At 37.1% G+C, this 144,179-nt stretch overlaps 7 protein-coding genes and 4 pseudogenes across 8 annotated transcripts; 8 read left to right on the top strand and 3 right to left on the bottom strand.

Moving 5' to 3' along the window:
* The first annotated feature begins 12,366 nt into the window (after nt 1–12,366).
* On the top strand, nt 12,367–14,332 carry LOC149001590 (pentatricopeptide repeat-containing protein At1g08070, chloroplastic pseudogene; annotated as a pseudogene).
* Nucleotides 14,333–19,579: 5,247 nt separating this feature from the next.
* On the top strand, nt 19,580–22,199 carry LOC149001589 (uncharacterized). Its single transcript, XM_089136935.1, has 2 exons — nt 19,580–21,602; nt 21,755–22,199. Exons 1-2 carry the CDS (start codon nt 19,628–19,630, stop codon nt 22,072–22,074), a joined length of 2,295 nt encoding a protein of 764 aa, XP_088993061.1. The 5' UTR covers nt 19,580–19,627; the 3' UTR covers nt 22,075–22,199.
* A 1,474-nt stretch (nt 22,200–23,673) lies between these two features.
* Nucleotides 23,674–25,189, top strand: LOC149001588 (pentatricopeptide repeat-containing protein At4g38010-like; annotated as a pseudogene).
* A 24,596-nt stretch (nt 25,190–49,785) lies between these two features.
* On the top strand, nt 49,786–51,144 carry LOC149001587 (dehydration-responsive element-binding protein 2F pseudogene; annotated as a pseudogene).
* A 12,584-nt stretch (nt 51,145–63,728) lies between these two features.
* LOC149001586 (uncharacterized) lies at nt 63,729–64,840 on the top strand. Its single transcript, XM_089137840.1, has 2 exons — nt 63,729–63,977; nt 64,091–64,840. Exons 1-2 carry the CDS (start codon nt 63,810–63,812, stop codon nt 64,625–64,627), a joined length of 705 nt encoding a protein of 234 aa, XP_088993966.1. The 5' UTR covers nt 63,729–63,809; the 3' UTR covers nt 64,628–64,840.
* A 1,305-nt stretch (nt 64,841–66,145) lies between these two features.
* Nucleotides 66,146–67,918, top strand: LOC149001585 (pentatricopeptide repeat-containing protein At3g12770 pseudogene; annotated as a pseudogene).
* An 829-nt stretch (nt 67,919–68,747) lies between these two features.
* On the bottom strand, nt 68,748–85,307 carry LOC149001584 (polyadenylate-binding protein RBP47B'-like). Its single transcript, XM_089136513.1, has 8 exons — nt 85,030–85,307; nt 82,645–83,128; nt 74,327–74,400; nt 74,108–74,238; nt 73,683–73,779; nt 73,322–73,483; nt 69,108–69,208; nt 68,748–69,009 (listed from the first exon to the last, which is right to left on the bottom strand). The coding sequence occupies exons 1-8, from the start codon at nt 85,219–85,221 to the stop codon at nt 68,919–68,921; spliced, it is 1,332 nt and encodes a 443-aa protein (XP_088992639.1). The 5' UTR covers nt 85,222–85,307; the 3' UTR covers nt 68,748–68,918.
* Nucleotides 85,308–89,364: 4,057 nt separating this feature from the next.
* On the top strand, nt 89,365–110,001 carry LOC149001583 (1-acyl-sn-glycerol-3-phosphate acyltransferase 2-like). Its single transcript, XM_089136834.1, has 11 exons — nt 89,365–89,739; nt 90,193–90,315; nt 95,134–95,173; nt 95,281–95,354; nt 95,878–95,937; nt 96,563–96,640; nt 96,737–96,895; nt 97,014–97,139; nt 104,672–104,764; nt 108,373–108,459; nt 108,554–110,001. The coding sequence occupies exons 1-11, from the start codon at nt 89,659–89,661 to the stop codon at nt 108,794–108,796; spliced, it is 1,164 nt and encodes a 387-aa protein (XP_088992960.1). The 5' UTR covers nt 89,365–89,658; the 3' UTR covers nt 108,797–110,001.
* Nucleotides 110,002–111,273: 1,272 nt separating this feature from the next.
* Nucleotides 111,274–114,404, bottom strand: LOC149001582 (uncharacterized). The gene is made up of 2 exons (XM_089137087.1): nt 112,963–114,404; nt 111,274–112,590 (listed from the first exon to the last, which is right to left on the bottom strand). Exons 1-2 carry the CDS (start codon nt 113,245–113,247, stop codon nt 111,274–111,276), a joined length of 1,602 nt encoding a protein of 533 aa, XP_088993213.1. The 5' UTR covers nt 113,248–114,404.
* Nucleotides 114,405–117,799: 3,395 nt separating this feature from the next.
* Nucleotides 117,800–126,352, bottom strand: LOC149001581 (copper-transporting ATPase HMA4-like). Its single transcript, XM_089138266.1, has 9 exons — nt 126,013–126,352; nt 125,352–125,638; nt 123,179–123,924; nt 122,599–123,070; nt 122,324–122,491; nt 120,958–121,212; nt 120,297–120,419; nt 119,691–120,176; nt 117,800–118,703 (listed from the first exon to the last, which is right to left on the bottom strand). The coding sequence occupies exons 2-9, from the start codon at nt 125,607–125,609 to the stop codon at nt 118,281–118,283; spliced, it is 2,931 nt and encodes a 976-aa protein (XP_088994392.1). The 5' UTR covers nt 125,610–125,638; nt 126,013–126,352; the 3' UTR covers nt 117,800–118,280.
* Nucleotides 126,353–132,954: 6,602 nt separating this feature from the next.
* Nucleotides 132,955–135,581, top strand: LOC149001580 (xyloglucan endotransglucosylase/hydrolase protein 24-like). Of its 2 annotated transcripts, XM_089136883.1 has the most exons (4): nt 132,955–133,125; nt 133,269–133,471; nt 133,558–133,751; nt 135,062–135,581. In XM_089136883.1, the coding sequence occupies exons 1-4, from the start codon at nt 133,014–133,016 to the stop codon at nt 135,465–135,467; spliced, it is 915 nt and encodes a 304-aa protein (XP_088993009.1). In that variant the 5' UTR covers nt 132,955–133,013; the 3' UTR covers nt 135,468–135,581. The 2 variants fall into 2 exon arrangements, with proteins under 2 accessions (XP_088993009.1, XP_088993010.1); XM_089136884.1 differs by having other exon boundaries at nt 133,038–133,471.
* The last annotated feature ends 8,598 nt before the right edge of the window (nt 135,582–144,179 follow it).

Raw genomic sequence — 144,179 nt, 5'->3', positions numbered from 1 at the left:
ACCAATCTCCTTGGTGTCAATAATTCTTAGCGGGTCGAATCAGTGCAAGTAAACATGTCTGTAACAACAGAAGCCTCTTTTTTAATTATAACTTAGAAGAAGATGGGAGCATTCTCCACATGAGAAATGCTTCTACTACTAATTATAACTTAGAAGAAGATGGGAGCATTCTCCACATGAGAAATGCTTCAACTACTAAAGTGAAAGGAAAAGGGAAAGTGCAACTTGAGTTTACCTCTAGAAAAACCCTCACTCTAACAAATGTCTACCATGTCTCAGAAGTCAAGAAGAACCTTGTGTTTGTGAGTCTATTAATTAAATTTATTTTAATTAAGGATGGCTTTTTTGTGGGGAAAGGATATTTGTACGAGGGTATGTTTAAGTTAAATGTCATTCATGTTTCAATGAATAAAGTGAATAATTCTACTTACATGCTTGGTTCTTTCTCTTTATGGCATGAACGATTAGGACATGAGAATTTTCGGAAAATGAATGATAAGGTTAAACTAGACTTGATTCCTAAGGTAAGCCATGATATAGATAATTGTAAAACATATGTGTTGACTAAGATTACTAGGAAGCCCTTTCCTAACGTGAATCGAGATTCTAATATTCTGGATTTGGAGCATAGTGATGTTTGTGATCTTCATGGTAATTCTACTCGAGGAGGAAAGAAGTACTGTGTAACCTTTATTAATGATTGTTCCAGATTCTATTATGTCTTTCTTTTGAATGCAAAAGACGAAGTTTTGAAATATTTTAAAGTTTTCAAAAGTGAGTCAGAGAATTTTTATAAGACAACCATCAAGTGCCTTAGAAATGATAGGGGTGGGGGATACTATGACTCTGAATATTTTGAAATTGTGGCATTGTACATGAGGTTGGTGCACCTTATTCTCCACAGCAAAATGGTGTGGCAGAAAGGAAAAATAGGACTTTAATAGAAATGGTGAATGCTATGATGTCCTATTCTACTTTGAGTAGTGGTTTATGGGGTGAAGCATTATTTACAGCTTGTCCATATTAAATAGAGTTCCTTTCAAAATAAACTTCCATATGAACTTTAAAAGAAACAGAAACCATACCTTAAGATTTGAGGTTGTAGAGCTATTGTGAAAGTCGCAGAACCAAAAAGGAAGAAACTAGGTGAAACAAAAGTTGAGGCATCTTCCTAGGATCAAGGAACAAATTTCGGTCGAAACTGGAATTTTGACCTTGCAAAAGGCTGAAATTCCTATGTTTCCGTCAAAATTTTAACCGAAATTGGACAATTTTTTCCCCAAGATTTTGGAACTTCAATTCCAGGCCTCATATGAATTCAAAATGATTTGGATTCTTGCATACTACCTATTTTAAGCATAATAAACACTATAGAATTACTAGTTTACCAAGAAAACCATTGAAAATGTAACATCCAACTTTCCAAGTATATACTACATATGAGAAGAAGCAAGAATTTCACCAATTACAAGTCTCAATTTAATGTCTCCCTCTTTCGTCTACACCCCATACAAATGACAATACAAGTCCCATGATGTTTTCCCCATATAGTTGTCGATGTAGTCAACAACTACAGCTCTATATGTGGCCTCATCCACATGCCTAAGATTTTCTGACAGTGGGAAGTTACATACATGCATCTAATAATAACATCCTATTTTTAAACATAAATATATATATATATATATAGTATTTTTTTAATATATATATATAAATAATTTAAAAATATATAAAATAAACATTAACTATCTTAAAAAGCTCAACAACATGCTCCAAAAATTGCATACATGATTCCACTAATACTCTCCTATTTTTAAATTTAAAACAACAATTTATTAGTTTTTTTAATATTTAAGATTTTTTAATTATTTAAATATATATTAAATACAATAAAATTACATAATTAACAAAAAATAATTGATTCAACACCATCATAGCAATATGGTGTCTCAACTCTCACATACATTAATTTGAAGCTCATACATCTACTATACATATACATTTTTAGCAATATACCTAATTTACTAAATAATTTTTAATAATAGAAAAATAAAAAAATAGTAGGAAGAATCAAAAATTAATTTTGACAACTACAAATTCATAGATCAACACTCTAAAGTAAACATACTTAAATTTGGAAGCAGTCCAAGAAGATTTAAGGCACAAACAAAACAAAAACAAAAAAATGAGGAGGTTACTCACCTTGCAAGATTTGAGAAAATGCACAAATGGAGGAGCAAATCTAGTGTTTGAATGAAATGGCGTTGTAGAAATTAGGTATAAAGAGGGATGAAATCAAGAGAAATTAAAAAAATATATATTGAAAAGAGGGTCGAAATGTCTGAGGCGATATGGCTCAACACAACAACAACAACAACAACAACAACAATAAGCCTTGTCCTAACTAAATGGGGTCGGCTACATGGATTCTTGCCCTCCAATCAGTTATGTTCGAGGCCATGCTAGATACAAGGCCTAAGCTATACATATCCTTTCTCACCACTTCTCATAAGGTTATCTTAGGTCTACCCCTAGTTCTTCTAGTTCCTTCAATATGGATTATATCACTTCTCCGTACAGGAGCATTTATAGGTCTCCATTGAACGTGGTCGTGCCACCTCAAACGACTTTCTCTAAGCTTGTCACTTATGGGAGCAACTCCAAGCCCAACTCTAATATGATCGTTTCTTATCTTATCCATCCTAGTTTTGCCACTCATCCATCTTAGCATCCTCATTTCTGCTACACTGAGTTTATCTATATGATTCTTTTTAATAGCCCAACACTCTGCACCGTACATCATAGCTGGTCAAACAACGGTCCTATAAAATTTTCCTTTAAGCTTTAATGGAATACGCCAATCACATAAGACCCCGGACGCACCTCTCCACTTCATCCACCCTATTTTAATTCTTTGGGAAACCTCATCTTCCAAATCACCTCTTTTACTTATGATTGAACCTAGGTACCTAAAACAATCACTCTGAGGAATCTCTTTATCATCAAGTATCACCACCTCATCATCTGGCCGATCATGACTAAAGTTACAAACTAAATATTCTGTCTTCGATCTACTAAGTTTAAAGCCTTTTGATTCCAAAGCTAATCTCCATGATTCTAATTTGGTATTAATCCCCACTTGGGTCTCATCAATCAACACAATATCATCCGCAAAAAGCATACACCAGGGGACCTCATCTTGAATGTCTTTGGTTAATTCATCCATTACCAGTGCAAATAGATATGGGCTTAAAGTTGACCCTTGATGTAGCCCAACTGTTATCGGGAATTCATTACTTTGTCCCCCCACTGTTCTAACACTAGTCACCGAACCGTCATACATATCCTTAACTATATCTATATATTTACTTGCAACACTTCTTTTCTCTAGTACTTGCCAAATTAACGCTCTAAGGACTCTATCATAAGCTTTTTCTAGGTCAATAAATACCATATGAAGATCTTTCCTACATTCTCTATACCTTTCCATAAGTCTCCTAATTAAGTAAATAGCCTCCGTTGTAGATCTTCCCGGCATAAACCCAAATTGGTTCTCCGTAAATCGTAGTTAAGTGTCTCAAACGGGTTTCAATTATTCTCTCCCATAATTTCATCGTATGGCTCATCAATTTAATGCCCCTATAGTTATTACAACTTTGAATATCTCCTTTATTTTTGTAAATTGGAACCACAACACTTCTCCTCCAATCATCTGGCATTTTCCCTGTGCTCATAATCTTATTAAACAACTTAGTCAACCAAACTAGTCCATGGGTTCCTAAGCTCTTCCATACTTCAATTGGGATTTCATCAGGACCTTGTGTCTTGCCGAGTTTCATCCTCCTTAAAGCTTCTTTTACTTCGGACATCGAAATTCTACGTATATAAGTTCGGACCTTGGTGCCTTGGTGAAAAGTGTAATCGTCCGAAACATAAGTGCTTGAAGAATGCTCGTTTAGTAAACTAGAGAAATAGGTTTCCCATCTTTTCTTAATATCCTCCTCACAAACTAATACTTTACCATCTCCATTTTTAATACATCTAACATGGTCAAGATCTCTACTCTTCCTATCCCTCATCTTAGCTATCTTATAAATAGATTTTTCCCCTTCCTTTGTGCCCAATTTATTATACAACTCTTCATACTTCCTTTTCCTTGCTTTTCCTGCAATTTTCTTAGCTTCATTTCTATCCAACCTATACCTATAAAGATCCTCAACATCTTTAGTTCTTTGCCATGCCTTAAAACTAGCTTTTTTATTCCTAATGGCAGCTTGAACCTCACTATCCCACCACCACGTCTCTCTATAAGAATGGGTCTTTCCTTTTGATTCACCTAGAACATCTTTAGCCACCTTCTTAATACACATAGCCATCTCATTCCACATTGCATTGGTATCCCCTTTAAAATCCCATTTTCCTTGTTTGACTACTTCATTAATGAAGGATTTAGAGTACTCTCCTTTCAAATTCCACCATCTTATTCTGGGATAGTTTACCTTGGGCCTTTTATGTGTTCTTGGGACTAAGCACATATCCAAGACCAAGTCTATGTTGTGCAGTTAAGCTTTCCCCCGGTATCACCTTGCAATCCTTGCACAACAATCTATCAGTCCTTCTAGTTAGGAAGAAATCTATTTGGCTTCTATACTGTCCACTTTTGAAAGTAATTAAATGTTCATCTCTCTTTTTGAAGTAAGTATTTAATATAGATAGATCAAAAGCAGTAGCAAAATCCAAAATTGAAATCCCCTCCTCATTCCTTTCTCCAAAACCATATCCTCCATGAACACTCTCATATCCTCTTTGATCTTTTCCAATATGTCCATTTAAATCACCTCCTATAATAATCTTTTCTCCTTGACGAATTCCTTGCATTAATCCATCCATATTTTCCCAAAATTCTAGCTTCAGACTTTCATCTAATCCTACTTGAGGTGCATATGCATAAATTATATTTATGCATTCTTTCTCCATTACAAGCTTGATAGCAATAATCCTATCACCCACTCTTTTAACATCCACCACATCATTTTTTAAATCTTTATCCACTATTATACCCACTCCATTTTTATTTGTTTTATCCCCAGTATACCAAAGTTTAAAGTCATCCAACTCTTTGGCTTTTTTACCCCTCCATCTAGTCTCTTGGATGCAAGCTACATTAATCCTTCTTCTCCTCATAACATCAATCAATTCTAAGCTCTTACCAGTTAAAGATCCTATGTTCCAAGATGCCAATCTAATCCTATGCTTATGGACTAGCTTCTTTACCCGCACTCGTCCATGGCGCGGGAACCCTTGCCTACTTATCACCACATCCGAGCGCCGATGCGATGCGTCGCTTACAGGGGACGCCCTAGCTAACCCTTGCCCACTTATCACTACACCCGGGCCATAGTGTAGCGCGTCGCTTCTTTTGTCGGGGAACGCCCTAGCATAGCTTTTATCATATAAGGTCGAATCCATGAAAAAATGTTTGGCTAGATTTTTTCCGGTGCCGGCTGCCGACCTGACGCACCAACCCTCCTCCTTTACTCGGGCTTGGGACCGGCAGCAAAACATTAGCTGCCGTTTTAGCTCAATACCATATCGGTCGATATTTCGTATCGTATCGACCAAAATTTCGTTCGGTCAATACGAAACGATATGGGACACTTTCCGTATCTATACTTGTATTTCGTTTCGATTTGGAAAAGTGCAAGCATTTCAACCGAACTTTCATTAATTTCAATCGAATTTTGTTCCATGCCTAGGATATGCTCAGCATAGGAAAGCATATAGGTTCATGGTTATTGAACCTAATGACTCAATAGAATTAAACACAATTATTGAGTCAAGAGATGCCATTTTTTATTGAACTAGATTCACCTCCATCCCTAGGAACACAGATTCTATAACTTTGAAAGATATGAATGAAGATCTCAAACACTTAGTGCAGAACCAAAGAGCAGCAAAAGGAAAAGGCCTGAGAAGTCTTTTGGCCCATATTTCTTTAGTATCTAGTTGAAGGTACTAGAGAAATTCAAAGTAACGAAAACTTGTTGGCCTTAAATGTAGAGACAGATTTTAAAACATACGACGAAGCTATGAAGTCTCAGGATGCTACTTTCTGGAAAGAGGCAATAAATGATGAAATGAACTCCATCATGGGAAATCATACTTGGAAATTGGTTGATTTACCCCCCCCCCGGCTCTAAAACAATAGGGTGTAAGTGGATTTTTAAAAGAAAATTAAAGGTTGATGGAACCATTGATAAATTTAAGGCAAGGTTAATGACAAAAAATTTCACACAAAAGGAGGGCATAGACTATTTTGACACTTATGCTCCAGTGGCTAGGATTGCTACTGTTCGAGTTTTAATTGCATTGGCATCTATATATAAATTTGTCATTCACCAGATGGATGTCAAAACAACATTTTCTAAATGGTGAATTAGATGAAGAAATTTATATGCAACAACTTGAAGGTTTTATTGTGAAGGGACAAGAGCATAAGGTCTGTAAGCTAGTAAAGTCACTCTATGAACTCAAATAAGCACCAAAACAGTGGCATGAGAAGTTTGACAAAGTAATTTTTGTCAACACGAATCAGACAAATGTGTGTATAGCAAGTTTTATGGAGGAAAAGGTGTGATAATTTGTTTATATGTTGATGGCATGCTTATATTTGGTACTTATTTAGAACAAGCAGAAATTACTAAGAAGTATTTGTCTGCTAGTTCAATATAAAGATATGGGTGAAGTTGATGTCATTTAGGGCATTAGAATAATTAAACATAGGGATAGATTAATGTTGACACAATCTCATTACATTAAGAAAGTGTAAAACAAATTCAACCATTTAGGTTGTCCACCTGCTAGTACACCTTTTGACTCTAATATTAAGTTAGTACCAAATGATGGGAAAGCGTGTCTCAAACAAACTATGCTCTAATGTATGCAATGACTAGTACAAGAACAAATATAGCATATGTTGTTGGAAAACTTAGTAGGTACACTAGTGACCCTAGTAACCTAACTAGAAAGTTGTATTTAGGGTGTTTAGATAACTTAATGGAACAACTAGTTATGGCATAAGATATGGTGGTTATCCAACTATTCTGGAAGGGTTCACAAATGCTAGTTGGATAACAGACAACGAAGATATGTTCACAAGTGGTTGGATATTCACTCTTAGTGGGGTGCAATATCTTGGGGTTGACAGAAACAGACCTATATCGCTGATTCCACTATGGTGGCAGAGTTTGTGGCGTTAGCTTCTGGTGGTAAAGAGGCAGATGCTTAGGAATTTATTGATAGAAATTCCAATATCGCCAAAACCTATGCCACCAATATCACTTCATTGTGATAGTGAAGCAACCTTGGTTGGAGCATATAATCAGATTTATAATGGAAAGTCCAGACATATTGGACTTAGACACAATTTATTGAGATAGCTGATTGTTGATGAAGTAATTACTATCAATTTTGTAAGATCAAGTCATAATTTGGCCATTCCATTAACGAAAGGTCTTATAAGGAATTTGGTTAAGAATATTTCAAGAGGAATGGGTCTTAAGCCCATTTCCTAAGATCACCAACAAAAGAAACTCATCTCAATACTTGAAATATCAAATTTGAGTTCAATAAGTAAAGTACTTTGTATAGAGTGGTCTACAAGCACCAATTCTCTACCATCCCATAGAGGAGTGCTTGGTTCCAGTAATGTAGGTGGAGGGTGAATTGAACACTCTTAATAGATCCACAACAGTTTTTGTTGAGGTGTTTGTTACAGGACATCTTTAATAGGTCTACCTAAGTGAGTGCATGAAGTGAGGCTAGTAGGCCACTTCTATTGAGTTTTGGCTTTCACTCTTAATGCACTCATGAAACTTGGATAGAGACACATGGCCTTTATCTATGTCGGGTTATTGGAGTGTTTTCAAAGATGAAATCAAGTGTGTGAGATGCATCCAGCTCGTCATCATAGGATTATCAGTTCAAAGACTGGTTTATTGTATCCTTTTTATTAGCTTTGATGGTCTCACTAAGTGGAGGTTCAAGTCAAAGGACACCTACCATTTAAGCATTTGATTTCTAGAAGCTGTTGTATATTTATTTTCATTTTATTGAAAATGGTAAGGGAATGTTGTATTATTTTTTAATATAATAAAAGTAATGTTTTATTTTTTCTTGGATTCAATTAAGTGCCTAATCTATCATTTTCCTATTTAGGAAAGAGGTTTTTTATTTAGTCCCACATCAGAAACCGAGAAGGCGGAATCCAAGTTAGTTAATAGGCGTTGCTTGTGAACCTTGATTTATAATTATAAGACACGACAATGTGTGTTGTGTACAAGCAAGGACGGGGTACCATCTGAGAGCGCATGTGCGGTGCGAGTAGTGGATTGTGAGTGGTTTAAGTGCTTTTGGCACACATTTGGCACTTTGCATGTTTGTATTGTTTCAAGTGAGATCAAATCTGGACCATATATCTTAATCAACAATAGATCAAGGGCGATGGAGGTAGATCCATCGAATTCCAAAAAAATCCAACGGCTAGATTTGTTGTTGTAATCTACCAATTGTAAGATTATACTCATATCCATTTATGGTTCAATCTAGACCATCAGATCGTGTGGCCGAACGATCCAACGGCTCAGATTTGAACGGGATATTGGTACCCCTATAGAGTCATGAAATATTCCATACAGGTACCTCAATGCTTACAAATACCCTCAAGTATCCCAACAGTTGGTGACATAAATAATATCCGAAAATATCTCTGGAGCTTAGGTTTTGTCAATGCTTTGCAAAATCTGAGAAGCAATCTTAAATGGGCTTCTCTGCATCTTGGGAGACAGTTCGCTTGTACCATATAACACCTTCTATGGAGGCAAATTACGTCTTAAGGATAGCAACATTGGCAATGTGCCTAGAAGTTTTAGCTTTCTCAGTATCATAGAACAAAATTCCCCTGAAACATGGGAAATTTTGTTTAAAACTTTCCATTTCCAAAAACTCGAAAGGAAACTTGTATATACCAAAACGAAATCCCAAGTTTCGATCAAAACTTGCGAAATTTCATCGAAACTGCTTGAAACATGCAAAATTTCCCAGCTGAGTCAAAACCACCAGGCATTTTTGACTTAAAATCATCTCTTTCGGACGAAACTCTACATTTCGCAGAGTTTCATTTGAAACAGAGGCAGAACCCAGAGTCCTTGCATCCCGCTCCACCCCCCCCCCCCATTTTAAGCCTTTTAAGTTGATTTTATCTCATTTTAAGCATTTTGCTTAACTCCTTTGGTGATTTTGACACTTCTTGGTGGCTATTTCAATGTTTTTCAAGCTTTTTTGCAAGGTAACTGAAATTTTTCCAAAATTTTTATTTTTTTCTTTGTTTAATAGTTAAATGATGTTGGATTCTTTTGAATTTAATATGTTGTCTCTTGTAGCTGATCTACAAAAGTATGTTGTTGGATTTGAAGTGTGCTAGTATTTTTTTTATTTTTATGATTTTAAAAATACAAACAAAATTATATTTTATTCTTTGTTTCATGATCAAATGATGTTGGATTCTTTTGACTTTAATATACGTTGTCTCTAGTAGCTAGATTTATGTTGTTGGATTTGATTTTTGCAAGTGTGGAATTATTTTCTTATTTTCTGATTTTAAAAAATACCTAGAAAATTATATTGTTTTGTTTGTTTTATGCTCAACTGATGTTGGACTCTTTTGAATTTAATATATGTTGTCTCAAGTAGCAAGATTTACAATTGTATGTTGGTGGATTTTACTTTTGAAGTGTGCTACTACTTTTTTTTTTTTTTTTTTTTATTAAATAATTAATATTTTAATTATAAAAAAAAAATATTTTTACACACATGAAAAAATCAATGTATGCCAATGTGTTTTTTATGCTCTAATTAGCTTATATGCAGAGTCTCACCCCAAACTACTCCCTAAAACTTGTTGAAACTTGCAAGAAAAAGTCCCTAATTTCCACAAAGTTTCTCAGTTTTCAACTTAAGTTTCCCATTTTCACATGGTCGAAACTTGAGTTTCCCTTGAGTTTTGTACCATGTCCACTGCACTTTCTCTTGTTCCTAATACCTGATTTTTACAATCAAGGTCATTTTAGGTTTGCCCCTAGATCTTTTTTAGATCCTTCAATCTACATAAAGTCACTCTTTCGAACTGGTAAACCCAAGAACCCCATTGGACATGCCAATGCCACATCAAGCGACTTTCATGGAACTTATCCTGAATAAGGACGAATAAGCCACTCCAAATTATGTATTTCATATCATAAAAAACTGAATCAGCAAATTATGTATTTAATATCATAAAAATAGAAAGTATGATATTTTTGTAAATTCAGAAAATAAAAGCTATCTAAACACAGAAACAGAGAATTATTCATAATAAGATATTGGCTACAATTAAAGAGATCTATCAATAAATTTTCCATGTATCTGTGATCCCAGCACAATTGCAATCCATTCTATAATTTTACTCATTACGTCTCAGGGTAAAACGATTCCAGAAGCAAAGGAATTAGTATGAAATAACATAAAACCAGAGTCATTCTTTAAAGAAAACAAATGTAGACCTTCCATCAAAATCAATTATTTTAACAGGGATCAGTCGGCAATGTTGGAACCCCATTAAAACAAAATCCTTCTTCCCATATTTTTTTTGATATCTAGAATGGATTGGATTCACCTATAACTATAGTAATAGGAATGGCTCACTATCCACTCAGTTTCTGGGTCATAATTATTAGAGGAGGGATTGCAAGATTAATATATGGATAGTATACAGAGTGTGTTAAGCCTATATCAAACAATCATCATACCAGCCAACTGTAATAGTCAATTTGACAGAGAAATATCAGCAATGACAAACAAGGGGGGGGGGGGGGGGGGGGGGGGGGGGCCAAACCCCCTTCCCCCATTTTTTTTGATATCTAGAATTGATTGGATTCACCTATAACTATAGTAATAGGAATGGCTCACTATCCACTCAGTTTCTGGGTCATAATTATTAGAGGAGGGATTGCAAGATTAATATATGGATAGTATACAGAGTGTTGTTTAAGTCCTTATAGTCAAACAATCTTATCATACCAGCCAACTGTAATTGTTGAAGTCAATTTGACAGAGAAATATCAGTCAATGACAAACAATGTAGAAGAAAAGATTTCTGAATTTCAGTAACTGCAGTCGAGCACATCAATAAATAGAAGGAGAATTATTTGTGTGCTGATAAGATGTGCACCAATATCCTCAGGGATTTCCATCTTTTCAGGGAATCACAGGTGGTCACTTCACACAGCACTGTGTCTAGGCACAGGAATCATGCACCTAATACTAATATCATTAGCTGGACAATTCTGCTTAAGGATAGTAAGATTCATGAATCCTAATATTTCAATTTTACTGTAGAATTAAAGCCTAGGCTTTCCAAACTTTATAAATATGAGTCTTAGGTCAACATTTCAAATTGCAAATATTGAAGTTGGCTTACATGCTTGCTAAATCCATTGTCCAAAATGCAAGACAAGATGTCAAGTTCAGTCTCTCTATGGAAGTTAAGCAGCAAGAATCAGAGTTATCAATGTTTTCAGATTAACACGGCAGGGGGGGTGTTAAGAACCCCAATCTGTTGGCGGTTCCCAGGAACTTCTTCTAAACTGTTACAGATTTTATACTCTTCTGTAAAATTCTAACTACAACATAATGAAATATCAGCACAATAAAATTAGAGAAATTTTGCTCAAGTTCAAACTAGAATCTAGATTTTAGACTTTTTGAAACAAAGTTCAAATCCTCCTTCAGTTGCCACTGTGAAATTGCCACATTGCTACTGATTTAGCTCCGTTCAACTTCTTTGTTTTTCTCTCATGATGTGAATCAAATGTGAAGGCAAAGCAGTAAATTCTTCTTTCTATCATTACACTATTACAGTCAAGGAGCTCTACAAAACCTGCTTGATTACCTGGTTTGGACTATTTGGAACCGTAACAAATTGCACACTTGCTACCAGTTAATTTGCTTCTTTAGGTCCCTCTCAAGTGGAAACAAACAATTAGACAACCAAAACAGTAGTAGGCTTCGTCCAGCTCCATCTTAAACCCACATACTGGAGCTACGTTCCAGTGCAAGGGAGTTGTCATTTATCCCCAACATTAAAATGTGTGTTCATGTGTCTGTGTTGTGTATGTGATAGAGCTAAGAGAAAAAACTGGAGGGCACCTCACAGATAAAAACATGGACTATAACATCCCATTACAATGGGGAACGAATAAGAAGGGGGGAAAGAAGGAAGAAACATATTAATTGATAAAGAGACAGAACAAGAAGGATTAAAAAGGAAGAAACATGATCATTTATAAAATAACTAGTCGAAGAGAAACAAAGATGACTTGGAAGAACATAAAGCTAACACACACCAAAACTAAGTTACGGTTACCTCTTATGACTTCAAAAATGAGAAGTTGACGGTTTCAGAAAGTCCCCCACCAATAAAAACGAAAACCAGGACTAGGGATTGAATTTCTCCTTTTCAGAAGGCGAGCAAGAAACCCTTACAGTGGGAATCTGCAACCCACCAGTATTAGCATGCTTGAAAAGCCTTTTATTTTTCTGACACTTAAACAGGTAAACCAAATTCGTGCCCAGATCATCAAATCATCTAAGCCCAACCTCTTGAATTCCTTGCTGAGATCACTGTCACAGACCAACGCCCCACACGATGCCCTTCTCCTGTACAATCAAATGATCTATGAACCAACCTCACACGACCATTTCACATTCACCTACGCCCTCAAGGCTTGTGCACAACTTCACGCGGTTTCCAAGGGCCATGAGATCCACGGCCGCATCATTAGCTCCGGCCATCACTCGGACATATTCATCCAAAACACCTTACTCAATCTGTACCTTGATTTCGGCGACCTTATTGGTGCTCGCCAGATATTCGACACTATTTCTAAACCAGACGTCGTGTCATGGACTTCGATGATATCAGGGCTAACAAAGAACGGGTTCGAAAAGGAAGCTCTAATTGTGCTCCCTTTGATGGATATAAAGCCTAATTGCATGACCCTTGTTTGTCTTCTATCAGCTTGCGCTAGGTTGAGAGCCCTTGACAAAGGAAAATCAATACATGCTTACTGTTTGAAGAACTTGGGTGGCGATAACATTATCGTGGACAACGCAAAATTGGAGCTCTATGTTAAATGTGGGTCTCTAACATCTGCACAGAACGTGTTCGAAACAATGCGTAACAGAGATGTGGTATCCTGGACTACACTGGTGTGTGGTTATGCGCAAAACGGGTTTTGCCAGAAGGCTGTTACTCTTTTCAGACAGATCGTACACGAAGGAGAAGTCGAGCCCAACGAAGCCACTATAGTTGCCGTCTTGTCTGCTTGTGCTTCACTTGGCTCTTTGAGTTTGGGTCAAGAATTGCACACTTACATCGATGAAATCCAAGCCAACGATGGTGCCACTTTTGATGGCCATGTGGGAAACGCTCTGGTAAACATGTACGCCAAGTGTGGCGACATGGGCAAGGCCCTGAGGGTATTCAATTGCTTGGCAAGAAAAGACTTGGTGGCATGGAGCACTATCATTGGTGGAATGGCCATGAATGGGTATGGCATGCAAGCACTGCAGATTTTCTCGCTTATGCTGTCTAATGGCATCGCCCCAGACGGGATAACTTTCCTGGGTTTATTGTCTGCGTGTAGCCACGCAAGGCTGGTGAATCAAGGACGGGCTTTTTTCACTGCAATGAGAGATATATATGGAATAAGACCCGAGATCGAACATTATGCGTGCATGGTGGATCTGTATGGCCGTGCTGGACTGCTAGACGAAGCTGAGAGTTTCATCAAAGACATGCCAATGGAGGCTGATGGTGTGGTATGGGCGACGTTGCTTAATGCGTGCAAGATTCATGGAGACTATGGCAAGGTGGATGAAAGAATGGCTCGGTATCTGGTTGAAGCGAGGAGAGCAAGTGCAGGGACTTTGGCTCTTCTGTCGAACGCTTATGCTGGTGCAAACAGATGGGAGGACTTCCACTGGGTTCGACAGGGAATGAGATGCATGGGAATGAAGAAGACGCCTGGATGTAGTTGGGTCGCAGTTGACGCCCCGGTTCATTCATAACCGTCACCTATTATGAGCGAGATTAAATAGGGGTAGTTATGTCATTAGACTCTAATCAAGGTAATATGAACATTTCATTCAAGAGTTGCCGGAATCAATCTTTAGTGAAATGTTAAGAGTGTGCAACTTATAATTTTGAGGGGTGGCTCAGTTGGCAAGCCCAACGCTTTCACATAGGAGGGTTAGAGTTCGAATCCCCTCGGGGACGAGGCCCTGCTATATTAATTATATAAAAAATGCCTTGAAGATGTAGTCGTGGTGCACGCAAGAGCTGGCCCGGATGAACCTCTTCCAAAAAAATTTATAATTTTGAGAGTATGCAATCTGCAATTTGGGACACTAAAACATGCAACCTAGAATTTAAGTTCCACTAAAACATGCAATGTATAATTTGTTCTAATATCATTATGAAAGTTAGGAAGTTATAATAATATTAACTCCATGTATTTGAAGGAATTGACTTTTATATTTCTTTCATTTTTTATTCGAGATGTATGCAAAACATGTAAGGATTGCATAGTAAAAACAAATTTGGGGATTACATGGAATCTTCTCCATAAGTGGAGCAGTGACCCCTCCGAGAATCCATAACACGATCAAGGATAAAGCGGGGAGACCACAATAATCAAGTTGAGCAGAGCGGAGCATCGGCTTATCCCAGACCCGACTCATCGACATGCCTCGCAAGTGCATGCATGCACCCCTACACCAAAAACAAAAGCAATAGAAGAGAAAGAGTTTTAAATCTAGTCGTGTACTATTAGCAAGATATATTAATCCCAAATTCTATTGAAATATGGTACTTTAGGACCAAGAAGTTCTTCATTATTTTCATTAGGTTCAAATAAATTTTTCTTTATGTTGAGCGATCTCACAACCATCAGGGTACTCAATAAATGTGTTTTATTCATATAAAATCATTTCAAAATCTTTTCTATAGAAGTTGATTGATGAACGAATATTCTATTCGTCAAATGATTAATTTGCAAGCTTAGACAAAACTTTTTCTTTCCAACATTTTTCATTTCAACTTTGTTCAAATAGTTTACTGCTTTTGGAAGTTCTTCAAGAGTTCCGATGATATTTAAATCATCAACATATATACTTAGTATAACAAAGTTAGACCCATATCTTTTAGTAAAGACACAATAATAAATTTGATCATTTTTATACATTTCACTTAGTAAATATTCACTAAAGCGGTTATACTATATATGCCCTAATTGCTTTAATCCATATAATGATCATTGAAGTTTTATTAAACAATTTTTTCAAGAATTTGTATGCTTCAAACATTTTGAATCCTTTTAGGAATTTTTATATAAATTTCGCACTCAAGTGAGCCGTATAATTAGGCTGTAATAACATCTATCAGACGCAGATCAAGTTTTTTATATACTGTCAAACTAATAAAATATCTGAAGGTGATTAGATCCACCACAATAGAACATATTTTTATATAAATCAATGCCAGGTCTTTGCGAAATTTGTGTCATAATTCATGATTTATATATTACAATTTCATTATTTTTCTCATATCATTTTTGTACGAAACTCATTTGTACCCCCCAAATAGGCTTTATACATTTAGATGTTTGCACTAAAAGTCCAAAAATATTATTTTTCTAAGTGAATTCAATCATGTTTGAATTGCAATTTTTTTCATTTTAGTCAATCAATTCTTCATTTATATTCATAAATAAATTTATGTTCAAGATCTTTGTCTTGATGCATTATTTCAACAATAACATAATATACAAACATGTTGTCGAGAATTATACATTTTCGGTTTCATCTCTTTCTTGTAGTGACATAACTAATTGAGATCTCTTCATTATTTTCAGGTATTTAAACCTCTTTTGGGGTTTTATGAAAAGTTATGTGTTCAAGATTTTTATGATCAACTATCTCCATATTATGATCATTTGATCCCTTTCTCTTTTCAAGAATTTTATCCTTGAAACCGATTTAACTTTCACGTTTTAAACATGGTTTAGTTTCATTTGTACTAATAGATTATCCTACTGAGATATGAATCCTAATTAGAGCATTTTCAGTTAGAATATGAAATTTAGTAACTCTTAACAAATCAGTAAAAAATCTGACAATTGATTCTAAATATATGCAAATGCATTATCTTTTGAACTTCTGGTTCACTTTTCTCAATTCGATGATCTAAATGAGATAATGCTAATGCATTTCAATCAATATGTTTTTCCAACTATTTATTATCTCTTCCACATGTTGGAAAAACTAATTTATCAAAATGATAATCATCAAGCTTTGCTTTAAATAAATCTACAATCATTGGCAAGATATTAAATTATATTAGGATATTCATATCCAACATATATTCTCATTTTTTTTAAGGACTCATCTTTATACATTGTGTTTGAGTAATTAAAACATAAACTACACATCCAAAAACTCTAAGTTGATAAATATTTTAACTTTTGACCATAAGTCAATTGTAATAGAAAGAAGTTATGACAAATTGATGGTCTGATACGTACAAATGATATTATATATAAAATAGCATATCTCCATGCCAACTATAAATAAAAATGAAGATCTAATAGTTGGGCTAGGTCACACATTTTATTGGGGTTAAAACATGAGCGAGGTGCATAACGTCTTACCTTTATCTCTCTATAAAGAGAAGGAAGAAGAGAAACAAGCAGTCTGATGTCATGAATGATGTTTATGGAGTGGAATTAGGTTAAACAATCTCATGTGTATACGATAACGCTATCCTAGTCAAGAAACCAACCACATTGTTAATCTCATAACAAAAAACAAAAAACAAAAAACAAAACAAAAAAAAAAAACCTCTAACAAATAGTTTGATGTCATGAAATAACGCTTCAAAGATCTACATGGGACTTGCCGTGTAGATCATTAATATTAATTCATTTCATACTTATTAAATATAAAATTACAATTGTAGATATCATTAATACATATCCATTAAGTTAATAAGTAAGGGCTTTTAAGGAATGAAAAAAATGCAGTATGACCCTTGAGTCCATGCTTTTATAATAACTAGTAAAAATAACACATGCAAATGCACGTGACCATACATGTAGGGAAAGAAGAGAAATGTCTTGAAAATCAACTTTTAATTATATTGTATCATCTTTACAATGTTACATGGGTTTGCATACAGAGAGTCACATTTTTACTTCGTTCAATAATAACTTTAGTTGAGATGCATCCATCTTAATACTAAATTTTGAGCATTAACCTAGTTGTTCCATTGAAACAAAATGATCCAAGTAATGAAAAACTTAAGTAAGCATTCAAAATCTAGAAGATGACAATACATAATAAACAATGAATCAGTGAAGATTTAAAGAGAAGAAGTGAACCTATAGAGTGAAATCTACAAGAACTTCCTTGCTAATGCTTTGCTATAGGCAAAGCCACTTCTGTGACTACATTCATCTTTGGTCCTTCACCTCATTATTCATGAATTTGAGAGTGTTGCAAAGACGAGAGTGAGGCTTATGTAGTGGTGAATGGATGGGGAATGAAAGATGTGTTACTGAGCACCTACTTGAATAAACCAATGATCATAAGCTTTTCACAATATTTCAAATAATTAATAAAATACTCTAAATTTTCAGTCAAACATTAACTTACTAGAAAATTAAGCAAAGATGAAAGATCATGCTAAACTAATAAAAATAAAACTATTCAAATTACACAGATGGATCAAACAAAAAAAAATAAATTGGCAAACCTCAAAAAATGAGTCCTAAAATGCGATATGATCAACTCCAATGATATAGAATGGTAAAACAATGCATTTACAATCAAAATATGTGACTAAAGGTTTCAAATACTAATTAAGTAAATAAATATATGCAAATCTTACAAATTATCACACGAACAAATAAAGCCTAAAAGACAACATTCACTTATTGTTTGACATTAATAAAGATATCCTCTATTGACATCGATCTAAAATTAAAAATTAAGACAGTGAATAAATCAGCGATGATACGATTACTTTCAGTGAAGAACTACAAGGATTTGAACTTTGAAAAGGAAATGTGACTTGCTGACTAATAAGTAATCGAACCATTCTTTAAGACATCCAATAAGTTAACTGGGAAACCCAAAATTAAATTGTTGGATGGAAAGAAATGTTTGTTTTTCTTACCTCATGTCTATAGTTTTCATCATCTTTTGTGCTCTTGTTATTCACGTAGCATACATTTTTCCTTGAATGCACATGTGAACAATGAATACCGGTAAATTTCTATGTAATGGATAAATGGCAAGTAAAATACCAACAACAATACATAAGAAACAATGAATAAGTGAACATGTGCACAAAAATGTTCAAGAATTCCATCATTGTTGTGCTCTAGGTAGAGTTGCTTCTCTGGCTATCCATTGAAGAAACCATCATCTCTTGTGGTGTATGGGTAGGGAATGAAAGAGGTTTTTTTTTTTTTTTTTTTTTTTGTAAAAGCAAATGAAAGAGATGACATCTTAATTAAAAAAAAAAGTTATATTGCATTTTCAAAAAGTGTCAGATATTATAACATATATATATATATATATTCAGTAAGAATAAAAAATTTCTATACTTTATTACATTATTGAAAAAAAATACCATATTCAAAAATAACACCAAAATTCCTATTCAAACGATATTCCATTCCATTTTAACAATTACTAATTCTACCTAAAAAATTAAATTACTAAAATTACTAAAAGGGAACGATATGAATGATATCTTAATTAAAATCACAAAAACATAGATATTAGTTGAATTTTCACCCAAAATGTTAAAAAAAATACATAAAGAACCAACAAACAATAAAAAAACTAAAAGTATTTCAAATAAAAAGAAGGAGAAGAAAAAATTTGACACAAAGAAGAGTACATGCTTTCATATATCAGTATGATATGATACTATGATTTTAAAATGGATAAAAATCAAGAAGAAAAATCATACCAAAAAAAATCTTAGTCATTATTAAAATAAAATAAAAATCAAAACAAATAATAAATAAAACAAAGTAAGCGTCAACTGAGAACAGGGCTATTAGGGTAATCAAACCCAAGCTATCTCCATTAAGGCACCATTCGTTTGTGTTCATCGAGATTCCTAGTAAAAAAGAAGAAAAAAAATTAAACTTAATGGCATCTTAACCAAAACAAATAAATAAAACAAACTAAGCGTCAACTGAGAAGGGCAATAGACATTGACGACTTAGGTCATGATTGGTACAGCTTAACACTCAAACTGATGGGGACCATCCATATTTGAGTAATCAATATGAGTTGAAACTTTGAACCCATAATGGTTGACTTGACCATAGTAGTTGGTCCAAGTCCACTGCAACTTCCATTTCCTTTGCAAAGTTCAGACGAGCTACATAACATGGATATCAATCCATGCATTCATAGCAGTGAGAGCACAGCATAGAGCTAAACAGAATCAAAGATGGCTTCGTCCTTTGTTGTATCTATATTGGGAATAATTGTCCTATGGGCTTCTTTGATCATCATCATCATAAGCCCCATTACAAAAACAGTAGTGGCAGCAGCATCTGAATCCTCATCACCAGAAGCTAAGGCTTTACTCAACTGGAAAGCCAGTGGTGGGCACTTCCCAAATTCTTGGAATGCAAATGATACAAGCCCATGTAAGTGGAGTGGAATAGCTTGCAACGCAGCAGGAAGAGTGACAAGCATAAGCTTTTCTTCCTTCTATTCCTTCTATGCATCTGCAGAGCTCAACAAATTGAACTTCTCTTCGTTCCAATATCTAGTCCATCTTAATCTCAGTAATAATGGACTGTCAGGAACCATCCCTGACAGTATCGGTATGCTTCCCAAACTCACTCATCTTTACCTGTCTTGGAACTCTCTGTCAGGAACCATCCCTGACAGTATCGGTATGCTTCCCAAACTCACTCATCTTTACCTGTCTCTGAACTTTCTGTCCGGCAATTTGCCTTCTTCACTAGCTAATCTTACTAGATTACTTGAGCTTGATGTTTCCAATAACGAAATAACTGATGGAGATCCATTCACTAAATTAACTACTAGTCTCTCTCTCATTCGTCTTGATAACAATATGCTTCAAGGAGAAATCCCTCCTAGCATAGGTAAATTGAAGAACCTCAGCCGTCTCTCCCTCTCCAACAATCGGATCAATGGCTCAATACCTGAAGAGATAGGAAATCTCAGTAAACTCAATTGGTTGAACCTGGGAAGTAACATTCTTTCAGGTTCAATACCAGTACAGGTGGGGTTTTTGAAAAATCTCTATGAGTTGAACCTAGCAAATAACATCCTTTCAAGTTCAATACCAACAGAGATAGGGAATTTGAAAGATCTAGATGACCTTGACCTCAGCAACAACTTTCTTTCTGGTTCAATACCAGCTGAAATGGGGGATATCAAAGATCTAGAACAAGTAAACCTATGTAACAACATGCTAACTGGTTCAATACCTCCGTCAATGGGGAATCACAAGTATCTCCGCCTATTGGATCTCAGCCAGAACCTTCTTTCTGGTACAATCCCAAAGGAAATTGGAGATCTAGAACTTTTGGTGCAACTCAATCTCAGCCACAACAAGTTACATGGTCCAATACCTAAACAGATGAGGATGAGGTGTGATTCTTACATCGATTTGGATCTATCCTACAATCATCTGGAAAATCCATGTAAAAGAAGAAAGAAAAGGTTTACAGTTGGGATTTTGATCATCATCCCTCTTTTCAGTGTCATACTTGTTGCACTTGCAGTTCTTGCTGCCTATTTCCTCTTCAGGCAAAAGTTTATGAATTCCCCCATTGCCACGAGTACACAACTGATTGGAGATATATTTTCCATATGGGATTACAATGGCAAATTTTCATATAGCGACATCATGGCAGCGACAGAAGAATTTGACATCAAATATTGCATTGGCACTGGAGCTTATGGGAGGGTTTACATAGCAAATCTGCCTAATGGGGAAGTATTGGCTGTGAAAAAGCTTCATCTCCTAGAAGCTCAACAGAAAGCCTTTGATGAAAGCTTCACTAATGAGATAAATGTCTTAACAAGGATAAGACATCGGAACATTGTGAAGCTTCATGGATTTTGCTACCATTCAAGGTGCAAAATTTTAGTTTACGAATACATAAAGCGAGGAAGCTTAGTTAATGTTCTCAGAAATGATGCAGAAGCTGGGGAACTGGACTGGAGGAAACGTTTAAACATCATCAAAGGAGTTGCTCATGCTTTGTCTTACTTGCATCATGATTGTAGTCCTCCATTGATTCATCGGGACATATCAAGCAAAAATGTTTTATTGGACGCAGATCTTGAGCCTCATGTTGCCGACTTCGGGATAGCTAAATTTCTAAATCCTGATTCATCCAATCGCACTATACTTGTTGGTACATATGGATATATTGCTCCAGGTAAGTTATAATATATCATTTTCCTTTATGTATAACTTTAAAGTGCATTAACATTGATTTTGATTTTGAACTAGTATTCACTATATGTAAGTGTGGTCCCTAAATTCTATATGTAGAATCAAAATTTGTTGTTTTTCTTTCTTCTTTTGCAGAGCTTGCTTATACAATGGTTGTCACAGAAAAATGCGATGTTTATAGTTTTGGAGTCTTAGCACTGGAGACAATCATGGGAATACATCCTGGTGAACTCATCACTTCACTATCATCATCAAATGCAAAAGACATGGCACTGAAGGATATATTAGATCTGCGTCTCCAACCACCAACACAATTAATAGTACAAGATTTAACTTTTTTTATGAGGCTCGCAATTGCATGTTTGCATATCAATCCAAAATCTCGTCCGACTATGCAATGTATATGTCAAGAACTAGGAAATCTCACAAATCCTCATTGTGTCCTCCTTGCATAATTTCATTATGGCAGTCAGAAACTTAAAATAGTACTAAATCCATATATTTGATGAAAGTGAGTCTTATATTTCTTGTTATAGTATTTTCTTGTTTTATTTGAAGTTTTTGTAGTTTCAATCCTATATTATATTCTTCTTTCTGTATTCCTATGTTGAACTTTAGTTTAGTTATCCATTTTTGAAGAAAAAAGAGTGGACCTTGCTCCTAAATGAATTGTTTTGATAGGGATCAACAGGCAATGTTTGAACCCAACTGATCAAAAGTCTTCTTTCCCTTTCTTTTTGATATCTAGAATTGATTGGATTCACCTATAACTATAGAAATGGGAGCTGCTCGCTACTCACTCAGTTTCTGGGTCATAAATATTAGAAAGGAGAGACTGCAATTTGCAAGATTTAAAAAATATGGATAGTATACAGAGTAGTGTTTTAGTAACACATAGTCGAACAATTTTATCTTCAAATGGTAACCAGGTTTGTTATACCAGTCAACTGTAATAGTTGAAGTGACTTTGACAGAGAAATATCAGTCAATGACAAACAATGTAGAAGAAAAGATTTCTGAAATAATTTCAGTAACTGCAGTCGAGCACATCAACAAATAGGAGGAGAATTATTCATGGGCTGATAACATGTGTATAAATATCCTCAGGGATTTCCATCTTTTCAGGGAATCACAGGTGGTCATTTCACACAACACCGTGTCTGGGCACAAGAATCATGCACCACACAAATGGGTAGAGTTATTTTCCCCTTGATAACAATAGCTGGACAATTTTTAAGGATAATAAGATTCATGAATCCTAATATTCCAATTCTGGGGTAGAATTAAAGCCTAGAGTTTCCAAACTTACACATGAGTCTTAGGTCCACAATTCAAATTGCAAATATTGAAATTGGCTTACTTACATCCTTGCTGAACCCATTGTCAAAGATACAAGACAAGATGTCAAGTTCAATCTATTTATGGAAGGTAAGAAGCAAGAATCAGAGCTATCATTTAAAATTTGTTGGTTGTAATTTTTGTTTTCAGATTAATTTTTAACACCAAAACAGGGGGGGGAACCTAATCTATTGGCAATTCTTAGAAATTTCATCTAAACTGCTATTGGTTTTATACTCTTCTGTAGTAATTTTTACTATGACAGGATGAAATATCAGCATAATAAAATTAGAGATATTTAACCTAAATTTACTTAGATTCTAGATCTTAGACCTTTTGAAAGATATTAAGTTTGAATCCTCTTTCATTTGCTACTGTGAAATTGCCACATTGAGCTATTGATTCAGCTCTATTCAATTCTTCGTTGTTCCCTCATAATATGAATGAAATGTGAATGCATATCAGTAAATTCTTCTTTCTATCCTGTACAGTCAAGGAGCTCTGGTAAACCTGCTTGATTTTCCACAAACCATATTGAGTCAAATCATGTTACTAAATGAAGCAACCAGCAAGTTCAAGAACTTCCATGACAATATCTTTGGCTTGACTTGGTTTAGACAGTTGTGAAAGCAAACAATTAGACAACAAAACAGTAGGCTTCGTCCAGCTCCATCTTAAACCCACATACTGGAGCTGCGATTCCAGTCCAAGGGAGTTTACACTAATCCCCAACATTAAAATGTGTGTGCATGTGTCTGTGTTGTGTGTGTGATAGAGCCAAGGGAAACCACTGGAGGGGACATCACAGTATCACAACAGAGAACGAATAAGAAGGGGAAGAAAAAGGAAGAGACATCATAATTGATAAAGAGCAGGAAGAGACATAATAATTGATAAAAAGCATCAAGAACAGAGAAAGAACAAGAAAGATTAACGGTTTCAGAAACGTACTTGATTACTTCTGCGTTCTACACCGATAAAAACGAAGAACCAGAACTTAGAATTGCGTTTCCCCTTTTCAAAAGACGAACAAGATACCCTCATAGTGGCAATCTGCGACCCACCAGCATTAGCATGCTTGAAAAGCCTTTTATTTTTCTTACACTTAAACAGGTAAACCAAATTCGTGCTCAGATCATCAAATCATCTAAGCCCAACCTCTTGAATTCTTTGCTGAGATCACTGTCACAGACCAACGTCCCACACGATGCCCTTATCTTGTACAATCAAATGCTCTATGAACCAACCTCACACGACCATTTCACATACACCTACGCCCTCAAGGCTTGTTCACTACTGCACGCGGTTTCCAAGGGCCATGAGATCCACGGCCACATCATTAGCTCCGGCCATCACTCGGACATATTCATCCAAAACACCTTACTCAATCTGTACCTTGATTTCGACGACCTTATTGGTGCTTGCCGGGTATTCGACACTATCTCCAGACCAGACGTCGTGTCATGGACTTCGATGATATCAGGGCTAACAAAGAATGGGTTCGAAAAGGAAGCTCTAATTGTGCTCCCTTTGATGGATATAAAGCCTAACTAATTGCATGACCCTTGTTCGTCTTCTATCAGCTTGCGCTAGGTTGAGTTGAGAGCCCTTGACAAAGGAAAATCAATACATGCTTACTGTTTGAAGAACTTGGGTGGCGATAACATTATCGTGGACAACGCAATATTGGAGCTCTATGTTAAATGTGGGTCTCTAACATCTGCACAGAATGTGTTCGAAACAATGCATAATAGAGATGTGGTATCCTGGACTACACCGGTGTGTGGTTATGCGCAAAACTGGTTTTGCCAGAAGGCTGTTACTGTTTTCAGACAGATCGTACACGAAGGAGAAGTCGAGCCCAATGAAGCCACTATAGTGGCCGTCTTGTCTGCTTGTGCTTCACTTGGCTCTTTGAGTTTGGGTCAAGCCAACCATGGTGCCACTTTTGATGGTCAGGTGGGAAACGCTCTGGCAAACTTGTACGCCAAGTGTGGCGACATGGGAAGGCCCTGAGGGTATTCAATTGCTTGACAAGAAAAGACTAGGTGGCATGGAGCACTATCATTGGTGGAATGGCCATGCATGAATGGGAATGGCATGCAAGCACTGCATATTTTCTCGCTTATGCATCCTTTGTTGTATTAGTATTGGTTCTTTTCAGGGCTTCTTGATCATCACCATAAACCCTAGCTATTACAACAACAATGGTAGCAGCAACGTCATCTGATCATCATCACCAGAAAGCCAAGGCTTTACTCAACTGGAAAGCCAGTGGTAGTAACTTCCCAAATTCTTGGAATGCAAATGATACAAGCCCATGCAACTGGGATGGAATAGCTTGCAATGCAGCAGGAAGAGTGAATGAGACAAGCTTCTCTCTCTACTGTGTATCTGAAGATCGAGCTCAACAAATTGAATTTCTCTTCCTTCCAATATCTAGTGTATCTTGATCTCAAAAATAATGGACTGTCAGGAACCACCCCTGATGGTATCGGTATGCTTTCCAAACTCACTCATCTTAACCTGCGTTGGAACTATATATCTATCTGGGAATTTGCCTTCATATCCCTGACTAATATTACTAGCATACTTGAGTTCGATGTTTCTAATAACGAAATTACTGTAAAATTTATGGAGTTCTATTCACCTACTGGGCTAGTAATCTCTTTCCTTCGTCACAACTACAATTTGCTTCAAGGTGAAATCCCTCCTAGCATAGGTAAATTGAAGAACCTCAACCTACTCTTTCTGTCCAACAATCGGATCAATGGCTCAATACCTCAAGAGACAGGAAATCTCTTTTGAACTACATTGGTTGAGCCTGGAAAGCAACATGTTTTCAGGTTCAATACGATTACGGCTAAGCGATTTGAAAAATCTGTGTGTTTGACCTTAGCTGGAACTTTCTTTCTGGTTCAATACCTCTGTCAATGGGGAATCACAAGTATCACTATTGTATCTGAATGACAATGAGTTGAAAGGTTCAATCCTGACGAAGATTGGAGATCTGGAATATTTGGAGCAGCTCAATCTCAGCCACAAAAAACTCATGGTCCAATACCAACTCAGGGAATTTGAAGTCACTGAAAGAGTTGGATCTCAGCCAGAACTCTTTTTTTGGTTCATTCCCAATGGAAATTGGAGATCTAGAAAATTTGGTGCAGCTCAATCTCAGGCACAACAAGCTACATGGTCCAACACCTAAACAGATGAGGAGGAGATGTGTTTACATAGCAAATCTGCCTAATGGGGAAGTATTGGTTGTGAAAAAGCTTCATCTCCTAGAAGCTCTACAGAAAGCCTATAACAAAAGCTTTGTTAATGAGATAAATGTCTTAAAAAGGATACAACATCGAAACATTGTGAAATTTCATGGGTTTTGCTACCATTCAAGGTGCAAATTTTAGTGTATAAATACATAGAGAGAGGAAGCTTAGCTTATGTTCTTAGAGATCATGCAAAAGCTGTGGAATTCGATTAGAGGAAACATTTAAATATCACTAAAGGAGTTTGCTCATGCTTGGTCTTACTTGCATCAGGATTCCTCTATTGATTCAAAAATATTTTGTAGGAAAAAGATGATGATTGAATGACTTAAATGGGGATAAGGGTATTCATGTCATTTGTTAAGTCAAATTGAGAATAATAATATCATTTTACTGTTCATAGGGCATTTGAATAATTTGAAATGACTTAAATTTCATTATCAATTATAAGAAAATGACATTTTCAGTTTCGAGGTGAGAATGGGATCCAAGAAAATCTTGTTGGGGTCTACATCCTACGTACGGAAACACTTGGCTGTGTCAAGAAGAATTATGTGAACATTAGATGGTACTGCAGGTACTGGAATTTGCTGGTAGCGTTACTGGTCAGCATTGATGGCTTTACATGCAAGTTTGAAGATAAAATGATAAACATGCAAGTGGAGGGCTAGAACCAGACAAAACTTAACTCATAAGATTGTTTGTCTTATTTTTTTCATGGATCTATACTAAGCGTGTCAAGTCTGCAATTGACTTAAAAATTTTTTGGGTAATCAGCTCATGTGATGTCAATCTGCTTTTGGAGTCCGGATCAGCTCCTGTCGGGTAGCACAAAGTGCTCCTCGACGGCTTTACCACCATAAAAACAGAGGGCCCAGGGAAGGGTTTTTTTTTTTTTTTTATTTTTTAACAGGTGGGTCCCACCAAATTTGTGGTGGAAAAGCTGTCAGGGAGCTGTGCTCTCCGTCAGGGATGATGATCCGAATTCGAATCTTTTGGGTAATCAGCGGATTCACATCCTCTGTAATTCCTTTACCTACAATTCCCTGTAATTCCTCCTAAGATTGTGCCATGTGGCATTTAAGTAATCCAACGGTCACCCAACAAACTAGAGTTTAAATAAAATTTAAATTTATGGGTAGGTTTAAATAAAATTTAAATTTAGTTTGAATTGGTAATCGTTGGATTACTTAAATGCCACATGGCACAATTTTATGAGGGAATTACAAGATATTGTAGGTAAAGGAATTACAGAGGATGTGAATCCGTAATCAGCTCATGTGATATCTATCTGCTTTAGCATATTTGATGTCTTTTGAGAAAAGATAACTAAACTTATACGATCTATACCTGAAATTTGAAGTATCGGTATCAAATATTGTACCAGTCAGGTGATTTTAAAAGACATATGATATCGTATCAAGTATTATATTGTATTAATCAATATATTTTACTGTAATTTAATAAAGAAACACATCGATATATATTGTACAGTATCGTGGGATATTTTAAACCCTGCATGTACTATTAGTAGGCTAATGAAAAGAAAATATCAAAACGTAAGCTAATCCAAATTCATGGAAGCGATATCAATTCAAAATCTCATCCAAGCAATGTATATCTCAACAACTAGGAGATCTCACAAATTCTCATCGCATCCCCATTGAATAATTTCATTATGGAAGTTAGAAAATTGTAGTATTATTAAATCCGTATATTTGATGGAAGTGAGTCTTATATTTCTTATTATAGTGTTTTTGTGTTATAAGTTTTGATAATTTTAATTTTATATTATATATTTTTTTAGTTTCCTCATCTTTTTTGTTCACACTTCAATTACATTCATAGAGGGAGCTTCGTAGTCCGCAATGGTCGAATATGTTACCTCTCCATTGAGAAGTATAGATTTTACCACTCTACCAACCCTACATTGACAGAAATTAACAAATAATTATTTTTCAGGTAGGACCCAAAAGCATGCTATTGGGGTCCACATACTAGGTACGGAAAGATTTGGAATTGTGGGTTCTTATTAAAAAGTTAAATTTAACCGTCGTTATAGGTTGATTAATTAACGTTTGCTTAAGGGTATCTAGACACGAAGCTGACAAAATTAATTAGAAGATGGCTAAAGCCCGAATTATTGGCTGCGTTTGTTTGTAAAGGTGGGGTGGGAAAAAAAAAACATGTGGGTCCCATGTGTAGTGGGGGTGAGGGAGAAGAAAAGGAAAGGAAAGGGTTTTGTGGAAAAGTGATAGGGGTGGGTCCCACTTTTTATTTTTTCCAATTTTTCCACAAAGTCCCACCAAATATGTGGGGTTTTAAAATGGCATGGAGTGGGAAAGTTGGACTGCCACATCAGCAGACAAGTTTCCTTGATTCAAAGAAACTTGTCTCCCACTTTCCCAACCCAAGCAACCAAACAATATACCATTTTGGAATTTAAAGGAAAAGTAAAAAATTTACACGTTTTTCAAGAATTTTCCCACCCTATCTTTATTCCAGCAAACAAACACAGCCTTAGTGATTGACGGATTAAAAACAATAAAAAAAAAAGTAGTGCAGAATAAAAGAAGACTTGAGAAAAAGAAAAGTCGGTGGTGGGTTGTAGAAGATGCCGATGGTGAGAAGTTGATGGAAAGATAAGACTTGGGTAAAATAGGGTTTTAAAAGTTAAATGGTATTTAGATTAGGATAAGATAGGATTACTATAAGTGGGGGTAAAACTTTGGTCTTAAGTGGTAAAAATTATTATTAATCCACTTCCAAGAAAGTGCAATATTATTATTTTCTCAAATTTACTTATTTTGTTAATTTGAAATTGAAATGATCATTTCGCCCATAATAGGGTGTTATGGGTTACTGATTTACTTATTTGTTCTTTATCGAAAAAATTTAACCTAAAGAAATCTTGATGATTTGATTAAAGTTAGTAGCAAAAGGGTTTTTTTTTTTTTTTTTCTTCCTTTTCTTTTTATCACATCATTGCCAATCACAAAAATCGTTATGGGCCTAGGGGATGGGAAGAGAGGGAAGGATGGATGAGGATCTCTTTTTTTTTTTTTTTTTTGGTAGATGGATGAGGATCTCTTTAGTCTTGTTACCTATATAAAGGAAATTGTTACTATTATGCTAAAAGTATATTTACAAAAGAAATTAACATATGGGACTAGGGCAATATTTAAATTATATAAAAGAAAGAAAAAAAAATGGATAAAGAGAATCAATTTTTATCAAGGAGATGCATGAGAATAAACTCCTAAATGATACAAGTGAGACATCAGAAACAAAGTGTGGTGGATCCTCCTCCGAAGTCTTGGAAGCTTTATTTTAGAAGAATCATAAGTAAAAAAATCAGCAAGAGATTGAAAGATCTCTTTATGTACCTAAACCGAAACATGGAGAAAGACGAGGAGAGTTTGAAGATCTCCTAGATCACAGCTAACGTAGCCCAATTCATGGACCTAGGAGCGAAATTGAGTGTTTAGATGATGTCTATTGTGAATCATGGAGAAGATGAAGGGAAAGATGAGGAATGAGGGTAAAGTCTTTTAGAGGTAAATGGCATTCAAGTTAGGGCAAAATAAATTTCAGAGGAAATAGAGTGAAGTCATTTTAGGTATTTGAAAAATTAAATCATGACAGCATCCAAGATTAAAAGGGTATTTACCAAAAAGGAGGAGGATTAAAACCATAAGTACATAATTATTATTTCAAAATTTTAGAAAGTAACAAATGTAATTGCAAGCAACTTCAGGGGCACAATTGCATTCTTTTGTCTTTTCATATTTCTAGATGTTTTTTCTTTACTGTGATTGGCGCGATAATAGAAATCTCCTCTTACATGCATGGTTCAGGGCATTAGTATTGACAAATACTAAGATCACGTTGATATTGTAAAGATTGTACATTTTTGTACATTGACGTAGTATGAGAAATCTCCTCTTACATGCATGGTTCAAGCATTGACATTTACACATTGAGATCATGTTGATATTGTAAAGATTGTACATCTTAGTACGGACAAAGACGATAACGTCCAAATTTTTCTATTTTTTTATTTTTTTATTTTTAAATTACAATACATGTAATCATCGGAGCTGTAACCCCTTCACTAAAACATGTTGGTGATTATAAAGTCGTCGGAAGAACACTGTGATCTCCGTTAGGGGAGATGATTCACGCTCTATTTTTTCAAGGTTATCTTGAAATGAAACTGACAAAATTAATTTGGTGGCAATAGTTAAAGTGTGAATGCTTGAGTGATAATTAACTGTTAAAAAGAAAAAAATAAGTTGCTCAATAGGAGAACACGAAAGAAAAAGAAAACAAAAATAATCGGTTGTTGAAGATAATGTAAAGATGAGGTGCGAAAGTAGATGAGAATAGAAGTTTTTCTACCTTGGACTTTTAAATTTAAATAATTCATTTGCTAATATTTTTTCCTTATTTCTTTGAGTATTGTAAAGGGTGTTAGGTGAAGAAAATTAAGTCATCACATCATCACTACATAGAGAGTGGCTACATATACGGCTAGCAAGAAAATCTGCCCAAACATTATGGACCCTAGGAATATAATGAAAATAAACATGATTAAAGTTTGTAGTTTGTGAATCTCATGAACTAGATTAAAACCCATCCAATCCAAAGAGGATAGAAAACCCTGCAAAGCTAGCACTGCCACTAAACAATCAGAATTGACTTGCATACTTGAGATCCCTAAAGCCCAATTGCTTACTAGAAAGATTAGAATATCAAGGATATAACTATTGTTTAACTTAGTTGGACAAATAGCACTTACACCCCCCTCTTAGTTGGATAATATCACTTACCTCCCCTTTTACCTAGTAAATATATCAAACACCTCCCCTCTTAACTTTTTTGATTAAATTTAATTTTTACCGTTAAATATTTTTCTAAAACCCCAAATTATCTTTTGGCTAAATTTTTTTTTTTTAACTTTAAATTATGGTAATCACCTTAGTAATTAAAATATTACATTACCCTTAGTTAAAATATTGTTAAAAACCAATACACCATACTTAAAATCCAAATTATCGTTAATTATTAAAAGTCCAACATACCCTTTTTTTTTTTAAAATTACCAAACAATTAAAAAAACCCTAAATAGTAGAACGGGTTTAATTTTATCAACATATTTTTTTTTAATTGCATTTTTAATTTTATTTGATTGTAATATATATATATACATGTACGGAAGCGTTTGGTTATGTCAAGAATCATGTGGACATGAAATGGTAATGAGCGTATAGGAATCTGGCGGTAGTGGCTCTACTGGTCAGCATTGATGGCTTCATATGCGCCACCGGTTACCAACGCCCAAGTTCTCGTACTTCTGTGGGTTCCTTGTTGCTTACAAAGTTAAGGGAAAATGATACACACGAGGTAGACTAGAAACGAGACAAAAGAAACTCTAAACCCTCGAACTATTTCTGTGTGAATGCTTGAATGATGATTAACCATTAAAAAGAAAAAAGAAGTAATTTGCTTGTTCTTTTTTTGCTTTTTCTTTTTTTCACATAACACCTCCATTGGTTGTAGCATTTTTTTGGCACACATGCAGAACAACTCCAACTCTGGGTACAAGTTCTTCTGCGTCGAGCTTGACAGGTACGCCTATACGGCAGAGCCGGATGGCAGGTTCGAACCTTCTCCACACTTTCGTTGCTACCATTGCCACAACTGTAGGAGTTTTTTGTCCGCCCTTGAGGCCTTTGTCTGTTCCCCTATGTTGGTGCATGTCTGTCCCCCTTTATGGGTGTATGTAAGGAATTTGGATCATCATCCCTGACAGGGAGCACAGAGTGCTCCCCGGCAGCTTTTCCACCACAAATTTGGTGGGGCCCACCTGTAAAAAATAAAAAAATAAAAAACCCCTCCCATCACCCCACCCCTAGGCCCCCCTGTTCTTATGGTGGTAAAGCCGTCGGAGAGCACTTTGTGCTACCCCGACGGGGAGCTGATCCGGACTCGTATGTAAATCCCTCTATGTGGGTGTTGATGGTTTTCTGGTGTGTTTGTTCTACAGGTTTTGTGGACGTTATCCATTTTGGGCTTGACCCAACCCTTACCCTGGCTGACCCTGTCTATTGCATGTACGACAGTTTGGTCATTTGCCGCTCATTGGTTCGGTCCGAACCTTGTGTACTCATGCAGTTGTGTTTGTACTTTTTTTAGTTCTCTGAATGAAGTATTGTTTACCAAAAAAAAAAAAAAAAGTCATTGGCTGTTGAAAAACTTGTTGAAGAATCTGTAAATATACTTGAACGCTTGTTCTCACAATATTTCTTCAGAGCTGAAACGTATCAAATATACTTTCTTTAAGGTATTTAGACACCCCAATGTGTGCAATACAGGTTCTACGGTATCTTCACCACAATATAAGTCAGCCCAACCCTTTAAAGTTGCACTCCAAAAAAATTACTTAGTTGTAATCAAGTTATCTTCACTGCTTAACAGAATAACAACAGGGAGAGAAAGAGGAGTAAAATCCATACTTAGAATGAACTCGAAAATGGGTTTATATAGAGCCCCAAAGGTTGTGGGGTGAAAGGGTAAAGTCACATCTCTTTGTGAGGATACCTTTCAGCTCAACTTCCTTCAAGAAGGTACCTATCTAGCTGAACCCCTACAAAAGAGTGCATTTCTAATGGCATCTCCACGTTTTCACCTAGCATTGTCATGGGCCCTATTCCAAATCAAGGCCTATGACCCAAGTCTCAAGTCTTAAGTTATATAGATTTATTAATATTAATATATATCTATATAATCATAACAGGGTCACAAAAGGGTTCAAGGTCATGTCACACAAATTAATATTACATATGCCTTCACTATATATAAACGATATAACAAGCTCCTCTCAATCCGATGTGAGACTAAATAAAAACCATAGGATAAAAGACACGATTAAAACATATAAAACTATTAAATAATATTAAATAAGTTTTAAACATTTTACAACATTGGATCAATTCCACCTGTCAAAACACCATTTGTAGGAAACTCTTGACCTTTATTAATTTTACCTTTTCTTTTTTTCTAATTTTTTTTTTAATTTTTTGTTAATTTTACTTGTGGGCTCCCATGTGTTTGTGACTATAAAGCCATCGAGAGAGCATTGTGCTCTTTGTCAAGGGAAATGATCCACACTCTATTTTTTTAAAGGGATCTTCAAATAAAACTGACAAAATTGATTTGAAGGCAATAGTTAAAGTGTGAATGCTTTTAGGGATAATTAATTGTTAAAAAGAAAAAAGAAATTATTGGACAAAATAACACGAAAGAAAGAGAAAACAAGAATAGTCGGTTGTAACCCCGAGGGGTGGCTCAGTTGGCAAAGCCCAACGCTTCCACATAGGAGGTTAGAGTTCGAATCCCCTCGGGGCCAAGGGCGAAGCCCCGCCTATATTAATTATATAAAAAAGCGCCTTGAGGATGTAGTCGTGGTGCGCGAAAGCTGGCCCGGATGAACCTCATTCCAAAAAAAAAAGAATAGTCGGTTGTAGAAGATGGCATGGTGAGAAGATAATGTAAAAATGAGGTGTGAAAGTAGAATAGACTCTTAAAAGTTAAAAATGACATTTAGATGAAGGAAGAAGTTTTTCTACCTTGGACTTTTAATTTTAAATTATTCCTTTGTCAAAAAAATCTTCCTTATTTCTTTGAGTATTATAAAGGAAGTTTGGTGAAGAAAATTAAGTCATCACATCATCACTATTTTGTGGTCAGACTCTGAAAACTTTCACTAAGAAAAACAATTGATGCAATGAAACTTCGACGATAACAAAGACCTGTAAATAATAAAAAGAGGTGGGGAAGGGGGTAGAGTTTGGTATGACTTCTTATGCGAACTGCTATTAAAACAACTTTATCATTGGTGTGAAAACCATGGGTACCACAAGTTCCAAATCCTTTTGCCACCCATAGTGTCCTCGCCTTGGTAGTTTAATCTTGCTAATTTTAGAAGAATCCTCTTTCATTTTCCTAATAAGTTTCTATTACTTTTCTAATTGGGTATGATCCAATTGTGGATCTAATAATATAGTAATAACATAAGTTTTTAGGGGACAAATGAATTGACAATTCAACTCATACGAAAGTAGGTTCAAACCCAAGTTCTCTTTGGTCTTGCTATCTCTTAAAATGGTCTTGCTATGAAGGAAGACCGAAGTAGATTCATGGCTTTAGGTAGACTGGAGATTCAAAATAAAGTTGGACTACAGACATACAATTCTTGATTTATTATAATTTAATTGTTGTCAACAACCTCGTATTCCTTCAAGCATATCAAGGAGATTAATGCTCTCGTTTGAAATAAACATCTTTAAAACTATACAATCATCTGTAAACATGAGGTGATAACTAAGGAATACACTTAACATCAATTGACACATTAGTTTTCAAATGGGGTTAGAAAACAAGTCATTAGGGTCCACAACCTACGTACCTCAAAGCTTCATTGGGTCAAGAATCATGTGAGGCATTAGATGCAATTGCGGTGAGGTCCTAGTCCACGAGTTACAAACCCACGAGTCCGGATCATCTCCCCGTCGGGGGAGTCCCGGCATCTTTGTAACCACAAAACACAGTGGGGCCACAGGTAAAAAAGTAATAAAACATTTTGAAAAGAAAAATCTCATAACCTAATCTTGTGGATCCCCTGTATTTTATGGTTATAAAGCCGTTGGGGCCCGATGGAGAGATGATCCCATGTTGTCGAATTTATGTGGTTCTCACACTAACAACAAAATACCCAACACGCAAAAGGTGAATGAGAAGAAGACAAAGGAAACTTCCCTTGCTTCTTGACAGCGGAGCTAGCGAAGGTTCCTAACACAAGCCCTAACCGACTTACCTAACACTTAATAAGGACTAAATCTACAGGTCAAAACGCCATTTCAGACCAACTATAATTACATATTCTTTTCTTTTTCCCCCTACTATTTTATCTATATATCAACATACAAGCATACAACACAATTTCTTGGTAATTGCATTCATATCCCCCAACATTTCTAGCTAATTAGCTTGGCCTAGGAATAATTTCAATCCTTTCCAGCTCAGCCAAGATTGGATCAAACCACAAGATTCATATCCATAGATATAAAGATCTATGTCTTTAGGGCTTGATTGGTTACATGAGTCTAGATATTCAAATTTATGGAGTAATAATTCATAAAATTAATTGTTTGGTTAACCTGAATCTATGGAATGAAATATGTGAATTCATCCTAAAAAATTTGGTCAACTTTATTTTTGTGAATACGCAAATGTTTAGCATTTTAATAGTGGGGGTGAAATCTCTGAATTTCAATCCATACACATAAAGATTCACGTTTTCCGTGTTAAAAGATGAAACTCTAGATTTCATGAATCCAGGGATTTGCACAACCAAATGCTTATAAATCTCGCATTCTGTAACCAAATAGGCCCTTAAAGAAAGTATCAATCTATGTGATGTAATCCCCTAATTAGATTAGAGAAAGGTATGAGAATGAGTGGCAAATACAAATAATTGAGTCATATTTTAATTCACATCTAACATTGGTGAGTCATGTACTAGCTCACCTAGATACTTTGATAATTATAGGAGATCGATTAATATTTCTTTTTCTTTTTTTTTTTTTGCAAATCCCGGTTCCAAGGCTTTGCCCTGACTAATGCTGTGGTGGGTGAGTCTCCGAGCGAGGATTTTTTGCATCCATAAGGTTTCGACACCGGAACCTTGCTTAAGTGTACCAAGTTGCTTACCACTTGGACCAACCCCGTTGGTCTTAATATATCTTAATTATTAATTAATCAATGAAGAACTTTTATAGTTAAATTAGAATGAATCTTCCCTTATACGTGGAGTGTTGATACTCCTCATGTACGGTAAGATGCAATATAATCCAAACTTTTGAAAAGTAAAATAATAAAAAAAACAATAAAATCATCACACCAACCACTCTTGATTATTCTCATCATTCCAAAAGACCATTTCGCACTAATCTAGTTCCTTTCTAAGTATTAATCATTTCTTTACTTTTATTATTATTATTATTTTCGTTGTCTTCTATTAAGTTTTTGTAAAACAAGAAATCCATAAATTTGCCAGTGTAAAGCTCTCATTTGGTGACAGGTCATTTGAAATATTCACTCTGTTTTTTTTTTTTTTTTTTTTTTTTTTACTTTAGTAAAAAGAATACTTATTGAGGAGAAACCGAAGCTACATGAATAATTTTACCGAAACCAAGAAATGAAAAGTGGTCAAACAATTGAAACTTCAACCAACTAGGCCTTATTGGCTAAGACATCCAAAAGCTTAAGCTAATAGGTTGAAAAATTCAATTCATATGCGAGAGTATTCAATGGTCTAGAGTTTTGGGGGACTAACAAAGATTTCTTTGGGTTAAATTTAACGGTTGTTATTGGTTGACTAGTTAACATTTTCTTTTTTCTTTTGGTCAAAAAAGTTCAACACTTTATTCATAAACTTGAAAGAAAATACAGACACAAACACTAAACAAAAGCTAAGGAATGGGTCGAGCCAAATAAACCCTTAGAATACTAGTTGTGTCAATCACAGAACTAGAAAAGCATAATGGGTATGATATACATATTCACCACCACCGCCTGCGGAGACACACCACAAAGGCGGACAACGACACAGACATAAACACGCCACAAGGGTTTACATACCACACGGCTCAAGGGCGAAAACAAAACACGCCACAAGAACAGATACAGAACACGTCTCATGGGCGAAGACAGAACACACCACAAGAGCGCCAACTCAGTTGTTGAAGTAAAAAACTCCGTATATTGTTTCTGAACTCCCATCTTGAAACCGCAAACATGGATACCACAAGCAGCAGTAGACGAACAAGATCTGGCATAAAAAACACCAGATCCATAGAATACACGACCAAATTAAGCTTGCATCAACCATCGTCTCCTTCTTTTTTTAATAACCGGAAGCTTCAAGCTTCAAAAAAAAAAAAAAAAGAAGGAAAAAAGAGATGTCAAAGAGAAGAGCGATGAGGAAGATGCAAAGGAACGCGGAGAGTGAAAAGGAGAAAGAAAAATAGAGGTGGACGAGGCGGAAATGGACAGAGAGAGGATGATAGCCTCAGGTGAAGAGAGGCAGAAAGAGAAGGAGAGAGAGGCGTAGAGCCTCAGTTAGAGATGAAAATGAGACGGAAAGAGGCGGGGAGAGAAGAAGAGAGGCGGAGACCGAAAACAAGATGGAGAGAGGCTCGCCGCCTCCTAAAACGGCGCCTAGGGTTTTTTCTCCTCAGTTAGAGAGAGGCAGAGAGAGGTAGTCCCGGTTAATATTTCCTGTAGGGCATCTTAAAACAAAGCTGATAAAATTATTTAGAAGATAGCTAAAGTCCAAAATGAGTTAGTGATTAACTGTTAAAAAAAATAGAAGATGAAGAAGTTGTGTTGAAAATTGAAATTGAATAAAGGAAGACTTGAAAAAAGAAAACGTGGGTGGTGTAGAGGATCCGGACAGTGAGAAGATGATGGAAAGATGAGAGAGGGGTGCAACTGCATTCTTTTGTCTTTTTCATATTTCTAGATGTTCTTTTTTTTACTGTGATTGACACAGTAGCAGAAATCTCCTTTTACATGCATGGTTCATGGCATTAGTATCGACAAATACTAAGATCACGTTGATATTGTAAAGATTATATGTTTTTGTACATTGATGCGGTAAGAAAAATCTCCTCTTACATGCATGGTTCAAGGTATTGTCATTGAAAGATATTGAGATCATTGATATTGTAAAGATTGTACATTTTAGTACGGACAAAGACGATAAAGTTCAAATTTTATTTTTTTAAGTGACCGAATTCTTTTTTTTTTTTTTGGGTTAAATTATAGAGATTCAAAACTGTAACTCCTTCACTAAAACGCGTTTTTAATTAATTTTTTGATTTTTTTTTTTTTTGGGAGTTTGAAAACATGTTGATCGCTACCAACCGTGTTACCCTATGATGGATAATTGACTGATTATTCAATTTTTAACATATTTATTTTTGAAGTGGGACCCAATAGCATGTTATTGGGGTCCACATCCTACGTACGGAAACGTTTGGTTAGGTCAAGAATCATGTGGAAATCAGCTTTGATGGCTCTATATGCGCCATCAGTTTCCAAAGCCCAAGTTTTCGTATTTCTGTGGGTTCCTTGTTGCTTACAAAGTTGAACAAAAAAATGATAAACACGAGGTGGACTAGAAACGAGACAAAACAAACTCTAAGCCCTTAAAAAATTTCCTTCAAAGTCAATTCTACCTGTCAAAACGCCCTTCTGTTTTTTTTTTTAACTTGTGGACCCCATGTATTTGTGATTATACAGTTATCGGGAGAACACTCTGCTCTTTGTTAGGGGAGATGATCTACACTCTACTTTTTTAAAGGTATCTTGAAATAAAAATGACAAAATTGATTTGAAGACAACTGTTAAAGTATGAACACTTTAGTGATAATTAGTCATTAAAAAGAAAAGAAAAAAAAATGGTTGAATAGAAGAACACGAAAGAAAAAGAAAACGAGAATAGTTGGTCGTAGAAGATGTGGATGGTGAGAAGATAATGTAAAGATGATGTGTAAAAGTAGAATAGACTTTTAAAAGTTATAAATGACATTTAGATGAGGAAAAGAAGTTTTTCTATGTTGGACTTTGGAATTTAAATTATTCCTTTGTCAAAAAAAATCTTCCTTATTTCTTTGAGTATTATAAAGGAAGTTTGGTGAAGAAAATTAAGTCATAACATCAACAGTGTTTTTTTGTCAAAATATGAAAATTTTTATTAAGAAAAACAGTTGATGCTATGAAACTTCGTGGATGACAAAGACCTATCAATAATAAAGAGAGGTAGGATAGACCACTAAAATCTCGAAAGAGAGTTCCTACATGTACGGCTAGCAAGAAAATCCGCCCAAACATTAAGGACCCTAGGAATATAATGAAAAAAATATATATATGATTAAAGCCTGAAGTTAGTCTAAGAGTCTCATGAACTAGACTAAGGCTCATCCAGTCCAAAGAGGATAGAAAACCCTGCAAAGCTAGCACCGCTGTTAAACAGCCAGAATTGACTTGCATACTCGAGATTCTTGAAGCCCCATCACTTACTAGCAAGATTAGAATGGCAAGGATAACTATTCTTCAAAATTTTAAAAATTAACTAATCTAGTTGTAAGTGACTTTAGGGGATTGGCTCTTTTTTTCTTCGTTTTTTCAGTGATTGATGCAATACAAAATATTTTAATCATGTACATGGTTGAATGCATTTTAATTTTGCTCATTGACGTATCCAAAATTTTATTTTTTAAAAATATTGTAAACAACCTCGTGGCTTATTATTTGATAGAAATTCTAGAACAATTCTCATCTCCACTTGTTTTTAATATAGTGTTTGTTATTTGATGCTTTAGATTCTAAACAAACTCGTGTTTTAATCTGCAATAACCATATTCTACAAAAGGAGGAAAAAATAATCTAATATCATTAATACTCATTGTTTTCAAATTTAATATCATATAATTTTTTGTATCTATTACTACAAAAAGGAAAGTCTATATCAATGATGCCTATACTTGACCTCAACCATGGCCACACCTAAGTTTTTTTTTTTTTTTGGGAAGTTGGGGGTGAGAAAGAGTTTGGTATGACTTCTTATGTGAGGCGCTATTAAGACCTTTACCTAAGTCGTTAATGTGAAAACTATGGGTACCAGTGTACCACAAGCTCCTTTTGCCACCCATGGTTTTTTCACCTTAGTAGTTGGAATGTAACTTAAGGCTAAAGAAAATGCTTGATTTATTACAATTCAACTACAATCCAGATACATCTCGTATGTACTCCTTAAGAATACGAAAGAGACACTGCTCTTGTCTGCAAAAAGCGTTGCAATCATCCAAAAGACCACAAACAAATTGAAACAATAAGTAATGAATAAGTGGTGTGCCACATATGTCCTTACATCAGTTGCCACATTAGCTTTAAAGAACATGTCATTGGGTCTACAACCTAGTACCAAGAAGCTTCATTTTTTGTTTTCTTGGTAAAAACCCTAGAAGCTCCATTTTTTCTTTTTTAGGTGAAAACCTAGAAGTTTATTTATTATTTTTTTTTTTTGGTAAATACCGAGAAGCTTCATTGGGTGAAGAGTCATGTGGGCATTGGAGGCTATTGGCGGTAAGGGCCTGGTCAGCATTGGTGTCTTTAATGCACCACGAGTTACGAGTTACGATTTACGAACCCCCGTGTCGTTGAATGTCTGTGGTGATTGTTCTCATACTCGATTTCTTATTGGCTGACAATAAATGATAAATAATAAATAATAAATAAAAGATGGTAAAATGATAATAAACACGCAAAACGCGAACTAGATTAGAAGGAGAAACGAAACTCTCTTGTTTCTTGACAGCTGAGCAGAGCTGAGCTAACGAAGGTTCCTAACACAACCCCTAACCGACTTACCTAACACTGAACACCAGGACTAAATCCACCAGTCAAAACGCCATTTCAGACCAACTCTAATTACATTTTCCTTTTTTTTTTTCCCTCCTACTTTTTTTTCTATATTATCAACAAACAACACGATTTCTTGCTAATTACATTCAGACCCCCTCCCCCTCTCCAAAAAAAAAAATAATTCTAGTTATCTCGGCCTAGTGATAATTTGACACAAAGGTTCGAAAATTCTGTCCTATGTCGCCGTGTCAGTGGTTGGCAACACCACCAACACGATGATATAAGGCAATATTTCAAACAACTTTTTGAGAAAATGGGATGGTGAATTCGCCACCGAATCACCTTAGGAATTGTTGGATCGCTCATGGGCTTGCATACCTCCCCCATGCCGAGTTCAGATTCCTAAGAGGAGAACAAACCGGTTGAACGGAGGTCGGTGTGCATAGCTTTCAGGGCGATGTTGATAGAGTTGATGATGGGGAAGGCACGCATGAGAGAGACGGTGGATTGGGTTTGAGGGCTAGTGAATGAGAGGCAAAGAGTGGAAGTGGTTTTGGACTTGAGGTTGGGACTCAGAGATGACCTGGTGAGTGAGATGGCGGAAACAATGCGAATTGGGTACTTGTGCATAGCCGAGTTGCCAAAGAAGAGACCGACAATGCAACAAATTTTTGGTTTTTTCAATGACGTATATGTTTGCTAGTAGTCATTCAGAGAATAGTCGACCCTTGACGATATATCGCCGATTTCTCGACAATATATTGTCAACTTATTGCTCGTATCGTGTCGTTGGGGAAATTGTGTCCCCCTCCTCCCAAATGACAGGGCGATATATTGGTGACACTTTGTACAGAGTTTGAGACCTTCCAAATTGAATCAAATCACAAGATTCACACCCACGGATGTAAAGATCTATGTATTTAAAGAAGAGAAAGGTAAGGGAATTAGTGGCAAATACAAATAATTATATTTTAATTCACGTCAAGGTTGGTGAACCATGTACTAGCTCAATTAGATTCTTCTACACTTATAGGATATAATTAATATATCTTATTAATTAATCAATTGAGAACTTTTATATTTAAATTGGAATGAATCTTCCATTATACACGGAGTGTTGATACTTGTCATACATGTAAATATGCATAATCCAAACTCATGGAAAGTGAAGTAAAAACAAAAGGTAAATTCGTCAAACCATAATTTCATCGAGTCAGGGAGTGAAAAGCGGCAAAACAATTGGGACCTCAACCAACAAGGCCTTCTTGGCTAGGATATCCAAAAGCTTAAGTTAATAGGTTAAGAAATTCAATTCAAATGTGAAAATATTCCAAATAGATCGAATGCTACTATAATCTAGGTTGTCAAACCAAACCAATCTGATAACATCAAACCATTTGAAACTGAACCATGAACCCTTATTGGATTACATTGATTACTCATTCAATTTCTCCCTAAAAGTCTATGAAATCGAAGCAAAACTGGTTCAAATCGATGAATTGACATCCATACCATAAACCATTATGACCTAACTATCCAAAGTTCGAATCACCTACCCATCAGGGGAGAACAATGTATTATTTACGGGTTTTTTTATCATATAAACCCTATTTATGTGGTCGGGAAAATGTCTCCCCCTAATGAGAAGGTGATCCAGACTCAACTATCGATGACTGTTTCGATGTTGAAACTAAACCGTGGGCCAACCACCAGCTGGTTTGTCATGGTACAGGAGAGATTAAACCAGAAAGGCAAAAGCACAAAGAATGAAGGCAGGTTGTATAGAATTTGTTCAAACGTAGGGGCCCAAATGCAAATATGAACAATATAATATTAATTATTAATGAAATAAGGTGGATACGCTACTAATTAGTAATTAAAAAACCATAATCTTAATTAACATATATATAAATAGAACAAGAATGGTAGATATCTGAGAAAGTCGCAGCTCTCTGCTCCACTTATTCAAGAGTTTTCTCTTCTGTTCTCTTCTTTCGCTCTGTAAAAGCTGTCTCTTTCGTGTTCTCTCCTTCTCTCGTTCTTGATTTTGATTTCGCTCGTCGGTTCAGATGCTTCAGTTATTTTTCGCGGTGGCCTTCTCGGCGGTGCCTTTGACGCTGTACGTTCCGCCGGTAAGAAGCTTGAATCTTTTCGTGGAGACAATCGAGAGTTTTCTCCGAGAAAGTACTGATTATACAGTTAGGGTTCTTCCGCGTTTCCAGCTAGCGTTTAACAGAATCGCCGCTGTTCTTCGTTTAAGGAGGTAGATTGTTGGATTCCGATCTTCACTGCCGATGTTCTTGCATCTTCTTCGTTTTTTTATTTATTTAAATTTTTGTAATTTGTAGAGCAGATTTGGGGGAAAGTTTTTAGCCCTAATATGATGTTATTGTTTCTTCTTATTCTTCGTGTTCATGTTCTTGTCGAATTTGAGTTGTAGCTTTTTGTAAATGAAGGCTGATCATTCCAATTAAAATAATACAGTGATTGCAGTTTCATTTTGGACGAATTTACTAAGTGAAAACCTAGCCATGGATGGGATTATTTTTTCAAAAAAAGAAAATATTTTAGTTTTCATCTCTTTTCTGTCTCAGATTAGGGCTTTTTTTTGTTCTTCCTCTTTTGTTTCCTCTGTTTGATGAATCTGAGTTTATGTTTTGAAGATCTGGGTTCACTCATTCTCTTTGATTTCATCGCTTTTGGTTTGTGGTTCTTGTCTGTACATACATGAATTCCGTATTGTTTCCAACTGGGGATTCAATTTTCCACCTTTCTCTGCTACACGGTTTCAGAGTTTCAGACGTGTTGGGAGGTGTGAATGGTTGGAGTATGAAGTGGGAAATGATTTACTTTTCTAATCTTACTTTTCTCATTTTTTATTGGTTTGAAATTATAGGGTAGACTTTGTTGTCTTGTGATTGGGGAAGAATTAATATTGTCTAAATAGGGATTAAGGACCTATTAAGCAATAATAGTTTTGTTAAATAAAGTCAAGCTTAATATTCAAATGGGAATTAAATAAGGCGAAGCTTGTCTTTTTAGAAAGGGCAATCTATAATCTAGATGTCATTATGAAGGTAGGTTGATTGATGAAATCTTTACCAAAAAATGTTCTTGAAATCTCTAATCATGTTGGGAAAAGAACGGATTAGAGATATCTGAGTACGTAATGGTGACAATCATGGATAATACAGCTCTTTAACATGTGATCCGCTTATGCTGTCTTTTTTTACTTTTGTGAAAATAAAGTTGTAAATTTTTATTTTGTTTATAAAATACATTGATTTGGGCCTCTAAAAGTGGATTAGTGAGAATTATATTTTACCTAAACAAACATAGCCAAATTGCTCCAGCATCCCAAAATAACGACACGTCACTTTATCTTTGAAAAATTAAAGGTACCTGAAAGTTAAACTTTCATAACGAACTAATCGTCATTCTCTTAAATTCTAGTTACCAAGAAAAAGTTTATTTTTTAAATTTCAATTTTTTTTTAATTATATGGGATTATTGGAAAAATATTTGGTTGTACACAACTATGCTAAATAACTAGCAGGGGTGTCAACGTTGCAGTTTGGGACTGAGCCCATGAGCAAAATGATGGTTTCGGAATGGTTTCAATTTGGTGCGGTTTGGGTTCGAGCTAACTAATGGTTTGGGTTAACGGTTTAGATTTGTGTTGCCTAACAGTTTATGGTGTATAAGAAAAAGAACAAAAAAAAAAAAAACAATTGAGCATCATACAACAAAAGCAAAAATTATATGGAAAGTAAAGTTGCTATTGGTCAATTTCCATTAAAAAAAAACCCACCCATTTTATAGAAATCAAGAACCTTGATGATAAATAGTAAAATGACTATTTGATCTTTGAATTCATGCTTAATTTTCTTAATTGTCTATTCCAACTGCCTAATGATAATTTAATGATTCAAATATTATTTAATGTAAAATTATAAAATGGGTTATAACAGGTTGTGGTTAGGTTTCGGGTTGGTGCGGGCTTCACAACCCTCAGCTTAATTGCGGCCCATTAAGGTTCGGTTTGGTTCGACTATAACAGACGGTGTGGTTCGGTTTAACGGTTCCGACTATAAATTGACACCTCTAAAACTAGCTAAGAAAATAAAAAATTATAAGGTAATTTTGGATTTTTAAATTTGAAATCAAGTTTTAAATCTCAACTTATTATTTAGTACATAAATTGCATTGATGTAAGACAGAAGATTTTTTTTCAGAATTATTTAAGCACACTTACAAAAGAAAGAGATTAGAGTGAGAAAAATTGTGAAGAATTGTTGAAGAATAAATGTATCTGAGAAGGATTTTGAAAAGGATGAATAAGATCTTTTTACCCCGTCTCCCCTCATTGTTATATATAAGGGTATAAATGATCTTTGTAATTATACTACTAACCATTATAGTGGAAGTGGAGCATTGCACTGCTAATCATTATAGTGGAACTAGAGCAGTGCATTTTTCAGAGATAAAGTGAGGGTTTAATACCTCTGTTTTGGGTGGCAAACAATTTGCTTTAAAGGCTTTTAGTAGCTTATGGTTTTTCTTTTTCCCTTTTATTTTTTCTTTTTGTAGGTAATAGAGTGTGAACTACAAGATAAGACTTATAATGGTTTACCCCTTCCATTTAACCCTTGGAGTTTCCCTTAGCTACAGTACAGATGTCAATTGTGTACTGATACAGTTTTATGGTACCAAACTGCACCATTTTCACAGTATATCATTGTTTTGAAATTTAGTACGATATGTACTGTAACCGTTTTTTGGAATTTAAGTACGATTTGGTTTTGGTTTTAGATAGCATACCGTTGGTATGTACCGAATACCATATCGAAACCGTACCGTATACCGATTTACCATATTGATGGTATGCTGCCTATAACCAAAATCCAACTGTACTGTATACCGAATTACCGTACCGATGGTATGCTAGCTAAAACCATAACCGCACCGTACTGTACACCGAATTACCGTACCGAATTTGACACCCTTATATCTATGTTGGGTTGGGCCCAATTTAAGGCCCAGTCCATATTGATATTACTCTTGGGTCGGGCCCAATTTAAGGTTCAATCCATCTTGACATTATTCTTTGGTTGGGCCTAATTGTTAAGAAAAAAAAAACAAAGGACTTCAAATGAAGAAAGCTTAAATTGAAAATATATTGTATGAAGAATATAAGTATATTGTTCTTCTTCTTCATATATTGTAGATCTGAACAGTTACAAGATTAACTAAAAAGTCATATTACAAAACCAATACCATAAGCACTATTAGGTTGTAAGTGAAGAAGATTAGAAGAATGAGTTTTTTTTATATCAAAATCATACCATACTATATACTGAACCATTTTTCTCGTACCGATTTTATACTGAAATGTTTTTAAAAATACAATTTTCATATAGTACCGGATACAATACGGTTTTTGTATGAGAGTTTGAAATTTGGTACGACACCGTACAAATTGACACCCTCGCCAATTTTCAAAGATGGAAAATCTTTGAGGTTATGGAAGAGGGATTTTTATTTGTAGTGGCTGTTACTGGCTGCTGCCAACGGTGTTGATCGTGCCACGTTATCAAAATGTAATCGAACGGTTGAGAACCAAATGGCTGGTTTTAATTGTAAATGTAATGTTTTTACTTTTACATTTTAAGTGTTTAAAGGTTACTAATTTACAAAATCATGTGTATCTAAACAAGAATCTAACTGCACTAAAAGAAAATACAGTGCTTTAAATATAAATAAAGATTTTTTTTTTAAATTTTACCAGAGCCCACTTACACTTTTCAAATTTACATAGAAAACCCATATGTTCCATGAGGTTTTCTTCCTTCGAATTCCGAGGCCTCCCTCTCTCTCTCTCTCTTTCTCCCAACTCAATATTTTCATAGGTTTTCTCCCTTTGCCTTCTCTTGTCTTATTCTCAGTGATCGGCACCACCTCATCAGACCGTCATGAATAACAGCAAAGGTACTCCCTTCGCTGCATTACCATAGACAAACTACAAAGGAACCGATACCTCTTTTATCGGTCAAATAGAAGAATCGGAACATCAAAGTATCCTAAAAATAGAAATAAAACAATTCTAGGGTTTCAAATTTCGTCGATTTCTTCTTCTCCCCCTCGCTTATTTTTCTTTTCCTTTCTTAGAGAACCACCCACTCTTTGTAAACACCATTTCCTGTGAGTTTCCGCTGTTGTGTGAACTATTTAGGAGAAGGATCAGGATATACCGTTAGCAGACCCGCAGATAATGAAGCAGGGTAGGTTTGGTTTTTTTTTTTTTTTTTTTTTTTAAATTTGAAAAGTTTAGGTGATATTTGGAAAATAAAAAAATTGTATTTATACTTATACCCCACGTTTTCTTTCAAAACCGTTTGATTTGTTTTTACCCACAGCACTTGCACATAATGGCTCGTGGTGTTGGCAGCCTAGTTATCACAATAAAAATTCGGGATAATGAAAGGACTCACAAATGTCGTTTCTCACTCTTGTTTCTTGCATTTTAATCATATTTTTTGCTTTGATTTTCAACGTTTACGAGTACATCTTGCTTCGTTATTGCCGACTAATACATTGTTTGTGTTGATCAAGCAGGATTTTATACAAATCCGTGAGTTTTCAAACTTTCAGTTGTGTTCGCATACAGCGGACATGTATCGATTAGGATCATTAGTTTAGATGATGTTTTAGGTCAAAATAAAACCCTCAGTGTGTTTATTGGCCTCAAGTCAGACTACACAAGAAAATTCAGACTAAAATGACCCCAAATACCATTTGAAACTGAGAGTCGATTTTTCATCGACAGCCCACCAAATGCCACTCTATATCGCGATATGTCAATGGTGTTGCCAGCCACCGACACCGCGACACACACGGTAGTTTTTTGAACCTTGATGGTACCTAGGTGCAGAATCTCGCACTAAGATTTCATTGCTTTTGGAAACCAATGAATCAGCAAAATCTAGAGATTTTCAGGTATGCCTGGTCAAAATCGCTACTGTTCAAACTTCAAAGTTCAAACAAAAGAAAGAGATACCTGGCCACAATATCGAGATTTCTGTGAAGTTTTTGTGATTTTCCAGCGACGTTTGGTAAAGTTCGTTTTGAGCCTAGATTCGTATTGCCATATAATGAAATGGCCCTTTTTTTTCTTCCTTTTGTATTATTACCTTCATACCCCTTAAATTACAAAGTCAAGAGAAACCCTTTTCACTGAACGGTGACAAGGTAGACCCTTTGAATATAACCATTTTGACTTAACCAAAAGAAATCAATAATACATTCATGAATTCATTAACAATATATTATATATTATGTCTATATATTTGGTATATTAACTGCGAAAAAAAATCAATAGTAGATTCATGAACATGAACTCACTGAGAGTATTAATGATGCCAATATAAACCATTTTGACTTACTGCAAAATATTAATTTATTTGAAAATAAAATAAAATAAAATAAAAGTCAAAACATAAATTACAAAATAAAATAAAATAAAATAAGGGTTAATACAGAATTGCTCTAGTGTAAGACCAACACTTCTTAGTGAAGAGGTTGTGAAGTTAACTCTCGCCGATGGCACATATTATGTAATACCTCTATTCTTAATATATAAAATCGTCTATTACAAAACAATAAATTAAAATACATGGAAAGAGTTGCAGACTCTCGCGTCAACATTCTCTAGAAATCTAAGACTACTCGTTGGAGGGGGCAGACTTGAACGTTGCACATTAAATGTGCAGCATTTGCTGCCAATGGTCGAGACTAAAATCTCAACTGAAATTTCGATTTACATCGTCTGTCTTGCAGATGGTTAAAGGTGAGATGAACGGTCGAGATCAAGACCTCCGTAAAGATTTTAACCTCGATAATTGGCAGCACAGTGCTGTGCATTAAATGTGCAACACTAAAGTTGAACCCCCCGTTGGGAGAACTTACCAAAATCAATGTTCTCACATTGCATACAAAAATTTTTTTTTTTTTTTTTTTTTTTTTGAAGAATTTGAAAAAAGAAAAGCCACACAACCGCTAAGGAGCGCTAGAGTTGCTGTTTCAGAGCAAGAGGATTCATATGAGTGTTACACGAAAGTCAATATCTTATAAAATACACTGGACTCTAGTGAACTAATACTGGTAACGATTTGTTTGAGCAGGGAAAACAAAAAATAATAACTAAATAACTTTGAAAATTTTAAAATGATAAACTTCCATAAATTAAGGGACATGATTTAAAGGGCTAGATGACCTTTTAGGAGTTCAAATAGTCTGCTTCTGGCCGCTGGATGCCCTGTGGTACCCACTTTGATTGCTCGATACCACAGACAGGACATCCAACGGCCGAACGCATGAACACCTTGACCAAGGATCTGCATTACCCTTTCTAATCTCTCTTATTTTAAGGAAGTAGAGATCAATTTTCATTTCAACAATCATAAAAAAATTGTTCTTAGAGACATGAGTTCAAAACTCACCTCCTCCTCCCTTTTCACTGATTAAGAAAATCGCGTAAGACATGTTTGCATATATGTCTCTACCAACCCATCAACAACGTGCTACTGTGTCAACTTGGTAGACGTGTGTGAGAGAGCGCAGGAGCTTAGAGCATGGGATAAAGGTGAGCTCTCTCAAGATTCAGGCTGTGATTGGCAGCAAACATGTGAGTTTAAACTCGTGAAAATGAAAATTATTTTGAGGTGGTCTCCTTAGATTCCCTAACACCACCTTTGTCTATATTCAAATCACATTCCCTCTCACAAAATTTCACGGATTCAAATTCTCTCTCTCTCCATTTGAGGAATCCTAAGAGTAGCCACAGAGATAATGGTAGACATGCTGAGAACTATCTTAGAGAGAATTTTTTGGTTCTTAGATTGAATCTTAAAATATAAGTTTACAAAGTAGTAAGAGATCACCAACGGTCTCATGGGCTTGAAAATTTTCTACTAACGTGACAACATTTAAGCCAAATCACACCATTCACAGTCTCACTCACTACAAATCCCACAACCTCACTCCCATCCATTGCACTCTCAAGTCTCAATTCACTCTTCCTGCTAACAGTCTTCCATCTTTGCTTTCTGGACTAACACCAAGCATGGATCCTTACAGGAAAGTTTCATCAAAACCATGGAAGAAAGGGCCTACACGAGGGAAGGGTGGTCCTCAGAATGCAACATGCGAGTATCGTGGAGTTAGACAAAGAACTTGGGGCAAATGGGTGGCAGAAATCAGAGAACCCAAGAAGAGAACAAGGCTCTGGTTGGGTTCTTTTGCCACTGCTGAAGAAGCTGCCATGGCCTATGATGAAGCTGCAAGGAAATTGTATGGACCTGATGCTTACCTCAATCTACCACACCTCCAACCATATTCCACTCCTCCGACCAAATCCCAGAAGTTCAAATGGTTTCCATCCAAGAACTTCATTTCCATGTTTCCTTCATACAGGATGCTGAATTTGAGTGCCCAACCCAGTGTTCGTGACATTCATCAAAGAATCCAAGACTTCAAGAAAAATTCGGCTCAGAATCAATCTTCACCATCATACTCATCTTCATCATGCTCGTCTCCCTTTGATTTGAAATCTGCATTTCAGATCACTGATGATAACATCCACATGGAAGATTCAATAATCAACAAAGAAGACACGATTTCGGTTGAGAAGTCGCAGGAGGAACATGAACAAAAGCCTCAGATAGACCTCAACGAATTTCTTCAGCAGTTAGGTGTCCTCAAAGTAGATAATGCATCCGATAACAGCAAAACCACAACCACCAGAAGCTTTCCAGTGGTGGAACCTTCGACTCCAAATGATTACGGGCTACCAGCTCTAGATGAGCACACTTTCAACTGGGACAGCTTGGTTGATATTCATGGACTAGAGTATCATCAGGGACTAGAATCCAGTGGTTTTCATGATGATGCTGCGCATGAAGACTGCCTCCAGATGAATAATGAGTTAGCAGACTTTCAACTGGGACATTCTGGTTCATTGCATGGACTACAGTATCACCAGGAAATAGCATCCAATGGCCTTCAGGAGGGTGATGAGCATGAAGGGATGACACTCCATACTATTTGGGACTACTGAAAAGGGAGGACCTTCTAATTTTGGCAGTGTAGGGGTTTTCTTCTTGATACTAGGATCTAGATTTAGTGAAGTGAACTCCAATAGAATGAAAGTAAAATAGTTAAATTCAGTAGATCTCAGATTATTAGTTGGTCAAAAGTTACACAGCTAGATCTATGTCATTGGCCTTATTTAGTCTTGAGAATGTGTAGGGATCTATAGAAGAAACTCTGTTTGAGGAAACCAAGAGTTTATCTGCACAAGCTTGACATAATATGATGGTTAACTTTGGGGTCCATGCTCCTATATGTCATCTCTATGTCTCAACTATCTTATACAGGTCTACTCATGTTAATAGGTAAGGTTCCTTTTGCCAACAAGGTCCAACTAAAGTTCCATCTTTTTCCTTTATCAGTTTCCTGCTTCCATTGGAGTAATGAAGCTAAAACTGAAGCATCTTGAAATGCCCAACCATTGAACCTCCTCTGAGGTTGGAGTAAGTTTTTGGTTGAGCAATGCTAACCATTTGATCAAAATTATAGGAAGGAAAGTGAGACAAACACCAAAAGAAGTCGGTGTATATGTAAAATGCTAAAACTGAGCAGCAAGGGATGAAAATAAAAAAATCACATAGCCACATTACCACATGTCCACCTTACAAAGGTTCTGCAAGGAAATAGTGAAGGTTGACACAGGACACAGAACTAGGACTTGAGGAAGAGAACGCCCTAAAATTTAACATCTCCACCAAGCTAGTATAGATTCAACTAATCAAGTGTTCTACTATGGACAAACTCACCAAGTTCACCCTGGTTAAAGTAATCAACCACTTCCATTATGAAGGTACTAGAGTAGAACAACACCATGCACCAAACCAATCAATCAGTTAAGAAGAACATGGTCATACTTGATCCACCAGTCTAATTTCATTCACCAAAATATTCATCATGCTCATTTAAGCATTCAGCTGTTTCAGCTCTAGCATCATAGACCAGTCATATTACTTTTTTGTGTATCAGATGTAAAGAGCCACATTTATTTGCATAGATGCATTCAGATATCCACCTAAATTTTCATTTCAAAATGAAAGACGCAACATCATAATATACTATTTTCTTTTTGAACTATATAGATTCAAATAAGAGATGTCTAAATGCTGACCCATAAAAATTTATAAGCAGAGGATATTAAAGAAAAAAAGGGGAGGAGAAATTAAGGAGAGATAATTGAGAATAGTGACAAGGGTGACCGTAAAGGAAAAAAAATAGTTAAAAGTTTAAAAAGGGAATGCATTTAACCTAAACCTCTCTATGAAGACAGGGCTAGGCTGCATACATTAGGACCCTTCCTCAAAACTCACAATGGAGTGAATGGCAGGATATGAAGTAATAGTTGTAATATGAGAGATATTATAGAATATCATATAGGCATTTAGTACTTCGTGGATTAAAATACCTCTTTATAATTTAAAGGTTTTGCCCTCGAAAGATTTTCCGAAGTATGAAAACAACTCTGGACTTTGTTTCTCTTTAAATCATAATAAACAGGTATACAACTAATGAACCACACAAGGCCATTACCGAACCTGAGCAACAAACAAGGTAGTTCCAAAATCAAGTGAAACCTGTGTGGAAGATCTACTTCAATGGGCCATAGCAACTAGCAACCTCACCCTTGTCACAGTCATAGAGTCAGCTGGTTCATTTTTTATTTTTAAACCATGCCACCTGAAAAAGATCAAATGATGTAATAATATTATGCATGCAGAACTTAGGTATAAAAGATCAGAGCTGCCAAAATACAGAATCAAGGAACCCAAAGAAATATCTATGACCATACGTTTTAATTACACCAAACTATAACCTATGCTTATAAAAAGAAAAGTCGACTTGCTTTTTGATGACCTCTTTAGCATTGAAACAATTTTGAATTTTCAGATACTGGAGTACAGAATCATCGCAGTAACATGTCACAAGGGTTGAATTGTTGATTCCGTGTAGTCTCTTGAAAAGAATTACAAGGATGGCTTTCAATAGAGCTGAATGATGGAACAAAACCCATGTGCTGACCTCACATAGTGGGGACAAGGCTCAGTTGAATTGACTATCTATTTTCTTAGAAAGAGAAAAGAAAAGACATAGAATGACACTCTGTATGAAGCACAGATTTAAGTGAGATAGTACTCCCCAAGTGATTTATGAAGAAATGAAAGAAATAAGAATAAATTTGAAAAAGAATGTATAGAAGAAAGGTCAATATGGTTGAAGATCTGAAACTAGTAAAACAAACTCAATGCAATGTTCCTGTACAAGTGGCAATTTCTTCCACTTCCAAATCTCTAGATTCAAGATCAGATGGAGGTATGAAGTCCTTAAATAGTAGTGTAAACCATATAGGAAATTAAAATAACTATAGGGTAAAACAGTCCATGAGATGCAAAAATATCAAAGGGAGAATCTGCTCCACACTGAACATAATGCCAGATTTTGCACTATGACCAATCCAACCATTGATCCAATAACTGACAACCACCAACCCCAATTATCATAGTATGACATATCCTTCTGATGTTCCATTAATCCACTCTCACTCAAATACTGTACTGTGCATGCATAATAAAAATTTCAATTATAGCATAACTAAGGAATTGACCCAAAAAAAAAAAAAAAAACACAAATTTTTTGAAGCTTTCTCAAATTTAGAGCAATATTTAAGTAGACTCCCTGGGATACCATGAACATTGAAATTGAAGAATCTTGTTCCCCATGACATCAAATTATACATTGTCCAAGGGAGAAGCAAGTAGGTAGGTTCCCTCTCAAGTAAAAGGAGAGAATAGAATTATAGTGACTGTCAATCAATTTATATCTAAGTAAACTTAGATTAAACAACACGTCCAAGGGAGCAAGTTCTTAAATCAGCTTGTTCAGTTTTATAATGAACAACATCATGTGCTCGAAATTTATTTTTTTCCTTTAAGTAAATAAGTATGACTAACTTTTCTTCTTTTTGATTGAAACTTTTAATCACACTCATGATTAGGAACTAAACCAAAGTGACAGGATTTATTGTAAGCCTAAAGCATTTTGATACCAAACACAAAATATCTTCTCAGCCATACAAACATGCCAAAGTACTCAATTTTTGAAATTCAATTACTAAATACAAAATTCTTAGAAGCTGATCCTGAGTTCATGAACCCATCATATGATTCGTGAAACAACACAGAAAAATGTTAAAATCCAATCATGAATTAGAGAAATTAATGAAACTATCTCAAAGGTAGTATACTGGTACAACAATAAAACGAAACGGATAAAAACATCTGCTGGACGGGAAGAGCATTCCTTCATAAGATTAGAACTCCGTGAGCATTCCCTTCTGATTTCAATGTGCAAGAAACCCCAAATCAATTAAGTTTTAGACAGAGAAACGATCTCCCAACATGACGCTGAAGAATTTGTACAGAATAATCAGAGAAAAGAAAAGCAAATCTCCGAATTCGAAATGAACACAGGAGATTGCTTAAAGAGAAAAACTTGAACACGGAGGGAACAGAGAGATATATACCTTTTATGCCTAGCACTCTGAGCCCATTATATCGATTCCCCTCGACGTGAGAGTCCCAGAATCCTCCCGACTCATGTGGGAGAAAGCGCTTCCATGACCAACTTGAAGTTGAAGTCCTCCACTGAAATGGTAGAGGGCATACTCTGTTCTAATTTCTTAGAGGAGTTGATGGCTAGCTTCCCTATCGCCAGGGGTACACTTCAGTCTGTGACGAACTCTGCTTCTCAACAGCAGCAAAGGGTTTTGGGTGGACGTTTGTTTGTTTGTTTGTTTTTTTTGGGTCAAAAGTTCAACATTTCAACGATAAACTTGAAAAAACCAGACAAGCATACTAGATATGATATACATATCCACCACCACCACCGCCTGCAGGGATACACCACAAAGGCGGACACTGATGCAGACAAGAACACGCCACAAGGGCTTATATACCACTCGTTTGTTTTTGATGTTGTTGTGTGTGTGTGTTTTTTTTTTATTTATTTGTTTATTTATTTAAAGAGCAAATTGCAGACATCCCAAAATGAAGCCTTAAAGTATTGACACCCCCATTTTATATTTAAGAAGTATAGAGACCTCAAAATTAAATTTTTATTGGATATATTTGTCAAATTTGAATACAGTTAAATTACTATTTATTTTTAAAAATATCCATATAATAAACTGTGTCTGAAAGATTTTCAGTGATAAATTGGATAAATATATCTAATGAAAATCTAATTATTGGGTCTCTGTTTTTTAAACATAAAGTAAGGGTGTCATTGCTTTAAGACCTCCATTTTGAGGGGTGCAAGTGCAATTTGCTCTTCTTTAAACCCTAGTTGTTAGCCATTAGATTTTGCAACGCCATGTGTCAACCATTCAAAGCTTGCGCGGAGGATATTCATGTAGACACGAACAAAAATCCACTACCCTCATCCTTTTCTTGTTAGGGTAGAGGTCTATGATCCCCCTACACTTCCAAGTCCGGATCATCTGAATGGACCCTCGACGGCTTTACAACCACATACTCAGTGGGGCCCACAAGTGAAAAACAACAAAACATTTGAAAAAAAAAATCTCACCACCTTCACCTATGGACCCCACCACAATGTGTGGTTGTAAAGCCGTTAGAGTGCACCCTGACGAGGAGATTATCCGGACTCTACATATTAAGAGGGGATTCACCTCTAAATTTAGACAAGAAAAACGAAAGGTGGATCTTCCAATGGCCTCCTTCCTAATGAGTGGTAAGAAAGTGTGAGAGGAACATGCATATCTATGCATCCGCATAGAAGATCTAGACTCATATTTGGCTCTTTTCCTTGAAGGAAATTTCACAATAAATATCTAATAAGTTAGAGGATTACTAGCAATGCCGTAATACGTTTTGTTTTTATTTAAATTCATGTAATCAATCTCATTTATTTACAAGGCGTCAAGTCTTTACCAATTGAATCACCTCTTGAGTTTTTGGAAAAAATATTTTTATAACTACAAGAAAAAATTATAATCGATGAGTGATTGACTTGTTAAATCTTTAAAAACATGAAAATTTTAGTTCTAATTCTAGCTAACCTTATCTCTATGAAATCTACCTCATGATCAATTCTAGATCCAAAGCTTTAATTAACTTACAGGTTTATTATTTCAAAATTTATTTGCATAAAACAAACACTGATAATAAAAGACTTCAATTCAAAAAGAATCTCTTGCCTAAACTTTTCCTTTTCTGGTAAATTTCTTGCCTAAACTTAATTAAGTATTATTGATAGGAGGATTTTGAGGTTGACAGCTCGGGATTCCTTCTCAAGAAGAATCCAGGAGGGTTGACAAGGATTCGTCCAATGGAGGGAGGAGTTTTATCTTATTGATGCTAAGAAATCTAGAGATTTGGAGAATACATATTTCAAGAGAATATAATATAATCTTGAAGGTGATTGCGAAGATACGTGAAGCTATATGGATTTATTTTATTACAAATTTTTAACATCCATTTGGCCATCACCAACCCATTACGTACTTTCATGTCTTCTCTACTCTAAAGAAACTTGTCTTTCATTAATTAGTCAACACTTCCTCAGAATAACCCAAAAGAAGAAGATAATTAGCTGAATGTGTTCTTCCCAAGACGGATATATATGAACAACTGAACCATCATCAATCTCATCTCTCCAGAGCTTTTAATGCAGCAGAGACAAGAAAAGATAAGAGAAGAGAAGAGTACTGTGAAGGAAATAAATGAAAGTTGTAGCTGAAAACCTAGACCTGATCTTGGTCCCTCCAGGGCTCTTGATCATGTTCACCTACCATCTCTACCTCCTCTACAGAGTCCTAAAACATCCTGCAACAACAGCCATCGGCTATGAAAATCACAACTGGATGGCTTGGGTGGAGAGAATGATGCAGGTTGGTGAGACTAATTATCATTACTCTCCTTTCTTCTTTCTTTCCAATCCAGATCCTCTCTGTCCAAGGAGAGCGTCCACCCATCTGCCCATCAGCCCAAGCTTCTGGATGGGCAGAGAGGATATTTATTGCTTTCTTTCTCTATTCATTATCTAATTTGCAGGTTATCTTTTCTTTTTTCCTTCTGGGCAGAATTTGAAGGGTGATTTGAGTTATGTAAGCCTAGCACTGACAGTGCTATCAAACAGCACATCTAGTGCAATATACTTGGCTACTATGTGCCTCACAATGTGCTCTTTCATAGGAGTATGGGTGGGAAGTTCCGCCAGCAGCGCCGTCAATATCGTGTTTATAATCGGAGACAAAACCACAGCTAACATTGCCTTGAAGGATGTAAGCATGCTCTTAGCTTTCATGTTGGCCTTTGGGTCATTCGTTCAATCAGTGAGATACTTTTTTCAGGCGAACTCCTTAATAAGCATGTCAAATAAGGATGTTCCAGTGAGCTATGTGCAGAGATTGGTGTTAAGAGGGAATACTTTCTGGCAGGTTGGGCTGAGGTTACTCTACCTTGCTTTGGCTTTGTTGGCTTGGAGTTTTGGGCCAATACCCATGTTTGCTTCTTGTGTAATTATGGTGATTCTACTCTTTTTCTTGGACTCCAATAAGCAACCATTGCATCTCTTCCTGCCACTGGCTGAGCTGCATCAGGTGTAGGTGGTGGATGAGCTGGGTGCTTTGTTTAAGAACATGACAGAGCACCGTGGCAGATGGTGGATTATACTGTTGGGGCAACATAACAACTTCTCTTGTTGTCATTTTGTGTTCTTCTGAGCCATTTTTAGAGTTGTCTTTCTAATCTTGTATTGAAAAATAAGTTTTTTTATTACTTTTTAATATAATTATATCAAAGACAGCCTCATCAGAAAATATTCAACGGAAACAAAATTCACATTTAAAATCATGATTCTTATTCTCTTATTTGATGAAGTAAAAACAATAAACAATGCCGGCCCACTAATATTCACTGTATCCATCTTAAGGGAAGGGGACCAAGTGCTGATATTTCATTCAGGAAAGAGGGCCAGATGCCTGCAAAAACATTTTTTTTCAAGAATCTTAAAAAAGCCAAGGGTCTGACCCTGGGATAGCTCCTCTGCCCTTCCTTTCCTTCACAATAAAAGAGGGGAAAATTGAAAAACTGAAAATCACGCATAAGCACGTTAAATAGACTCCTATAAAAGAGCGAGAGACAAGATGACTCGAAAAAAGAATGTAAAGAAATGTTTTATGTCCACAAATATGACACTTGGCATATGAAGGTAAATAGTGATAATTCGTTTTCAACATTGTTGGAAAGTATTTGGATTTGCAATCAGCCACTTGGGGAAACAGGTCATGAGGGGATCAATCCAAGCTGACCGTGGGAGTATAGGTCCCTATACAAAAATATGGGACCCATGTACAATGTATGGCTAGGATCTGTCTCCCACCCCAAGGTAGCAAATTAGTCAAAAGTCTCCAAATGACAAACAAATTACACACTTTCAGGCCTTAGTCTACTTCAACGCAAGTTAGCTATGATTAGTACTTAAGACTAGTTCTAAAGTCAACAATTCCTTAAAATAACCCAAATAACCAAAAGAAGATTAGTAAGAAGAGCAATGGATCTTACTCTTCAACTGAATCATCATCAATTGCGTTTCTTTGGAATTCTTAATGCAGCAGATCCAACCAAGAGTCAAGTATTGAGAAGGTGATCAATGGCAGTTCTGGAAGAAAACCAAGACTTGATTTTGGTTCCTGCAGGTCTCTTGATCATGTTATTCTACCATTTCTACCTCTTCTTCCGAGTTCTAAGATATCCTGCAACAACAGCCATCGGCTATGAGAACCACAATTGGATGGGTTGGGTAGAGAGAATGATGCAGGTTAGCTAATTAATATTACTCTCCTCTCTTCTCTCATTGTCCATTCACTAAACATAATCCATTAATTGTAATATAATTTGCAGGGTGATATGAGTTATGTCAACTTAGCACTAACAGTGCTATCAAGCAGCACATCTAGTGCAAACGACTTGGCTTCTATGTGCCTTACACTGAGCTCTTTCATGGGAGTATGGGTGGGCAATTCCTCCAGCGATACTCAAAATTTCCTGTCTATATTGGGAAAGAAAAATATGGTTAGATTTTCCATAAAAAATGTAAGCATGCTTATAACTTTCATGCTTGCCTTTGGGGCATTCATTCAAGCAGTGAGGCATTTTGTTCAGGCAAACTCCTTGATAAGCATGCCTAATAAAGATGTGCCTGTGAGTTATGTGCAGAGGTTGGTAATAAGGGGGAATTATTTCTGGCATGTTGGGCTGAGGATGCTCTATTTTGCCATGGTTCTGTTCTTTTGGAGTTTTGGACCAATGCCTATGTTTGCTTCTAGTGTGATTCTTGTCATTCTTCTCTTTATTGTTGACTCCAATAGGGAACCACTGCATCTGTTTCGGCCTCTGGTTAAAGGCCTAGCATAGAGGGTGGATGAGCTAGCTAGGTGGTTGTGTAGTAAGGGCGGCGCGCGGCATAATAGAGCACCACGGAAGATGGTGGACTCAACCATTGGGGCAACAGAACTTCTCTGGTAGTTATTTTATTGTTATTTTGATTGTTAATTAACTCCATCTGTAGATATTAGAATTCGATTCTTTAAGTTGTCAATTGCAAGAATTTGAATCCAACTTTTGATGGCCTAAATCTTGTGAAAGACTACAAGAAAAAGCATTTTTGGCAACACTTCTTTGCAACAGTTACAACCCCCCCCCCGGCGCAAAAACAAACAAACAATATTAATAACCAAAATTGTATTTGCCGATAGTTATCAAAGAAATGTGGCCTTTGTACTTATTTTTGGAGCAATGCGCATTTTCGGTGATGGTTTTTCGAAAGCATCGGGGAAATTGAATATTCGGTGATGGTTTTCAAAAAGCGCATGTGAAAGTGAGTGTGGAATGAGATTACTATTGATTTTTTGCTAAGCTTTTGAAAAAGCATAGCAATGTGCATTTTCGGCAACCATGTTTCAAAAGTGTCAGGGAAAATTTGTATTCAAAGACGATTTTTCACAAAAGTGTGGGGAAAGTGTATGGGGAATTGGCCTTCGTATGGATTTTTTGCGACACTTTAAAAAAAGCGTCTTGGAATGTGCTTTTTTAGCAGTATATTCGGCAAAAGTTCTATGCCGCTACAGTTTTTCAAAAGTGTCGGGAAAAAACGTTTTAGCTAAAGTGCCTCCAATTGCAGCAATTTTGGAGAGATCAAACTGTTGACATGAGCTAAAATAAGAATAACTCACTATCACGGAGTTGTATCGTACTCTGTTGATTTGTTTCAAGATCATATTTAATGTGAGAAGGCAAGCCATAAGACATGAGTTGGAATAATAGTAATCTTCTTCCTCCATGAGAGAAGGAAGCTATGTAGGACTTTAATACATTCAGAGCCGTTCATCTTGTGTAAGGTCCCACATCAATTGGAGGATATTGTTAGTGAAGATTCAGTTGTTCCTAGAACCGATGTGTCAAAGGAAGAATAACATCAACAAAAGTTGCCCCCTCAAAGCTTTCCCTCTCCAATACCTGCCAATACTCCTGAGGTAAGCTCACATATCCCCTTTGATTTAAATGCAAATAAGACTAGTGTTTATAAATTACCTGACAGGCATAATAGAGGCAAGCCTCCTAATAGATATCCACCAGATGTGGAGGAACGAAGGTTAGCATATTCAATCTCTAATTACGTTTCCACATAAAGATTTTCAAGCACACTAAAGGCATTCGTGTCAAGTGTCTCTGCAAATCAAATTCCTAAGGGAGTACAAGAGACATTGAAGGATCCTAAGTGGATTCAAGCAATGCAAGAAGAGATGGAGGCATTACAAATCAACAAAACATGGAAATTAGTAGAACTGCCAAAGGGGAAGCAAGCTGTAGGATGCAAATGGGTCTTCAAAATCAAATACAAAGTTGATGATGAGTACATTGAAAGGTATAAGACACAATTAGTGGCTAAAGGGTACACCCAGACATATGGAGTGAACTACCTGGAAACTTTCTCACTAGTTGCCAAATTAAACACGGTGAGGGTTTTAATGTCATTTGCGGTCAACTTAAATGGCCTTTTACATCAATTTGATGTGAAAAATGCATTTCTTCATGGTGACTTAGAAGAAGAAATTCACATGAAGGTTCCACCTGGGTATGGATGCAAAGACCACCTGAATGTGGTATGTAGACTTGATCGTTCGTTTTATGGTCTGAAGTAGTCACCACGAGCTTGGTTTGGGAGATTTAGTTCTGCAATGAAAAAGTATGGTTACACTCAAAACAATTCTAACCACACTTTGTTTCTTAGACAAAGGGGGAGAAAAACAACTACTTTAATAATATAAATTGATGATATGATCATCACGGGGATGATCTCAAAGAAATTTCAAATCTAGAGGGCAGGTTAGCAAAGGAATTTGAGATGAAGAATCTTGGAAGACTAAAATATTTTCTTGAAATTGAAGTGGATAGATCAAAGAGAGGTATTTTCTTATCGCAGTGGAAGTATGTTCTCGACCTACTTGCTGAAGTTGGGATTTTGGACTACAAGCCAGTAGATACTCTTATGGTTCAAAACCATAAGCTTGGTGAGTACCCAGATCAGGTGTCAGTAAATAAAGATAAGTATCAATAGTTGGTAGGACGTTTAATCTACTTGTCACACACATGTCTTGACATTTCTTATGTTGTGAGTGTAGTAATCCAATTTATGCATGCTCCCAGTGAGGAACACATGAATGTCGTGGTCTGAATTCTGAGATATTTGAAATCAGCTCTAGGAAGAGCCTTATTTTTGCAAAAAATGATCATCTTGAAGTAGAAGGGTACACTGATACAAACTGGTGGGTGCCATCTCAGATAGAAGGTCTACTGCAGGATATTTTACATTTGTTGGAGGAAACTTGGTTACCTGGAGAAGCAAGAAACAAAATGTTGTGGCTTTGTCTAGTGTAGAGGCTGAATTTCGAGGGTTAGCCAAAGGCGTGTGCGAACTATTATGGCTTTGAAGATTGATGGTAGAGCTCGATCAGTTTTTCACCTCATTTTGAGATGAAATTGTTTTGTGATAACAAAGCTGCAATTGATATATCACAAAATCTAGTTTAGCACAATCGAACAAAGCATGTTGAAGTGGATAGGCTTCATCAAGGAGAAATCTGAATCTAAGGTAATCACATTTCCTTTCATCAAATCTAAAGACCAAGTGGTAGTCATAGTTACCAAAGTTGTATCAAGTAAAGCATTCTAGACTCTCTATGCAAGCTGGGTATCGAAGACATCGTCTCACCCACTTAAGGGGGAGTGTTGGCCAAGTGAGTTGGTAAGTAAAGTTGAGGTAAATAAGGAGGAATTGTAGAATTGTTAGTTAGGTTGGAGTCGTGGGTTGTTGAGTCCTATTCTTTCTAACATTCTTGTCAGATTTAAATTATGTTTTAGGTAGATTCTTCTTACTATAAATTCAGATCTTGTAATCATGAACATATACAAAAAGCAATAAAGTCTTCTTCCTTGGTTATAGCTTAACAAAAGAAACCTACCTAAATCAGATAATCCGCCATAGTGCTCATCAAATTGGTTTGGATTTTGGGACTCTAGGTGGTGGATGTGGTTTTGGAATCTATAACTTCTAGGAGTGGTTTCTAATAGTGGAGGCAGAGGACTTTGGATGTAGTGGGTGGAGCAATAAGTTTTGTAAGAAGCTGAATTTGGATTTCCTCCACCTGAGATTGTTGTTTTGTCGGTTCCCTGGAAAGACAATATTCAAAACATAGAAATAATGATCTCAACTTACTTCGTGAACTAAGTTCCATTCAGATTGTTGAGCTTGTCAAGTGTCCAGAAGGATCTAAGTACTTAAAAGGGGTCCTAACCAATCCTAGTCTTTTGGTTGCTAAACATATATGCACAACAATACCGTGCTCTGACATTGTTGATGTCATGAACAATGAGTATGGAAAACATATGTTGCAGAAACTCGTGGAAAATGGCGACTCACATGATATGGAAACATGGGTGATTATGAAATCATGAAACTAGCCAACCAGCCAGATTCATTTTTTTGTAGGGTAAGGATTGAACCATGTTTTATTTTATTTTCTTACTATTAATTTTACTTCGTCGTCTTCTTTTGATTGATAAATTTATGTGGTTTATGTAGCTCACCCTGTGTTCAGAAGCTCATCAAAATGGCTCGGAGGTCAAACTTTTTGATAAGTAATGTTATGACCGCTCTAGCTCCTAGAATGCTTGTGTTGATGAAGCATAAGTTTTCTCTTATGCTTGTTTTCTTACTGCAATTACATGTTTCAGCATAATGATTTTTTACATCTTGAACTTGCTACATTACAGTATTCTTTATTATAATATTGTCTCTAGGGGAAATGACAATAATTGCCCTTTCTATATTCTTCTCTACCTTTATAATTTTTTAAATGGTATCACAAAAAGAATCTTTTACCTCAATTTATTAGATTTTTGAAGGAAAATATTGAAGTTGACAGCTTGAGATTCCTTGTCGATCAAGAAGACCAGACCAATCAACTAGAGGAGCGACAAGGATTCTTCCAATAAGGAGAGGTAAAAAAAAAATAATGGTGATATCATGTTAAGAGAATCCAGTTACGTGAGGGTACGTGATTTATTTTACTACTAATTTCAAACATCACTTCTTTTATTTTATAGCTCAAGCAACCATGACCAACCCATTACGTATGTTCAAGCATTGAATTTTCTCTACTCTAACGCAAAGTGGCTCATGATTAGGACTTGAAAAAGAATTTTCATTAAAATAACCCAGAAAAAGATAAGCTACAACTAATGAATTCAAACTTGCAACTGGGATTTATAGATGAACAGCTGAACCATCACCAATCTCATCTCTCCAGAATTCCTAATGCAGCAGAGATAACAGAGAGAAGACAAGAGTTCTCTTCAAGGTAATTCATGGCGCTTCAAGCTCAAGACCTGGACCTGATCTTGGTCCCTGCAGGGCTCTTTATTATATTCGGCTACCATCTCTACCTCCTCTACCGAATTCTAAAGTATCCTATAACAACAGCCATCGGCTATGAGAACCGAAATTGGATGGCTTGGGTGGAAAGAATGATGCAGGTTAAGTTATTTACTTCTGCCCATCTCCTTTCTTCTTTCTTTTCCTTTCTCCTTTCTTTGTGTGATAGTTCCTATGATTCGATCCTAACATATGATTCATATCTGATTTGCAGGGTGATTTGACTTATGTAAGCCTAGCTCTAACAGTGTTAACAAATAGTATATCTACTGCAACCTACTTGGCTTCTTTCTGCCTTTCACTGTGCTCTTTCATAGGAATATGGGTTGGAAGTTCCTCCACAAGCGATGTCAATGTTGTGTTTATAATCGGAAACACAACTACTGCTACCATTGCCCTGAAAAATGTAAGCACGCTCTTAGCTTTCATGATCGCCTTTGGGGCTTTCGTTCAATCTACGAGGTACTTACTTCAGGCGAACTCCTTAATAAGCATGCCAAATAAGGATGTGCCGGTGGACTATGTGCAGAGATTGGTGTTAAGGGGGAATAATTTCTGGCAGGCTGGGTTGAGGTTTCTCTACGTAGCTTTGGCCTTGTTGGCTTGGACTTTTGGGCCAATACCCATGCTTGCTACTTCTGTGATTATGGTCGTGTCTCTTTATTTCCTGGACAAGAGCAAGGAACCCCTGCATCTGTTTCTGGCTGCAGATTATCCGGTGAAGAAGAAGAAGGTGGTGGAGATGGTTTAGGGCATAGCAAAGAACTTCTCTGATTCTCATGCTACTGTTATTGGGATTTTCTTTTTCTTCATGTTATTGTTCATGTTATTGTCATTTTCCAGAAATGACTTTTTTTAGTTAGTTGCTGTTGGGAATTGCGATTAATTAATCGCAATTAGCTACTGCGACTTCAGAAACGATAATAAAATAATTCAAGAAACTATTATCAATACTAGCACAGGTTTTTTTTTTTATTATTATTATTATTATGTTCATTCGGGCCATCTTATGTGCCCCTTGATTACATCCTCAGAGAGAGTTTTGTCGTCCACAAGAGTCGAACCCATGACCTCTCCACTGGGAGACTGAAGTTCAACTAGGCTAGCGTATAGTTGGGTGCAAATCCTCTTCACCCAACTGCTTGTCCTCCCATCCTTCCACCCTAATAGATGGGCCTGGTGTACCCGACCCATTGTGAGAGTGGGAGGATGGGTGGAGAGGATCTAGACTCCTAATCTGCATCTTGACTACTCCTTTGTGGATAGCTATTATATATCATACTATCATACTACTACATAAAAGTAAAATTTTAATTCAGCGATGATATATTTTTTCAACGGACCAAAATACCCCTCTCACAATAGAACAAATATTTTTGTTATTGAACCTATCGTTTCAAACTAAAACACGAAAATAAGAATAAGCATGAAAGAGCCTCCACCCGAAATGTCCCATCCCTCGACCCTAAAAACCTCACGGAAAAACTGTTTGCTAAAAGGGAAACCTTGACAGAAAAAGATGAAAGGGATTGCAGTTGTAGGATTTATTGCGATATAATTAATGCCGCCGAAGGGATGCGAATCCAAGACCTCCCCGTAGGAGGTTGGGCCTTTAACCGGTTTACTAACCCACCATTGGCCAACTCCTGTTGTTAGTTATTTAATGAGGTAAGTTTAGATAGCCTTGATCCTTCTTCAATTTGGATCAACAGTCGAGATTCGTAACTGTGATAAATTTGTGACGAACTCGTCATGTAAGAGGGAATTGCGTATAGACTATAAACCCGATTGATCGCGAACTTAAAACTACCTCCGAATCCAGGGATCACTGCTTCGTGTTAGAAACTTTGAAACAAAACAATCTCGTCTCGCCAATGGAGGAGTAGTAAGATGGTTAGAAACCTGCTTCTCAATGGAGATGTCATGGGTTCAACTCCTACCGGCGGCATATGTAATATCCCATCCCCATATATAAAAACCACCTTTGAACCAAAGAAAAAACAATCTCGTCTCCATCTGAATCCCAAATCAAAGCTATTGGCAGGTTCTCTTTCTGCTTGATCGAATTGTTTGGTGAGAGTAGAATCTTTTTAATTTATTTTTCTCCAGCTCACCTGTAGACAACGATTCTATCGTCGCCTGATTTATAAGGTCCAGTTCAGAGATGTGAATGGAATGGATGACCCATTAACTGTGGTTGTAGTAGGAAGGAAGACCATCAGCAGAGGACAACATATTATAGAGCTGACATGCGAATCTTGGTTGATCGATGTTGATGAACTTTCTGAAAAGATTTGAATACGTGTTTTCTGTCCAATCTTCATCATCTTTCTTCCGTTCTAACTACCATTCCCTCTCTTACAACTCTCTTTTGAACTCTTGTTCTTCTCTTACAGACCTCAAGAGAATTCACGCTCGTATTCTAGCAGATGGGTACTTCGAAAACAAACTTATTGTCACAAAACTTATTACCCTGGCTTCCAGTTTGGGACCTTCCATGGCTTATGCTCGTAAACTGTTCGATGGAGTGTCTGAGAGAGACGTTTTCATGTGGAATACCCTGATCAGGGGTTATACTGATTTGGGTCCATGTGAGGAAGCTTTGTTTGTTTATAAAGATATGCATTCATCTGGGTTCTTGCCTGATCACTACACTTTCCCCTTTGTGATTCGATCTTGTGCTGTTCTCTCTGCTCTCAAGGATGGAAAAGAAGTGCACTGCAATATTATAAAAAATGGTTTTGATCTGGATGTGTTTGTTCAGAGCTCCTTGGTTACTATGTACTCTCAAAGCGGGGAGACCCTGAATGCGGAGTTGATTTTTGACAAAATGGCTGAGAGGAATATAGTTTCTTGGACTGCCATGATTGCAGGTTATGTACAAAATGGTTTTTATAACGAAGGCCTGTCTGTTTTCAGGAGAATGGTTGCTTCAGGGATTCAATCCAATGCAGTTACCCTTGTGAGTATTCTTCCTGCTTGTGCAGGGTCTGAAAGCTTGAATTTAGGAAAATTGATTCACGCTTATGGGATTAAATTAGGTGTGGATTCTGATATTTCATTGGTGAATTCTTTGATTGCCTTATATGGTAAGTGTAGAAATGTCAAAATAGCTCGGTCATTGTTTGATCAGATGGAGACCCGGAACTTGGTATCATGGAATGCCATGATAGCTGCATACGAACAAAGTGATGCTGGTGCGGATGCGATTAAGCTCTTCAGGAGGATGCAAAAGGAGAAATTGGAATTTGATTACATCACATTGGTCAGTGTGATTTCCGCATGTGCTAGTTTGGGAGCATTGAACAGAGGAAGATGGGTACATGAACTTGTTTCTAGAAAAGGACTTGAAACTAATGCTTCAATAGCAAATGCACTTATAGATATGTATGCCAAATGCGGAAGCATAGATTTAGCCAAACAAGTTTTCGAGAAATTGCCACACAGAAGTGTTGTATCTTGGACTGCCATGATTGGGGCTTGTGCAACTCATGGGCATGGACCATATGCATTGGAGCACTTCCAAAAAATGCAAGAGGAAGGGGTAAAACCCAATGCATTCACTTTCACTGCTGTATTGACTGCTTGTAAGCATTCTGGTCTTGTCGAAGAAGGGAGAATGTATTTTGAAACCATGATCAGAGACTACTCTCTAGTGCCTGGTATAGAGCATTGCGCATGTATTGTTGATCTTCTTGGACGAGCTGGTCGGCTAATGGAGGCTTATGAATTCATCAAGATAATGCCAGTGGAACCAGATGTTGGTGTTTGGGGGGCCTTGCTTGGTGCTTGCAGAATCCATTGGAATCTTGAGCTAGCTGAGCGTGTTGCTGTGCGTCTGTTCCAATTAGACCCTCAGACTATTACATACTATGTACTTATGGCAAACATCTATGCAGAAGCTGGCAGATGGGATGATGTAGCAAGGATGAGATCGTTGATGAAAGAAAGAGAGTTGAAGAAGATACCTGGTTGCAGTTTTGTAGAGATAAATAGGAGGTTTCATACATTTCTATCAGGACCAAAATCACCTACTTCTTGAGAAGGTTTATGAGCGTAACAATCTACAAGAAGTTTCGACGGAAAATACATTTGTTGTTGTCATCAACTAATCAATAGAGGTCTAGAATTCTTTGTTGAGCTTGAATAACTTTCACTGCTCTCATGGCAGAAATTTGAGTTCTTTTCTATAAATCACTTGCATTCTGCAATGGTGTAAACACCAGAATTTCAGATGAAATCCACCAAGAAAAAAAGAAAGAATATAAGATGAAATGAATAAGACACCAAGACAGATTGTAGTACTCTTGGGTCAGAAGAAAGAACCAGCAACTTGAAACATGGATTAATGCAGATGACTTCTTTTTCATAATTCTTTTCCACCTTTCACTGTATGGAATTTGGAAGGAAAAACCATCCTTGTAGACCAGATGGTTAGCATAAGAAACTTCTAACATTATGTCCCCTTCTCTTATTGTCAACAATTCTCTTTTTCCCCACATTCCACCATAAAGCAGAAGTAGGAACCTCTTGGCTTGCTATGCTAGGTGCAGACAGAATTCTCAAATTCTATTAATCAGTATAGGAAATCGGTACAATAAAGTGGTTTTCCCAAGTGACTACCATGACAATTTCTTTTTCTTTTTCTGTTTCATTTCTATCCATCTCCACAAAGCCAAACACAGCCTTAATCTGATTAAACCGAGAAGGATACTTTGAATGTCTGAAGATGCTTCACCATACAGCGGGGTGAAAAACAGCTCAGGATGTATGTGAGTGCTCCACTAAAACCGAGATGGGATACATTGTTAATCAAGGAAAATCTATTCAAATTTATAGAAAAATTGGCTCCAAATCAAGACAATCTACTGTTTTCTAATGTTTAAACCTTCCAGTGAAGAATTAAAATCTGATTACAGAACTAACATGGGCTTATCTCCCCTCATCTTGGATTTTCCTTTGGTACACCAGATTTGCCTCTTAGAAACTTGTTAAGCACCAAAAGGTCTGAACAAATATTAGTAATGTACAACACCAAGAAGTTACGCCTGCTGTGAAAGTTCCGAAGTTCGTAGCCATAAAGGTCGTCCCACCATTGCTCTTCCATGAATTGCTAGGTAAGATGCATTTAACCTAGCAAAAAACACAAACATGAATGAACAAAGAACAAAATAATCCATGTCATGCTCTGTTCAATGAACTGATAAGACATTTGAAGAGTGCAAACTAACTTATCAACGGCTGGTGTAGCCAAGGGGTCATACAGTTCCTCCCTCTGTTCCAAGGCTGGGACAGCACCTGCCATAGCTGACATTTCTTGAACACCGTCCGCCTGAAATATGCAACCAAAGAAGAAGATTTTCATTTTGATGTCTGGTCTATTAAAACAGTCCGATTACAAATTCGAGAACCAAACTCTTACCCTTAAGCTTCAAGTTTTCAACATATCATCGTAATGAAAATAGGAACTCCAGCAAAGCCGAAAATCTAAGATGCTCAAAAAATATTGGTAACTGACTCTAAAGAACCAGGATCTTTTGCATTGGTCACAATAGATAATTGATAGAATATCATTTTGACTCTGACTCTTCATACATAAGTGGAGAAATATAGTAAACCAAAAATAGAAGTAACAAAAGTATAGTAAGCAGCATACAACAACAACAACAACACAAGACTTATCCCAAGTAAATGAGGTCTGCTACACTGACAAGATGAAATATTTCCACCATCCTCCAGACAAACACTTGGAATGAAATATCAAGATTTCCCTTAAATTGACTCATGTAGCAGATCAGTTGTTTGGGCTAGCAGGAGAAAGAGAATTTTTGAACAAAGTTCTGTGACATCAAGAATCAGAATAAACCCTCACCAAAGAAAAAAGAGAAGGATCAGAGTAAAAAAGTACGGCAAACCTGCATCCCCAAAATTGTCAAAGCATGCCTGTTAATTACTATTTATAATAATCTACTAACGTTTCAACTTTCAAGCTTATCTTATTTTTTTCAACAGACACCCTGCTCCTTGTTTTTCCCCCATCCCTTGTTTGTTGGTCCATTCTTCTAGACAATTTAGGTTGTTCCTTCCCTAGGGGTTTAAAATTTAAATAAACTTCTGTTTTCAAAAAAAGAAGAAGAAGAAGAGAGAGACTCTGCTCCTCCTGTGCCAAACTTTAAAATCATAACGAACTAAATAAACCACTCAAATGGTTGGTGATACTCAACTGGACTGTGGATCTCTGGAAAGATAATGGAATGGGGCCAACATCTCTTTAATAACAATTTTAACTGCACAATGGTCACATTTTCAATTACTAAGAGGGAACAAGATAAAATGTGATCCCAGAGTTCAAAAACCATGTTAGGAATCTCTCAATACTCACTTGTACCTGATACACCACTTATACAATGTCTATCATATGCAGTCGACTAGACACTAGTGCAGCACTGCTTCGCTGCGTGAGCTTAAGATGCATGTGCTACTTGAAATCGAGCAACAGGAATTTCTGATTCATGGCTTTGCTCATCCCAGTCCACATAGTAACTAACCAAATGCCTTAAGTTTGATTCTGTTGCTAACGTTGATATACTGAAGTTGAATTGTGGCTTTTAGTTTAATCTCCACAAATGGAATCTTTCTGGCCCCAGTCAATTTGTGCCATATGAAAATCTCCAAGAAACTGTGAACCTAATAGAAATCAAGAACATCAAATTAGGCTCCTCTTTCAGCTCCATATGGAGCATGGTCAAAAGGTCAGCCAGTCCAAAAGGTGGTGCTATGAAATGTAACAGCGGTTGTGGTGGTGTGACATTAGATGGGCCATAATAGTCTATAAGGAAGTGATGGCCATGCTGAGGCTATCAACACGATTTGTAAGATTAGCAATAGCAATCTTATTTTGATCTTTATAGGAAGTAAGCTGTTAGAAACCTCACTATTGCCTAGGATATGGAGAACTTGCGACTGCTACCAAATGATATGATCCAACGATGTGGCAAAAACATAACTATTCTTAGTATGGGGGAGGGGCACTCAAAAAACCAGATTCTTCAAGGGATCACCTGATATATAAACGGGCTTTGGACACAAAGAAAACTAAGAGAAAGTGAGGAAATAAAGGGAATTAGGGATAAAGGGAAAGGATATTACTAAGAAAGTGAGGACATAGAATAACGAAATATAATCATGGGGGTCAAGAAAGTATCATTTTCAACCTCTAAGCTTGAAAAAGGAGGTGAAACCAGAAAATTTTGAGAGAACAGAAGGCTCCAAGCTACAAAGCAAATCTAAAAGAAGAAAACAAGAATGGATAAACCCATAAAGGACCACCTCCCTGCACAAGAGAGTAGGAAACCAAGGCCAAGCAAAACTTGACCAAACTCTATTTTTCACTCTATTCTTCTTTTTTCTTGAAGATTTGAAGTCAACGGTGAAGTGTGCCTGTCTGCATCAACATGGTAGCACCCCTTTGTAGAATGGGTACTTCTCCTACAGCCATCTCAATCAGAGGGAGTTGAGTGTTCAGTCTAGGGGGCTCCTTCAAAGCCTTCATTAACTCGTGTGAGAGCAGATCATTCAAACCTTAATGCACCCATGGTTTGAGGGCCTTGTTAGGGGAAAAACCCAACTACTCAAATAGGCACCTGCTAATCAAATACGAGAACTATTAAGTTCAATTATTGGAATAATAAGCATGACTACTTCGATAAGAAAATAAGCAAGATAATCTAGTTACAATGGTGTCAGTTACTCCCTACAGAAACATTGCAGCCCCCTCAACCACAGGCTGCCCAAAATGCCCATAAAGATTCATGTATCCAGCCCCCAAGCAGCCCCAAAAGAGCCTAGAAGGGGCCCAAGCCCATCCCAAACAAGGGGGCTAAATGGTCATTTTCACCACTTGGATCGAGTCTATTTAGTAGGATTAGTTCAGAATTATTTCTGGTTTTTTATTTTGGTATTATTTTCTAAATTGGAGTCTTAGTGATTAAGTGTTTCCTTCTTTTTCTTTTTTTTAAAGTTTCTATTTAATAAGAGTCTTTGAGTTGCTCTAAATTAGGAAAGAGTTATTTTCTAATAGGGAGTCCTATTTTTTTGGGTGTTTTAAATTAAGAAAGAGCACTAGTCTAGTAAGTGTAGGTTGCTTAGCAACCAAATTTCCTTATTTGAGTCCAAGCCAGTTGTAGAGGCCATAAATAGCCTAGTTCAATATTCTAAACCTCAGTTGTGGATTAATGAATTGACTGATTGAGTGAATTTCGACTTGGGAGGTCATACGGATCCCTTTAGGACCCTGTGGCTGAGTAGAAAGCTTATCTTCCCCAATTTGATAATTCTGTTCGCTTCTTCATCAACCCACAGTGTACCAGCATTAACAAAGCCTACAGACAGTCAAGCATTCAACTTCAAAGCACTCAAGTAAGTTGCGGCCATTCCCCACCCCAAACTGTAGCCACCATAGCCCCTTTCCCCTCTCCTTCCCATGATTTCCAGTCCTAACTCCATTAGGACTCACTGATCCCCAGCCCCTTTTGCACTCCTTTTACCCTAATTAGAACCACAGTAGGTCCCCTAACCTAGTCCTAACTCTAGAATCTCCAAAGCTGCCCTAAATTCTGGTTTTCAGAATTTCTGCACTTCATCCTCTTCCTTGAAAGTTGCAGAATTTCCAGAAATTCAGAGTCTGATATTTCTCAAGTTCTAATTATCAGATCTGGTTCTGGTTGAAGAACATCTATAGAAAACAGTTCTGGATATTAGAACCAGCAACCCTATCCCTTTCCCCCTCCCAGCAGAAATCCATTCCCAAAACCCTAACCCTATCTGAGCCCCAGTTGACCAAGGACTGGAATTTCCAAATCTGAGTTTGAATTCCTATTAAATTTCAGAGCCAAAATCACAATCCCAGCAGCCTTCTAACCCCTATACCCTTAGCCAAAGCCTCCATAAACCCTAGTTGAGTGTCGGTTCTATTCTAGAAGATCCTAGAAGATTAACCCTAAACCTGGGTTTACATCAAAGATTCGGTACCTCTCTTCACATCTCCCCCACCCCACTTTTATAACCCACCAACCAGCAGTTAGTTATGGTAACCCTCGCTCTCCTACATGTGGCATCCTCTAAAGGGCATATCATTATCCAACAAATAGACAAGAATGAATAAATGAAAATTGAACACTCAATATTTATGCAGGCAATGGTTTAGATGACCTTTTTTTTTTAATGAATCAGTATTGAAGCATCACATATGACAATACATATCTAGTGATAGACAGGCATGTTAAACAATAATAAAATCTGCACTAGAAAAAGGGGGGGGGGGGGTGGAACCAGTAATGGCATCATTTGCACATTTTTAAATACTCCAGAAGAGAAATATTATAAACTGTGATCATGCTAATTATCATTGTTAGTCTCAATCCATGGAGAAGGTCAGATTTCTTGCCTGTTGTGGGTATTGGCCATATCCGGCATATGCACCATAAGAATATAAAGATGGATCTTGAGCAGCTCCATAAGCATAGGCATCATAAGTTTGTCCATAACCATAATAAGCACTGTTCCATTGACTTGGGTCCGGTTGTGCGCCCCACGCACCAGGTTGGTCCTACAATATGATTGGAATAAGATCTATCAAGAGACACCTTGAATCTGTCCCAGTATAAATATCATTTCTTTCCAGTATTCATCGCTTTAAAAAGAATACCCCACCCATGCAACACCCCACCCCCAAAAAAATGTTTGACACTCAGACACTCCATCGCAAGGATCTTACAAATAACAGCATTATCATGATATGGACCCACCGGTTTAGTTGTTGGGCTTTTACCCCATGAAAGGCGAACTATCTGTTGACCAATCATGGTTCCATGCAATCTCTGTATTGCTTCCTCAGCAGATGCCCTACATGAATGGAAAGTGTCAAATAACAGAAAAACATTTTTTCTATAGACGATCTCATATATTTGGGGGGAAATTTTCTATAGGAGTTACAGTATACACTAATTGAGTAGAAATCATGTAAAAGAAAAGGTAAGACTTCCATGTTTCCATCACAAATAAGCTCCAGAATCAAGAAGTTAATCTAACTAAACAGCCACCAAACAGCAAGCTATGAGAAAATCATAAAAAACATGAAAAAAGAGCACCGCATTTTTATCAATCATTTTAAACCTCTTAAGATAAATATGGAACTTAATTAGATTACAAATTTCATTTCACTACAGCATACCGAGCTCCAAATTGAACAAAACCGCATCCTTTACTCAATGGAATCTTAACATAGACAAGCTCCCCAAACTGAGCAAAAATTTGCCGTAACTCTTCCTCTGTGACATTGGGATCTAAGCTACCTACATATATCTGCAATAGACAGATATAGTCAGAGAAAAAGGAGCAGCTACACTGAAAACAGACATAAAATGCCTTAAAATGCACATATTTGGCTCACAGTAGTGTTATTCATATCACTGTCTGCTGGGAACGCCTGCAAAGCTGGTGTGGCGTAGGCTGGTGCGGTGTAGGCTGCCAAAGGAACAATAATAGGATTATAATAAGTTCATTGAAGAAAATAGTACTGATCAAGCACTTGAGAATGAAAATAATATAGCAATTAGGCCAACCAGCAATATGATACAAATAAATGACAATCCAATAGCATGTCAATGAAATGCTCTAAATGAAAGTATATACACGAACATTTTATTTCATCAGGAGATACAACTAAATTCCAACTGCTTGCTCTGGCAAGCATGGTAAAGCTCAAATTTAACCTGAAAATATTAGTTTGACAAGAGGCCTAATCTTTCCCAGTTAAAACTTTGAGCTTTTTGCTGGTGGCTCCTTAAGTGGGGTGAAACTGAAGGCACCTCCCTTAAGTGACAAATATTACTGGTGGCTCACCTTTTTGTTAATAGTGGCTCACACTTAACAAAGTGAATAAGATTCTGTCAACTAATTCAAAATTTGAAAATCAAATGACCAAAATGCCCTTATGTAAGGTGTTATGACCGAATTACCCTCATCACTATCACTCACACTCCCTTAGGTGAGTGAAGGAATTCCCCCTTCACCCATCTCCTTCCTTCACATTGCTTGCCGGAAATCACCCACCATCGCCGGAAACCACCACACCCCCTCCCCCTGCCAGCCACTATCGCCCCCACCTTCCCCCCCCCCCAGGCCGGAAATGCTGGTTGTTGCCAGACTCAATGAATCTCTGTTTTGTTCCTTCTGGAATTTCTTTCAGTACCCATTTCTAGGGTTCCAATCTACCTACCCCTGTTCCCCTTAGTCTTCACAATAGGATCCTCAGTTTCCCAATCGAATCCCAGAACACATCAAACTTTTATGCCCTAGATATAATTTCTGTAGGGAGGCTTACCTGCGCCTCCCTTGACTGTGACAGACAGGCTGATTTTAGCTAAAATAAGCTTCTAACAGCCCCTAAAACCCTACTTTTCGTATCAATTACTCTTTGGAATCTCATTTTGATCCATGGAACCATCTTCTTTTAGGAAAAAGAGCTTCAGTTAGAAGTGGATATGGTGCCTCTTCCTTCTTCTCAATTTCCTGAAACAACCAAAAGTTGGAAGCGTCACTTGTTCTTATTTCTTGGTTCTTTATTATTTTAACTCAAGTACTGAAACAATCTTATTTCTTACTAACTCAGTGTTGACCACCACCTCTTGAGTTTGAAGAAACTGAAGGAGTTCCATTGTATCAGAGTGACAATACACAGTGTGTTCCCTAAATAACAATTTTATAGACTAAGTTATCCAGTTTTTAATCTTCTGATAATAATCATACTCAGATGGGAAAAGATATACTGAACATCTACTGGGTACCTGCAATCAATCATGGGCTGGAAGTTAGATGGTCAGTGATTACTATGCACTGCTTTAATCGCAGTTACTGTTTTCAGCTCCAGAAATATATTCAGACAGATCCTCTGTGTCAATAATCGGGATTGGATCACTCGATCACGATTTTAGCTTCCGGATATTTTAGGGTTTTTGAAGTTGAACCATTACATTTTCAGATTAAAGACGCTTATTCTAGGGTTTCCCGATCAATTTTGACAAATATGATTCGTCCTGTTATTCAAGTTTACCATCCACACTCCACAGTGAATTGAAGAAAAAATTGGCAATGAATCATTTATGGCATTTAATTCAAAGCGTACCCTTCCAGTTAAATTGGTTCAGGCTCATGACCTGTTGCTGAACAGTTACGAACATGTCTCCAGCTTTGTTCCCTCATCCAGAAATCATACCGTTGAGTATATTGGGAGAAATCGTTTCTCTGTTTAGGATTTTGGGTGGGTGATTTCCAGCAGGGGGAGGTGGGAAGATGGGGGCGGTGGTGGCCGGCAGGGGGAGTAGGTGTGGTGGTTTCCAGTAGTGGTGGGTGATTTCCGGCAAGCGATGTGAAGGAAGGAGATGGGTGAGTGACAAGGATGGAGGTAATTTGGTCATAACAACCTACTAAAGGGCATTTTGGTCATTTGATTTTCAAATTTTGAATTAGCTAATAGAGTCTGAATCACTTTGTTAAGTGTGAGCCACCAGTAATATTTGGCACACAAGGGTGGTGCCTTAAGTTTCACTTTCACCACCACTTAAGGGAGCCACCAGTAAAAAAACTCAAAAAAAATTCACTGTTTTCTTGTGGGAGAGTTGTGCCCTTCCACATTTGGATCCTGAATTCGAAAACAAAAGAAAGAACCGAACATCCTATAGAAAGGTTAAATTGCTGATACCATTTACCACCTAAAACACATTTGTACTCGAATTATTAAAAATCAAACTCAATTAATGTAATTTGTTTCTGCACATCATGGTTTTTATTTGTCATAGATGTTGAATAAAATACACGTTCAACAAGGCAGCCAGACTGCCATAGGGAACAGTACGATCAACCAGTTGGGGCATTTTGCTTTCTAGAGAATTCAAGGCTGATTTCAATGAAGTCTAAAACCATCTATAGAACACCTCAGTTAATTATAGCTTGGAATCGTATTAGGAGAAAGGCTTTTATTTCTTTTACTATCATATTTTGAAATTCTTGGTTCTTCCCAGCAACATGGAAGGTGTGTGAAATGGTGAACAAACAATCTAAACTAACGATGGAAATGAAGATATAACGAGGTTACCTTCAACGTCTAGAAATCAACATTGAGAAAAGATCTCAAACCTTCCACTGGCATATCTCCTCTAAGAATTGTCTGATGAAGCCCATACCGATGGACATAACTTTCTGCCCCAGCCCTTTGAAATCCAGATGATATTCCAGCAAGAACAGAACTCAAACAAGCCAGACTGGCCTGCCATATTCTGAATCAAGGTGGTAGAACAGATGTAAGTTCTTATACTAGTTAGACGTTCCAATAGAGAAAGAAGCATCGGGGCTTTGAGACCCAGGACTTTTTTTTTTGGATGAATAAATAATCAATTAAAGACGAAAAACAAATACAAAGAAGGATCCTATGGACAAGGATCAAGGAGGAGAATGGATTTGGGAGTTGAGCCCCCGGGCAACAATAATGAGTCTGTTCCTTGGGGAGTCAACTACCGGGGGGGAGGGACTAGCTGAGATTTTAGAGGATACATCAAAGTAAATAGCATTCCAAATAGTATCTATAGAGCGGGATTTAGAAGTCCAGCGCCGGAGATTTTGCTCCCACCATAGATGATGGACTGAAGCACCAAAGACAAGCCTGCCAATTCGGTCACATATAGAGGTACCCGAAACATTACTCAAAACCCAAGACCAGTCCCGGGCAAACCCAAAAGAACGACGAGAGTGGGGCCAGATGAAATTAAGGGCTTTTCTCCAAAGAGCACTAGAGAAGGGGCAAGAAAAGAACAGATGCTCGATGTCCTCAGTGCTATTCCAGCAAAGAATGCACCTCAGTGCTATTCCAGCAAAGAATGCAATTTGTGTTGACAGGGATATGGCGGGAAACAAGAAAAGACTGAGTTGGGAGGGCAGTGTTTAGGGCTCTACAAAGGGTAAGAGAATGACGGGGGATATGACCTTTGAACCAAACCAAGGGGGGCAAATGGGGGGAGGGGAGGGAGAACGGAAAAGGTTCCAAGCAAAGGGAGTAGTGTATATTTTGGAAGTGGAGGGGAGCCAAATAACTCTATCTTGGGGGAGGGAGAGGATAGGGGGAAGAGAGTTCCAGACTTGCATGAGACTATGATGAGGAGAAGGGACCCAGGAACCATTAGAGATGAAATGCGAGAGGCGGGTAGATTTGGGAATGCGGGTATCATAAATAGAGCGGGGAGTGAAAAGATTGGTAAGGATACCCAACGGATGCCACAGATCTAGCCAGAATGAAGTGGAGGAACCAATGGAGGTCTGAATGGAAATGGCAGAGGGAGAGCATGATGCCTCAGGAGAAGCAGCTTCCTCCATGTCCAGGAAGGATTAGGAGGGATAGGGACAGACCAAAAGGAGTCAGATTTGAGAAGATAAGAGTAGACCCATTTAACCCAAATGGAATCATGATTGGTGACAATTTTCCAAATGAGTTTGAGTAAAGCTGCGGAATTGACTTCTTGGATTCGACGAATTCCAAGGCCCCCTTCAGGTTTGGGCCGACAAATGTTGGACCAACTGATGGGCCGGAGAAATCATACTGATTATTGGCCCTTCCAAAGAAAAGCACAGACGATATAGCCTTGGGGATCGGGAAAAAACCACACCAATAAAGGTAGGAGGATTGGAGCACAAACCGAATGAGCTCCACCCTACCAGCGAAGGATAGAAGCTGGCTTTTCTAGAGTTGGAGACTCTTACAGATATGATCTAACATGGGAGAGCAGTGATGGCGAGAGAGCCTTCCTAGAATAAGCGGGAGACCAAGGTAGACCACAGGGAAGGAGCCAGGCTTGAAACCTGAAAGATTCAAGAGATTTGATCGAAGAGGCTAAGACACTCCAGAAAGGAAGGGGGTAGATTTATTAAGATTGACCCTAAGACCAGAGATGGATTCAAAGAAGGATAGGGCAGAGATGATGGAGGAGATGGATCTATGGTCAGCTTTAGCAAATATCATGAGATCATCAGCAAAAGCGAGATGGGTGAGATTAAGGGCTTTGCATTTAGGTATGGGAGAAATTAGGAGCTGATCCGTCTTGGCTTGGAGGATTCAGGAGAACACCTCCAGAGCAAGAGAGAAAAGGAAGAGAGAGAGGGGGCAGATTTAACAAGATTGACCCTAAGACCAGAGATGGATTCAAAGAAGGATAGGGCAAAGATGATGATGGAGGAGATGGATCTATGGTCAACTTTAGCAAATATCATGAGATCATTAGCAAAAGCGAGATGGGTGAGATTAAGGGCTTTGCATTTAGGTATGGGAGAAATTAGGAGCTGATCCGTCTTGGCTTGGAGGATCGGGGAGAACACCTCCAAGCAACAAGAGAAAAGGAAGGGAGAGAGGGGGCAGCCTTGGCAAATACCGATACGAGAGGGGAAAAATCCTGCCGGAGTGCCATTAGTTAGAACGGAGAAGTAAGGAGTAGAGATGCAAACCTCGATCCAATGGATGAAGCAAGGAGGAAAATCCATTGCGGAGAGAACAACACTAATAAAGTCCCAGCGGATAGAGTCGAAAGCCTTGTGGAGATCAACTTTGAGGAGGGCTGCAGGGGAGTGAGAGGTTCTATCAAATCCCCTGACAACCTCTGCACAAAGGAGAGACCCAGGACTTAATTGCCCAATGAGGAAGGAATGTTATCCTAGATTTGGAGAAACAAATAACAGAGGTCGAAGAAAGGGATTCGGTTATGTAGGCTGCAAGTGTTGTCAAGAAACATAATACGCGGGATAGAAGGAGATAAACGATTGCGTGGGGGAAAAGCGCGGGGAAGAATTCGCAAACATAGGCCACCAGGCACTCAACCAAATATTCAATACATTCTTTTAATCTGCTTTCAATGATGGATATAACTTGTATTTCAAGAGTAGATAAGACTCTATACAAATTTTCCTATGACTCTACCATGACTCTGCTGCTAAGTAGCCATTCCAAGTAAAAGATTAAAGCAAAAGTCCCAATCTTAAATATAAGAGCAAATTGCACTGACACCCCAAAATGGAGGCTTTAAAGCACTGACACCCCACTTTATGTTTGAAAAACACAAACACCCAATTCATTAAACATGGTAGTCCATTCTGTTGTTGAAACCATTAGTCCACTGTTTATTTTTCTTAAATTCCAAAAATGTCCTTACCAAAACCTAAAAAAAAAATGGACCAAATTTATTCTCTCTCCCCACTCGACTCTGCAGCTTCACCCTCTCCACCTTCAGCTCTGGCAACGCCAATGATTTGGTTGTTTGCCACCGATTAAATCTCTGTCTATCTCTCATTCTAAGGAGGAGAACATAGAAATCGACACTGAAACCCCAAGTATTGAAACTGCAGGCATGAATCTGACAAAATTTCCCGGATCTTTTTCTGTTCTGTTTCTTTTTCATTTCAATTCTCCATTTTTTTTCTTCGTACAAGGAGACATGGATGATAATTGAGAGAGCTTTAATCCCATATTCCCACCTCCGTTACCAACTTTAGAGTTCAGAAACGCATTTCAGCAGCTTAATGCTTCATACTTTACTGTTATTGGACAATTGAACCCAACCTGCGAAAGCAAATTTCCAACCACGGAAAGGTCCCGACAAAATACTCCCTGGAACACAGCATAGTATTTGCAGGAGAGAAGAAGCCTAACACGAAGCTCTAGCCTGATGAAACTAAGGTCTGCCCGTCATTCATGGGATGGGTTGCGTTTATAATATCTAACGCTACAGAAGATGATGGAAACATAATCAGAGCGTGGCAGAAGTAAGAGAAAGGCGAGACCTTTCATTGAACTTTCTCTGAGTTCTTGGTCCCTCCAACATCAATCTAGGCATAAAAATCGAGATTTTGTATTTCAAAAGTTCTTGCTGTGCAGAGATAAACAAGTTTGACAATGTGAAAGACTTCATTTTATGATTGGGAAATAAATCCAGGGACTGAATTGTATGACAGGGATTGATCAATAGTTTATCGTTTCAGTTCGACTAACTAAATCCAAGTGAGATGAAATATCCCATTAAATTCACTTGGTGGCTAACAACCAAATCGTTGGCGTTGCCGGAGCCGAAGGTGGAGAGGGTGAAGCCTCATAGTCGAGTAGGGACAGAGAATAAATTTGGTACATTTTTTTCTTTCAATTTTTAGTAAGGGCATTTTTAGAATTTAAGAAAAATAAACAATGGACTAATGGTTTCAATAACAAGAATGGACTACCATGTTTAATGAATTGGGTGTCTTTGTTTTTTAAACATAAAGTGGGGTGTCAATGCTTTAAAGCCTCCATTTTGGGGTGCCTGTGCAATTTGCTCTAAATATAAATAACTAATAACTAAACATTCTACCAAGCCCAAAATTCAATTGGACCTTGTTCTAAAACAGGTTTGAGCCGGCCCATCGAAGCACTCTTGCATCAATATTTCATGATTCAATCCAAAATAAGACTGTACAAATGCTCATTTTGAATTCTATCTGCAAAGTAATTCCCGTTCAGGCTCATCACCGGGTGGACAAATTCATTCAAGTACCATTATTTGTTAAAATAGTCAATAGTAGCCTACATACAACTATACAAGATACCATGGTACAAAATTCGATCGAAATGTGCGAAATTTCGGCAACGAAACTCATGAGAACCGAAAAAAATCCTCAGTTTCGATCGAAACTGTCGAAACTTGTCGAAACTTGGTTCAACCCAATTGGACCAGCTGGTTTATGAGAAGAAAAAAATTCCCAAATTTTGTGAGAAACTTGGGAAACTTCGTGAGAAACTTGGGAAATTTGGTGGAAACTTGGGGCTTTTTCCTGTAAATTTTGTAGCTTTCCCAAATTTTCAATTTTTTTGTTTATTTCATATTTCCCCAAATACCACGACAAAGACCCCCTCCATCAGGACTTCCCTATCCAAAGTGCGTATTCCCTCAAGCTGGTTATCTTAAGCATGTTGATGACCATACTCATAAAGTTACAGTTGTCGATTACCTTAACAACCGTAGGCATAAAATGTCATGGGCATAGTACTACTTAGCTCACAGGATGAATCCACTCTTGGCACTCCTCTTAGCACTAAGTTGTATTTTCCTTTTATTATCAACTATTTTAAAGTTAGAAATTATATATTGAATGTTATGTGCTTAATTAGTTAAGTTTATAATGTACTTTTCGGACAACTCTACATTGAAGTTATGTACATTGAATGACATATCTACATTGATTTTTTTTAGCAAAATACAACCAATGTGTTCTTTGTATTCTAATTAGCTTAAATACAGAAGCCCACCCCAAAATACTGTCTAAAACCTGTCGAAACTTGTATGGAAAAGTCCTCGGTTTCCTCGAAATTTCCCAAGTTTCCACCTAAGTTTCCCATTTTCACCCGGTCGAAACTTGAGTTTCCCTCGAATTGTTTACCATGCAAGATACAATAGGAATACTGAATCTAGAAAGTTGCCAATACACACACACACAAAGAAAGGACCACTCCCACAAACAGCCATACTCCCACACCAACAGACACACTCCCACACCAACAGACACACTCAAACACACCTTCACCACACATAAACAACAGTCATAAAATTATTAGACCCCAAAACAGGTTGAAAACAAATAAATCATTAATTTTGAGTCCACAAAAAGTAATTACTTGCTCCAGACATAAATAGAAAAGAAAAATACCTTTGGCTGTTGGATATTGCTGCTGAAAACCAGTGGTTTTCTTTGGTGTTGCTGCACTGATACGCATTGGCCTGGTTGAACAGTATACCCCATTCATTTCAGTCATTGCTCGGTTTCTTTCTGTCTCATCAGAAAACTTAACAAATCCATAGCCCTTTGAACGGCCAGTATTCGGATCAGTAACGACTTTGGCACCCCTAACTGATGGATATTGCACTCGAAAGGTCTCTTGCAACAAATAATCTGTGACATCTGGTGCTAAATCCCCCACAAAGATGGAATGCTCAGGTCCAGCTTCAGGGCGCCTTTCTCCAATCCCAAAAGAAGCCCAATTCAACCTAAAAGTTTGTTCAGTTCCAGGCATTTGCGTCCCGTTGTATGTTTGTAGAATCTTTTCCGCTGCAGCATGGGAAACAAACTCTACAAACCCATAACCTTCAGGTTGACCGGTGATCTTGTTGCGGATAACTTTTACTGAAATTACCTAAGGAAGGGAGCAAACCACTTTACTACGTTTTGAAAGTGTGAAATCAGTTCATCAGCCATATAGGAGCAAGTCATACCCAGAAATGAAAAAGTAAAAAGATCGAAAATATAACCTAGTAGAGACAATATCTCAAAGCCAGTTGCTCCTAATGCAATTAAACTGTTTTTACCTCCTTTAAGCAAATAATATTTCTTTCACCTTGTTTTTTTTCCTACTCATTTGAGCAGCCAGACCTCCTGCAATATAGTGACAAAGATCCAGTTCAGCTCTGATGTTTTTATCCAGTTTCCCCATGTTTTCCCTGGCTTAACTTATATTTAATTTTATCATCATAGCGCAAAAACTCCACAATATCTCTGTAACCTTGACCATCTCGAGACAAGATGACATATGAGACACAAAAATTGCATAGTTTTGAATAAATCGACCCAAATTTCAAATATTTTGAGAATCTCAGTGAAGTCTCAAATAGCTCAAAAACCTCAACCTCCTTAATAGGCAATTACAAGCTCAAAGTATTGTATTCCTGGACTTGGGAGTCGAGATGTGTAAGACTAGGATGGTAAGGTGTCAATGACTCAATGACTACATACAATTCACTGTACTTGGGTTTGGTCTCTATGTAATATGTATTCTAAACACTTTTACTAAATCTTGAGGTTTGTAGTAGACAGGTCTTGAACTATTTTTCATAGCCCAATAGGAACAGAATAAACTATCACAGTCAGCATAGGGAACAATCCAGACAATCATTCTGCATGATATGCATTGTGTAGTTGGACAAGAAAATGGTAGGTTGCAATGCAATACCTAGTTGGTGGACCTCCAATTTCTTCTTCACACTCTAATCATCATTTTGCTTTCCGTTTTGCTTTCCGTTATTAATGAGCTACATTTTCACCTTGTCTCCCACGATCATGAACATAACTCTTTGTTGTTGTGTTTTATCTCCATTCCAAAATCAGGATATTTAAACTAATGCTATGTCTGTATGGGCATTTGATCAGTTTAATATGTCATCCACCTCATCAACTTCTCCTCAGACAAACCAAGTGCAATTGGAGAAAATTTTAACCTTAGAACTACTGGCATGATATATACACCGTCTTCTATACATTGACATCTTCTTGGGAAAATGTCACACCATTTATTTCTATAGTCAATGCAGGTTATGTAAATTCAGAAACAAGAAGAAATCACCTGCCCAAGTGGCACAAAAGCATTTAGAAATGCGGAATTATCAGCGCCATCCCTTGAGTTACCCCCAAAATTAATGTCACCCCCAAGTTATCCAATTTATCAATCATACCCGCTATAAAGTAAAAATATACCCAAGACACCCCCTGCCATTAGGATAATCACAGTTAAGTGATGATGCAAGCAAGTTAAATATTTCAAAAAGACAAGAATAACCTCAAACAAAAAACCCAAGCTTGACTCATCTTTCATCTCCCTCTACCGTCTATGACTATATCCTCTTGTAATCATAAATCCTCACAAAGTTTGGGAGATACACATCGTGAATAGTGTGTTTAAACCTAGGATGCGGAGCAGGAGTAATATTGAAAATGGATAAGTAAAAACTAATTAAGACTAATGGTGTTAGTAATGGTCTATTTAATAAATTGAATAACTCTAGGGGTAGCATTAATATTAGAGAGTAACAAACTCATGGGTGGCATTAATATTAGAGGGTAAGGGAGTGGCGCTGAAAATTTCCCTTTAGAATTGAAATTCGAAATCCCTAGTAAACAATCAAACGACATAAAATAACTGAGACCAGCAGATAAGTTTATCAAATTATAGCATAGCAAAACGTCAGAGTCCCTATTACAGGAAACCCTAAAACAAACAGAACTCGTAAGCACTTGGAGTTGAGAGAGAGAGAGAGAGATAACCTCTCCAGTGTGCGCGAAGCAGCTATGAATGTAGCTCTCATCGACCCAGAACTGTAAATCACCGATCCAAAGGGTTCTGATCTCTTCGAGGGAGGTAGGTTGGTGATAGGGTTGAGAAGCAGCAGTCCATGTCGCTTGATGATGAGGTTGAGGTTGTGCACTCATCGTCCAGTGCTGCTGTTGTTGGTCCATTCTTCTTTTCCCTGCTTTCTCTTTCTCTCTCTCTCGCTGTAAGGCAAAATTGGAGAGCGCGGGATTAGGAATGTTACTATGCGTTTGGCAACATTTCCGTTGTTCTTATGTAAAATTATTTTTTAATATTTTAGTGCTGATTGTCCTCCATTGAAAAATTGAGCCAACGCAAAACTGTTCTAGCGGTTGAAACCAACATTTTTTAGTGAAGAGGACATGGGTTCGACTCTCGCTGAGACATATTAATATCCCATCCTCCGGCTTAATATAGTCCCTTTAAACCAAAAAAAAAAAAAAAATTTGATAAATCGCTTCTAAAAATATTTCAGGACACTATTAACTCGTTACAAGGGTTTAATCCGGGCCAATTTTATCACTCTCGATTTATGTTCTTTAGTAAAAACATCTTTTTTATGTTCTACAAAAGGCGTTATCCGGACCACTTTTCTGACCGTCCGTGCTTAAAAACAGAAGAACGCCAAAAACACTTTTAAGAACGTTACCATACACACCTTAATTCCTGTGGATCCTTTGTCTCGCTATAAAGCAAAACCAATTTTGGCCCATTTACTAAATCTGGGCTTTAGGTAGTGAGGTAGGCCACCTTGGTATGGATTTTGCCATGTCTTTTTTATTTGCTCCAAGCCTCAGTGTGCTTCTGAACTTTTTAGTGGCTGGGCCTAGTGAATTTGGAAGAGACTTTTTAAACATAAAGTTTTCATTTTTTTTAGTAGAAAGAAAATTTATGGCTGTTTACCCCAAAAAAAAATATATATATATATATATATTTATGGTCTGAAATAAGCAATACAAGCAATGACATCCACATCACACAAGTGTTAAAAGTCATAGTGTGGTATTTAACCAAATTATCGGTATCTATTAGAACAAACACTATGAAATTATAATAAAAAACAAATCTTTCAATAATGTGGTAGGCAAATATAAGATACGTATATATAGATTCCATTCGGATAAACAGGTTGACCCATCAGGTTGGGTCGTACTGTACCTTGAAAGCTTGGGCCAAAACTGGTCATTCAGGTCATCCACTAAAATATGTCGATACGGGTCGATCTTTCAAATCGGATACAAGAATTCGGGTCAAAATATAACAGTTTCCCATCCAGCTGAATCAATCGAGCTAAAGATTCAATGATCTCAATGCAATTGTAAAGCATCAAAGATGATACCACACGTCTTCAATATATTATCACGACCTTGAGCTGCAAGCGATCCGATTCAATGATAATATTGTTCAATTCTAATTCACCGCATCAAGTAAACCTACTTTGCTAGAGATTTTCTTGAAATGGTTGAATCTAGATCTTCTATCCCTATAGAGAGGAAAAATTATAATCCACATAGTTGGGTGACACACGTCCAATCATAAAACAAAATCCTTTGTTTTAAGAAAATTTAAAAAATGTGGGAAGTCATATCTTCTCTCTCTCCTTTGCTAAAAAGAGGGTTTTGTTATTTGGTTATACACATGTTAAGTATCCAACTATCCAACCATGTAGATTGAAAATTTTCTTCTTCATAAATGGATAAAGGATCCATATTCAAACTAATTAGATCACTAATAATTCGACAAGAATAACCCAAAATCAACTTCTAAATTGTTTTGAACAATAACAAAAATAATAAACTACTATTCAACTAAAAATTTTGAAGGCGTCATTAACATAACCATCATCTCACAATTTTAGTAGGATGGAGCAAATCCCACTCGTGAAATTGGAGGAGATTTTGAAACAATGAACCCACCTTCATGTAACATAAAATAAGCAACCCCATGGGGTTGTCCACATTCTTTGTTAAAATTTTAGGCTAGCTGCTCACCTAATGTGTCACATAAAAACACTTTGACAAATTTCATAAATAGAGATCATCAATCTTGGTATCTTTCCTCTTGTCTCATTAATATGCCAAAACTTCATATTGGTCATCAACCAGTTTGTATTGAGTTGAAATTTTATTGGTGGGTGAGTTCCCTCATAGCTACTTATAATTTTTAATTATAATTTAAGGTGTAATTGACTAGTGTAACAAATATTAAGTTTGATTACCAACCATCCTTTTTGATCAACAAACTTACCTTAAATATGATCCCAATAGATCAGAGGATAGAATCAATTTTTTATTATCAACTAACGAATTTATAAGCCATACTCATTTTTCCTCTTTTCCATATGACTAGTAGGAGGGGGTGGGTTGCATGTTTTCTAGAAAAAATTAGATCTTTAATGCTAACTTAGTAGTATAAAATTTAATATATGAAAACAAAATATCATATTGAGAAGTAAAAATAAAAAAGGCATTACATGTAGACATGTGTTTCAGTTTGTGATAATAGTAAAATTACACTTAAATGTAAAACGAAAAAAAGGGAAGGGGGTGTAAGAGCACGTAGTATAAATGATTGCACCAATAAGTTGTAAATGGAATAGTATTCAATAAGAAAAAAATGTATTTGTTTCGTAAATATAACAAAGAAAAAGATAAATATAATTATAAGGGCTGGTTCAGTTGATAAAGACTAACGTCTCATAATATCAAGTCAAGAGTTTAAATCTCCAAGGGACTCCAAATGAAACTCTCTTTATATAGAATAGTTATTCCTCTTAGAGTTGCAACAGCGTCGGGTTGGGTCAGGCTTTTGCAATCACAAGCTCAGTTCTATATTTTATAATCTAAGCCTATTTCCGCTCTGATTGGCCCTGTCTTTGGCCCTATCCCTAGCCCTAGTCCTGATTGCCCTAATTGCCCTATCTCTGGCCCTGTCCCTAGCCCTGACTCTGGCCTTGATTACTTGGCACTAATCTTGATTGGCCCTATAATTGGTTGTGTCCCTAGTTGGCCCTATTCTTGTTCATTTTCCTAATTTGTTGAGATTAAGCACCAGGGATAAAATTAAGGCAAACATTAGGGACAAAATTAGGGCAAGAATCAGAGCCAAAATCAGGGCCAATGTCAGGCAAAAAATCAGGAATAGGTCAAGACAGGCTCGACGTGCCAAAGAATAATCCTAGGCCCACCCTTGGTCCAAGCTAGGGCCAGAATATTTTGGTTATGACCCACTCTCAGAGCCAAAATCTTAAATCCAAACCCTATTTGGCTTAGGGCGAGTGAGGGCCATCAGACCAAACTTACACCCCTAATCCCCCTTATGCTAGCCAATGGTGTATAGTTAAGACTCAAAGAAGAAGAAGACGGTGCTAGGCTTGTCACAACCTTTATTTAAAGTCAAAGTTCAATTTATAAACTTCCCTCAACTCAAGATTATCTCAGAAGGGTGACTCAGTTGGCAAAAGACCAACACATTCACGTAGGAGGTTAAAGTTTGAATCCCCTAGAGGTTAAAGGACAAAGCTGCAGTTATATTTATTGTAAAAAGCTCCCCTAAGGATGTAGTTAAGGTGCGTGTAAGCTGGCTCGGATGGACCTCAAATAAAAAAAGAAAAAAGATTATCTCAACCAAACTTCAATGGGCATCTCTTAACTATTAGGTCAATGACTTAAATTATATGTGAAAAGCTAACCTATGAGGACGTAGACACATAGTAGCCTAAGTGCACGTAAACTAGTCTGATCAAACCTTAGCTACAACTTTTTTTTTTTTTTAAATTTATTTTAAATCTCAACCCAATTATAAAGATTAGGCCATGGTCTATGAGAGAGAATAGGCAAAGGGTCTGAAGGCTCAAACTTGAGATTTTTCTTGACTTTTTTATTATCTCTATATAAGAGACTGCTACATTGTATCAGAAGTATGTTTCAATTGACTACTCTCTTTTACCCAAAAATAAAAATAATAATAATAATAATAATAATGCGTCTCAAATGATCTCTGTTAAAAAAAAAAAAAATCAGATCACCACCAATAATAAATAATTTGGATTGCCAAAAAAAGAGAAACGAATAATAATAATAACAAAATAAAAAATTGGACTAAGCGTATGTACCTCGACCGTGGTCGTATGGATCTTTGTCCGTTAATTAATGTTTTTTGAGTAAACGGAACGACTAATTAATTGATTGATACATCATTTATTAAACAAATCTAGATCCATCAAATCACCGTTACCTATAATCCTTCGTACGGCCAAGACGCAATCGAGGGGTATGCGCATCACACGCATTCGCGCAAAGTAGCAATCCGGATTTAGTTTTCGCCTTTTCGGTTTGCCTCACTAACCCGATAAATTTTCGTCGAGCGTTGGCTACTTGGCTTAGAAATATAAATTGCAGATCGGCGACGTTGTTTCATTTCTCCTTCTCCTTCGCTTTCCTGCAAATGGGAAGGTTCTGAATTCGTGTGAAGTGCTCACAATTCCTACCGAAAATCTCGAGCGCAGATTATTTAGCAACTATAAATCTTTGTAAAATCTATTTCCTTTTCTGTCGGTCTCTTCATCCTTGGCTGTTGAAGCCATGGATATCATAGCCGCTGCTGTTGTTGTTCCTATGGGTTTATTGTTTCTTCTTTCCGGTCTCATCGTTAATCTCATTCAAGTAAGTTCAAGAACACAAGCTTCATCATTCTTGTTCTATTGGGTTTTCTTTACATATCCTTTTTTGTAGCTTATTATGTGGATACATCATATATAATGCCGTAGCTTCTTGTTTGATGTTATGAATTTGTTTGTCTCCGAGCTGTTAAAAACTTTAATGTGGCTTACCTGTATCGTTTTGGTGAATAATTGGGTTTGCTGGGGACTTTCTTTTTGTTGGATTTTTCCTTTTTCGTATCTGGTTTCAGGAGCATTTGCACTTTCTTTCCAGGGACTAAAAGTTTGCGTGTATTATTTCCATATACATTCTCTGTGTTGTTGTTTATTCTCTCCTCTCTCTCTCTCTCTTGTTTTTTTTTTTTAAATTATTTGATTGGTTAAATGTTATGTTAAATTCAGTGTTGGATCTTGTTAACAATGACCGAATCAAAACATTCCTATTTTCTGTTTTCAGGCATCATGTTACATTATTGTTCGCCCATGGTCAAAAAACATGCACAGGAAGATTAACAGAGTAGTGGCAGAGCTGCTGTGGCTCGAACTTGTATGGCTCGTGGACTGGTGGGCAGGGGTTAAGGTATTTAACCAATTTTCAGTTCATGTGATCTCTATCCTTTACTATATTGTTGTTCTCCAAATGACTCAACTCATACTAAAATCATTCATCCAATGGATTTTTGTATTTCATGCATTTCTTTAACCATGCACAGCAGCATAGGTTCTGAATATATCTCGGTCAAATAGCTCTTAAGTTTAAATGCATGGATAGCAGCATCTTAAGAATCAAGTAATCTGTGCTAAACCAACCAACCCCACCATGCCTACAGAGTTACATTGTGGGGCTCCATTTGTCCTTTGGCTTTGTTTCTTACACATGCTATAGCTATAGTAATGTACATGGAAATTGTGTTCTGGTAGGTTCTTACAGTGATGCTAACCTCACATTGGTTTGTTTAATTAGTAATTGACTAAAGACATCAGTCTATAACTACTTTCTGATACAAATTGATATTTTTACCAGAAAGTAATTCGTACTAGTAAGTAGCATCTCTAGATAGTTGAGGGATTGAAAATGGGACAGTGATGAAGTGTTAGCCACTGATAATTCTTACATTTAGCATCAAGATTGGCTTAGGTATCTGTTTCTCTCTTTTTTCCCAAATAATGTACATGACTTGATAATTCCCCTCCTCACAAAAGGTGAGCAATGATTTGCTGGATAAAGGCAAGTAATCTGGACCTATTTGGATTGGTAATGCATCGAGGGAGAGTGAGGGTCTTCATAGTTTTTGAAGGATTTGCAGCATGAATATAAGAAAGTGGAGGCCTTGTCTTTACTTGGAGTGTTAAAAGTCTTTTGAATTTTTGCTTCATAGCTTTGTTTGGAAGGGTAACTGAAATGCTGTTTGTTGCATTAAACTTGCTATATAAGTCTTTGACATTTGGGTATGGAGATGGTATATGGGTTGAGGACTGGTGTCAGGGCTCAAGAATCTGATTGAATTTTCTTTTTTGATTGAATCTGATTAAAATTCATTTTGTCCATTGCTGTTGCATGTGAAGTTTATGTTGGCCCAGCTGCTAATTTTAATGGTGTTGTGGTGGGATTATGTGGAATGCCATTTTCTGTTGGCAGTTTAATGATTTGAAGGTGAGGAGCTGTGTACTTGTGCACCATATACTGCAAGAGACTAGGAGTAAGGACATAGGAGATAGAAGGGCGTGGATGTTGGTGTGCTGAGGAGAGCACTGTTCCATTGTGAATCTTACCTGATCCCTATCTTGCTTAAAGTGGGTGCATTAATATTGATCGTTGCTTGACTGAAGGTGCTTCTTCTATAGAATCTTACAACAGCTACAAAATTGGTCTTTTATGTGCATTCTGTGGGGTGGCAAGCGCAAGTTCAATTCATCTATTCACATGTTGTAGCTGGGGGTTATTATATGTGGATATTTCATTACTCTGTTTGATGTAAATTGGTGCTAAGTTAAAATACTGATTTAGCTACATTTGTGTGCATAGTGTTTGACCCGTGCCTAATCTTTAAGTGCATATTTATTGAGAAAAATAGTATTCCAATTTCCAACTGCTTTTCCTCTCCTAACCACGGTTTGAGATTTTTTTTCTGGAAGAGGGAGTGAGGAATTGAGGATTTTCCCCCTTGGTCTCGTGCTATTTGATGTGGACAGACTTTAGGCAAGTCCATCTAGAATGATTTTTGAGGTTTTTTCCCTTTATATTAAACCCCTAAGCTTATCATGATCGCTCTATGTTCAGTCTGTTACACCCTAGCATGTTCTTTAGTCAGTTATAGTTGTCTAGCTTTGAATCCTTTGATCTCCTTTCATTCTCCTAGTTATTTCTTTCTTGTAATAACACTTCCGGTCTTCTTTTCCTGGCTGGAGAAAGCAAATGAGTTGGTGGACTTTTGGTAGTGCAGCCAGTGACTGGAGAGTGTTACCCACATCCCCAGTAGTTCTTAAAGTGTTCAAGTAGTAGTGAGTCTAGTGACATTGTTACAAGGGTTAACTAGCGAATATAGAGGACTCATAGTGATTGGGAATCTTGCAGGGTATTTCTGTCACTTATGTGCATGGATAGTATTACAATGGTTCTTTTGCAATTTTGCTAAGTAGAGATGGCCTAGACAGGTAGCAGTGAGCAATCCTGTGGTGTCTTGGTGATTATGTTAGTACAGAGGTTTGTGAGGTATGGTTGTAGCTCACTGGTGTGTTTGAGTCTTTTGATAGTACCTGGCATGTTGGTCTCTGGCGAATGTGGGCCTACGTGGCAGCCTGAGATACTTCATTTTGGTGTTATACTGTGCTTGGCAGGCTTGAACAGTCTAGGGTGAAGGCTAGATGTATAAGTTTGCTTTACTTCATTGGCCTATGCATATGCATTGGCATCTTTGGAAGCCCAGTGGAGCTTCAGGAAGGGGGTGAAAACTTAATAAGTGTATTTCTTTGAGTCTTCATTCGAACAAAACTGAGATTGCTTAATTCTGTTTTCAGATAATGAAATTATCGAAACCTCCCATTTGGTCACCTAAAAATGAATGAGCATTTTAGTCAATCCAAATTATTTTTTGGCTTTCCCGATAAAAATGGAGAAAAGGTTGCTGATGTAGCCAATTTAGATTGGTAATGCTCATCCTCAAGGACATGCGGCCATATATGGTGCTGATATCAAAGCTAAAACAAAGAAGTTATGGCCCATACCCATAGAGGCTGTTTTGGTTGGTTAGGGACAAAAGATCCCAATTGGCAACACAATATACAAGTGGAGTTGTAGCCTTCACCTGTGCGAAAATTGCAGTCCTCATTTCTCCTTTTCCATTTACATGCAATCCATCCCATTTTCACCTAAAAAAAATTCCATCCAATTTGTTGTTCTACATCTGTTGTAGCACTATTGAAGCAGTCATAACCAAGGGAGAAGCTTATAGTGGTTCTTATGAGGTTCATTGTACAAAAGGAAAAGAAAAAGAAAGGGAATAAGAAGGAAGGAAGAGAGAAAATGAAAGAGGAAGGGAAAGAAATAAGAAAGAGAAAGAAAAAGTGAAGAAAATGATATTTTATTGATTGCTGATTGCATAATAGTTGAGTTGAATTGAAGAAGAAAGAAAAGCAAAGGAGACAGTAATGAAAGAGTGAAGAAGAGAGGTAAACAGAGGTTGCCCTTACTGCCAAGGACCACTGAGGGATTTCAGTGACAGTGCAGACTTGAAAATTTTGGTTCTCCATTAAATCAGTAGGAGTTGAAGATTCCATGCAGTTTGTGATCTTAGTTTCATGTCCAAAAGTCAATGATCAGAGATGGTGATGGTTGGGAGAATCTCTACATTTTGTTGCATGTTTATTTGATTTACTGGCTTCCTACTACATGTATTAGCTTGGTTACATTCACAAGGACATATTTATGTGACTATAAGGAACCTGTGTAACCCCAAACCTGACTTTGTATTGGGTGTTCAGTGGGTGCTGGACATAGGGATAATTGTTCTTTGGTAGTTATTACCACCAAACTTCACTATGGGTGCAGTTTCCTGGTTTTATGCCTGGGAATTTGCCCTAGGGGCGGCCGTCAGTTTCATGCTTGGAAAATTAATATTGAGTAGATGCTAAGGTCTGGGTGACCATCACTCCATGCACATAGGCAAACAACTGAAGCATGTATTTTTTTTCTTTGTTGTGGATTCTTGTATTTTTTGCATTTAAAGTGTGTGGGCTGCAGGATTGGTGTAGACTCTTGGTGGAGCCTTTGAGTCTGGTTGGAGTATGTATATGAGTATGTGTATAGTAATGCCATTGGTTAGATCCTCCATTATTGATTGAGATAGTGTGCTTGAGTAAAGGATCTCCAGAAGCTGACATATTAGCTTTTGGCTGTATTGTGATCATCAGCTCTAGGCAGCAGAGGTTCTGAGTTTTTTTGGGTTGGACTGTATATGGGTTGTCATATCGTTATGGTAGTGCGGTTGTGCACTCCAGAGGACTATATATATGTTTGTGTTGAGCGCAAGGGATCTCAAAGGTAAACTGCAAGTCGGGTTGTCGAGGGAAAAGGTTTTTAAGTTCCACTGAATCATCTCCCCTGTGGACTATCAAGACCAATTTCTATCAGTGAAGCCCTTCAGACCTGGTATTGCAGAACTGATACCTTTATTTTCACTTTCATGTGCAATTACTGACTAAAGCTTGTCGGGTCATGCTCAGGAATACCGTTTTGGTAGGTGATCCCGACTCATAGAGTGAAGGTGAGCTTCCAAGCGATATAGTAAAACTGAACTCAATTTTAGTTGGCCCCCTCAGTGGTCATCCCTATTCAAGTGTATGTTTTGACATTTTGCTGCATACTTTGACCATCATTTATAATAAATATATATTTGAGATGTTCCCTTCAGAGAACCCTAAGTTTAAGGAAGTTTAGTTTAACAATTAAGAGCGTGTTTGCTTCCAAAATTGTCCTTTTACTTGAGACAAAATTTTTAAACAAGATACTAAAATGCTTGGGTTTGATTTTGTTAATTTGGTAAGATTGCCTGGCTTAATTTGCTTAGTGTATAAAAGCATTTGGGACAGGGAAAAAAGAAAAAAGGGAAGAAGGATGGTTTTGTGGGATGGAAGAGTATTAAGTTGTCAGTATCAGGCTCGCAAAAAGAAAAAGAAAGAAAAAAACTAAGAAGAATTTTTTTTTTTCTTTTGAAAGTGAAGAGACTATCTATTGTTTTTATCTGATGAAGAAATTTGCTGTATCCATGTGATTTAAATTTGCTGCATCTTGAGAAATGCATCTATTGAAGTATTGAACTATTCTCATCTTGTTTCTAGTTTTACTTATTGATTTATTTTTGTAAAAATTCTTGACTGGAGAATAAACTTCTGGCTACAGATACAGTTTTTCACTGATGCCGAAACTTTCCGATTAATGGGTAAGTTTGGTACATTCTCCTTTTTGAACAGATAACTTGTGTACCCTTCCCATAAGCTACTGATTAGCCAGTTTTAGTATCGTTGCTAATGTTGGAGAATTCACCAGGCAAAGAACATGCACTTGTCATATCCAATCATAGAAGTGACATTGATTGGCTTGTTGGATGGATTCTAGCTCAGGTGCGCTTCTTTTTTGCCAATTTTTGTCTTGCATTATTGTATTTGTGGATGCAATCTGCGTGTCACATAGAGAACAGAACCCATGCACATGAACACACTAAACATTGCTGTGTGCAAATATACATATATCAGCTGCACACACAGGCATGCGCTGCTTTCAGAGATACTAATTTCACATGCACAAACTGACATGCAAAGGTACTTGTATCATGTGCAAAAATTGAGATGTCTGCATGCAGAGTTAAAACATTTATGTTTCAAAATTGGTCTCTTAACAATGTTTTAGATATCTTACAGGTTGTTGCATTATGTTATTTTTTCTTCCCCTCAAATCCATGTAGAGAACAGAACCCATTCACATGCACACACACATACTGACATGCCCTTTATAGTAAGATACATACATTTCACATTCATATTACCAAATTGGTCTCTTGTCATGCTTTCTATATCTTGTAGGTTATTGCTGTGTGTTGTTTTCCCCCCGCTTTCAACTGACAGTAATTCAGTCTACTTATAACAGCGTGCAGGTTGCCTTGGTAGCACTTTAGCTGTTATGAAGAAATCATCAAAATTCCTTCCAGTGAGTTTCCAATTTTAGCTTGATGTGAAACCTTATCATTTGACTAGTCAAACACTACTCAAATTGTGCCAAGGGACAATTAATTGCTATTTTCAGGTTAAAACTTGAAGTAATATTCACATTAAACTTATAAGTCTGGATATCTTGCTGTGAGTCCGTGTATATGACAACTATTCACAAAATGTATGATGAATGTCCCAGTGTATTTACCACATGCCCTCAAGATGCACTTTCTTGCTGAGTCAATGTGAGTGAGGTGAGAGAAAAGGTAGCAGTAGCCACCAGAGGCTCTAGTCTGGGAAATCATGCTCATGGTTGTTCAATTGGATCCTATTCACCTCAATCTTCTTAGTGATGACAAAGAGGAAGCATACTTGTCCTAGGAATTCATCCTACTTACAATTGATCCAACGAACATTGATTTTTTTTATTTTTTATTTTTATTTTTTTTAATTTAAGGACATCGTCATCTGTTGTTGCCATTTTTTTAAGGGAAATGATTAATTTCATTTGGATTTATTGATTTATTGTTAGAAGTTTATATTTCTTTCTGTTTTAACTGTGATATGAAATTTCAAATAATGTTTTCTTATGAGGATAAAGGATATACTGTCATTAAGTGTAGGTCATCGGGTGGTCAATGTGGTTTTCTGAATACCTATTTCTTGAACGGAGTTGGGCAAAGGATGAAAGCACTCTGAAGGTGATAACAGTTGTCATACACTGATGAATTCATGCCTATTCTTTTTAAAGTTACCATGGTGGTCTAATTTGAGCATTATGGGACTATATGCAACAGTCTGGTCTTCAACGGGTGAAGGACTTCCCTCAGCCTTTCTGGTTGGCCCTTTTTGTGGAGGGTACTCGCTTTACGAAGGCAAAGCTTTTAGCAGCACAGGAATATGCAACTTCTGTGGGGTTGCCCATTCCTAGAAATGTTTTGATTCCCCGTACCAAGGTTTGTTCTAGTTGCCCATGAAAACTAACACCACAGAAATATATGCTCTCTTATTGCTCATCATAATCTTTGGTAATATTTACCATCTGCTTTCTTATGCATTCAATGTTTCTTTCAGGGTTTTGTTTCTGCTGTTAGTAATGTGCGGTCATTTGTTCCAGCTATTTATGATGTAACAGTGGTTATTCCAAAAAATGAGCCTTCACCTACCATGCTGAGAATATTGTCAAGACAACCTTCTGTGGTAAGCCCACAAAATTTATAATTTTCATGGACTGGACATGGATGCTTGTGTATTCTGTAGTACTACTTATTGCTTCTAGATCTACTTTGGTTAGTTCCAGATTTTAAATTTTCATTAATTCATTAAAATACACCAAATTATAAAGAGGAAATGGATATCCCAAAAAACTCGGCCCACTAAATGCACAAAATAATTGTATAAATTTTCTTTTTTTGATGGGAAAATAATTTTATTAAATTTAATAGTTCCTTCACTGAAGTTTAACACAGTTATGAAGCACAAGAAAAATGACAAATGAATGGAGGAGAAGCGTCGTGGTCTTGATCTACAAAAATAAAGATGATATTCAGAGATGCAACAATTTACAGGGGAATAAAACTACTGAGTCATACTATGATATGGGAAAGGGTTGTAGCCAAGGTTCTAAACCAGCCAGAAACCAAAATTTGGTTGAAGCAGGTTGAACCAGGCTGATACCTGGTATTGTTTGGGTAAAACTCGACATGTGATGGCCTTGCAAGGCAGGGGAAATGGTGAGGGAGGGTGAGAATGGGGTTGTGGATGTAGGAGGAGGCGGTTGGTAGGGTTCCCTTATCCTGTTCAAGTAGAAGGACATAGAGGATGTGGTTGTCAGAAATGACTCAGAATGAAAAAAATAATCAAACAGTAATGGAGATTTAGGAAAGAATATAAAAGTAGATTAAGGTGGAGAAAGATGTTGGAAGTATTTTAAAATACAAAGGTTGAAGGCAAGGAAGAAGCTTGCTCCTCTTTTTCTTTTCTTCTTTTTTTTTTGGGGGGGGGGGGGGGGGGAGTGTAGTGTTAGGGAGAAGATGTGGAAGTTTGAGTAGATGTCTGGAAAAGTACAAGTGAGTGGTAAAAATTTTCCCTATGTCATAGTGTATTAACATAGCATAATATATTAGTACCCAAAGTCGGTTCTAACTGCCAGTTCCTACTAATCTGCAAACAAACCAAGACTCACATTGGTTCAGTTTTTTATTTCCAGATTTTAAACAAATTCTATCCGGTTTAACTCAACTCCAATTATTTGGTCCAGTTCAGTTTTTGGTTCTGGTTCCAATTTGACACCCTTGATGTGGAACACCCCCCCACCTTGAAAAGGGCTCTACTGTCGGAATCATCCAAGTCACCGATTCTTGCACCTCTGCACACCTTAATCTGAGGTGCTCGAATTTGAATCTAATAAGTGGCTGCCTGAAAATCCCATTCAAACGTTTGATGCAGTGTATGCCATGCATATGGTCAGACTGGGCTTGATCTACCAGAAAGCCCAGAATAGAATTAATCCATAAAATGATTAACTTAAAGCCTTTTTCGTTGATTTCAAGGGCAGGAGAGAATAGGTTAAAGAGAAAGCTGCTGGAACCATTCACATGTGGAAGAAAAACTTGCAGAATGCTCCCCAAACTCATCCATACTTGTTCAAGCCTCTCTCAGTTTGCTCTATTCTCGTTAGATGATACAAAAATCACTGTAACTTCTTCATCCATACTCAGAATGGCACACTTTTAGTTGCGTTAGAGTCATGATTTAATGAACTAGGTTTTTCATGTGGATCACTCTACCCCAGTTCTCACACTATTTCTTCCAAAAATAGCTCCAAATATGGTGCAACCGTGTGAATCTATTATTTTACTATTTTTTGATATATAAGGAGCCTTCACCAGAGCTACCACATGTTGTCAATCAGTATAGCATCATAATACACTGCCAATGTTACCACACGAATTTGGATGCCTCTACAATAACTAAGCCAAATTGTCACGTCCCCAGTTTTCAGTGTCTGACGTCTCGGATCACTACCAAGATAAATTTACATGCTGTTTGTCATAAAAAATCACTATCAAACAATGTGTGACACCAGTTTACACTTGAATGTCACTTGTGCACCATTCCAACATTGCCCATTCTGCCACAACACTGATAATTTTGTCCATTCACTGCCTGCAGTCAAGTCACTGCTCCATCACCTCACATGTCAGTACTGCCAGACCTCTCTATTTCTCCTTTGATATATATGTATGGCCATGCACACATCATTGCCACTGCAGTGACATGTTTGCGCTGCTGACTTTACTAAGCACTCCACTACCAATATGCGAGCGTATTGATCTTGACTGTGTGGGTAACAATGACAACATTAGTACCATATCTCTGACAATCTAACAGTATGCCGTAAATTTTAAACACTTGAATCACTAACTTCTGAAAGAATGAGAATGGCCGAGGAGAAGATGAGTAAGAAGTAAAAGTTGTCTTGAATACTTCATGCCAGATATTGTGCTGGTGAAATGTACTTTTGACTTCTACCAGAATGAAGAAAGATAAAGAATACATGGTCATTTAGATTATAGGTTTGTGTTGTAATGTGAGGAATTGCTCCTCTAAAAGTTAAGTATTCACAAGACCCCAATAGGGTATTTATAGTTACAACCTAGTTAAGTCCTATACTAAGTAGGAAAAGGAAATATAGAAATAAAACTCTAGACTTATGAGGAAACATAATCCTATTTTAATTAGGAAACCTCAGTCCATGTTTTCAACACTCCCCCTCAAGTTTGAGCATATATATTTATCATGTCTAACTTGCTCATAATGTAATTGAATATCTTCGTGCTCAAGCACTTTGTGAGCACATCAGCCCGTTGCTCGTTTGAAGTAACAAGGGTGATATGGATCAGCCTAGCCTCAAGCTTCTATTTGATGAAATGTCTGTCAATCTCCACATGCTTAGTCCTATCATGTTGTACTGGGTTGTGAGCTATGTTGATTGCTGACTTACTATCTGAGAATAACTGTATAGGAACCTCCAAATCTGTCCCAACCTCTTGTAGCAACCCTTTAAGCCATAATACCTCACAAATGCCTTGAACAATCGCCCTAAACTCGGCTTCGGCACTGGACCATGCAACTACAGCCTGTTTCTTGCTTCTCCAAGTCACAAGGTTACCTCCCACATATACACAATACCCAGAGGTAGACCTCCTATCATCTGGACATCCTGCCCAATCTGCATCTGTATATGCCTCAATCTTCAAATGTCCATTAGCTGAAATTAAAATTCCTTTTCCTGGAGTAGTCTTCAAGTATCTCAAGATCCGATATACTGCATCCAAATGTGAGGAATAAGGATCATGCATATACTGGCTAACAAGACTAACTGCAAATGTGATGTCAGGTCTAGTGTGACATAGATAGATCAACTTTCCCACTAATTTTTGATACCTTATCTTGTCAACTGGTTCTCCTTCCTTTGCCTTCAAGTGTAGGTTAGGCTCAATAGGAGTCTCAGCAGGCTTACATCCTAGCATTCCAGTTTCCTCAAGAAGATCCAATGTATACTTCCTCTGGGATAGAGATACACTGCTAGTAGAATATGCCAACTCTAAACCTAGGAAATATCTTAGTTTTCCCATATCTTTGATCTCAAATTCAGTTCCCAAAAAAATCTTTAATGCTTAAATCTCATCCTCACTATTGCCTGTGATCACAATATCATCCACATATACTAAAAGTATAGTAGTGTGGCAACCATCTCTTTTAATAAACAAAGTGTGATCTGCATTGCTCTGTTTATAGCCATTAGATATCATTGCCTTATGGAACCTTCCAAACCACGCTCTTGGAGATTGCTTCAGCCTATAAAAAGAACTCTTTAACTTGCACACTTTCCTATAAGTCTCTGTAGTAGAATACCCAGGTGGTATATCCATATATACCTCTTCTTGGAGTTTTCCATGCAAAAAGGCATTCTTCACATTTAATTGTTGTAAACACCCTTTATTAATTGCACATGAAATAATAGTACGAACTGTGTTCATCTTGGCAACAAGGGCAAATGTCTCCTGGTAGTCAATGCCATAAGTCTGAGTGAAACCTTTGGCCACCAATCTTGCCTTGTACCTTTCAACAGTCCCATTTACCTTGTACTTGATCACAAACACCCATTTGCACCCAACAGTCTGCTTTCCTATGGGCAAAGTCACCAAGTCCCACGTTTTGTTTTTTTTTTCAGAGCTTGCATTTCCTCATCCATAGCTTCTTTCCAGTTTGAGTGAGATAATGCCTTCTGCCAAGTGTTAGGAATAGAAGTAGAGGACAAAGAGGAAATAAAACTTTGAAATTCTGGAAATAAAGACTGATATGAAACATAATTGGAAATAGGATGTTTGGTGCAAGTTCGAGGCTACTTTCTTAATGCAATTGGTAAGTCTAAAGTAGGATTAGAAGAAGGGTCAAAGACAGATTCACTTGGAGGAACGGATTGTTCAGGGCTAGGAACCAAAGCCTTTGACTGGTTTGGTTCAGAAGGGGTCAATTGTTGTTTTCTTTGATAGGTCTTCAGAGGTCTAGTCTCCCCCTGTATATCATCCACCAGCTGTTCCTATCCGGTCATTCCATCTTTCAAAGGAAGATCATCTGTAGGAATCTCAGGAGAAATATCAAAATGAGGAATCAACATTGGAACCTCTTCACTTAAAACTCTCCCCTTGAAGAGGTGTAAGGGAAAAAAAAAAAAATTTGTTCCTGAAACACAACATCCATAGAGACGAAAAAACGGCGAGAACTAGGATGATAACACTTATACTCCTTCTGTGTAGGAGGATAACCCAAGAAAATGCACTTTAACCCACGAGGATCTAACTTTCCATGAACATGGTGGTTTTGGACAAAGCACATCCAAAAACCTTAGGTGAGACTGTAAAGACTGTTGTACCTAAAAGAACCTCAAGGGGACAGCGTTGGTTAAGACTCAGGAAGGCATTCGGTTAATTAGATATGCCGTAGTAAGAACGGCTTCACTCCAAAGCCGAAGAGGCACATGCATAGAAAACATGAGGGAACGTGCTACCTCAAGTAGATGTCTATTATTGCGTTCGGCAACCCCATTTTGAGGTGGAATGTCGACGCAACTAGTTTGGTGTATGATTCCATGGTTTGCTAAGTAGGAAGGGAATGCGCCACCCAAGTACTCAGTTCCGTTATCCGTACGAAGGATTTTGACTGTCGGCCCAAACTGAGTCCTAATCATATTATGAAAATTTTGAAAGCACGATAAAACGTCACTTTTTTTGGTGAAGTAAGTAAACCCATGTGGTCCTAGTACAACAGTCAATAAAGGTAACAAATCATCTATGACCAGATACAGACACGGTCCGAGAAGGACCCCACACATCAAAGTGAATGACTGACAAAGGAATTTTACTACGATTATCTGAAATAGGGTAAACATGCCTGGTCTGTTTGGCCAAAATACATGCCTCACAATAAAAATCATTTAAATTGTACCTTTTAATCAGATCAAGAAATAATTTGGACAAAATAGGTAAAAGAACGTGGCCAAGACGACTATGCCACTGTAAAAAGGTAACTAGTGCAGGGGAGGTGGAACTAGAGACCGTAGAAAGAGCTGATGGGGACCCATCCATTAAGTAGAGCCCCCCTTTCTGTCTACCACTACCAATCGTGAGCCCTGTTTCTAGGTCCTGAAACACATAATAAGAAGGAAAGAAAGTTATTTTGCAGTTCATATCACGAGTAAGGCTACTAATAGATAAAAGATTAGCCGAAAACTTAGGAACATGCATGACATTAGATAAGGTAAGAGAAGGCAAATAAATAATAGATCCTTTCCTAGAGATAGGGGAGAGAGACTCATCAGCCGTTCGAACATCCTGAGCAATAGGGACAGATAAATAAGTATGAAACAAAGTAGATGAGCTTGTCATATGGTCGGTTGCCCCAGAGTCAATTACCCAAGAGGGATAAGTCAAATTGACATTGTGACAACCAAAAATACCTGTGGAGATTTGTGGATCAACAAAGGGATCAATGACAGAGGCTATACTCGTACTGGAAGTCGGTACTGGAGAAGATGAGTCAAGTCTGGACATCAATTGGCGAAGGTGTTGGAGCTCATCTGAGGAAAGAGGTGTTGGAGTATTCAGGGTGTTAGTACTAGATTGATTTGCAGATGTTTGATTGTTGCCCTTGATTCCATTTCTACCTCCTCCACGGGAATTTGTTAGAAGGCCATGCAACTTCCAACACTTGTCCTTTATGACGTTCTTTTCCACAATACTCGCACTTTACTGGAGGGCGAAAATTACCATAACTAGATTTATTATTGCCATAACCAGCCACCAATGCAGGTCTATCAGATGTTTGAGTGTGTACCATAGTTGTCCTTCGACTGTCCTTGGTATCTACCATGGCATAGGCTTGAGCCAGAGAAGGGAAAGGCTCTCTAGAAAGGATTTGTGCGCGAATTTGATCAAATTCTATATTCAATCCTGCTAAAAAATTATAAACTCTCTGTTTATCTTCCCATTGTTGATAGGCAATAGCATCTTCAGCATTCTTCGATGTAAACTTCTCATAGAAATCTAAAGTCTGGTAATATCCCGAAGAGTGTTATAGTACTGAGAAAGAGGAAGGTCCTTCAGTTGTAACTGATTGATTTTCCGTTTAATTTCAAAGCACCGTGCATCATTGCCAACTCTGGAGTATGTATATTTAGTAACTTTCCAAATAGTTGCTGCATCAGGAAGGAGGAGATAACTGTCTGCTATGCTAGATTCAATGGAGTTGATGAGAAAACCCATGACCAAGCATTCATCTGTATACCACTTGGAAAGTTGCAGACCAGGTGTGGAAGGTTTGGTAGAAGTTCCATCAAGATGGCCAGTAAGACCACGAGCACCAATAGCGAGGGAAACTGAACGAGACCATCTAAGATAATTTGTCTCATTAAGTTTCACAGTGGCTATCTGAAGCGGAGAAAACTCATGATCCTTATGAATGGAAGACATGGGAGACTCTTCAGATGTATCAGATAAAGGAGATATGGGATCATCCATCATCGCAAGGAGAAATTATTCAAAAAGTCCTTGAACTTTTTCAAAATTACTCCCACTAATTCATGTGAAAAGTATCTCTTCAGGTTACTTCCAATTGGTATATTGTTGAATCAAAGTACACCAGGAAAGTTTCCAGGAAAGACTGGAGGGACACAATCGGTCCGCTTAAATGCCAGACTCCTTAGACAAAATTTTCCTAGACATGCACTTAATCACCCAATATACATTTCCAGGATACCCGAAAAGAAAACAAACATGTGAATAACGACTTCAAAAAAAAATTTTTCTACAGCACCTCTGTAGGATGCAAGCAAAACCTTGCTCTAATACCATGTTGTAATGTGAGGAATTGCTCCTCTAAAAGTTAAGTATTCACAAGACCCTAATAGGGTATTTATAGTTACAACCTAGTTAAGTCCTATACTAAGTAGGAAAAGGAAAAATAGAAATAAAACTCTAGACTTATGAGGAAACATAATCCTATTATAATTAGGAAACCTCAGTCCATGTTTTCAACAGTTTGAAAGTTAGAAATAGGTTGATGGCATGATAATGGTTGATTATTATTATTATTAATTTTTTTTTGGGGAGTAGTGTACGTGATTCTGGTTGATTTAATATCACTAAAAGTTGTTTGCTTCTATGCAGTTACATGTGCACATCAAGCGACATTTGATGAAGGAATTGCCTGAGAGTGATGATGCCATTGCTCAATGGTGTAGGGATCTATTTGTGGCCAAGGTATGGAAGTTCCCTTTTGTTTTCTTTTTCTTTCAATTTTAATTTATGAACTTACAATTGTATATTGTTCATTTCTGATTCACTATTAGTTTTATGTTCTCATTCAGCACAATTTTGGTGGTGTTTTCAATATTTGATTCCCCTTTGTAAATAATGCAATTTTCAGTTGTTCTGGAAATTATTGACTCACTAAACAATTTGGCGCTTGGTTTTACGGGATTTCTATTATGAGAATTTCAATCTGTTCATTTTTATCGGAGTCTTGATTTGTTATGTTCCTTTGTTTGGAAATGGATCAAGTACTCACAGGAATTGCAAAAATTGTCATCTTCAGAGTTTTGTTTGCCTCAGTCCTGGTAGACGTTGGATTATATTATGTAAGGATTTAGGAGGTGAACATGAGAAAAGAAGAAAGGAGAAGAGGAAGAAGAAGACAATGACAGAGAGGAGAGTGAGTTCGGTTGAATGTTTTATGTTGGAGAGAGAGTTTTCCTCCAGAACCATATTTCTTTCATTAATTAATATAAAAGATAGAAGAAGAGCACAGAAAGAGAGTAGGGAGAGTTTGGAGGAATGTTGTATTTTGGAGAGACAGTTCTGCTCCATTCATGTATCACCTCATTAATAATATAAAAGAAATAACACACACTCCTTAGAGAGGTAAAAGGTATAAGGCAGCTAGTTGCCAAACTAGTTCCTAAAGTACCTTGACTTTATAAACTCTTTAACAGTTCAGTGGTCTAATGTATCTAACTGGAAGTTCTTTTGATAAGAGAATATCTCTGTATGGTACATGTCCCATGCTCTAGGTTTAGGGCCCTTTCGTTGCAGCATGTGTCATGATGATATACTTGAGAGCAAGGTTCATCATCTAAGGGATTTAACTAGAAGAAGTCAACCTGAAAATTCTATTGGAATCATGTAGTTGTTCAGTTATTCATGTTTCAAGAAGAAAAAGTTACTGAAAGCTCCAAAAACTGCCTCATGTAAACCATATGGTAATAAATCATTTCATCATGCTGATTCTGTTGTACAATGTTTAGGGTTGTTCTAGTCATGTGTGTGCTTGTTCTTCGATTATTTCATGGATTCTTGCTCTATGGTAATCAAGACACTGATCAGTCATGGTCAGTTTCTTGAAATCCTAAAACATAACGCGTACTTGTCAATTCTGTATTCTTTAATTTTGAAAGTCTTCTCATTATTTGATGTTGGACAGCCCTAGTTTTTTTCTTTAATTTTGAAAGTCTTCTCATTATTTGATGTAGGACAGCCCTAGAAAGTAGGGTATTCTACAAGGAAGTAGGAACCTAAGATAGCTAAAACACAATGAGGGATTTGGGGAGGGGTTTGCACAGCACATAATCAGATTTTACACTAACAGAACAGTACAGAATTAAAATTCAGCAAGCAAGAATATGAACAAAATCCAAATATATAAAAGACCAAAGAGACCAATTTAGAATCCTCAATCCAAATATATAAACGACCAAAGAGAACAATTTAGAATCCTCAATATGATGAATCCACACTAGTAGGCAAGGGGTTTGGGGTCATTACATTAAAGAAACAAAAATTCCAGCAAGCCATAATATGATAAATTTCATTCAATATCGGGGCAAGCTTTGCATCCAATGAGAAAATACAAAAGAAAAACACTAACTCTTTAACCAAACCAACCAACATGGAACCAAGCACCAAATAGGGATTAATAACAGAGCATATAATCAGCAGCCTCTAGTAGTAAGCTAATGAAACAGTAAGGGAAGTTGCTGTAAACGGGAAAGGTGAAGAGAAGGAAGGTACGCAGGTATTGGGAAAGTAAACGTGCAGAAAATAATTCTGCTACTGGTATTTTTGACAGAAAATAAAGAGTGCCAGGAAGGAGAAGGAAAGAAAAAATGGCAGCAAGTGGGAATGTCCTGGGATAGGACAGAGGTTAGAAAATAGGGGAACTGAAGAAGATAGTAAAGAATACTGGCAGATGGTGCTACCCATAGGTTCTAATGTGGAGAAGAAAAGGAAAAAAGAAACAATTGAAGAAATTTTTCCGTAGAAAATAGAACAGTCGTGAGGCTCTTGATAAGAAGAGAAAATTTTCCGGGGCAAGAAAACAACGCTTTTTTGAGAAAAGAATAGTAGGACTAGATAGAGGAGAGACTCTCTTTCCTTATTCTTATTTTGAAAAAAAGATTTTTTTTGAAAAAAAAGGGTGACTCAATCAATTGGGGGTGGGACCTGTTGGCGTAATGCACTATGGGATGTGGGAATTTGGGAGAATTTTCTGGACAAGAAAATGGGGCAAAGAAGGAGAAGAAGACTCACAGAAGAGGGAGAGAAGGGAGAGCTGTTGCTGGTTCAGAAGGTTGCCGCTGCTTCAAAGTTCCTTAGGCTGCGTTTGTTTGCAAAGGTGGGGTGGGAAAAAAAAACATGTGGGTCCCATGTGTAGTGGGGTGAAGGAGAAGGAAAGGAAAGGAAATGGTATTGTCGAAAAGTGATAGTGGTGGGTCCCACTTTTTACTTTTCCCAACTTTCCCACAAAGTCCCACAAAATATGTGGGGTTTTAAAATGGCTTGGGGTGGGAAAGTTGCATTGCCACATCACCACTTGTCTCTCACTTTCCCACCCCAAGCAACCAAACAATCTACCATTTTGGGATTTAAGGGAAAAGTAAGAAATCTACACTTTTTTCAAGAATTTTCCCACCCCACCTTTATTCCAGCAAACAAATGCAGCCTTAGTGCTTGGTTACAAAAATATAGGAGTTTCCTAAAATAACCTTATGAAATAAGGAAAGAGAATAATCCAAATCCCAACTGAAATAAAAAAAAAACTTCCTTAATATACCCCCAACAATAAAATAAAATTCCAATGTCTGAAATAAAGAACTTTCCTAATCTACCCTTATAATAAAATAAAATCCCTCCCAATACTACTAATACTAATGGGGAAAAGAACAGAAAAAAAAGACATGGCGTGGACCATGGTCCTAAGGGTCTAGATGACCCTTTCTAGTAGCCAAATCAAATAGAAAGGTTCCGTCGCCTCTGCCTTTGGTAGTTACGAGTGATGGGTGGGCGTGGTGTGATGTCCCCATCATTATTTCCAGCATTTTTCTTGCTTGCAATTTTTGTGCTGCCCAGATAGGTAAAATTATCAATAACAAAGTTCCTCATGCGAAAAGCCTGCGATGTATTAGGTACAGGGCATAGAAAAGCTGCACTCTGTATTTGTTTCTCCATTAATGAGATTCTTCTAGTCTCATTTGATTTGGAGACTTTGTCATGTCATTCATTTATGCGACTTTAGCTGCATCCTTCCCCTAGGCCATCTATTGTATTTATCTTTTCTTACCAACCTAATAGTTTGGCATCATTTTTCTCTCTTATTTTTGGGATGGGGATGAGGAAGGACATATTAGTTTCATGGACTCCATTATGGTTGCTTTGACAACCATGGTCGAGGTTTCTCTGGTCCAGGTCTTGGAGTCAAGGCAAAGTTTATTCCTAAACTTTCAGCATCTATATAACAAATCTAGGCAGGAGGAAAAGAAGTGATAAATCTTCCTCAGTAATGGATGTGTCTTTTCTGCTTTCTTGCTCTCCAGGATGCTTTATTGGACAAACATCTGGCAGAAAATACCTTTAGTGACCAGCAACTCCAACACATGGGTCGGCCAATCAAGTCTTTGCTGGTATGTTTTGTCTTTCTGATGTGTCCGCTACGGGATAAGAGTGCTAGTTATTTTAGAAGGTAGAGCCTTGATTATTTCCTTCTTTATTGGACAGGTAGTAACCTCTTGGGCTTGCATCCTTCTATTTGGGGTTGTCAAATTCATCATTTGGTCTTCCCTCCTATCATCTTGGAAAGGAATTGGGTTCTCAGTGGCTGGCTTAATCCTGGTCACAATTCTAATGTACATTTTCATACTGTTTTCTCAGTCTGAACGTTCCAAGCCTGCTAGGGTGGCCCCTTCTCGACAATTGAATGGTGGTGCACCTTCTGAAGCAGGCCGACAGAAACAGCCTTAGAAGACCGGTGCTTTCTGTTTCTTTAATAGTCTGCATCATTGGAGGAGGAGATAAGGGGAGACCCTCCACTGGAATTTACAGTGGATGTTCCAACAACGGGTGATTTTGTGAATGTTCAAATGGTTGGTGGGTGATTTCTGTTTCCTTAATTCGTAGTTTTTCTCCTAACTGCCTTGTTCTCTGACAACCTCCTAGTTTTTTGTCATCGGTATATTTTTTCCAACTCTTGTAGAGAAGTACATGTTCACATTGAATGGATGTTTCACTTTACTACTTGTGGGTCATCAATGTAATCTTTTTGTCCTGAAAGAATTCAACTTTCACTAGTTCATTTTCCCTCTCTTATGTTTTGAGTTGTTGGCATGCATTCTTGGCTCACCTTGGGATGGTTTTATCTGGAGTATGGAAATCAAGAAAGGCGAACCTTTTCAGAAGTTGCAATACTAAAAAATAGTTGTACATCATGGAATGTATCTTTCATATTGAAGAATCAATGAGACTGGGTTTTATTTTCATTTATGTTGCTCCTTAACATGGTAAACTCAATGATCAGATTGTCTGAATCAGCTCAGATTGATGGCAATGAATTCATCAAGTGCAACCATTGTACCTGAGATGCTTCAAAATTTGGTTGGAATAACATACTTCAAACACTCCTAGATCATGAATCAACAAATACCTACATTGCTTGTACTAAATTATCTAAAACATTCGAACCAATTCATCTCTTCTTCATTACTTCATCAATTCTTCATTGGTTTTCGAAATAAGAACCAAAAAGGAATAAGTGCTAGCTGTGAGACATTAGAAGACCAAATAAACTCTTATTGAGCAATGGAAGTGCATAGGAACCTTCAAGAAAGGACAAACATTAGCCTCTATACCCAAGAAGCTGACTTCCACCAATTTGCTTAGGATCCCATAATTTTCTCAACAACTCTCTTAGTCAAGTAACATTTTCTATACCCACTTGCAAATGCCAACTGGGACTAACATTAATCTCTATCAACCATCTTTCTCCAGACCAGTAGTTAATCTGGGTAAGTCCAATAAAATCCTACCCAAATTCATATATAACCTTCCATCACCGGGAGAAAGGGAAGAGATCTGACATTGAAAGTGGAGAAATGAGGTTCATCTTCTCTTACTTCTTTCCTAGTATATTGTCACACATAATGAGTTCATTCGGTAAAATCGCCCGTAGCAAGAAGCTTTGGTGAAGAGATCAGCTAGTTACAAATTAAGGCTTATAGAATTGCTTGGTGAAGGGATCAGCTAGCTACAAATTAAGGGTTATAGAATTGGATTTGGACGGACCCGGTTTCCAATACCCATAATAGATAACTTTAAAAATAAAAAAAAATAAAAAAAAAAAAAAAGAAAAGAAAAGAAAAGAAAGAGGAAAAAAAAGAGCCATCATGTTTGAATTTTGAACATGCATCATATATTAAGTAGGCTGTCGGATTGTTATGATCCAAGAGTATGGTGAGTTAAATGGGAGATCATCGTTACCAACTTGGTTAATCATTTATGGAAAGAAAATATTAACTTGGCATGATTCGTTGAGTTTAATTATATTTTATTGATGCTGTTAGGATAATCAGATTAATCTATGGCTACTACATTGTCAATTTCATGATCTAATCTGTAGATAAATTACACACGATTTTCTAGTCAAACCAGAATAGTAGAATATACCAGACAAAGCTGATACATAACAAATATGATACACATGGGTTGTCATTAAAAAAGGAAATTTCTTTACTGTTTGTCAATGAAGAGCTAGATCCAAACAGAAAAAGCCAAATCAGCCCCAGATCCCAAAGATTAGATGCTTTCACGAAGAGTAATTTCTTCACCAGTTCTGAATGAACACTACTCAATGAAGTCTTACTTTCAGGCTCTCTTAAGTGAGAAAGATTTGGTCCTTGGTTCCATTATAGATTCCTTCTGGGCTGTCAAGTTGTTGCATTATTTTTCTGAGACATGGCAGATATGCATTGGAGTTGACTCTTAAGGCAAGTGCTATTCTATTCATACTAGAGGTAGTTGGGGTGATATAATATTAGAATAAAGTTGTCAGAAAGCTGTATTCACACCAACCAGAGAAAGAGTTCTTGACATAGATAGAAATCGAGTGTAATTAGTGGGAAGCATGAAATGCAAATAAGAACTATTATATATGATCAGCACTGGTGGAGACTTTCAAATCCAATAAACAAATGAAGCTCTTTGTGTACATTGGTTGAAGGGATTTGTATATAAGCTAAGGAGATTGCCTCTCGTTCCAACCATTCTCAAGTAGCTACTGAGCTCCTCCTCTTCTCTTCAGGCAATGGCCATGGCACCCCCTTGGCCTCGCCTAGCTTATGCTTTGGTTGTTTGCTTGATAGCGAGCAATGCTCTTGCAAGTGATGAAAAGCATCTGAAACATCTTCCGGGTCGACGCGGTCACATATCTCGACCACCTCATCACTTCAAGTCCCCACCGCTGCCTTCTCCCTCTCCTTATTATTACAAGTCACCACCTCCACCGTCCTCATCACCACCTCCGCCATATTACTACAAGTCCCCACCACCACCTTCAGCATCAACTCCTCCTCCATCCTTGTATGAGTCACCACCTCCACCACCTTACTTGTATAAGTCACCACCACCACCTTCACCATCACCTCCTCCACCGTACTTGTACAAGTCACCACCACCACCATCTCCATCTCCTCCCCCTCCATACTTGTACAAATCACCACCACCACCTTCACCATCTCCTCCTCCACCATACTTGTACAAGTCACCGCCTCCACCATCTTCATCCCTCCCCCCCATCGAGTCACCACCACCACCCTCTCCATCTCCTCCTCCGCCATACGTGTACAAGTCACCACCTCCAGCATCTCCATCACCTCCACCTCCCTACTTGTACAAGTCACCACCACCACCCTCACCGTCGCCGCCTCCTCCATACTTGTACAAGTCACCACCTCCTCCATACTTGTACAAGTCACCACCTCCACCATCTCCATCACCTCCCCCTCCATATATGTATAAGTCGCCACCACCACCCTCTCCATCTCCTCCTCCGCCATACGTGTACAAGTCACCACCTCCACCATCTCCATCACCTCCACCTCCCTACTTGTACAAGTCACCACCACCACCTTCACCATCGCCGCCTCCTCCATACTTGTACAAGTCACCACCTCCACCATCTCCATCACCTCCCCCTCCATATATGTATAAGTCACCACCACCACCTTCACCATCGCCTCCTCCACCATACTTGTACAAGTCACCACCTCCACCATCTCCATCTCCTCCCCCTCCATACTTGTACAAATCACCACCACCACCTTCACCACCTCCTCCTCCACCATATTTGTACAAGTCACCACCTCCACCATCTTCATCACCTCCCCCTCCATACTTGTATAAGTCACCACCACCACCCTCTCCATCACCTCCTCCGCCATATGTGTACAAGTCACCACCTCCACCATCTCAGTCACCTCCCCCTCCTTACTTGTACAAGTCCCCACCACCACCTTCACCATCACCTCCTCCACCCTACTTGTATAAATCACCACCTCCGCCTTCTCCATCACCTCCACCTCCTTACTTGTATAAGTCACCTCCACCACCTTTGCTATCGCCTCCTCCTCCATACTTATACAAGTCACCACCTCCACCATCTCCATCCCCTCCCCCTCCCTACATGTACAAGTCACCACCACCACCTTCACCTTCACCCCCTCCTCCCTATTTGTACAAGTCACCACCACCACCTTCACCATCACCTCCTCCTCCAACTTGCAAGTCACCACCTCCACCACTCCACCCCTCCCCTCCCTCGTGCGTCCCACCACCACCTTCACCTTCACCCCCTCCACCCTACTTGATAAATCCCCCTCCACCTCCCTCATCTCCCCTCCCTCTTGGCCCCCCCACCTTCTCGCCCCTCCCCTCTCGTCCCACCTCCCCATCTCCATCCCCTCCCCCTCCCTGTGGTCCCCCCACCCCCTTCCCTCCCCCCTCCTCCCTCTTGCAGTCCCCACCACCACCTTCACCGTCGCCTCCTCCACCCTACTTGTATAAATCACCACCTCCGCCTTCTCCATCACCTCCACCTCCCTACTTGTATAAGTCGCCTCCACCCCCTTCGCCATCACCTCCTCCTCCATACTTGTACAAGTCACCACCTCCACCATCTCCATCACCTCCCCCTCCCTACATGTACAAGTCACCACCACCACCTTCACCATCACCTCCTCCTCCATACATGTACAAGTCACCACCTCCACCATCTCCATCACCTCCCCCTCCCTACTTGTACAAGTCACCACCACCACCTTCTCCGTCACCTCCTCCTCCATACATGTACAAGTCACCTCCTCCCCCGTCACCATCCCCTCCTCCTCCTTATAGCTACAAATCTCCACCTCCACCTCAACCATCACCTCCCTCCTACTATTACAACTCCCCTCCACCACCTAAAGCTTACTAGACATTCCATCATTCCAACGTAGTTCGCTAGAAGAAATGTCGATCTCTCCCTAATAGTTGTGTTTATAGTTCATTTATGATTGTCCTCTCCATTTATTTTTATTTCATCTCAAGCAATTCAAAAAACAATGGGAATAATGGAGATCCAAAGATCACACAACCAACCAGAATTGAGCTGAAAAAGGAGATTAGCTTTGGCACTGAGTTTTCTAAGGGTTAACTACTTTTTATATTTTGTGTTCGTTTGTGGCTCTTTAAATTTGGTGATGTTTCATTTGTAGCATGCAAACTTGTTCATCATAATTAAATCATTATATGAAATTAGTTACAAAATTTCTCAGTTCTCTTCTTTGGACATAAAATGTTCTTATTTTATACTCTTTGGTAGTTTTCATTGTATTTGATTATTGAAGTTATGGGAATTGCTTTTGTATGAAGTTTGTTAGTGTCACACCCCACCCAGCCGGTTCTTGACATGCTCGAGTACCCATGGGGGCGATACTCTCTGCAGGATCTCAGTTCGCAGCCATTCCATAACAACAATATTATATAGCATTATCCAAGGGCAAGAATATAAAATAAATGAACCTAAGGTTACTACAGTCACCCTTAAAATAAATCAAAGTCAAAATTAGAGTTAAAAGAAAAAGAAAGATAGGAGTTATTACAATGGAAGTTTAAAAGTCAAACTGTGCTCTAACAATGGAAAAAGTGAAAACAAACTAAACCAAACCCAAGTAAATGAGTCTCCAAGCCTCAGAATGGCTGGACTCCATAAGCATAGCCTGCACAAGTACACATCCCATCATGTTCCTTAGTATCCTCACTCTTCGGTCCCACATAGGACTCCACCGGCGGCGGACTCTCCAAATAAATATGAGTTGTCACAACCTGCAACAGAGTCTAAAGAAAATGAAATATACACAAAGGATGAGTTCCAAAGAACTCAGTGAGCCTAACATATCATACACCATGAGCCTAACACATCATACACCATGTATCCATCATACACTCACACACCCATATTAGCATATACGGTCGATGAATAAAAGAATGAACATGAAAACATGAATCAAACTCCTACTGTGCAATCTCTACAGTAGACATGCTTTAAGATAATACACCATCCTCCTCTAGGCGGTCTCATCACTCTCCCTCATGGCACTTAAACCCATCTTTTGGGTTCTCCATGGTAGTTGGATCCTACCACATGAACCATGGCTGGAGATTAGGTCAACACTCTCTCATATCACCATTGGTTTGAGAGCTAGCATGTGTCAAGGATTACTCTAACCCAAAGCAAAGTCACTAAGTCTCGTGCTACGTGTGATTCAGATACCTTTCCTTGTGTCTATGCGCCCTTTTGGTCTAGTATCGTTCTCACCTAGGAATGGTGTTCCTCACGCCGCCTAACCGTCGTCTTTTGGTCTACCATTCTGTAACCTTGTAATCATCTACATATGCTAGGGTGGTTGTTGTTTATGTCCCCTCATGACACTAAAGTCGTTTGTTGGGCTATCACGAGTCCTATTCTAACACATGTCTCTATATCATTGCATGATAACCGTGGGTCTACCTGATGCACACAATACCCCATCCACCATTATCACGGGTCACTCGGCTTTAATACCCTTACCAAAAGGGTAGTAGCATGCACATGATTCCTAACAAATGCATCTGTACACACGCACCAACTATGAAAAACACTGGGGGCATTAGATGACAGTGTCCCATACCACAACCCTTGATAACTTGAGCCAGGAGTACCAAGATAGGTTATCCCAGTTTCACAGTCACATACATCCACATGCATTAATCAAGCAAAATAACCAATCATATAGTCACATGCGATATTCACATTTAATCATTTGATCGGAAATATAGTAAGATAAGCAAGATTATCGATTAAAGTAATTCGTGTAAGGTAATGACAATCAACATGCAATGCTACAAGAATCACAGTCTAAACACACAATGCAATTACATGATATGTGAGATGTTATCCTCACCTGTTAATCGATAATTCATGCGTAAAGTCCCACAATTTCACAAAATTAACGAATACTCAAGACTCAATTAACCTAGCAAATAATGATTCATATCGGGATTCAATTTGAACATAGATTAAATGGGTATCAATTTTAGTCCAACAAGGCGGGACAACTCAGCCCTAATCGACCTAGTTAACTCGGCAAGTAGCTCACCTAGTCAACTTGGTTGAAAGTGCTCGATTTCGTATGAGATTCGACATAGGCCTGCACAACAGCCACACAAATCTTCTACGGAGTGTCGAAAAACCATTCCTCTCAACCTAGGCCCTCCAATTTCATGTTTAAATATAATTACCAATAAAAAACACCATGAAATTGGGTAAAAAATAGGTGAGTTTGAAGCAAACCTACCTCTTTACAAGACCAAACCACCAAATCGCGATTCGGCACCGTCGATTTGCTCCAACACTTCTTCCCCAAGCTTCTTCTCCTCTTCTATCTCCTCTCCCACAATTTCTCTCTTCAAAAGAAACCCCAAATTCGAGTATGAGTGAGTTTAGAGAGTTAAAAGACAATTAAAGAGGTAAAATGATCATTTTGCCCTTTTCCGGGTAGGGACAGGTCGATGGACCGAGATGATCGCCCCTATACAACAGGTTCCATAACTTCCTCATACTAGGGCTGATCGCGACGGGCTTTGGCATGTAGGTACCTTACAAAATTGCCTACTCAATGGTATACTTTATTTGAGATTTGAAGTCTTCTTGCATAGCTTTATGGGATGCCAAAATCTCACTTTAATGCCTTCACGAGTAATTTTCTCTCTCCTCTTGAAGTCAAGTAAGGCGCTAGGTCTTTCCCTCGATCATCCAAGTCCATAGGTTCAATTTTCGAACCTTCGGGTTCAATTCAGATGGTTTAGAGTTGACCTCTTCTTGAACTCCAGGTATGCGGACTTGAAATTCAAGGTTATCGGGTTAGAACTTTTAGGGGTTTCACAGTTAGTGGAAGTACAAATTTCCTATACGCATCTAAACAAACTTAATTAGTACTCTTTCTTGGGAGGAATAGAAAACAAGAAAAGAACAAAAAGAAAAGAGAAATGCAGTGCGAACCCTATTTTTCAATAAGGCATTGTTTGTTTGCTGAATCTGAAGTGAGGTGGGAAAATGTCAAATTTTCACTGAAATTCCAAAAGTATTGCTTTTTTAGTTCTCTGCTGATGGGAATGCTACATTTACCAACCCATCCCTTTTCAAAATCCCCCTAAATGGGACTTTGTGAAATAATGAAGGAAACAACAAGAGTGAGACCCACATTTGAAACTATTCATCAAATTTTTTTCATTTCTTTTCCTATTGGATATGGGTCTTACATGTTTATTTTTTCTCCTCACTTCTGCAAACAAATGGCAAGTGGGTATCGTATTGGTCAAGTGCTTTTAAGAGATATATACGGTCTCGTATTGTGTATCATACTGTACTGGCCAATATATTTTCGTTGTAATCCAATATCCAAGGAACTATATAGCGCTGAAATTCGGGAGGGGGCGAAGTGAAACCACCTCCCGAAACGAGATATGCAAGATATCGCCGATATCGCCGATATCTCGCGATATCTCACGATATATCGCTATATTTCACGATATCTCACGATATATCGCGATATTTTGCAGGAGAAGCTAATCCAAACTTTCAGTTATCGTATTCTCTTATTGCTTTGTCTTAAGAATCAGTTTGCAGGATCAATAAAAATATATATACACCATACCCCCATAGCTGCAAACCATGCTCTACACACTCATACATCAAACACTGAGGTCACGCTATAGATACTCTACAACAAACAGATTATTCGTCACTGTGAAAGGAATCCCATTAATGGAAAATTGATGATTCCCAATAATCTGCAAAAAGTTAGAGAACAGACAACGACAGCTAGAGATCACAAACTCAAGGTAAAACATAACAGATAATGATGGGATTCAGCAGACCAGCTGGAATCCACAGTGAGAAATACGTAAAAGCAGATTTACAGAATTAAGTGAGGGAGGAAAGCGCAGCTGAACATACATACCTTCGTGTTCATGCAGTAGGTCATTGAGATGGCTCAGTAATCGTGATATTGCTTGCTAGAGAAAGAACAACTATGAGAAGAATTAGGGTTCAATGAATAGACGAAGTAAGGAAGGACTGGGCAACTACATTCTTCTTGCTCCTTTGATAACTACACTTGCCTAGAAGAAGGGAACGACCATGTAAAATTTTCTAGCAAGTCAACTGAGTATGGGTCTTACACTATTCTGTTTCATATGAAAAGACCGAACAGACTTTTTTTTACTTGAAATTTTTTCATTTTCATTGGAATATGAGAGTATTTTTTTCAAATCAAAACCTTACAAAGACCCAGCCACCACATCTTTACGATGGAAGTGTGGTGGGTTGTAGGAAGGAGACAATAAACTTGTTATCTATTTTGCAGGTCTCAAATTAAGGGGTAATGGTGGGTTCAATAAGGAAGAAGATGGAATCCCTTCACCCATCTTTATGTGTGGTTTTACTTCGAAATAGAACTTAAGAGTACTGTAGTCATTATTTTTTATAATTGTTATATGTTGTGTGAAACCAATCAAATAGAGAGAGAGAGAGAGGATAAACCCTCTATGAGAGGAAACATTCTTTTTAAGCTACATGGTCATTTGTATTATGAAAAAAGCAAAAAAGTTACAGACGTGGAAAGATTAAATCTCATAACAAAAACACCTCTCCCCAACAAGCGGAGAAGGAACACTAGTTACCAATGTCTCGAAGAACATAATTTCTTTCTTGAAGCTCCTTCAAACCTGTATCGTGGTCTTTCCCATGCATCTCAAGCCATTTCCTTCACAATCATCATAGGCCACACCTTGAACACAGCTGAAGCATTCATTATTCCAAGCATAAACCCGTTCTGGTATGCCATGTATGTGCTAAAGGTGTCCAAAATTAGCCAAATTACACACAATTTGAATAATCGATTGTCCCTCGAGTATCTTGGATGTGCAGAGGCTTCTTGTAAGACTGCAGCAGGAGGGATGAGCAGACAACACTGAGTGAAGATGCTGCCATGCAAGCCCCAGCAAGCCATGGAGGCAATCGGATTCCAGTGAATGGAAACAAAATGCCAGCAGCAATTGGCACGCCAAGTACATTATATCCCAAAGCCCATGCATAGTTGAGTCGGATGCGATTAAGAGTCTTTCTAGAGAGATCAATAGCAGTGACTACATCTTCCAAGTTGCTCTTGATGAGAACTATGTCAGCAGCTTCAATAGCAACATTCGTGCCAGCACCGATTGCCATACCAACATCAGCTGCAACTAAGGCAGGTGAATCGTTGATTCCATCCCCCACCATTGCAACTGCTACGCCTTTCATCTGACAAGGAATTTAATTTTATCGTCAAGAAAAACAGTATCAGAATCCAAGATTCAAATTCATGTATCTTCTATTACGCTATAACCACATGGTATTCGCATGTATTTACCAACCTCATGATCAACAAACATGAATAACCTATTGGTACAGTTACCCCAGTCCCAGTAAGCCATCATTAAGTACTATTTAATTCATGGGATGTAATCTGTCATCTCCTTGAAGTAAAACTGCATCATCCTCTGCAGTTGATCAAGGGAACAGAACAAATGTTCTAGCTAAAAACTAAGAGAAACTCCGAAAATATTAGGATTTGATTCTAATTTAAAACTAGGACATTAAACTTGGATACTTGAGCCAGCATTGGCCTTTTATATATGCATACACAGTCACATGCATTGCAGCATGAACAAAGGGCATCTACATCATCGCTACCTATCAAACACAATTAAAATGGCAGGCAACTCAATTCCCTCAGTTTGTACATGGCAATAAGATCCAGCTAAATATAACACCACACAAAAAGCCAAGTTGCTCAAAACTAGAGAAAATGACAGGCATGCAACTTTAAGAGCTATTTAACAAGTCTTGCAGCAGAACTCACAGTTTCATCACTGCATCTTTATGAATTCATAGTTTCATCATTGCATCTTTCCTACACACTACCCATGCCAATTCAAAATCAATAAGATAAATCTCTCTCCAGGAACACCTAGCAGCTCCTATGCTAGTTAGATGAACTGTTCTCTGTATGGTGTAGCTTCTGGGTTGGTCTGTCTATGTCAGATCAAAATTTATTGTAACTGCAGTTTGGATGAAAAAACTAATACACATTACTGGATCAACTCATTAAATATGTGGTCTACATGTCAATATTTAGCTTGGAAGAAACAAGGGGTAAAGCAATTGAATTGGTAGATGCAACCAATCAAAGTTGGAAGTAGTTTATATGAGATTGTGTCCAGTAAGTTTCAGAGCATATATAAATACCTGTAATTCTTTGATCTTATTGGCTTTTCCTATTGGATCAGTCTCTGCAAAAACATTGGCAATTCCAACCTCCTTTGCTATAGCTCTGGCTGTAGCCCAGTTGTCACCAGTCACCATGATGCTTGAGATGTTCATTGACTGAAGGAAAGACACAACGCGCTCTGCTTCTGGTTTAACAGGGTCTGTCACAGCAAAAGCCCCAGCAACCTTCCCATCAATGGCAACAAGCACACAAGTGCGAGCTAGCTGCTCAGTTTCTGAGATGTAATCCTCAACCTCAAGTCCCAGTTGGACATTATTGGACAGCATCAGCTTCCTATTCCCAACTAGCACTAGTTTCCCACCAACTTTCCCACTCACTCCAGCTCCCAGGTGTACCTCAAAGTCCCTAGAATCGATTACATGCTCAACATAGGATCCATACTGCTGATGCAGTTTCTTAGCATACTTTACCACAGCCTTTGCAATAGGGTGTTCGCTGTTTGCCTGCCACCAAAGATTGTGTACAATATTTAGTGAAGTCAACTGTCTGTTCTGTCCCTTCTCATGGTAAAACAAGCAACCTCCACAAAATTAAGAACTATATTTCAGTACAATGGTACCTACCTCTGCTGCAGCAGCCACATCACAAAACTCCTGGATAGGCACTTTGGAGAAAAGCTTTGAACCAACTACCATTGGCTTTCCCATTGTCAGGGTTCCTGTCTTGTCAAAGACCACAGTTTTCACCTGCAGGTTCAAGGATAAGAATTCTTACTACCTAAAGTAAAACTAATAATCAATTTCTGAACATTAGACAGTTTCCTTTTTAGCACAACTGTTTGCGAAAAACACATCGAAGTCTTTTCTTGCCTCTGAGGAGAAGCAGGGAAACACTTCTACAATGTAATTTGATCCAACAGTTCCCTAAAAACCTTGAAGAAAGTTTTACAAGACAGCTATTAAAGCAGCCATGCTGCATGGGTTTAAACTCTTGGCATTGGGTAGCACTGTAGCAGATCAATAACACCTCAACTAAACTGAGATTAGGATTAACACACAACAGTGCACTACAATCAGCTCAACTATTGGAAGAGATAAGAACAAAATAAGAATATATTTAAGGTAAAAGTGGTTTCAAGAGCTGACATGTTGAGGGAAAGTCATTTAGGATGATACTCATTTAATAAGGACGTCAAAAAATGTGGTGCAAGTGAGATTAGTAAACAGAATAGAATAGGTTGACGCATTTGGTACGTGCAGAGTTTTCTGAGTTCAGTTTCCTTGCCTTATGTGCATTTTCAAGTGCATTTCCACCCTTGATCAAGACACCTTGAGAAGCTCCTTTTCCAGTGGCTACCATGACAGCTGTTGGAGTTGCTAGTCCCAAAGCACATGGGCAGGCAACCACCAGTACTGAAATACCAAACTGCAGTGCCAGCTCAAAGCCATCCATGGCTTTTGGAATCCAATGTCTAGGGTAAAGACTAGCTTCTCCAGGAATGAACCAGCCCAACCACGTAATGAATGCAGCAATAACAACCTGCAATATGGAGTAGCGAATGAATGATGGATTTGTCATTGGCAAGCTGTTGTAGCAGACATTAAAAAAGACAGCATTTTGAAGCCAAGATTATGAAAGCACAAAAGGTTTATTGTGAGAAAGAGTGAGAGAGTGAGAGAGTGAGAGAGAGATAAAGAGATGGATGAATTATAAGAAACTATCTGGTTAAAAAATCAATTTAACTCTGCTGCAATTGAATAAATGAAAAGTAAACCTTTACTTGTATGTTAACAGTGTGTAATTTATAATTAAAATTAGGCTCCAGCAACCTTCAGAATGGAGGCATTTCAGATTGTCAATTTTTCTGAGCAGTGGGATGCCAAATATTTGAAACAAAATATCAAAGTGGTTTCTAACAACACTATGTGCCTCCGTATGCACATCCAATCCCCACAAAATGGCAACAATATATATCTGGAATATTCAGGGTTTGATCATTTCAAATATGCAGGTTAACCCCACCAGCCAATTACAAGCTGCCTCCCCAGCCCCATACCTCCCCTGACTCTGCCTCCCTAAAAAGAAGCTTTATATTGAGGAGCAATAAATATCCCGTACAATGTCACAGCTGATTCAGTACCTATTTTCCCTACACCACCATTTTCTTTCCTTGTGTCAAGTTTAAATTACCTTAAACTCCATTAGTTTAAGAAGATCACGATTTCTGGGAAGTCATTCCATGATTATAAAAGTTGTGTTTCTAAGTCCTTTGTCGTCTTTATAATTATAAAGCATTTTTAGACTTGTTTGGATAACATGATTGACCAACATACCATTAGCTTTTTCTTTTTTTCTTCTTGTTCTTCTTCTCTTTCTTTCTTTTTCTTTTCTTTTCTTTTCTTTTTTTCTTTTCTTTTCTTTTTTTTTTTTTTTTTGGGGGGGGGGGGCAATTTTCTTTTGCTTATCAACCCATGCCAAAAGTTTTTTTTGTTAAAGATTAATTACAAATCCTGAAGGAAAAAGTAGGTAAATGGTAAACTTACGATAATGAGCTCACTTAGACCAGCAAAATTGATCAAATAAGATTGCAAGTGATTCAAGAAGATTTGAAAGTGAAAAAAAAAATAATTATAAATGAATAAGAACTCACAGCAGGAACAAAGAACTTTGATATTTGATCTGCCAGTTTCTGAACTGGTGCCCTGGCAAGCTGAGCTACTTCCACAAGCTGGACTATTTGGGACAATGCAGTTTCTGACCCAACATGAGTAGCCTTAACTAGTAAGCTCCCATTCTCGTTTATTGTTCCCCCAATAACCTGTTCATTGGCATATTTGAGAATTTCTAAATGCCAACAAAGTTTAGAAAGTCGAAATATGGAAGGAAGGAATACAAGAAGGCAAGATAAAGCAAAAATAATGAAACCTTGTCTCCTGCCCTCTTTGCGATGGGTATTGCTTCTCCAGTGATCATACTCTCATTCACATGACTCTGACCCCTTATAACAACACCATCAACAGGAACCTTTGCCCCAGGAACAATCTTGATCACATCATTTCTTTGTATGAGTTCAGTGCTTATCTCCATTTCGGATATCACATTGCCATCCCCATCCATAGTCACAAGATATGCTGTATCAGGTGCTAGGTCTATCAGTTTTGCCAAAGCATCGGACGTCTTCCCCTTAGCCACTACCTCTAAATATTTTCCTAAGAGAATAAAAGATATTAACATAGCACTGGTCTCAAAGAAATCCTGCCCTTGGAATGAATCTGAAGTGAGGGATTTTATAACAATGTATATAGAGTAGAAATAAGCAGAGTTGGTGCCCAATGCAACCAGAACATCCATATTAGCTGAAACTCGTTTCAGCGCATGGTAAGAACCCAGATAAAACCTGAATCAGTAATAGATAGAGCTACATTACCAATTAGTTGCAAAATGAGTGTGCAAAAAAAATAAACAATCTACTAAATAAAATGATGTAGAAAGCACGATGCAATACCTTCGGCCTATAATAAATTGTACAGGGGTACAGAGAACCCATCTCAGAAGCATACCAACAGTAAGCATTTTGTAGAGCTTGAAATTCAACCAGTCACCATAAGGAGGAATCATTGGAAGGACCATGGAGAACACAAATATTGGAACTGAAAATAGACAGCTCCAAAGGAATAAGTTTCTATATGCCTGAATTTCATACTGACGCGCAGTTTCTCTTTGCCTTGGGGGAGTATACAAACTCGCGTTGTAGAAGTTGGGTGAGTGGCCAGCTTCCTGAACACAGTTTATTAGAGACCTTGGACCAGTGAGATTAGGGTCATAGCTAATAGTCGCTTTGTGACCCACTGGGTCTGTCACTACATGATTCACACCTTCTACTGCCTCAAGATAGGATTGGATAGTAGAAATATCATCTGGAGAACTGACTCCATATAGATGCAGATGCACTTTGTTCGTATCATCTCCAGAGCTGATCAGATCAGCTCCAAATCCAGCATCCTCTATGGCATTGATAAGGTGGTCAGAATCTGTGAGGTTTGGATCAAAGTGAATCTTTGCTTCTTCAAGGGCTAATCCCACTGTTGCTGTTTTCACACCATCAACTGTAAGGAGGGCTTGCTCAACAGACTCAGAGCAACTGGTACATGTCATTCCTTTAATCCGGAGTCGGCACACTGCTATATCATGTTCAGGAAAATCATCAACTTGATAACCCATGCCTTCTATCATTTCTTTAACAGCTTTTGCCTGAAGTGGAGCACCAATAAAAATGTTTCAGTGGATAAAAATAAAAGAAAATACCCGCACTTTGATATACTATAGCTATAGAGCATAATAAGCTGCAAGTTGTATAAAGACTGAGGTTGGCGAATATAAAAAGTGTGAACCTGGTGCTGAAGGCTTCCACACAAGCAGAGTTCTGAGGGGGCAACTTTCCTATGCAGCCTCCCAGCAGCTTTTGCTGAGACGCTGTTTCAATACTGAGGTGGGCAGACACACATATTGAAAATTTGAAGGTAGTATATTATAAGAAATATGAAAACTTCCTACATGAACAATTGCCTAGTGCATTTTGTAGCTTGTGGTGCCTAAAAGGGCCATTTCTACCAGGAGGTCTACGGGTTCAAGCTTCCTTGTTCACATCTTCCCTCCCCAGCTTACTCATCCCACTCCCAACAACCCCCACCCCCACAAAGAAAAAAACAATGGTTCCTCCATATATGGACTTGTAACACATTCTTAACCAGTTTCTATGAAGGCACTACATTTAATTTACAATAATAATCGCATATCATGTTCTTGAAATTCTTAAAGGAAATTCTTAATAACAGTCCCTCAACCTTATCCAACTAATTTGGTTCAGGTACATAAGGTATGTTCTCCGACTCTTTCAGATGGGGTCAAATAGTTCCTGAAATTCTAAAGGAAATTCTTATCTTAGCAGTCCCTCAACCCTATCCAACTAATTTGGTTCTGGTACATGAGGTACGTTCTGAGACTCTTTCAAGTAGGGTCAAACAGCAGATATTCAGGATAAATGCTAAAAAGTTATTTAAAAGAAAAAGAAGAAGAAGAAGAAGACTAAAAGAAAATGCCAACCAAAACTGTCCAGATAAGAGAATGTCAACACATTCCTTGACAACTAAGTTATAAAGTTGGCATTACAACCAAAGAAAAAAGTGTATCAAGTTGGCAAGCCTCATCTAGACTACTTGGGTTTGTAACAAATCATGTTCTGCTTTCTATTTTGAAAAAAGCTTAAAATAGCAAATTTTCTGGATCTATGTTGAAAAGTTCGCTCTAAAAGATTAACAATTCTAACAAGCAAGTAGTTCACAGTTCAAAGAAGAAAATGCCAACACAAGTTATGGTCTTTAAGTGTAGCAAGTGCGATGCTAATCATAACTGGCTTTCTCTATCCTCAGTAAGGAGCTTGGTCTGCCATTCCACTTCATCACAGATATAAACAATTTTTTTTTCTTCTTTCAATATCACTGGCATTATCAATAATTCAAAAGATATTCAAATTATTCACTGTTCCATTGTGGTATATAATCCAATAGTATTGTATTATCAACTGCTGAAAGTTACTGAAAAAGAGTAAAGAAGGAAAATGAAAGATGGAGTTTAAAGAAGACGAGATGGGGAGCCAAGTGAACCAAAAGTAGACTTACAGTGATAGATTCTGGTTTATATCTGATAATGGCCTGCCCCTGAAGAGGTGATATCATGACAGTTTCAATCCCATCAAGCTTTCTAAGCTCAGCTTCTATGGAGACAACACAAGAAGCACACTTTATGCCTCTAATTTTAAACTCCACCGTCTTGGTCTTCCTGGTTACGCTCGGTGTTGGTTGGGACACTGTAATTGAAAAACCCTCTGAAGGTTGAAGAAGAGGCGCCTTAAGATCATCTTCCCCATTCTGTTTCATTTCTGTGACGAAATCTCAAGCCCTTGATACTAAACAACAATAAACAAATTGGCAACGAGAAAGTGAGTAATTGTAATCCAGGTTACTTCAATCTTATCTGTGGTAGTCAAGCTCAAAACCTAAACCGACTTAAATGGAAATCAAAACCAAAGAACAAAACTCTTACCCCTTTTCAATGAAACTAGAAAGAAAGATGAAACTTTAATTGTTAACTCGACATTCGACCAATTACGGCCTGAAATCTCCCAATTCCCATCCAAACAACCATAACAACTACCCGAAAGATAAAGATTAGTCTTCTTTTTTCTTGGATTTGCAAAGGCAACTATAATCGAATATTAACATAAGACGGAAGCATTTATAATGAAAAGACGAGATAAAATAATACAGAAAAACCTCTCACCAAGACCAACGCAATAAACGAATGATCGTTATTTGAATTGCTGTAAAGTTTTAGTGACTAGCTCTAACGTTTTCTTCGTCTTTCTTGAGAGGCTAACACGTGAGTGCGCTTGAGAAAGCTAGGGTTTCTTGGACGTCCTAAAAAAAATTGAAAAGCAGAGAAAGGAAATCCTTGAGAGAAGTCTTGCACGGAAAAGAGTAACAGACAATCAGACAATTGCAAAACTAGGGTACGGTGGGCGCAGCTTCTGAGAGTTGAGATGAGATGAGATGAGACAGTAGAATAGAAAGTTCTCTGCGACTTCTCTGTCTTTCCCACTAGAACGCGGTGCGCCAGTTGCGTATCCTTTTTGAATTTTCGAATAACCAACGTCCCACTGAATTTTATATGCAAAAAAATGGCGCTATTGTGCCATTTTTCATTTGTGCGCGAAAAATGCAAATTCCTTAAACGCCCTCCACCTTTCAGATTTTGCCAGGTGTCCCACAGCTTTCCATCATTGGACTAACCATTTTCATGTTATTTTTGTAGGAGGATCATGCGTGAGTTTTCTTCATGCTTCCTATTAAGTTGAGCCATAATTTTTTATGGTTCATTTAAGTGGCAAAAATCACATGTTTTCCGCATTGGCATTTTTTCAGTAGTTATAAATTACCTACGATTATTTTTATTAACTTTGAAATTAAAATGATCATTTTTTATCATAAAATAAAAGAAAAAAAATCAACGAGGGTTGGTCTAAGTGGTAAGCAACTTGGTTCCCTTAAGCAAGGTTTCGGTATCGAATCCTTGTGGATACAAAAATCCCCCGCTGGGAGACTCACCCACCACAGCCAGGTGTGCGACGCAGATCGAATCACCGGTTTATAAAACCGGGGTTGGCAAACAAAAAAAAAAAGAAAATAAAATTTTTTGAACCCTTAGATCAGTGACAAATGTATAATTTTAATCTAACGGTCCATAATTTTTAACTCTTTAACCATAATTTCTCTCTCATCTTACTCTTCTTTTCTGAAAACTGGTGATGACCACGTACCGTCCCTCTCCTACTGGCGATGTTCTTGCCCTCACTGGTGCTGCACTTCCAGTCTCTAGCTTCTTCCTTCATTTCTCCTTTTGCTAATTCTTTAATTTTGGTCTTCTATTTTCTTTTGTGATTCAATTGAATCCACAAAGCTTTGCAACTCTTTCTGCTTCTGATTTTGGAAGATCTCGAAGAGGAAGAAGTTGAGAATTTCTTGAAAAAATTATGCTTATTTGTTGGTGTTGCTGTTTATCAATCTTAATGGATGGTTCAGAGGTTTCCATCGCAAATGAGTTTGAGTTAACGAATGGTTCGGTTTGCTTAGATACCATTGAAGATTGTTTTCAAGCCGTCAGAGTTTGAATCTGACGCATGGGTTCTTTCTTTTGTTTTGGGTTAGCAAAGGTGAAGTTTTAAGAAAGTAAATGATACCAAAAGCACTAGTATTGGCTTGGTCAAGGTCAAAGATCCCCCCAAACCTATTGCTTCAAAATCAATATCCAGTAGCTGCGCAGCCTGAACTAGCACCAAAGCTTCCCCCTCATAAACTAGTCACTGGAGCTAGGGTCCATTTCACCAAACTTGACAGAATCAATAGATCCAACGGAAACCAAGCACTGCTTCAAACACGGTGGTGGGTATTTTCAGTTCAGTGAGGTTTTTCCTTTCATCCCATAGGAAAAATGGTCATTTCAATCTCAAAGTTAACAAAAAATTAACATTAAGTAACTTGTAATTTTAAAAAAAATACCAGTGAGTGTGTGTGGGGGTGGGGGTGGGGGTGGGCATCATATAATTTTGCCAATTAGGTGAGCGGTCAAGAAATATGGTCCAACTTAAGTGGCAGCATGAAAAAAACTCTAACCAAATTGATCATGATTTTTTTGTTTGTTGGAGTTTATTGGTAGAGTTTCACAATTAGCAGCCCCTCTATTTAATGGCCTAGTTTGTGACCACTGACCGGTTGGATTGTCATTAATTGTGATTGTTTTATACATGGTGACTTTAGTGGGTATGGTGTGGTTGCTCATGATTCATATGGAAGCAATGTTTAAAGTATCTCGCGATACCATATGATACTAGCCGATACGTATCAATATTTGACCAAACTAATACGATATATCTTGATACATCTCTCTAATGAATTACACTAAAATACATTAACCAGAGCGATACAATACTCGATAGGAGGATATGCCTCTTAAAATCACTTGACCGATACGATACTTGATACCGATACTTTAAACCTTGCATGGAAGACCTGTTTTTTCATTTGTTGGGGGTATCAATATAGCAACAACATGCTATTTTGAAATAACATGGTGCCGTTTTGCAGGTGCACAAAACCGCACTAGGCCATTTCAATGTTGTTTTCTATACTTGTACCTTATGCACATCCAGCATTCTTTCCCTTGATCTTCACTCACATGCTTCCCATCCAAAAATAAATTTGAGAATTAGAAGAGAAGAAAATCTTCATTAGGCCAAGAATGATTTTCTGGCCTTCCAATTTGACAGGATTTTTTTTTTTTTTCTTTTTCTTTCTCCTGTTGCAAAAACTGTCAGATTTCAAGTTTGTATTACTATTTTAATAGTGCGATTCATAAGAAGATCCTACAAAATAATGTTTAACTCCCAAACTGAAATGCAAGATGTGGCTTGCTGTACATTGTTCTGTCTTGCAACTCAGTTACATGAAGTTATATAAGAAAAACTGCATACAGGCTTATTTCTTAGTGGTAGAAATTTCAGAATTGTGGTAATTTTTTGCACATCATATAATTTTGATTCTTGCTGTATAATGTGGCATGATTCCAAACAATAATAAGATATATATGCCCCTGAACCATTGACTGAAGAACATCTGAAAAGAAAATTTGTTGCAATATATGAAGGGTGTAACAGCAATACAAGCTGTTTTGCAAATGACAAGTCTTCACTCCTGACTGCAAAAACAGTACCACATGTTTATTGCACCTTTGATTGTCAAGAAGAAGAGCATAAGGAGTGACAATGATTACATTTCTTCACCATGCTGACTTATTTAGTTATGGTCCCTCTCTTTTGTAAGAGAATATGTAAAGTTTCTAGGTGTTTATTCAATTCTGCTTTCTTTCCACTTGAGCTTAGTCCCTTCAAAATTGAAATGCTTCTTGAGAGAGCATGAATCATCATCCCTGAATTCTCTGGAATGGCTCCCTCAATCCTTTGACTGCCTGAGTTTTGTGAGGAATGACCAAGAACATTGAATTTGATGCTATTCACAAGTCACAAATGGAAAGAAGCTGATGACCTGCTTCTTTTGGGAGGGTGTTTGAACTGTAGTCCCTATTAAGTCTTTGCATAATGGAGAAAAAACACATCTTTTTGAATTCATCATTAATGATTTCAAAAAACATAGAGTTAAGTACCACAATGTATTGTAAAGTTAAAAAAAAAAATGAGATAATTCAAATGTAGTACAAATCATTCATATTGGAGAAATAAACATATAACAACCATTGTCAACTAAAATGTAAAAATCAACAGCATATCAACCACATTGCTACTCAGAAGCTGATGGAGATCTTGGGGACACCGAAAGCTGGACACTGAAAGCTGTAGGTGATGAGAGACTTGCTCCATGTATCGACGTTGAACCAACAACTCATCATCTATATGTGTAAACCTTTTATCCACATGGTGTTGAAAAGCCAACATCTGAGACAGTGTGATGTATGAGTCCTCATTTGTTGGAGCATGTGGCCCTACATCTAGGGGTGTAAATGGATCGGATTCGGATCGGATAGTGGTATATCTCTATCTGCATCCTATTATATTTTGACGAATTCGGATAATATCCTATCGATTTTTGGATAGATTCTATCGGATTTGGATGATAATCGGATGGTTATTTTCTTAAGTAGATTATTCTAAATGGGCATAAATATAGATTGAATACAAGTTTTCGACTACCTGTTTACATCTTTGCATTTTTATTTGTGAGGGCTAGGTTTGAAATTTAAGAATTTAACAACTTTGGTAGCTATTTTAGTAGAAAATCTAAAAAAATAGTCACATATCATAAGTAAAAGTTTAAAAAATAAGAATAATATATCTAAATAAGTAACTTAATCGGGTAATTTTATCGGATGTATAATAATCGGTAAAAAAGGGGTATACTATATCCACATCCTATTAATAATCGGACGGATTCGGATACCCCTAAACGGATGCGGATACGAATTCGGAAGTAGATTTCGATTATCCATTTACACCCCTACCCTTATCTACATCTAGAGGAGAGTTTTGAAGACCTAACACTTCTTCTCCACAATGAAATTTACTAAAACAAATACTAATGTCATTCCCCAGGAGACACTCTTCATCGTCAACTCCAGATACAACAAAGATGTAACTTAGGAGTCTACCATAGGGGAGAGTACAAATGTGTGTAGCTGAAGCATATTGCATCATCCAAAGAATGATGAAAGGCAGGTTTAAAGGAATCAAACTATAGAGCAAATTGCATTGGTGCCCCAAAGTGGAGGCCTTAAAGCAATGACACCCAACTTTATGTTTAAAAAGCAAAGAGACCCCAAAATTGAATTTTCATTGGATAGATTTGTAAAATTTATTGCTGAAAACAGTTAAATTACTGAAACAGTGTTGGATATCTTGTACATGTAGTTTTAATCTTATGTATGATATCCTTGAATTTTGTGATCATCCTGATGTAGACCTTGTTTCATCACTTCCAAACTTTTGGTTCTTAATCTTACTTACAAAATCAAATTAATTTAATTGTTCTCTTTGTCAAGTTCTGTTGTCATGTGGAAAGCAATTTCTTAGAATAAGAGGATAGTTTTTCTTGTGTTCATAATCAAATTGTTATATATGCAGATAGAGGTTCTTGGCCGCAGGTGTTCCAAAACTTGAGTTTTATGAATTAATATATATAACTTCGATCTAACCAATGGTTTCTCTTCCTGTGTGGATGGTTCAATTGCCAACTCATAAACTGTAAATTCCATTGTGAAGGAGCTTTTACACAGATGTGCCAGCAATTTGATTTAATCAATTTGTATTAAATAAACAGAAGGCAACAATAATTATTTTTAATGAAAAATAAGTAAAAGATCTGATATCAAAGCATTAGCAGCGAAAATAATAAATTAGAGTGAAAGAAAACTTTCCACTTTAGAACTTGGCATCTTCTGTTCTTTTCTTGAAAAGGTTTTAAATCACGGGTAAAAATCTTTTCATTTAAAATTAAGAAATTATTTATTGTTTTGCAAATTTTTTTAAAGTCTTTTGTATCTTGAATCAATGTTTGCCTGGGCCAAGATGAGTCCTCAGCCCAGCCTGGCCCAATTCCATCTTTCTCTTCTTATTATTATTCTTAGTAATTTTTCTATTTAAGTGGGTGAATTATTTACATTTTTGTTTTGGATTCAAGCCAGCTTGTGCACTCCTCGATTACATCTTCAGGGAGATTTTATTTAGGGATAATTATTGTTGCCCCATGTATTATAGCTTTATTACTAAAAGAACCCTACTCTTTATGAAATTACTGTTGCCCCCCTCAATTCTAACAGTGTTAAGCGACCGTTAATGTTAAATGTTTAATGTCTATTTTGCCCTTTTATAATTAAGAATGCCAAATAAAATATTATCCTCATTTAGAAAAAAGCATATGAAATAATTTTACATGTGTATTTTTATCACCTTGAATTAAAAAAATAAAGCAACCTGTTGGTAGTAGGACTTCTTAAAATAGCTAACGTCAAGTTAGAGTTAGACAATAAATAAATAATAATCTATTGGAAGTAGAAATTTCTTAAATTGATAACATTAAACTAGAAAGTAAATAACAAAATTAAAAATAATACAAAAAATTAAGAATTATTATTTTTTTAATTACCAAATTGAAAAGTACATATCGAAATTGAAAATGAGTATCCCTTGATTTTCTCTCTTTCTTTTGACTAGAAAAGAAGATTGTTTAATTAGGTTTAAGTTTTCCCTAATTACTCAGGATAGTAATGTAATCTAATATAAAGTGTAAATAAATAATATAAGACAATAGGGTTAATTTGAGATTTTTAAATAAATAAAATATGCCATATCATTATTTAACTAACGGAGTTTAATAGTAGGGGGACAATAGTAATTACAAGCAAAGTTGAAGGTTGAATTAGTAATTTCAAAAAGTACAGGGGATAAATTAGTAATTAAACTATAGTACAAGGGGACAATAGTAATTATAGGTGAGACTTCGCCCCTGGTTTCGAAGGGATTCGAACTTTGATCCCCTGAGGTTAATCATTCACATGTTTTTTTTGTGTCTGAGGTTCATCCGGGCCAGCTTTCGCACACTTCGATTACATCCCCAAAGAGAGCTTTGTTGTCTGCAACGGTTGAACCCATGACCTCTCCACTAAAAAGTATGGATCTTACTACTCTACCAACCCTGCATTGACAGATCATTTCCGTGTTTGCTTGAACAAGATTAAGCCTTTGCCACTTGGCAACATCAGGTAGGACGCAACTTCTTTCGTTAGCATAACTAGAAGGCTTACCTGAATAATTAATTTATAATAATCTGATTTATTTTTTTATTATATACCACCCTTTTTTTTTTTTTTTTGTTTTTTTGGTAAACAACCCATATTCTTTCATTAGCTTAACTAGAAGGCTTACCTGAATAATTAATTTATAATAATCTGATTTATTTTTCGTCTTCAATCAAACACTTAAAATTATTATATTCTATTCTTTCCTCGAGAGTCACGCCTTGGATCCATTTTGCAATGGAGAATTATAATACCCAAATGGTCCCTTTTGGATCTATCGTGGTCATATACTGCTGTATTAATTAGAATTGACGAACCCAGCTGGTCCTGATTTGGTGTTATTCAAACGCTCCATCTCTATGGCCTTCTTTTCCTTCCCAAGTTGCTGTCTTTCCCTTCCAAGGTTGCTGTCATTCTCTTCCATGACCATCTGGATCCAACTCAGTCTTCTTCTCTTCTACTTCATCACCTTGAAGGATAGCTCACTGAAATTACAGTACTTTCCTGTAGTTCACTTCTCTTTCCGTCGACCTTGTAAGCTTCATCACTATAAATAAGCTGTGATATCCAAAACAAATAAACATCTAAGTTTTCCATGGCTTCTTCACCTTCTTCTATTGTTTCACTAGTATTATTAGTGTCTGCTCTACTTCTTAGATTCCTAAAGTTTTCTTCAGCTAACAACTTCAGTCTGGACTTTGATGTCTCTTATGGTGGTGATAGAGCTAAGATACTCAACAATGGGGAGCTACTGACTTTAAGTCTCGACAATTCTTCTGGGTCTGGTGTAGTATCCAAGGTAGAATTTCTCTATGGGAAGATTGATATGCAGGTCAAACTTGTTCCTAACGACTCTGCTGGCACTGTCAGCAGCTATTATGTAAGCTCATCTCTTCCTCAATAGGAAATGTTCATTAGCTCTCAGTGATGCTTCTTGGCTAAGCTACATGTTTCATTGTGTTGCAGTTATCTTCAAAAGGGTCATATTGGGATGAGTTGGACTTCGAGTTCCTGGGGAATCTCAGTGGACAACCTTATGTTGTTCACACCAATGTAATCACTCAAGGCAAAGGCAACAGGGAGCAGAAATTCTATATGTGGTTTGATCCAACGGCAGACTTCCACAATTACTCCTTCCTCTGGAACCCATCATATGTCCTGTAAGCATTCTGATCCACCCCATTTATACAAAGCAATTAAAATTTGCTCATGTATAAATTGATGCTGCCCGCCCTTAATTGAGTCCGAGTTTTAAAGGGGTTGTATGACAATGTTCTTTTATTTTTTATTTTTATTATTATTACTAAAAATGATGGACTAAATCATGTATATGTAATCCGGTATCTTTTCCGTTTATTTTTATTTATTTATTTTTGAAACGAATGGCACTTTAGCACAGCTTTGAGCCCACTTTGAGAAACCATAGTTGTCAAGGTGTTGTCAAAGCATCACCTAGCCGGCGCCTTGGCAGGCGCCCTGGCTCTTTTTTGGGTCAAGGCGACACAAGTTGCCTTATTGCGTAGGCGTCGCCTCAACGCCTTGCTTGGTGTCATCTTGGTTTTCGTTATTCTCTATCACCGTGCCTCACCTTAATAGCTATGTGAGAAACATGACAAAAACTGCTTTTCTTGAAAGGTGGAGGGGCATTCTTGGGTTTTTGATATAAGAGCATAACCTCTTATTTTGAAACCCTAACAATAGAATTTTCCCCCACTATTTCATTCATTTTTCAATTACAGAAACGTTTTTTCTCCTTTTTTTTTTTGGGTAAGAACGTTTCAGCACCTAGAAACAGTGAGAAACAATAAAAATGTATAGAAACAAAAAAAAAATTGTTTTTCACCTAAAGCGGAAAAACATAACAAAAAAGCGGCCATACAACTCTTAGGAAAAAGTCATGTGAGAGGAAAACTGCCAGAGTTCTATGTGCAAGGACCATGAGATATTGGCCAGCATGTGTGGAGAGGGAGTTAATTAGATACATATAGTTGAATATTGTGGTTAAGTGTAATTCTGACCATTTGCTTGGTTTTTGTTGGGAAAATTATGTGATTAGCTACTTTTAGGTTTTCCCTTACAAAAATAGCCACTCAATGTTTCATTTTACAAAACTAGTTAAAACTGAGTTTACATTTACAAAACTAGCCAAAATAGTACTTTTTCACCTCTTTGGACATTTTCACTCCTAAAAATTGACCATACTGGCATAGGGGTGAAAATGTTCAATGGGTATGAAAAAAACAATGACTTTTTCCTTTTGGACAAAATAGTGATTTTCCTGCTCGATGTGATCAGTTTTAAGGATAAGAAATGTCCAAAAAGGTGAAAAATCAATATTTTGGCTAATTTTGTAAAGGCAAATTCAGTTTTGGCTAATTTTATAAAGTGAAACATTGAACGGTTATTTTTGTAAGAAGAAACCTAAAAGCAGCTAATCGTGAAATTTTCTCGTTTTTGTTTCATGTTTCAGCTTCACTGTGGATGAAACTCCAATTCGACAGTTTAAGAACTTGGAATCAAGTGGGGTTTCCTACCCTGACAAACAAGTTATGAAAATCTATGCTAGCATCTGGGATGGCGATTCTTGGGCAACACAAGGTGGAAGTGTCAAGATTAATTGGACCCAAGCTCCATTCACAGCCTCCTTCAGGAACTTCACCACATATGCTTGCTTGCAATCTAATGGGTCTTCTTGCAGTTCTAATAATTCCTTGTCTGCATCAACAAACAATACATGGTATTATCAACAGCAGCTAGATGAGGCAAGTCAAGAGAAATTGAAATGGGTACAGGATAATTACATGATCTACAACTATTGTAATGATACAAAACGATTTAATGGAACTCTCCCTTACGAATGTACTGTCACAAGCTAATAATTGTAGACAGATAAAGACTCCATGAGAACAAGAACCACAGGAGTTAAAATGTTAATTGTACTAATTCTTTGTTCCTGAACTATGATTTACTGTGCCTTTGATAGGTATTACTCCAAAGGTTTGGCTCACCTCCGATGCACATTGTCTGAATCGACCAAAAATTCCTAAAACTCAAATTTCTGTTTTTCCGGGAACTTGATAGCTAAGCTAATTATGGATTTTTATTTGCGGCAGCAGCTATGATAGCGCCATGTCATCAGTGTTTGATCGAACGGCTGAGATTCAAGTTATTAATTTTTATTTTTGCATTTTAAGGATTTAACTTATATTAATTTACAAAGTAAAATCCGCTAATTATAGTGACTGAAACACAAATCCGCTGAACAAATTCAAACTTCTACATGTGATAAATTACTCTGGTTTGTCTCGATGTTTAACTGTTTCTAACTTTGTTTTTTCCTATGGTATGCATTCTCATAACATTGGGTTGTATTACTGACACTACTGTACGTGTGATACTCAAAAAAAAGAAGAAGAGCAAATTGCACTGGTACCTCAAAATGGAGGCCTTAAAGTACTGACACCCCACTTTCTGTTTAAAAAGCACAGAGACTCCAAAATTGAATTTTTATTGAATATATTTGTCAAATTTATCACTAAAAACAATTAAATCAAAACTCAAGAACAAAGGAAACTTCGGAATTTTTGTATGACTTGCTGTTATGAAGCTAGAGGGTATTTATAGGCATTGAGGTATCTTTTCTAAATAGTTCATGACTCTGTTCGTATGGGTGTACCTCTCTGTAGGGATACATTTCGGAATTTTCGTATGACTTGCTGTTATGAAGCTAGAGGGCATTTATAAGCATTGAGGTGCCTCTTCTGAATAGTTCATGACTCTGTTCGCATGGGTGTACCTCTCTGTTGGGATACGAATGCCGACATCAGATCTGAGCTGTTGGATCGTTCGGCCGCATGATCTAACAGTCCAAATTAAACCATCAAAAAGATATTTATGGATCTATTTCCATCGCCCTAGATCAAAATACACGGTTCAGATCTGATCTTGTTCGAAGCGTGTAAAGTGTATGCGTCAAAAGCGCCTAAACAACCCACAACACATGCCACGCATGCACGGTTAATAAGTAGTATCTACTAATTAACTTGGATTCCAACGTCTCGATTTCCAATGTAGGACTATATAAAAAACATTTTTCTAAAATAAATAAATGATTTTTTTTTTTGCATTTATAAATCCAATAAAATGAAACATTTATTATTTTATTATATTAAAAATAATACAACAGAAATTAGTGGATGTAACAAGAGAAATTAGTGGATGTAACAAGAGAATGCCAAGGCAATGTCACAAATTTTGAAAGAATTTTTTCGCCGTGGTTCTAATTGTCCTCTTCTTTCCCATCTAAATTTATTGGCTTGACTATTAGTTTCTGAACATACTTTTCCAAACAATGTTTTTGAATATTATGTTCCATAAACAGAACTGCAGGGTAAGTACTAGCAGAGAATCCCAGATAATCAGAAAAATCATTAGAACCACCCATTAAATAAGAAAAAAAAAAAATTCTTTTCTTTTCCAAACAACACCAAGAAGAAGGAAAAAAAAAAAAAAAAATCCTTGTTTTATCTGAAAACCCAGATAAAACTAATTACCTTCATGAAATCTATTACCAAAATAAAAAGAAAAAACCTTCATGAAATCTCTTGCTAACAAACAATTTCGTATATTTCGTATTGATGCTTTCCAGTTCCCTTGTCTATAAGAATATTTATACGGTTTTAATTTAGAAAATAAGGTTAGGTGGCTAGTCAATTTTTTTTCCTCACAAAGTGACGGAGTGCAGAAAATGAACTGATAAGAGTGGAAAAGAATTGAATATACCACTCAACGTGTGGACGTTCAAATACGTCAACAGAAAAGGATAGAATAAGCAATTAATAGAAAATGTGATAGAAAAGTATTTCGGTTATTTCATTGCAAAAGATTTTTTTTTTTTTTTTTTTTGTGGCCAAATAGAAATTCATTGAAATACCTCTAGATTAAATCTAGAGGAAATAACAGAAGAGTTTACAATACACAAAGGAGGAGAATCCCTCCAAACTCAAGACTTAACTGAAGAACCTAGCCCATTTAGTAAGAAAGTCAACATGATGATTGCTAGATTTATTCACCAAAATAAAACGAACAAAATTAAAACATGCCGATAGCCTTTTAATTTCTTGAACCACACTACAACTAACCCAGTCCAAAGACTGAGGTTGGCCATTTAAGGCCTTTATGGCTGAAAGGCAATCAGAGTGAAATATAACCTACGATATCTGCAAATCCAGAGTTGCATAAACAACATCCCTGAGAGCTTCAAGCTCCATTATAGTTGTTGAGAAAACAAAACAAAAACATGTTTTTGCTCAACTAAACTGGCCCACATGGCTCCAAATAATGCAGTTTCTCCCGCCGTTTGAGAGAATCGATCCCATGATGCATCCGAAAAAACTTTGAAGCTGGTTCGAGGAGGACTTTCTTCTTCATCCAAAACATTTGCATAGTGTGGATACATGGGTTGCACCACAACCGACTCTTGATTGCTTAAATTTTCCTGAAGCCACAGAATTTCATTAAATAACCTGTACATCTAATTAATAGAGGGAATAAGAGACACATTTTCCCCATTAAATAACATTTCATTTCAGTCATTCCATATAACCCAGCACAAGATACTGCAAATAGTATAGACAATATCACCTTGATTGCATCCATAAAAAATTTAACCAATCATGCATGCTATTTCCCAAAAATTCTGATGTATCAATCCTTAGTGGGGAAGCCCTTCAACAAGCTTTTGCATGGTCACAATGAAATAAAACATGCATTACACTTTTGACTTGTGATGTGCATAACAAGCATATATGCGTCAAACTACTATTTCTTTCAAATAAAGCTTGTTGGGTAGCTATTTCCTCATGTGCATCTTTCCACATGAATGTTTTAATCTTGGGTAAAGTTTTAATTTTCAAAATTCTAGCACCCACGTGTTACATGATTCTAAATCTAGACGTAATTTAAACCACTAAAAGGGACCCAACCCGATTCCCTAATATAAAGTTTCCTAATATATAAAAAAAATAAAAATTGAGTACAAAAGCATAATTTTCATGTAAGAAGTAGATCAAATTAAAATTAACAGTTCCAATAATTAATATGTTTGTATTAGAAAAAAATCAATATGATTGTCTCCTCGATATTGTCCCATAAATAACAAACCTGTGTTGTGGCATTAGTAGTATGCTTATAATAAGAGATAACTGATAGAGCATGCCACTCTAAAGAAGTAGAATATCTTAAATGCTATCATTGATGTGATCTTCAAATAAGAAAATAAATCTATATTCATATTTGAAAATTACTTAGAATGACCTACTAAGTTCGACTTTAAATTCCAACTACCAAGACAAACTCTTATGGATGAAAATTTTGGACTTACTTGGTTTATTGGTTTCCTCCCATGTCTTAGTTTTATTCTTCATAGCTTAATTCATATATTTCCATTATATTATATTAGAACATCATATTATTAGGCAAACCAATGTTGATCAAACGATAAATGACTATGTTCTAAGAATATATGTTTTGAGATGAAATTATCCTCGAATTTTCACCACAATCTAATGCATAATGAATGCTTAAGAACTTATAGTGATGATGGTGCTAAGAATAAGTGATACAACATGTCTTTATAATCAAACTCAAATTTTTAGGTCATGCCATTTATGACGGGCAAAAACATGTATAACGAATGTCTAGCATAGGGCAAATCCGTCCCACCAAATGCAACATGTTTAGATGGACTTGGTCCTAAGCTCGGGCCTGGCCTTGGATTGGGAATCCTGGTTTAGCTCCAAGCCTAAGACTAGCTATGAATTTGATTCTTTTTTAGTGATATTTTCAGATGGTCACTCGACATATTTTTGAATTTGGGCTATAGAACAATTAATACTGATTTTCTATGTTTAATTATCAGGTAAAATTCTTTTTTGGTGAATTCAAAAATTTTATCTAGTTAACGTATTGGTGTTTGATCAAAAGAGGAATGACGAAGGGTCTGTCTTTTATTTTTATTTTTTTGTTTTTGGTTTAAAAGGGTCTATCGGTTTATGTTTAGAAGTGAAACTACCATTATAAACTTCACTCCAAAATCTCATGCATAATGAATGTTCAAGAAGTTAAGGCGGTGATAATGGTAAAACTCTATAATTAAACTTTTTTTTTTTTTTTTTGGTAAATCAATTAAACTTAAAATTTTTGGTCATGTGTTTTATGATGGGTGATATGCATGACAAATGCATTGTGTAGGACAAGTTCATCTTTAGGGTGTAGCTATTATATGAGCATTTTTCATTTGTCACAAAAAAAATGAGGAGTTTTTCAATAAACACAACCACCATTGAAGGGGTATGAAGACATGGACCACAAGTCAAAGAACCAATGTCACTTGTGTAGGTGTCAATGAGATTTGCTACCAATAAAACTTTTCAGCCTTAACGGAGTATATGCTTCTATAAAATTATAAACTTGTAAAGAAATAAATTTAAAATTAAGTAACTCAAACAGATTCTAATTGAGAAATGGACTGTATCGTTTACAAACATGAACTAATCAAATGATTTTCCAAAAGCCTACACAGGGATTTCGATTGAAAAAGTGGGAACCAAGAACCAGAAGAGAGGATAAATAAGAACAAAATTTGGAACCCAACAGATTCTAAATAACTCTTACTGATATGCTGATATGCCGATATGCCTTGCTTCAGATTTCAGAACATTAACTACTTTCAGATACATACTCTTGCAACCTCTTCTTTGAATGGGAACCAAAAGAAGACTCCAACCAAAAACAAAATAACTGGTGAGGTTAAAATCGCTCTAAATCCCTCCCTTTGAACTAAATTATTCAAAAGAACAAAAATTTGCAAACACAAACTCTCGGGGGGGGGGGGGGGGGGGGGGGGGGGGGGGGGGGGGGGGGGGGGGGGGGGGGGGGGGGGGGGGGGGGGGGGGGGGGGGGGGGGGGGGCCCTAGGAAACAAATTAACTATTTCATCACCATCTAAGGCTAGTCGATAGGTTACGAGGAGGAATCTTGAATCTTTAATTACCGTTCACCATGTCAAATTTGTTCCTTACAACTCTGCTGGCACTGTCGGCACCTACTATGTAAGCTCATCTCTTCCTTAATAAAAAATGCTCATTAGTTCTCACTGCTTCTTGGCTAAGCTACATGTTTCATTGTGTTGCAGTTATCTTCACAATTATCTTCAAAGGGACATATTGGGATGAGTTAGACTTCAGGTTCCTGGGGAATCTCAGTGGACAACCTTTTATGTTGTTCACACCAATATGATCACTCAAGGCAAAGTCAATAGGGACAGCAATTCTATATGTCGTTTGATCCAATTTCAGGCTTCCACAGTTACTCCTTCCCCTGGAACCCATCATATGTCCCGAGCATACTGATCCACCCCATACAAAGCAATTAAATTTTTTGTCTATGGTTACATTGATGCTGACTTTCCTTAATCGAGTTCGAGTTTTTAAGTGTTCAACAAAGAAGTCGTGTGAGGAGAAAACTGCTCGAGCTCTACGTGCAAGGACCATGAGATCTTGGCCTGCATGCGTGGAGAGAGTGTTAGATGTATATGTTAATATGCTACTTTGTGACCCTCGTGTACCTGAATTCAAAGATGGACTCATACCGACACATTTTGATAAACAACCCAATAAACTAATTTGAGAGATTTGTGATGAAGCAGAGGGATTGGGCTGTATGGTACAATCCAACCTGATGGATGTAGCTGTTTACCAAATTAAAATCCATATATATAACCAATGTTAGCTTATGAGGTCACCGTGAGATTTGAAAGTTTTAGATTGGGATTTTGGATGTGAGTTCTTGTAGTGCTATTTTGGCGATTGGTTGAGGAACTTCAATCTTTTATTCTTTTCACATAGTGAAAAGTTATTCTTTAAGCAATGTAGGATGCCACATTAGCTTATGAATCACCTTAAATCTCTGTATTCTTTTCATTTTGTTTTCGTTTTTGTTTCAATTCATAATTTTTTGACGTTCAGTCTAACAATGTACAGTTGAATATTGTGGTTAACTGTAGTTCTGATGATTTGCTTGGTTTTTGTTTCATATTTCAGCTTCTCTATGGATGGAACTCCAATTAGACAGTTTAAGAACTTGGAGTCGAGTGGAGTTCCCTACCCACACAAGCAAGTAATGAAAATATATTCTAACACCTGGGATGACGATTCTTGGGTAATGAGGGGGGGTTAAATCACAAGCTAATAATTACTCTCCCTTATTGTACTATCACAAGCTAATAATTGTTGACAGATAAAGCACTCAATGAGAACAAGAACCACAGGAGTTAAATATTGATTGTTTTAGATCTTTGTTACTGAACTATGATTTTAAAATATGTATCATGCTAGCGATTTGGCTTCCGTGTACATATTGTTCTGAATAGACCAATTAAATTCTAAAATTTTGTTTTACCGACAATTTAATGCATGAGCGAAGCTAATCACAGAACTAAGTCTGCTTCGTCTTCATTCTCATAACACTGAGTTGTCATAGAGGACGCTACCGTGGGTGTAATAGTTAAAAAATTATTAAAAATTTAGCTAGGTTCCTTTAGTAGGGTTTAAAACCGGATTAGATTTATTTATAATCACTGAAATTACATCTAGGTCAAGCTGAAACCAACATTGTCATAATATTATAAATGAAATGATCATAATATCCTCATTTTAGACAAAAGAAAATTCAATTACAATTTTACACTCATAACCCATTCTGATATTATTCTGAGGTTGTCTATGATAGTCTGGGGATCTGGAAAATGGTCTACCAGAGGCCAATAATCTGGAAGATGTTTTTCTGGTGGCGTTTGCAGGAGTTAATGGGTGTTGATTTTACTGGCAGAAATAGCTGATTGTTGGCAGTAGATCTCTGGATAGGTGAAACTGAAACACGGGAGACTAGGGGCTCTATTACCATCTTTTATAGGCATACATTACCCATTAGCCTCTGTTGGTTTGCCATTGACGTGTTTTTCATCTTAATGGAATTAGTTGACGTAACCAGAGAATGTCGAGGCAATGTCACAAATTTTGAAAGAATTTATTCTTCTTCTCTGTTGAAAGCAAGGGTTCTGATTTTCATTTTCCTTCCCATCTAAATTTACTGGCTTGACTGTGAATTTTGTGAACATACTATTCCAAAAACTGTTTTGGAAGATTATGTACCAACAACAGAACTGCAGTAAACAAGGTAAGTATTAGCAAACAATCCCAACTAATCAGAAAAATCATTAGAACCCCAATTAATCAGAGAAATCATTAGAACCCACGATTCATTAAAGAAGAAGAAAAGAAGATTCTTTTCTTTTTCAAAACGACACCAAGAAGAAAAAGAAAAAAATAAAGATTCTTGTTTTACCTGAAAACCCAGATAAAACTCACTATCAACCTTCATGAAATCTATTACCAAAAAAAAAAAAAAAAAAAAACCTTCATGAAATCTCTTGCTGAAAAACAATTTTGTATTGATGCTTTCCAGTTCCCTTGTCTATAAGAATATTTATTAAATAAAGGGAGTTGGCTAGTCAGAAAATGAATATATTTTTGTTTTCTTTCCTTTGGGACTCAGAAAATGAAGTTAGAAGAGTAGAAAAGAAATGGAATATAACAGTCGACATGTGGACGTTCAAATACGTTTACAGAAAAGGATAGAATAAGCAATTAATAGAATATGTAATAGAAAAGTATTTCGGTTATAAAGTTTCCTAATATATATATACATTGAGTACAAAAGCATAAATTTTCATGGAAGATCAAATTAGAATTAACAGTTCCAATAATTATTATGTTTGTATTAGAAAAAAATCAATATGATTGTCTTCTCAATATTGTCCCATAAATAACAAACATTTGTTTGTGGCATTAATAGTGTGCTTATATTAAGAGACAAATAAAAGAACATGCAATTTGGATTCACATCCTTTACAATTCCCAACCTTGCAATTTCCTGTAATTTCTATGTAGGATTGTTGCACTGGCGGTTAATTATCCAATGGTTAGGATTAGAACCCAATTAGAAATTGAACCTAATAAATTTCTAATTTGCCAATAGGATTATCCAAGGGTTAGTAAAGTGGTTAAAGGCCCAACCTCCCACGGGGAGGTCTTGGGTTTGCACTCATTCGGCGGCATTAATATTCTTATTCCCATCCCAGTATATTAGAAGCTTTTAATAAAAAATAAAAAAATAATAAAATAAATAATAAATAATAAATTCCTAATTTTTTTCTCAATTCATCTCTCTTCTTTTATTGAGGCTTAATTTTATGAATTTATTCAATTCCTAATTGGGTTATAATCCTAACTCTTGGATAATTAATTGCCATGTGTCGCAATCCTACAATTACGATGAGAATTGTAGAGAATGTGAATCCATGCAACTCTAGCTGTTTGGTTACATAAATCTAGAGATTTCAAATATTTGGATTCACAAATGGAAGATTTATACCCGTTTGGTTGTGTGAATCTCTAGATTCCATGAATCTAAAGATTCATCTTTTTACACTAAAAATGTGAATCTATAGATTTATTGGTATAAGGTGAA

This window comes from Hakea prostrata, chromosome 10, assembly GCF_041222555.1.
Source record: "Hakea prostrata isolate BN-2017 chromosome 10, UWA_Hpros_2, whole genome shotgun sequence".
Classification (NCBI taxonomy): Eukaryota; Viridiplantae; Streptophyta; class Magnoliopsida; order Proteales; family Proteaceae; genus Hakea; species Hakea prostrata.
Note: the sequence above shows the minus strand (reverse complement) of the source record. Positions and strands in the feature narration are given on the sequence as shown.

What these genes read in the sequence shown, in the direction of transcription:
- LOC149001589 (XM_089136935.1), top strand. Translation starts at nt 19,628, where the DNA reads ATGGCTTCGTCCTTTGTTGTATCTATATTGGGAATAATTGTCCTATGG. An exon ending in ATATGGATATATTGCTCCAG is followed by an intron (nt 21,603 to 21,754) that starts GTAAGTTATAAT and finishes CTTCTTTTGCAG; the next exon opens with AGCTTGCTTATACAATGGTT.
- LOC149001581 (XM_089138266.1), bottom strand. Translation starts at nt 125,609, where the DNA reads ATGAAACAGAATGGGGAAGATGATCTTAAGGCGCCTCTTCTTCAACCT. An exon ending in CAAAGAGGGCAGGAGACAAG is followed by an intron (nt 122,492 to 122,598) that starts GTTTCATTATTT and finishes GCCAATGAACAG; the next exon opens with GTTATTGGGGGAACAATAAA. An exon ending in ATGTGGCTGCTGCAGCAGAG is followed by an intron (nt 120,177 to 120,296) that starts GTAGGTACCATT and finishes CTTTGGTGGCAG; the next exon opens with GCAAACAGCGAACACCCTAT.
- LOC149001583 (XM_089136834.1), top strand. Translation starts at nt 89,659, where the DNA reads ATGGATATCATAGCCGCTGCTGTTGTTGTTCCTATGGGTTTATTGTTT. An exon ending in AGGATGAAAGCACTCTGAAG is followed by an intron (nt 96,641 to 96,736) that starts GTGATAACAGTT and finishes TATATGCAACAG; the next exon opens with TCTGGTCTTCAACGGGTGAA. An exon ending in TGTCAAGACAACCTTCTGTG is followed by an intron (nt 97,140 to 104,671) that starts GTAAGCCCACAA and finishes GCTTCTATGCAG; the next exon opens with TTACATGTGCACATCAAGCG.
- LOC149001584 (XM_089136513.1), bottom strand. Translation starts at nt 85,221, where the DNA reads ATGGACCAACAACAGCAGCACTGGACGATGAGTGCACAACCTCAACCT. An exon ending in ATGGCCAATACCCACAACAG is followed by an intron (nt 69,209 to 73,321) that starts GCAAGAAATCTG and finishes TGCATATTTCAG; the next exon opens with GCGGACGGTGTTCAAGAAAT. An exon ending in GCTACACCAGCCGTTGATAA is followed by an intron (nt 69,010 to 69,107) that starts GTTAGTTTGCAC and finishes GTTTTTTGCTAG; the next exon opens with GTTAAATGCATCTTACCTAG.
- LOC149001582 (XM_089137087.1), bottom strand. Translation starts at nt 113,247, where the DNA reads ATGGTTGAGGTGGAGGTGGAGATTTGTAGCTATAAGGAGGAGGAGGGG. An exon ending in GTACAAGTATGGAGGAGGAG is followed by an intron (nt 112,591 to 112,962) that starts GTGATGGCGAAG and finishes TTGGAGGAGGAG; the next exon opens with GTGATGGTGAAGGTGGTGGT.
- LOC149001580 (XM_089136883.1), top strand. Translation starts at nt 133,014, where the DNA reads ATGACCATCTGGATCCAACTCAGTCTTCTTCTCTTCTACTTCATCACC. An exon ending in GCACTGTCAGCAGCTATTAT is followed by an intron (nt 133,472 to 133,557) that starts GTAAGCTCATCT and finishes ATTGTGTTGCAG; the next exon opens with TTATCTTCAAAAGGGTCATA. An exon ending in TGGAACCCATCATATGTCCT is followed by an intron (nt 133,752 to 135,061) that starts GTAAGCATTCTG and finishes TTCATGTTTCAG; the next exon opens with CTTCACTGTGGATGAAACTC.
- LOC149001586 (XM_089137840.1), top strand. Translation starts at nt 63,810, where the DNA reads ATGGCGCTTCAAGCTCAAGACCTGGACCTGATCTTGGTCCCTGCAGGG. An exon ending in GGGTGGAAAGAATGATGCAG is followed by an intron (nt 63,978 to 64,090) that starts GTTAAGTTATTT and finishes TCTGATTTGCAG; the next exon opens with GGTGATTTGACTTATGTAAG.